This window comes from Tachypleus tridentatus, chromosome 3 (assembly GCF_004210375.1).
Source record: "Tachypleus tridentatus isolate NWPU-2018 chromosome 3, ASM421037v1, whole genome shotgun sequence".
In the NCBI taxonomy this organism is placed as follows: Eukaryota; Metazoa; Arthropoda; class Merostomata; order Xiphosura; family Limulidae; genus Tachypleus; species Tachypleus tridentatus.
In genome coordinates, this window is record NC_134827.1 from 6,442,872 (window position 1) to 6,587,050 (window position 144,179).

Here is a 144,179-nt window from a genome sequence, read left to right on the forward strand (position 1 = left end):
ATTCATTACTTTATAAATTTTATTTTTTTCAAGAAGATAAATGATTATCTGGTTTTTATGTCATCACTCCATTTTTAGCTTGAGTGACATGAATAAACCTTAATTCTTTCATATTAACACACAATTCCTCAATGTTTTGTATTCACACTTTGTTTTTATGGTAGAAAACACACTTAAATGTTACTTTGAAAGCTATTCAATACTAATAACATGTTCTCATATATAAATATATACATGTTGCAACTTTCTTTTTGTTAATCAAATGTTAAGAAATTTTGACACGTTCTTACATTAATCATAATATAACAAGGTTTTTACAAACATTTTGTATGTTTATAACGTTAACAGCAACAAAGTACACCAACTCATACTTTGTTTCTTATACTTGTTTTAACTCAAATATTCAGTTAATCTTTAATATAAATGCTTATTTGAACTGAAATGAGACCACTATTAACAGAGAGAAAGAATATCCAATTTTGTTGGGCTGGGATATAAACAGATATAACTATGAATAACGTGTGTGAGTAGATATTTTTTATCATTAGGAAAACATCACAGTGGGATTTTCACTTTGAATATCAATCAACTTGTTAACCAAACATATATTAAACATTTTATTAAAAACACTTATACACACACATGCATATATTAATAAATGATATAATGTTCATTTATATCAATATAAAATATTAATAAATGAACATTATATCATTTATTAATATATTTTATTCTTTTCAAAAATATTGATAAAGCTGTTATAGTTAGACATTTTGTATTATAGACCTGACTGTTGGTATAATCATTAATGTTATATGAAAAGAACTCGAGTTACTTTACAAAATGGCTTGGTAGGAAATTACTGTTCTATACATGCAGCAAATTGTAAACCATATAACAACCAGGATATGTCTTATCAAGGAGCTGTTTGATTTGAAGGTATGTTAAATTTCATGTTGTTTCCAAATATACCATGCCATAGATAGTTTTAGAGAGCAAATCCTATAACTTTTCTGCTATTGTCTCATATATCAGCAACTTATGAATGTTCATGATTAATCTATAATACATTGTATTTCTTCTAAAAAGACAGATAACTAACATGGAAAAATAGATTGCACAACAAAAGTTTTAGCTATAGAAACGGAACTATACTGTAACATCAATGTTCTTCAGTTGTGACTGATACTAAACCTTAAACATCTAGGTAGTTAAAATAAAATCCTTTTTCTACTATAATTTATATATATATATGTATATATATTATATTTCTGTTTTCATTTCATAAACACACCCATAAAAAATATTCCACTATATACATTGATATCAAATAACTAAAATTTACAATACTTTTAGACTTCATATATATTTATATATATATATGAATTTTGGATATTTAACTAACAAAGTGCAATGAAACCATCATTGTATGAGACAGGGATAAAATTTATTACAGAGTAGTATTGTCTGTTTGTTGTTTTTGAATTTTGCGCAAAGCTACACGAGGGCTATCTGCACTAGCCATCTCTAATTTAGTAGTGTAAGACTAGAGGGAAGGTAGCTGGTCATCACCACCACATTATAACAACCCCTCAGCTGAAAGAGTGAGCATGTTTGGTGTGATGGGTATTTGAACCCACGACCTTTGGATTACAAGTCGAGTGTCATAACTACCTTAAAGTAGTACACCAAATACTTTAACTTATTAAAAACCTACACTATGTTGCATAACTTATGATAAGATAAATAAGAAAATGTTTTATAGTTATATGATTGCATATAATAAGAATATATTTGAACCTATACTACAATCACTGAAAAAAGCTCACTTCAGAAAAATACTCTGAATGAGAACATTAAATATCAGGTTTTATCCCTCAGTTTGAAAAAAAAGTCAGTAATCCATTAGTCTAATAAAAATTGATATAAAAATCACTTGCATCTGAAATTGTTTGATTTCCTTAGCCTTAAGGTAAGTCTTATAACTTAAAATGTATGTTTTATTATTTCCATAGATATAAACTTTCTTTTACTAAATACAAACATAAATGGTCATGTTCTAATGTATTTCTTATACAGCAATAAGTCATATAATTAGCTTAAAATATCTGTCTAGAAAACACTCCATATAATCTTGATCTTTAGTTTTTTTGTGAAAGTATGGGGACCTGTAAGTGTATAACACACAACACAATTTCTCATATAAAGCATAAAATCAACTTTAATATCTTGCTATTATGGTAACTTGCCTTTCCAGCACTTACTCTTTTAAAATAACTTTAGAAGATTTTTCACTTAACTTTTAATATAGTTAAAACAAATTAAGAATGATGATACAGATTTTGATGAATACATGCATGATTAATTGCACTGTTAAAATCTGCTGTAGTTTATATATTATGCACAACTGATACATTATTGTTAATCACAGGTCAACTTGAGTTACATCCAGTTTGATAAATCTGCAAAATGTAGTAGCAGTAGTTCAGAAAGTTTATAAAATATAAACCTGTAAGCATTTTTTTTTAAATGATAGTACATGTCACTATATATTTGTTACTGCTGAATTATTTCAAGAAAAGATATACTCTATCTTTCCTGGTTAAGTTAATTCAAATACAAGTTACTAATCTTTACAATTCCATCACCTCAAAATATTTTATCAGTGAAACGAGCAGAGTTCCAAAAAGTTGTCTCAAAAGAGGATTCCATTATATAAAACTAAGTTTCACTTGCTGGTTGAAATGAATTGCACCTGAAACTTTACTGTTTTTTGTTTTTTTCTGACTAACACCACACATCAGCTTGGCTACAGGTCAGATCTTGTCCTCATGTACTGCAAGAAGGCTATCTACCTGCAGTAATACTCCATCTATAAAAGGCCGTTGGAGTACATTGACTTCTAACATTGAACGTACAAGATTATGAAGGCCACCTGAATATCTATATGGAGAGAGTATTGTATATATATATATATATATTGTTTTAATAAAATAACAAAACACAAAGTCAAAATCAGTATAATTCTTTAATGCTGTAAAAATGAAGTGCTTAGAATTACCAAATAGAATTGTTCAGGTAAACAATTAAATACATTAAAGACCTTATGCAAAAAAAATTGCATTTTTAGTCTACCAAATTTTAGAATTTTTTCTTCTTACATCCAGATTCCTATATGTTCTCTGAAGTATCACTAGTTTATTTTATAAGTAATCTTAATTATGACATATATTTATATCATGTTTCACAGTTCAATATGGCAGAATAATTTAAAACTTTGATTTATAAAGTCTAAACAAATGGAAAAAAAAATTATTGTACAAGTACTTTAGAGTAAATATGCTGAATGCAGTTTTTTTAAAAAAATAAAGAAAACTATCTAAAGCCTTTGAATTTTGAATTATAATATTTCATAATGATATTAACATCAGATTCTAATTATCATATTAATCACATTAGTTTCTCAATTGCAATAGATAAAAAACAATGAAACAAAAAATTGTAATAATTATTTATGAACTGACAGTAAAAAAACACAATTTAAAACAATTAGTAAAGTTTCCTGTAAGAAATTTAAAGTGATTCAAGATAAACGCTACAATGGATATTTACAATATATAATATTTGCTATGCATGTATGAAGCATTCTGACCTTCCACAGTTTTATGCACTACAAAGACTGCATCATTGCTAGCACCCTTTACTATATTACGTTGTTAGTTATATTTTCCATCCATTCTAATGGATAGCATAATTAATTTTCTTTTTATTTATCCCAAAGACTATTCTATCCACTCACTGTACTAAAGAATCTCCTATAACAATTTTTTGTTTTTTTCACTTCTAACCCTATCTGTACACATTTTGTTATCTTTCCTCCTCAAATTCATCATCTGCAAAGCTAAAGACTGAAATTTATTACTTAACAAAACATTTTCATTATAATTAAATATGCAACTAATTTAAACTACTGAGTCATTACTAGCCACTGTATCTTTTGCATGCAAAAGCATAATTTCCACTTTAAATTCTGTTGCCATTTCACACAGTTTACCTTTCTTCTTATCCTTTGCCTATACTATACTTAAGAGAGGCTCCAATTTTTATCTTCCAACCCACAAACTCTACATACAAATTGTACAATTCACTACTAGCTTTCTTAACAGTGCATATCAGATCTGATTTCACATATAAAACCTATTCCTTGCACCTAATAAGCTGTCAGCACTTAATATTTACACTACATACAAGTAGTCTAATGATAACACTGTTAAACCTAACATTACAGTTAAATGTACAATGGTATTTTATCACTACCTTCTCACCAAAGTACACCAAGTTTATATTTAAAATGAAAAGTGACAAATATATATATTTGTATAATACAATTTATTAACCTGCTTTACAATTTCATAATAACTGAATAAGATTAAACTATAGTTAAACCATGCTACATTCATTAAGTCAAACTTTAGATTAAATTATATTAAACTGTAGATAACATTAACAATCAATCCTGTATTAACCAATTCTTATATTATTTACTATCAATGTAAATACCATAGTTATTTATCTGTGTATGAGATATTACTTTGAGCATCTCATAAATCTTCTGTTCTTCAATAAATCAAACTAGCATGTGATGTCCCTACATTAGCCACCAAATGTCTTCTCAACAGCTTTATATCAAACTCAAAAAAATCATAGTTCAACATATAAAAACAAAGAAATCTGAAAATTTTTCATAGAATGCTCCCACATTCCTTCAACCATAAAATACTTTTAGTAATTTAGGTTTGAATTTAATGTGGATATTATATCCAAGGGCAAATGTTACAGTATTAAATATACAACCTGAAAGTTATAATTTTTTCTACACTTAAAATGTATTTCCAATAGGTACTTACCTCTTCTTACATAAATAGCTATTACCATTCAGTACTGCTTTCAATATACAAAAAACATTTTTGTCATATGCCACAAACACCTTTAATCTTCCAGTTAATTGGAATTGACTGATTCCAATGTGTCTCTCATGCAAATCATTATGTGACAAACCACTAATAAGTGTGCAACATACTCCCCTTGACTCATGTGACTCTCTCTATTCCATTCTACAAAACTATCACTTTGAGTTTGGATGAAAAATGGAAGCACAGGTTTTCAGTGGAAAGGAAAGGTTGGAAGTGTGAAAGAAGGTAAGTGTCTATTATAAATTCCAATACAGTGCATTACCTCTACTCACACAAGTAGCTGGAATCCTACACTGAATAGGTGGAGGGACTGACATGAGGGAAAGCAAGAAGCATCTTTCAAAAGAGGAGATCTTCAAAATCAAAGATCTGATGTGTGAGACTGCACCACTTCTGAACCAAGTATATTCTTCAGCCATCTTGGAAAGTTGTCACATATATGCATAGAAAAATGAAGAAGCACATCAATATGGAGAACAGTGGTAAACTAGGGATCCAAACCACACAATATTCATAAAACTCAATCCCAAAAAATATAAAAGTGGGTAATAATAAAAGGATGTGCCCCTAGGTGTAGAGTTGCTGTGGCAGTAGACTGTGTACAGCAATTCAACTAAAACCAAATCCAATGACACTTGGAATTGACATCCCTGCAGAGGTATGATGAGTATTATGCTGTTGGTAAGTCAACTACAACTCAAAACCAGGCTACCAGGTACAGATATTCATGTGGAGGTAGGAAACACGATTATAACATCTTCACTCAAAGTTTATGAGACCAGAGGGAATCTATTACCAACTAATTCATGAACAGGTTGCATAATAATATGAAAAATTAATAGATTTATCCAGGAACCTGACATTCAGCATCAAAAAGATGTCTGCTTAATGTAAGCCCTCTCCCTCAAATTTGAAATTAACAGGAACAATCCTAAGAGCAATAACATCCTTGAAATAATAAGCATCAAGGGACAATAGAAGGGGAAGGACCATAATAATCTGCAAAGACCTCCACAACACCAATGGAGTAACAAAAATATAAATGAGGGAATTGGTATAGACATCTGTAATACATTTCTGAGAACTCATGTTGATTGGTTTAGCACTAAACTCAAACTCAGCCACTAGGAACTGACATTCATGTAGGGCGATGATGAAAAATACTAATCAAAGGGTAAATAAATTGCAGTTTTGACATCTCATTCCCATTTGTTTTTATTTCATAGTGAAGGATATCACATCATATACACCACCAGAACACCACTACCTTACTCTCAACTGAATGATTTTATAATGATTTCTATATTTTGTAAGTATTTCATTAACCCTTTCAAGAGTAACCCTCCATGGTCCACTACCCCAGCAGCTTGGAACTGGAATGTGGTAAGGGCTCTGAAATTCCAACAAGAAGAAAAAAAAAAAAAAAAGGGGGAGGGGAGCATAGTGGAGAGTCTAGAGGAACAATAACATTTGAGCCAGTGCAATGGATGGCTAGGAAACCTTATTTTGAAAAGTAGACCATATCAATTTATTCAATAAAAGGCATAGCAGGGATAGGAAATTATTTCCCTTCTGCTTTAGCCATGCAGTTCAAGGGTGAGTACAATATGGAATGAACAAATTTCTGAAGCAAATCCATCATAAAGACAATGTTACAAGTAATCTTGTGAAAAAACCCCATCTTCACAGTGTGCATTGCATGACCATGGAATCTTAATATGTAAGTTGACATTGCATACAGTATGGATTTGAATGGTCAAAAAATGCTTGGTTAGGCACCCCACACAGCTGAATCCAGGAAGAAAAAGAGGGACATGTAGTGTATGTGCATGCATGTGTACACACACACACAAAAGTAATTTACCAAGACACAGTCTTACAAAAGAGTGAATAATGGCAACAGCTGGATGATGGTACCCTAACAAGGAAGAAACAGCTACCCAAAGCAGATAATGGAAAATGAATGTATGAGATGAAGACCCAGTGCTCAATATACAAAGTACCTTTAATGGATGACAGGACAGACTTGCTCAATAAGAGTGAAGACAGGAAGAAAAAGGCAATGAATAAAAGGCCAAGCAAATCACAATTCAAGAGCAATGAGTAAAAGAGAAAATTGGGGGGGGGATCAGAGACAAAGAAGTGGAGTCAGTGGAGGAAACACGGGATATTAATTTGATGTAAATAAACAATTAAAACAGTAAAGCAACACACAATATGTACTAGACAGAGGTCATCTGGATCTCTCTGAGAAGAAATGTGGAAGATAGTAAGAAATAAAGTCAAAAGAAGTATACCACATAAGCCACTAAAATGTGGGTTAATAAAATTGATCCAAAACAAACTGAGCTGAAACAGCTGAGAAAATCAAAGCAGTACTTGCCAGGAAAGATCAGTCAGAAAGACTTTAACCAAAATGATATGCACACACCAAAGTTTTTGTGAAGACTGAGAAAATGAGAACAAAACTCATACAAACTTGTCTGAACTTAATGGCAGTCAGGACAAGTGGATTATGAACCAGAAACCACAAACAGGAGAGAGGATTAACTGGGAAGTGATAAATAATTTAAAGAATTTCATATGAAAAGTATCCCACATGAAGCAGAACCATCAAAATTGAAAAGGATCAAGATGCCACTCCATGGTAGAAAGTGTTAGGATGGAAAATCATTTAGCATTGAGACAAAGCATTGGAATATAACCCTATAGGAGAAGTATGTCAAGAGTGTGGTTTAAAAAGAAAGAACAAGAGAGAGTGTTCCCATGGATAACAATATTAGCCATAACTGTTGAAATGAAACAGCACCAGTCAAACCAAACGAGAAGAGTGTAAACTAAAGCATCATGAACTGGAAAGTATGACCAGGTATGAAATAGACAAGATCTTTCAACTGGAAATCATTATTTTGAGCCTTCCTATTGATAAAACCATACCACAGCCTTTGGAGATTAGCATCAGAGAAGAGAAATAATCCTAAAGAGGGGGAGGAATCTGTAAACCCAGTATTGTGGGGGATATGTTGAAGTACCAGGTAGAAGAGGGAATGATGAAAATGAAGAACCCAGAGTAGAGGTTCAGATAACAGAATACATCTTCAAATGCATTCAAGGAAGAGAAATCAACAGTACCAAAGAAGAGGGGTGTTAAAAAATATGCACCCCAAAAAGACTAGATGGTGAGGTATATAACAGTTAAACTTATCTAACTCGAAAATACAGCAGAAGACGTAGAAGAATATGTTAAGACTTCCACCATTTGGAAGGAGCTAACCACTGCTATAAACATCCCAAATGTGGAAGCCAAGTAAGACACAGACTATCCCACAAAAGACATATGATACCAAACAAGTCTCAAGATCAAGGCATAAAACTGGTACCTACCTAATCACATGGTGAAAATGTATATAAAAACATGTACTGCAAGCATTCTCAGTCCTGCAGAAACATACAGCATACTTAAATTAAATCAAAGATGACATTAAAACAGAGAAGATCTAAGAATTGAATGAGGTGGGACCAATCAATCTAGAACCCCAATCAGAATTGAGCAAACCAAAGCAATACATAAACTCACATGTAAGACAGGTAAAGAACAGGTAGGTGCTAAACATATAAAATGAATAAATGTCACAATATCTCAGAATGAAACAAAAAGGCTTTTAAAAAAAAAACTGAATATAGCATCGCAGATACCCCACATGACCTTAAATGTACAGGAGCAGCACCCTCCAAAAAAAAGTATACCAGTGGGAAAATATAACTGACAATAAGACATTATTAGAAGTGGATGGTGAACAAAGCAGTGTTCCACAATAGAAGATCCTAAAAGCAGAGCAGCCATGTGTGAAGAGAATGAACTAAAGATAACAAACACCTCAGAAGACATAAAGGAAGAGGAAATATTCCACAAAAATCTTTAAATATAAATGAAATGCTGAAGAAAGGAGATGGAAGGTAAACATAAATTGCAGGAATGTAAACATAGAAAACAAAGCTAAAAAGAACTAAGTTACATGAAATTCAGCTTTTATAGAAGGTAGACCCTCACACAAGAAATTATAAATTAACTGTAATGAATGGTAAGAAGTATAAACTATAAAGTAAGACAAATATGAAATAGTCATTTTAGTAGAAATGTTAAGAGACTGTGCAGTGAAATAAACTTATGTAACATTATACGTTGAAGAAAATATATTTAATCCTCTCTCTCTCTATTCTAGCAGTTGTTTTGGAATAAGATTAATATTTCTGAGGAAATATTAATCCTCAGGCATGTTTGAAGACTAAACAGTCCTCCTTCAACCCCGCCCTTGGTAGAGTTAAGAATTAAAAGGGTTGATATGTTTAACATGAATCTGGTTAATGCGAGTATGGTATGCACAGCAGCTGACAAAGTGAAGGCAAAGTCAACACCCAATTGAAGTAGTAAGAAGCAGGTCAGCAGACGAAATATCAAACTCAAAGCCACTTACTGATTAACCCATAAAGAGAACCACAGGTATACTGAAAATAACAAGGCACTTATTAAGCCTAATCAAGCAAAATATTTTATTCAATTATCAATTAAAGTGGAAGTAGGACAACAGACAAACTAAAAATAGAAGGAATAAAACAAAACAAAAACTTAACTAAACAATACAAGGCATAGTAGTGGGAGATGTTTGTTTGGACCCTAGCTCAAGGGTTCCACACAAACCAAGTAAATAGGAAGAAAGATAACAAAAAAGTAGTAACAAAAATGAAAGAGCTGAGACTGTATATAATTAAGGAAGTGTGTAGTAGCAATAGCATATGTATCAGATGTAATGTAAGGAAGAAAAACAATGTCAATTAATGATTGATATACCATTTATATGAATTACAAGATAATCCTAAAATAACAAAGCCAGTAGTAAAAAGCTTAAGCAAATGGTATTGGAGAAGAGATACATCTAAGACTAACTGTTAATTTGAACTTGACTAAGAGTATTGGCAAATCTAATGAAACTTGTTATGAAACACAAATAACTACATATAATACTATGAGCCATAAAATTACTTCAAAACCATAACAGTGAAACACTCACTTTTTCAAAATTGAAGGATTATTTCAAATGTGTGAGTCCCCCATACTTGAGGCATGGCATGAAAAAGGTTTACTGGACAATCTCCCAATGAAGTAAAGGTAAGAACCTTCTTGTGGAGTACCACAACCTGAAGCCTTTGTAAATATGTTAATAGAACATGCAACCTTTCTGAAGGGATAATGTAGAATTCATAATGCAAATTAACAACCAAACTCACCTGTGTTGACAAAAACAAAGAAAAGGTTTTTGTAATGAAGTAAGTTCTGTAACCAGATAATAAAGTAATTCTACTTCTAAATAGCTCAAGATGTTACAAATATTACTACTATATACTAAAGAGTAGCTGAGAAAAATTAATATATAAATATGAAAAAAATATTAAAACACTTGTTAAAACATGAGTACTGCAAATTAAAAATGAAAATTTGGTAGAATTGAATAGAGGGAGTCATGTGCATCAAGAGAGTATGCCGTGCTCTTACTGAAGGGGGGGGGGTATTGCATGATGATTTAAATCAGTTGTATTGAAATCATTCAATTCCAACTGAGTGGGAGATTAAAGGATTGTGGCTTGCATAAATAAATGCACATAGAGGGCAGTACTGAAAGAGAATATTTATGTGATGGAGGCAATGTACCATATCAGAAAATTAAGCTTTTACATACCAAGTTAATTAGTCATCATTCTAAACATGTTAGAGAATGAAAGATGTTTTGTAAATAATTACAAGGTGGATAATTTCTGTATACAAAGACAATGAAAGAAGTTTATGTGAGTACACTATGAATCATTCCTGTTAACAAAAACAGTGAAAAATCTATAAACAGAGTTAACAGTTTGGAAAGTAAACAGAGTAAATCATTTTACCAAGTATAATATTATAAATTACTCTTACATAGTTACATAATCAAACCATAATTACCAACAAGGACAGAGTAAAAAAGAATCCAAGTAAAAATCTAAAAACATATTTAATTCTGCTTATAATAGCAAAGTAAAAAATCAAACTGTATTCCTTAAACTAATTCTATAATTCTGATACAGTCTCTTACATATGTACCTAAAAAAAAGCTCTGTGCATAACTATACTGGTCATTTTACTTCATTCTATAAACAATGTAGAAGATACATATGTACATAAAACACACAGAAGTAATTTCCATAAGTACATACAACTTATATAGCTACTTACGGTGTTTCTTCAGGAAAATGTATGTTTCCACTAACAACAGCTAAAGCTACACTATCTCCCCGTTCATGAACAAAGTCGAAAGGTGACTTGAAATAGCACATGGCATATAAGCAGCAACCTAAAGACTACATATAAAATATGATTTGAAACTTATATGTTGGAGAATAATATATGCATTTCATTTATTACAAACTTTTTATACCCTTACCCTCTTCATTATATGTTAAACAAAAGGAGCTGACCAAAAATTATTTTTTCATTTTAAATAATAAACTAAATAAAGTGAACAATTGTTTTTTCTCATAAAATTATTCATGACCTTGAAAACTAAATGTTTTTATAGGTTTTTGTATAACCTATAAAAACATTTTCATCAAGACAGAAGTGACATTACTATTAGTTTTTGAATGTCCACACAGGATTAAACAATACTTCTTATTAAACAGTGATTTCAGTAATAGAAACTCTTATGTAAATTAATAAATGGAATAGCTGTGGACCTTTACCATACTCAATACTAGGTGACTAATTTTGCATAGACACTTATGGCATCACTATTGATAGATATTCAAGTATAACATGAACAAGATGTCTCTACATAAACAATTAAAGCTTTCATTTGAGAAACTGATTAACGTTTAAAAAAAATTTAAGTGTCATAATAAACACACGCTTACCCATATGTCTACTCTTTCATCAATAGAAGTATTACATTCAACATTAAACAATTCTGGAGCTTTGTATGGCATTGTGCACCTTTCAGCTGCCCAATCCTGTGAGAGAAATTATAATGACAGCCAAAATAATCAATGACAGTTTGTCCTAAAGTTTTAATTAATAAGAAACTACCAAACTTAAGACAAGAATACTAATAAAAGCTTTAAAACTACTGTTGCAGAGCACTTAAGAAGAAATAAAAAAAAGGGAAAGAAAGAAACAAACTTAAGAGCTCTATCTGATCAAGTACACCAATCATGAGTACGTGACATCACCTATCTATATTTACTGTTGGGTCAGCATGAGATACAGTACGTACTCAAAAGACATAGACCAATCAATAAAGTGAAATTTATTCTGAAATTTAAAAATTTAATAAGTAGGTAGATTTTGTAAGACTAAAGGCTAGTTTTTTTTTTTTTAAAGGTATTGGATCAAAAGTGAAAGTTCCTTAAAAGTTATTGAATTAGTGACTTCTAAAACATAAATATAGCTCACTAAAATAACATTCATTCTGTTCACAAGTAATCACAAGTCCAGAAGAGATTTTAAAGTAAACTGTTTAGAAAATAATCCTACGACAATATAGCTGTCAACCTTTGATACATATGAATCCTTCTGCCACATTTTGCAACTTAAGTTGCCCAAAATACTTCTCCCTTAAAAAGTGCATAAGTCAAAAGTCCATAAAAGAAGAAGCAATTTTTTCAATATTACATAAGCTGCTTCACGTTAAGTGACTGTTGTAGATTACCACAGTGAAGGGACAAATTTCTTCTTCTTTGTGGACTTTTGTCAACTTACGCACTGAAAGAGAAGAAAAAAATCTAATCGACTTTAGCCATAAAACACAGTGAAAGGGTTAAAAATCTGGGGTCCAGAATAAAGCCCTGGTGGAGAGACCAAGGGTGTAAAGCCATTTCTAGAACCCAAACTGAGGGCACTGGTGGTTTTTCAACATGTTGTTAAAATATAGATGAAGGGAGGTTTGTTCACACAAAATACTTGCACTTCTTACATAAAACAATTTTAAATATTTTAACACAATGTTAAAAATCCATACTATGCCCGTACACTTGCAGGTGTATTCAATATACAGAGGTCACAAAAATTTAAAATAAATGTAAGTATGCCAACTTTAAAAATAAAACATTCCCAGAAAATGTACTTGACCTACAAAGAAATTTTTCTATGAAATTCTTTTTCCTTACATTTAGAAATCATTCAGAATTATCTCAACATCATGCAGTCCTTGGTGTTTGTAGTTGGCTGAACAGTTATACACTGTGTATCAAAAATAATTCTTAATGAATGATTTAGGGATAATGCATGGGTACTTCTTTGTCCATTCTGGATTATACTTTGCAACACCTTAAATTTTTTCAGTTTGAGTTGATTTGATGGACTGTCAGATACTAAACTCCTTTCACTCATCTTGTTTACTAGTTTGACTACAAATGGCATAAACTTGATTGTATGTGATAACTCATTTCAATGGTTATCAGGTAAACAAATAACCAATCACTCAATGATATACACATGCACAGTAACTACTACTTTAGACTATCAATTCTATCTTTACTACTCATAGCACACATTTGACTCATTTCACTGGTTATCAGGTAAACAAATAACCAATCACTATGATATACACATATACAGTAACTACTACTTTAGACTATCAATTCTATCTTTACCACCCATAACACACATTTGAAGTGAAGTACCAGAACCATTCTAACAGTTTTTTAATACCGCATGATGAAAAAAATTAAGAAATTAAACACTGATAATGAGATTTTTAACAGCTAGGCACAACAGCATGATCTGTGTGAGAGTTGAAACAAGGAAGTTTCAATGATCTACTTAAACCACACATAAATGGTTCAATGATTTAAACATCAGCTGCTCTTGAACATTAGATGATCATTGATAAAAGACACACATCCAATGTTGACTGCAGTAAGATATAACACTCTTCAATAACTTTAAACTTCATGTATTTTTCACTGTAATAGACATATTTGTTTTAGCACTAATTGTGAATTAAATCACTTTAATTGCTAAGCATAATGCAACTACTCTAGTTGAAAAGTTAAGACAGGATTTCAAATGTAGAGAAATGATCAGAAATACAAATCTCTTAGACAACCATTTTTAAGAGTTTATTTAAATACAATTTCACAATTGTGTTTTAAGTTGCTATTCAATGTGTATATATTTATGTTATATTTTATGCAAATCTACTCAGAGGCTATCTGCACTAGCCATTTCTAACACTGAAGTGGTAGATGAGAGGAAAGACAGCTAAACAACACTTGAGTTACTCTTTACCCACAAATAATGGGGAATGACATTAACATTATAATATACCCACAGCTGAAAAAGTAAGTATATTCAGTGATGGGTTTTGATCCTGTAACCCACAAACTGTGTCTGTTTGTTTGTAGCTGAGCATAAAATTACACAATGGGCTATCTGTGCTCTGCCCACCCTAAGTATTGAAACCTAGTTTCTAGTGTTGCAAGTCCATAGAAGACATACTGCTCTGCCATTGAGTTGGGGCAGTTGTGTGTCAATATGTTCTCACCATCAGGCCATTTATTATTTTAGCCTTGAAATTAATGCAAGTTTAACACAGAAACTCATGATCATTGCTAGAGAATGCACCATCCCACTTTTATTAACAGTGGAAAAGTAACTTAATATTGAAACTGTAAAGAAAGAGAAAAAAATTTAAATTTCTGGAATGTTTTTAAGACACACTACGGACAGTGAAAGAAAAATTTCTGTTGGCTTCATTTTAGTGATATTATTTTATCCTATGTTGTTATAATAAACACTTCCATAATTGATTACACAAGTCAGAGTATGTGTATAAAAATTTTTAGCAAAAAGAAAAAAGCAACAGAATACCAAATATATTTTCTTCTTGAGATACAGTTATTGTACAGTTGCAGCAAAATTGCAAAATACTGTTTACAGTATTTCTTGAATAAATGTATAAAAATATTTTGAATGATAAAATTAAACATGCCAAGTATTGTAAAAATAGCTAGGAACTCACACAAAGGAAGTATAAATCCTCTATGAAATATTTCATTCTATAGTTTAATGTCTCCAAACTAGAAAAGATGAATTCAGTGATCTAAGTTGGTCACAAAGTTTTAGCTTGTTAGAGCAAATGTGGAAAAGGTTAAAAAATGGGAGAAATAAGGCAGGTGAAGAAAAACAAAAAACATTTAACTATAAACAAGTGATAGATGGAGAAATACAAGATTGAGGTTTATTGTCCTTATAAAATCACCAATACATTTAAGTATTTGTATAAAGAACTAGATAAAAATGTAAACTTTTCAAAGAATAATGGATTTTTAAAGAACACTATTAATAACATCATACAGGATTATTTAGAAGTTGGAGGCATCAAACAAGTCACCCATAATATTCCTCTGCAAAGATGGCACAACTAAGATGACAAAATACAGGAAGCAAAAAGACACACTATACATCACACAACAACAGTGATTAGTCAAAAGGTTATGCAAGTTGTATAATGAACTGCAGGCAGAAACTATACACACACACACACACACACACACACACATTCACACATATGAAAACATTTAGGAAACTTCCCCATTTACTGGGTGTTGATACTGGACATGCATTTTTATCTCTTTAGGCAGGGGTCGCGAAACTTCTTTCACAGGGGGACAGATTACTTGGGAAATGAGAAGCGTGGGCCGCATGATCATTATGTTCAATACTCATAAGCTAGAATGAAAGCTCACTGTAAAAGACTTAAAACTAAGTTTGGATGCCACATTAGCCATGTGGGAGTAGCATGCAATACACACATATAATAAAAAACAAACAGAAATACAACCAACATTTTTATTTACCAAGAGGTTATCAAAGAAGGTAACATTAGCAAAAACAACTGTCACACTGCACATAGTGAGTACATATCTGAATTTCACTAAGCCACAAAAAAGTTAGTAAGATTTATGAAATTGGCATTTGGCTTTCAAAATATCTTCAATGTTCGGTTTGGAACTGCTGCATCCAATCATTAGAATTACTTTCAAATGTTCATCAGTCAATCTTAAACGATGTACTGACTCACATACTTCATTTTTGAAAATGCTTGTTCACAGACATAAGTTGTTCCGAACACTGATGCCATACCAGATACGAACTGCTTCAGCTTTGGAAAATCATCTTCACGTATGCAGCTGTAAAATTCAATAAGTTGCCCCTCTCTGTGTTTTGCTTTCAACAAGTCATTTCCTTGCAAGTTGATGACCTCCAGCTGAAGTTCCACTGGCACGTCATCAATGACACAATCAAAAGGATTCTGAAAAAGGAGAATGTAACTTTTGATTCTGTCGAGTTATGAAAATTTTTCTAAAAATGCTTATTTAAAATAAATCATCAATATTCTTTTTCTGAAACTCCAGATTCACATCTTCTGTGATTCCAGCATGAAACTCATTGAAACACTGAAAATGAGAGGTTTTCTCCTTCCAAATGTGCTTCAAACAATGACAGCTTTCTCTGAAATCTTTTAATGATTCTATAGAGATCACAGACAAGGTTATTCTTCCCCTGAAGTTTCAAGTTTAATTCATTCATGTGGGATGTGATATAAACCAAAAATGACAACTTTGTCAACCAGGTTGGATCCGACAGAAGTGGATCGGCTCTATATTTTTCGATAAGAAACATATCTATTTCTCTTCTCAGCTTAAATGAGCCACCTCACCGTCATGTGATAAGGCAAGTTACAGAAATCCGAATCAATTTCTTCAAGAAACGCCTTGAACTGGCAATGATTAAGCGCATGACCCCGAATGAAGTTCACTGCATAAATGACTGGTTTCAGTAGGCAAAAAATATCTAAGTCTTTTCCACAGAGTGCTTGCTGATGTATGATGCAGTGTATGAACAGAGTGCTTCAGAGTTGAAGATCTTCCAACTGTTTCCTGATCAGCCCCACCAGACCCTTCTTTACTCAAACCATGTTTTTTTCTCCATCAACTGTTACACCTCTAAGCTGATTCCACTGAAGGTTATAGTCCTGCAAAGTTTTATGCAGTTCCATGGAAATGTCTTCTCCAGTTGTTCTTCCTTGCATGCTGCAAACTGATGCCAACTCCTCTGTGATCTGAAAGTTCAAATTAACTCCACGATTAAACACGAGAAGTTGTGACGTACTCGAGAATGCCAGAGAATACCATAGGAAGTTTCTAGCTTTTTGATGTATCTGTAATGCGATGCTCTCTCCAAGTTCTTCTACTCTTCATACAACTGAAGTTGCTGAAAGGCCGATACTTTGAAACAAATTGGCTTTTTCAGGACACAGCTCATTTGCTGCTTCCATCATACACTCTTTGATGAAGTTGCCATCAGTAAAAGGTTTTCCTCACTCTGCCATCCTATGCACTACTTTGTAACTTGTACGAGTGACAGACTTATTTTCAACAAACTTTATCATGAAGAGATTCTTTTGAGATTCAAAAACACATTTCATGTATTCAAATTTCTCAGAACGGAACTTTCCTGAAAATTACAAATATGTTGAAAGATGTTTCGTTTCTTAGTGACAGCAAAGATTGTACTCTTTCAAAGTGGCAACACTTTCGGTGCATATCACATAAGTAGCTTTCTGGTTTTTTGTTTCCACAAAGAGGTACTTTTCTCCCCATTCTTCACTGAAAGCACAACCCTCAGAGGCCACTTTTCTTCTTTTAAAAGCAGCCATGAAGATGGGTGAAAAAAAACAGGATCTGAAAATGAAAAACACAGAACGCTCTGAGAAGAGTATTGTACTGGTCCAAGAATGCACAAACAAAATATATTGAAATGTACGTTTGCCACGACACTTACCTAAGAACGAGTTACGAAAAGCGCATATTAAGAGAAATGAGCTTGCCGAAGCAGTAACCCTAGGCCGCTGAATTTACAAGACGAGTTGACAGGACGAGGGTTAAGTCTGTACTTGTTTTCAAAATCTTAATGCTTTCATAGATACGTGCCTTGATATGAATAAGCGGGCAGCAAGGATGAAAGAAGAATTTTCCTATTATGGCCCGGCATGGCAAAGCGTGTTAAGACGTTCGACTCCTAAACCAAGGGTCACGGGTTCGAATCCCGGTCGCACCAAACATGCTCACCCTTTCAGCCGTGGAGGCGTTACAATGTGACGGTCAATCCTAAAAGAGTAGCACAAGAGTTGGCGGTGGGTGGTGATGACTAGCTGCTTTCCCTTAGTCTGACACTGCTAAATTAGGAACAGCTAGTGCAGATAGCCCTTGAGTAGCTTTGCGAGAAATTCAAAACAAACAAATAAAAACAAATTTTCCTATTGATTAAAAATGCACGTGACAGCCTTGTTTCTTTTTATCTTGTGTTTGCCAGCTTAAAGAGACCATCAGTGTAATTTATTTTGTTATGACAGTTGGACATTTGATGAAATGTCACTTTTTACTTCCAAGCGGCTAGCTGCTGGCGAGCCAGACAAAATGACCTCGAGGGCCGTTAGTTTGGTGACCCCTGTCTTTAGGTATTACAAATGATAAAGCAGTGAAGAAAAGCCTGTAAGTAATACATACACATTTAAAAAGTGAATCAATCAATGTGTCTGGCTCTATTATTAGCTATGATTTGAGTAACTATTCTTAATAATGTATCAAAGCAAACTGATAAAGTAATCTCTTACTCAAGAGAAGATTTCAGACATGTGCAAAAATATTTTTGCTTATTTAATTGAGTATGCTTTTTGTTGGATAAAAGTAAAATTAAATAACTTGAATTACAATTTACAAACCCAATTTACTCTCGCAGAAAAAAACATTTTTCTCTTTTATTGTACAAAAATCCCATTACAGTATTTGGATAAAATAAATGGAGTGTCTGGGTTTCCTGTAAACCTAAGACCAAAGATGTAAAAATAATTTTTCAAACTATATTTCAAGAAATGCTTTCCATTTTGGGCCTTAATATACATGCACACTTCAAATTTAGATGTGACATTGCTTGTCAAGTAAACTTCTAAATGAGACTGGATAATCTTTATTAAAAATAATTGAAAATACATGATTTACTAAAACGGAATAATCTACAATTCTTGTAATCAAAAACTTTACTAAATGGTTATTTTCCACACCACGTTGACTAAACACCTATATATCCTATCAAATTAGACATTTCTTTTATATAAGCTTTTAATTAGTAACATAAACAAATATATATTGTAAAAGAGTAATGAACAGAAATTCAAACACATTCTGACTGACATGAGCACAATCCATTTGTTTGCTATTTAAAATACATTTAACCCTTTCTAAACCACAGAGGTGGCACTTATATCCATGTTTTTTGTTTCCTTTTCACACAGGAAATATTTAACTAAATGGAATGAAACTTCATAGAAAGTTAAGTAGTACCTAGTTTCTGCTTGAAAAAATTCACAATTTCATTTGGTATTTCTATCAATTTATTAGTTGTGAACTACCAAAATTATGTTGCAAGTCACTATTCTCAAAAAAAATTCAACAAGCTATCTTTAATTTTAGAATTATTTTTGAACATATACTCAGTTTCAACTAAGTAATTGATATTAATTATCATATTTCTGTTAATACTTTATTTTTCTAGATGAAGAAGACACCATCTCTAAGTATATGAAAGATAGGAAAAAAACTGACAAAGCTTTATTGATAACCTAGGATTCAACTTTTAAAATGGTAACACAGTTACTTTCATCAGGTATTATGATTTTTTCCAATAAATAACAAGTTATTTTATTTATGAGTATTGTTTCAACTTGATAAACCTAACAGTAACATTCACTGAACAAAAAGGATTTGATTCATTTGAAGTTTCTCATCATTTACTATATTTGCTCAACCTAACTAAAAAGTGATGTATTTTCAATAGAAGAAAATCCTTTCACTTTCAACCTGATACAGCTTAATGCAAAAACATTTTCAGAATAAAAAGAACATTGAAAGAAACTGTGGGTTAGTTTCCTAGCATTCTAAATGTTGCATTATAATCCTTTGTTTTCGATTATTTAAGTTTCAGATAACCAATATGTTAACAAGTCATAAATTGCTGATAAGACCATTTTATTTATTTTATATCATATGAACAGTTTAGAATTACTTCCATTCAATAATTTTTACTCATTTTATCGAGCTATTTTTAAAACAGAGCTTTGTTAGTAATTGCTCAGAACGCATGCTGTGGCATAATAGAAGGGTGCATGAATGGTTTTGTTTCTAAAGCCAATGAAAGAGAAGAAAAGAACAAGACAAAAATCATCATAATTTAAGGGATAACAGTTCCTTAACATATGGGATCAATAGAGAAAGTAGAAAATATCAATAAATTAGTTGAAATTTCTTTCAAAAGAATTAATGAAATAGGGATATAATTATATTTTTCACTTAAGTTTAGAAATTAGATATGCAAATGTGCACCTCACATATTAAAATGTACACACAGTCATGCAAGGGTTAAATTTGTAAATTGCCAGTAGAGGGTAGCATTAACAATACCAGATGTTCTAAACTTATAGTGTATACTTGTTAATTAGATACAACATTTAAGCATTAAACACACTCTCATATGCATGACAACATAATTAAAGGTTATTAGGGTAACATACTGAAGATTTTGCAATTATTATGTAATAATACACTACTTAATTACACATATAATGAGCCAGTTTTAGATAGTGTACATAAAAGCAACAAAAAACAAATTTTGTAGATGTTACTCTCAATAAAATAAAAAAATTGAAAATAATTTTCTTAATACAATTTTCTTACACAATACTGATAACAGTGGTAAAATGCAACCTACTTGTAAAGCTAATGCTTCCCCAGCTCTGTGAATTTCCATTCTAGCTTTGCTCATGGAACCAAAATCCATCCATACTGGAGTGTCATCTTGATCTAACATCACATTAGCTGGTTTCAAATCCCTGAGAAATAAAGATTGTAAACACAAAATTTTATAAAGATAACAAAAAGTCGCATCCAACAATTAGCTACTAAGATACAATAACACAAAAAAAATTTAAATTAATTTAGTATATAACAAGTTAATTATTTGTTTAATTTCATTTTTTCTCTAAACCAACAGTAGAAATATGAAAAGTGTGTTTCAGCATGCAAAATAAAAAAAAGCTGTTCTAAAAACAAATTAAAATACTATATATTTCTATTAACAGTGCAAGTAAAAAACTAATATATAAATAGCAACTAAAAAAAAACAAAGTGAATAAATCTGAACATATATCAAAGTATTAATATTTTGTTAGATAAGATTTTTCTTTTGGATTTCAATGAAACTTTTCTTGGATACTTCTACTCAAGTTATGTTCTTCATGTCTTTGTTCAAAAATGTTGACTAATCACAAAGATTTTATTCTGCATAACATTGTTGTTTTAAAGCAAGAATTTAAAAAAAAGATAAATGCAATACATGCAAGATTTTAAGCTACCAATACTTAGGTATTATGCAAGAGAGACAGGATTTAACTTAAAATTAGTCAGGATGTACTATGTTAATTTTAAGAGGTGACTAATAAGCAAGGCATATGAGGGCTACCAAAGACCACAGCGAAAAGATAATGTCTTTTCTACTGGTGAGAGGAGTGTGTGTGTTTTCTTATAGCAAAACCACATTTGGCTATCTGCTGAGCCCACCAAGGGGAATCAAACTCCTGATTTTAGCCTTGTAAATCCATAGACATATCACTGTACTAGCGGGGGGCCAGTGAAAGGACAGAGATCATAAGTAGAAGTTTCTTGCATGCAAACCTGAATTATGTGATTATTACTGCATTTTGTGTTTAAAAAAGCTTTCAAAATTTTACTACAAATGAAATTTTGCTGAGTGTAAGTTTAACTTCTAGTAACTTTTGTATCTTTAACTTTTAATTTTTGATTTAGTTTAACTTACAAGAGAGTTCACAAACATTCTACTTCCATTTTCTTTCTCAGTTCAACATACACACATGCCCTTCTTTTATTTTGTTTTATCTTGTGTTAGTAGCTGTTTGTGCAATGTAAGTAAAGATTATTTTGCTCTCCTTTTGTGTTTTGATCCAACTCTTTCCTCTTGATGAGCTCAGTTAAAATCCAGAATATAAACAGACAATCCACAACTTAATATTCTTCAATGTTCCAGTTAACAAGCCTCAAGTGACTACTTTGAGGAAAATATGCAAGCCATAAAACACAACACGATACTAAATATAACACCAATAATATCAAGATTTACTGTACTGTTAAAATAGTAATGTGATTTCACTTATAGGATAAATTCAATACAAAGAACTTATATTTCATATGTATATCCTGAAAATGTCTGTTATTGGTTGGTTGATTTACTGTTTTATGGCACAAAGCAGCTAGGCTATCTGTGCAAAACATCCAGTAAAAAGGTAAAATTAAAGTAAATGTAGTAAAATTCAAAGGAAATTAAGATAAAACAAAACAGTTTTAAAAAAATATATAAATTGCATAAAACCAATGTTGTCATCTAGTCTACAATGTTAAGAGAAAAACTACAGTAAGAGAAGTCATAAAGGACTTTCTGCAGCATAGTGGTAATTAGCATAACCTGCCAGGAAGACTAACAGGTAAATACAAAAACCACTGTCAGTTATCTGAAGTTGACCTTTCCAGTCTTGGTTCCGAGTTACTTGACATTATGGATTTTTTCAAGAAGTAAAGTAAAAAGTTTTAAAAGACTTGTAGCAAAATTTTAATAATAACTCACAAGGATGACTAACAGACAGTTCAAACAGCAGCGTTAGTTACCTAAAGTTCGATTTTTCAGTCCTGTTGTTGAGTTATTTAATGTTACGGCCATTTACCAATTTCAAATCGAACTAGAGAGACTGTGATTCTTAAAAGGAAACCACATTAAAAGAGGTTTAATGTATAAATTAAAAAATTTAAATGGCATTAAAAGATTAATGGCCTTTAAAAAAACTAAAAACTTTACCAAGGTGGACAGTGTCACCATCACCAACAAAACTGTCTAACGTTATGGACAAACTTTGGGACAGAACATGTTTAACATAGTGTCATCATTGAGAGTCATAACGATGGCATGAAAGTAAAATGTGGCTATTGTGATCTGAGTGTTACACAGATTACACACTGGTGCATCAGTTCCAGATAAAAGAAAACAATGAGTTAAAATCTTGGGATCTTTCCCAGGCTTAGAGAAAGGTGCCTGGTGCCAGGCATTAGGAAAAACATTCTCCTGCCAGATCTGGTTACAAACAATTAGAAGAATATCAAGAGAAGCAGGAGAGAGATAGTGCAGCATGTCATGGTGTACATCATCAGGTCCAATAGCTGTACTGCCAGACCAATGGAGGGACATTTTCAGTTCCACCAGTGTAAAGGGACAATTATAGTCAAAGAGACAGTCAGTTAGAAAAGAAAGAGGTGAACGCTCTACCAGAGTCTTGATGGCCAAGAAGGTGGAGGAACAAGTAGAAGTGCTAGATACCCGGCAAAAGCTTTAACCTAGAGTATCGGAGATGCTCCGGACATGAGCTACCTCTTGGCCATCAGAGAGTAAGACAGAATTGTAGTGCCCACTGACCTTTCGAATCCTGTCCCATATGACCTTGGAACTGGTCGTAGAAGATATGCTAGTTGTGAACTTAATCCAAGATTCCTTCTGGCTTTGATGTCTTACCCACCTAGCATGTGCATGGGCCCGTTGGAAAGCGATGCAGTTCGAAAGTGTGGGATATCTACAGAAAGTATCCAAGGCCCGTTTTTGAGTCTACGATGCCAAGTGGCAAGTAGGATTCCACCACAAACGAGGATATCGTGGAAAACGTGTCGAGGTTTTAAGAATACACTAAGCAGCTGCTTGTATAATACAGTCAGTTAATGCTGCCACACAGTTGTTTATTGATGGCTGATTCACGATGGCAGGCTCAAGTTCTGCGAGAGCAGTGAAAGTGGACCTGTTTATCTGATCCAGCTTCCATCGAGTGGGGTGGCATTGACCACGGCCAGTCTCTGTCAAAAGTATAGGAAAATGACCACTGTCTAGTGGATTATTGTCAACCCTCCATGAAAAATGGGAGAATAATGAAGGGGAGCAAACTGAGAGATCAATAACAGTAAAGGACTGACTGGGTGCATGAAAATAAGTGGAAGAACCAGCATTGAAAAGAGAAAGGTTGTGTTCAGAGAGCATACATTCTACAGATTGGCCCCTCCTTTCAATATCAGCACTTCTCCAGAGTGGATGATGTCCACTGAAGTCCCTCAGGATTAGAAAGGGAGATGGCAACTGTTTAACGAGAGCATCAAGGTCTGATTGATCTTATGTCTCTCCAGAGGACAGGTAGAGAGAACAAACAGTGATGGTGTGACCCAAGGAAACACGGATGGCTACGGCCTCCAAGGGTGTGTTGAGTGACAAAGACAGGGTGGGCACATGTTGATCAACCAATAGTGCCACCCCTCCATGTACTCGTCCATCACACAGCCTGTCATTTCTGTACAGAGAAAACTGTCGAATGGAGACTGTATCAGCAGGTTTGAGAAATGTTTCTTGTAGGGAAAGACAAACAGAATGGTAGGAAGCAATCAGTGTTTTGATATCATCCAGATTAGAGCGTAAACCTCGACAGTTCCATTGTATCAAGGTAGCCATTTTTAAGAATGGGTAGGTGAAGTGGCTGGAGAACCCTCCTGTTTATGACCACGTCTTTTTTCCTTACTGTCTTTATTTGGAGGAGGTCTATCAACCTCCATGGATCCTGCTCTGGGTCGGTGGGCAGGTTTTATTATTGGAAGGGAATCCAGTGACTGAGGATGCAAACGAATAATTGTTTTGTCTCTTGTGATGGGAGAAAAGATGTATCAGAAGAAATGCCTGTATTTGAAACTGAAGGACGTGGATCTTGAGGTTTGTTGGAAGGTATGGGAGGAACAGAGATGGGTGTGGAAGTCGATTCATCAACCTTTTTAACCACGGAGGTCAAAAGGCTTTTCATTTGTTTTGAAAACGATTCTCTTGGAGGCAAAGAGAGATCTGTCTGCACTCCCACTGTAGTTGTGGAATGAAGTGCAGCAGCATATGTCCGAGATGGAGTTGTGGACAGCAATTTCGAGCCTCAGGATAACTAATGTTATGTGTCGTTTTCAAACGCTGCACCTCTTTTTCCTCCAACCATTTTGGGCAATAATGAACGTAAGAGGGGTGAGAACCATTGCAGTTTACGCAATGTGGGTTCCTGTCACAGTCATAGACATCGTGGTCCTTGCCTCCACAACGAGCACATTTCAGGGAACCACGAGAAGATGTCTTTGAGTGGCCGAATCTCTGACATTGGAAACATCGAAGAGGGTTTGGTATGTATGGCCGAACCCTGCAAATGAGATAACCTGCCTTAATGGTGGCAGGTGCACGTGGTGAAGTAAATGTTAAAACGAGCATATTTGTTGGCAGTGTAACTCCATCTTTGCGAGTGGAGATGCGCCTCACTGCAGAAACTCCTTGAGTGGAGAGACCAGCGAGAATCTCTGACTTGGAAACGTTCTTCAAATCCCTTTCAACAATAACTCCTCGTGACGAATTCAAGGTAGCACGAGGGGTAACCTCAATTGCCTTTGAATTCAAGAGGAGTTCACTGTGTTGGGATGTGGATGTTTCAACCAATACGTCTCCAGATCAAAGCTTCTTTACTGACTTTGGAGAGCCAGCAAGTCCCTCTACTCCCTTCTGAATAAAAAAGGGGGGACATTTGGCTTAAAAGTTTTTCTGAAAGAGAATGTAATATAAGAAAAAGATGTATATATGTTACAGATGTTGAAGATTGCTGCTCAGAGTCTTCAAGACGTGGTCATTTACCTGTTGATTGTTTTTTCACTATCTTATTTAAATTTTTCATAGGAGAATCCATAGGAAAAAAGGAAAATTTCAGTACCAACTAACCCAACCCACCATGGAGCCCTACGAGCGGATGCACTACAATGTCATGCAAGGACATTGCAGCAATGCCAGGGTTTCGTGAGCACTATACCCAAACACCAGCATCAGATACAATGTCCACAACACCCGTTGAGAACTTCCAACAATGGTACCTGGTTGACTCTAGCCCAAGTGGACCAACCGATTGACCCAAGGAGGGGGGCCTAAAGGCTGCCCGTCTACAGGAATTCAAGGCCAAAGTGGTGTGTTAGGGTTGGACCCCTCAACCACCAGGATCCTCTCCTCCTCTTCACGGGTTGCCACACACAGCAAACATGTGGGTGGATGTTTATTTCCCAGAGGAGGTAACCAAAAGAACAGAACCTTTCCTGGGTGGTCCCCCCTCACCATGTAAAGAAATCCACACTGAGGGGAATTTTTATTCTGAAAAGTGTGACACTTAAAACACAGTCCTGAGGGCCTCCAAGTTGCTGTATAAAAGAATGGGAAAGTGTCAAACCCACAAGAACTTGGAATATCTTGTCTATTAAAAAATGTTTAATAAAAATGGGCAAATGGTCACATAACCCATATATATGGAGGTCTCGCAAAACGCCATACCTCCATGTTGTGTCGTAAGCCTTCTCAATGTCAAAGAATATTGATACAAGATGTTGGCGTTTGAGAAAGTCTTCTCTGATAGATGTTTCAAGACGAATTAGGTGGTCTGTGGTGGAGTGCTGTCGTCGGAACCCACACTGAATGGGCGAGAGGAGGTTGTTTGATTCGAGAAACCAAACAAGACGAGCATTAACCATCATCTCTAAGGTCTTACAGAGACAGTTCATCAAAGCAATTGGACAGTAGTTTGAAGGAATCTTGGGATCATTCCCAGGCTTGGTGAAAGGTAGGACAATAGCCTAGCACCAGGTAATAGGAAAAACATTCTCCTACCAGATGCAGTTAAAAACAATTAGAAGGATAGCAAGGAAAGCAGGAGCTAGATGGCGCAGCATGTCAGTGTACATCTTCTGGTCCAACCGATACACTGCCAGACCGATGAAGGGCCAGTTTGAGTTCCACCAGTGTAAAGGGATGATCAGCTCGAAACAAAAGAGATGATCCCTCTGCCCAAGTCTTGATGGCTAAGAAGGTGGAGGCAGAAGCAGAAGTGATAAATACCCAGAAAAAGCTTTCACCTTGAGTATTGGCGATGCTCCTACCAGAGCATTCTCCTACCCATATCAGCACTTCCCCAGGGAAGATTATGTTCCCCAGAATTAAAAAGGGAGACAGCAACTGTTCAATGAAATGGGTATAACGGATGGGTTTCACTATACATTTAGTAGGTCTAAGTGTAACTGGAAAACAATAATACTAAATGAACCCAGATTTGAAAAATCTATCTGCATTAGCTGTTATAATATATAGCCATTGTATAAGAGAAAGAGTAATTTAGATTTCCTGATTTTAACTTTACTTTACATGGTTGATTTTGTTACAATTAGTGTTAGAATGGAGAAAATAACATAAGATAAAGTTTTACTGACAAAAGATTTTGATACTCCTTTAAGAGGTTCTATGGGTTATGAAAATAAAATTTTATTTTAAAAATAGTTTTTATTCTAACATGCAATTGTTGGGAATTTTTCTACACTCTAGTTACACTTTTAAGGTATCCAATGTGATATTTTATGTTTAATTTTTCTACAAAAATTTTGTACAAAAACAAACAAGAAAAACAGTCAGTTGTGCTTTGAACAAGGAACTTTTCTAAATTACAAATATAGAGGAAATAACCAACTGTACAACAATCTCATGTGGTATGTACCTGTTGCAACAATTTGGTTATGACTCCTATTACAAACTAACATTGACCAACTATCATATTCAAAAGTCATTAATAATTAATTTCAAGATAAAACAGTAAATTACTTTAGGAACAGAATATTACAGAATTTACAACTTACCATATTGAACAATGCTATTATTTTCTAAAATGCACCTTGAACTAACATCTTTTCAATGTCCTTCAATATAATGTTTTTTGTATAAAAAAAATATAAAATATGATTTACCTATGTGCAAGTGCTATGGGTTGTGCTGAATGAATAGCCCTTACTCCTTCGCACATCTGCCTGAACAATCTAAGCACTCTTAACTCTGGAATGTAATTTTTGGATTTAGCTCTCATCATAAGCTCATCTTGAAGGGTTCCTCTCTTCCATCAATGAGAAAGATAATAAAAAAATACAGTAAATACCAGTACTAATATTTTAAAATTATATTGCAGAGCTACATGGTGTAATGGGAATAATTACAGAAACATTAACAACAGATACAGAAGTTACAAATAATAAACATTGGCAACAAGTTATTAATGGTACAAAATCTTTATACAGAAAATACAAAAGAAAATAAGTGTCTAATGACTAGCATCTTTAACTTTGGCTCCATGATTTACACAGAGCATAAAAATTTGTTTTTATATTAACATACTTTTATCAATATATGGTTACAGAATATCGCTCTGAATGTAGTGTACTACATTAAAATTTAGACAAGTGACTCATATGGCATCAATGATTTTTATATCGCAATTCATGCAGACTAAGTCATGGTTGTGAGTACACTTTACAACCAAGATGTTGTTTCACTGCATTTGTTGTATTCTTGGGATAATTGTCATGCTGGAAAATCAATCTATGCCAAATGTAATATTTACAGCAAGATCACTGGAAAGAACTGTACTTATTTTGTAAAAGAACACTCCTGAAGATTTTAAACATCAATTCTGAAGAGCTTTAGCATTTCTACCTCAACCACTTTTATTATAAACAATGTCTGTTTCCTGAATCCTCTTAAGCCCAGTATACAACTTTTACTGAAACATTAAGTCTTGATACAAGTTATTTTGCATGAAGTAAACTTAACCAGGCAAAACCTTTATTTTTACATGTTTATGCAGTACTTCACTCCTTGAAACCATGATTAAAAATACACTACTACTTTTGGGCATAGTACGACTACCTGTTCTTTTATGGTCATTACTCTGGTACAGCACTTTCTGGTTGAATGATAATCAATCAATGCAAATTATTAACACGAGTTTACTCTGGTGCAACTCATTTTAACACAATAAAATGGTAGCATTTCCATAACATTTGTCTTTTATATTCTTTTTCTTCACTATTTCTAAAATTATTCCAATTCTGCAAGTACATACTTTTTTTTTGTTTTGTCCGTGTGTGTGTACAAATGCATTTATAAATATACGAGCATAAAAACTTATAAAGTAAAAAGGATGCTAATATTGATGACATTAATTTATAGATTCAGACCTTCACTAAAGTATGCAAATGATTACAGATTTCAAACACAGTATAAACAAAAAAAAACAAGGTACACAAATTCAAGTGTACAATATAATTGCTTTTATTGAATTTTACAAGTAATCTTTTTCTATTGTGTTAAGAATACAATTTTGATTTCCCAAAGGCAAAGTTTCTTTTATAATTAAGTTAATGCTAAGATTTTACTCTGTGACATTTATAAAATAATTTCATAAGTTATAAATTATGATTGTATATCTCTCATATCAAGACACCATTCGGTATTTTGAATACCTATTTGGCTCTACTTTATGCAGGTGTACACCTTGAGCTGCATAAAAAGGCATGATAGTCAGAGTAGACTTAGTATACTGATATGGTTCAATGTCATGTTACTTAGTGCCTCTACCATTTGAGGGTAAGTAAGATGAAACTTACCTCTTGAAGTTAGTGTTTCTGTCCCCAATATTTAAGACTGATTAAGACTGATAGACTGTGTATCCCCACTGCAATGTGGGTCCTACTACTGTAATCACTTCCTAAACCTAGGACACATTTTATAATCCAACATTGTAGCTTCTATGCTAGGATATTTTTTTAAAAAATGCAGCATGTTTTGGCTTAAAAATTATGGTTATAATATAAATAATCAGAGGTTGGGATTTGCTGTTTCTAATGCAATCCTTCCTCATTATTTTGTTTACTTATTGAAATGTATTTATTTAATTTTACTAATACTTATTTTTAGTTAAAAATAAGGTCATTTAAGAACTTGGCACTACTTTATGCAGATGTACACCTTGAGTTGCATATAAAAGCACAACAGTTACAGTAAACTTAGTATACTGATATGGTTCAATATCATTTTAATTAGTGCCTCTACCATCCTGGTGACAGAAACACTAACTTCAAGAGGTAAGTTTCATTTTACTTACCCCCAAATGATAGTACCTTATTTCCTTGTTTTTATCATTTTATGTTTATCTTTTTCTTATTTAAACTTGGGAGAGTAGTCACCTTCCCACAACTGTCTGCAGGCAGTGAAAGGTGATACAGATGTGGGACATAGTGGGCTTCATCACTCACACTTCACTCTTGTACTTTCTAATCTAATTGTGTCTATTTCTTATGTGAGACTAGCAAACTGGAGGTTAAGACTGATAGACGGTGTATCCCCACCACAACGTGGGTCCTACTTCCTCAATCACCTCCAAAACCTAGGATACATTTTATAATCCCACATTGTAGTTTTTAGTTTAGGATAATTTTTAAAAAATGCAGCATAATTTTTAATAACCATAACTTTTAAGCCAAAACAAAACATTAAAATTAAACAAAATATGCTGCATTTTTTAAAAAATTATCCTAAGGTAAAAGCTACAATGTGGGATTATAAAATGCAGCATAAAAATTATGGTTATAATTTAAATGATCAGAGGTTGGGATTTGCTGTTTCTAATGCAGTCCTTCCTCATGATTTTTTTACTTAAACTTCATTTAAATATATTTATTTTGTTTGTGTTTTATCTTATAGCAAAGCCACATAGGGCTATCTGCTGAGCCCACCGAGGGGAATTGAACCCCTGATTTTAGCGTTGTAAATCTGGAGACATACTGCTATACTAGCGGGGGGCTATTATATATTTATTTAATTTCATTAAAATAAACATATATATACATATCATACACGTGTTTCTTTGTAGAACTAAAACAGTTTCTGGGAACTAAAATGTGGAAATTGTACAAAGATTCGTATTTGTGATCCACTGTTATAGTTTTGGTTCCATAACTTATTGCATAAATAAAGCTAAACTAAATTGTCCAGTGATACATCAAGAAAATGTACATCTTCATTGGAATCTTGAAGAAATGAATGAATTAATGTGTAACATGTTACATAAATGAACAGTGGGTACCTCTAAGATCCAAACAGAAATTTACTCATGTCTGCATTATAGAAAAATTGATGAATGAATTAAATAACATAATTTAAACTGTATTATAAATCTTCCAGTGAATAAACTGTATGATTATATTTAAATAGTAGTATAAAAGATACTGATATTAGCTGAAAATATAATTCAAAGTTTTCAGTGATACATTTTTTTCTGTAGATAACAAGTACTGTAAGAGGTTTGTCCAGTGAAAATACAAAATTATTATTAATGAAAAGTTAATTTCTAATCAGATCTATTCCATCTCAAGCAGTTATCATAAAACTATATTTTCATCCATCACTAACCGTACAATCCAAAACTGTTTGTTTAAAAATCCAGTTGAAAAATATACCCCTTTAATATATATATGATTATGCAACTCAGATTACAATAAATGACAAACTCCATTTTCAAATAACCCTTTTACCAATGGTTTGAATATAGATTGAATTAACTTGTAAACAATCACAAAGCATTAATGGAAGAAAGTCTCAATGTTATCCTTATCTGTAGTAATGTCATATGTCAGTATATAGTAATTTATACAAAAAGTTGCTAACACATTGGAAATGAGTGTGAATTACAAATAAAGCCTGCTCAACTGTCTGTTTATCTCAGGTGAGTGGTAGATGATGTACATGTGGTTCAGACAATATTCAAGTTATACATTGTGTGAGCAATACTTACATTATATTAACATCAGAATAAGCAAGTGCAAGGATGAATAATTGCTGAACTGCATCATAAAGAGAACAAAGGACCTACCTGGCTGTTCACAACCATTGGAAATTATATTTGCTTTTTTTTTTGTGTGTTTTCAATTAAGATGTATATTCACTCAATCTTATATAAGTGGAATGACACTGACTCAAAAGGGTATTCTCCACATCAACCTCCCCAGCAGTTTGGTAATGGAAATAAGGGTTCTCCCACTGCACTAGAAGAACATGAGCAGGAAAAAATTATGTAGGAGGAAATAGGAAAATTTTTTCATATGTGTAAGGTTTATATTTATAGGTTACTATGAATAGAGACAACAGGGTTAACCAGGTATGATATAAGGGCAGGGAACTACACCTGATGCTGTTTCATTTGGAAGAAGCAGTAGAGCATCATAGGTAAAACATAATTTCTGAAGCAATCTTACATAAAACTTCATCTCAACTTCAAGAATTGAGAAAAGAGACATATATCTCTACTAGTTGCATGCAAGTTTTGGGTGAGAGAGAAGTATTCTCTATAATGCTTCAAAATTAGTGGTGGGTTCTTGTTTCTCTACAATATTATATACATATATATAGTATTCTTATATTGAGGTGTTTTTTCTGCATGTGTGTCTAAGCTGCAAGAAAAAAAATCAACAACTAATCTCTTTAAAACTCCTGGAAAGATTGATGAATAGTGATTGGAAGTAAATGAAACCTACATGTAAAAACAAAAAACACAATGTAGCAAAAGAAATATGACAAAGGTTTGGGGGCATACATATTCCAATCTGGAATACACTATCCAGAATGTGTTAGCAGCCACAGAGAGACAAGGAAATCTGCAAGATGAACTAGATTCCTTTTATCTTTTTTCAGATACAGATGTAAAATGTAAAATGAATTAAGGCATGTGAAGGAGAGGAAACAAACATAAGAAAGATGAATGAGTGAGATAACAATGGGAAACCCAAACAGGACAAAGAAGACAAAAAAAAAAAGATGGTACAAAAAATTGATGACAAAAGGTTTAAATAAAGAACCTGTAAAAGCCTTGAGATTTAAACAGAGGTTCTAATTAAGAAGAGACTGGATAAGAAGGAAAACCCAATAAAAAGGCTCAGAAGAGTTCCATAAGAATCAGAAAAGGAGAAAAGCTAGAGAAAAGATGGAAGGTCATCAACTAAACCATTCTGTAATTGACAATTATGGAAAACATTGTACCACCCTCAAAAGCCTGATTAAAAAAACAAAACAAAAGACATGAAGAAGAGTTGGACAAACTGAAAGGAGTGATAAGTGGACCTATATCAATAAATAATTCATTTGTGGTGATAACTTCAAGAGAGGATCACTGAAAAGAGTGAGCATAAAATACTGGAATACTCTAAGAAAAACCTCCCCATCGTACAAGGGACCAGACAAAAGTCAAATATGAAGATGAAGACATGGAATATTATAAAGAAAAATAGACATCTGAGGTTAATATAAAAAAAAACCTCCAAGATAGAAGCAGCTGAGGATCCAGAATCAACAAGGAGTAGAAACTACAATCAAGGATGCCACAGGGGGGCAAGAAACAAATCTGGCAAGAATGCTGTGAATTAAAATTGGCCCCCATAGAAAATGTAAAATAAAAAGATAGGCATAAAGAGAGAGGACCAATCCAGACTCAGAAGGAATACTACTAGGAACAATGAATCTGAGACTGGGAAAAAAAAAAGTAGAAGCTTCATATAAAGAGGAGTAACAAATGCATCAGCATAAGGCATCCCAAAGTAGAAAGAAGATAACAGAAACAGCAAGAAATAGAAGAATAATTCCATTGGAATGATTAGGTCTAGAAAAGATAACCAATCCACAACTTAATGTAAAGTTCCTAGAGGATCAACAACCAACCGCTATTGTCACAAACCCAAATGTGGAGTTTGAGATTGAAAATCAAAGGTCTTAAGAGCAAGTAACTTCCTGTCAATTGATGTAAGAAATAACAGTACAAGTATTAACACTTTTATTTTAGGAATATTCTTCTGCATGTGTAAAGTGTTTACTGAGTTATATTCAATTTTCATAGCCTTCAATCTTATCTTATTACACAGCCATAGAGAACTTGCATGGTCAAAATATTTGATAGACAGTTCAATGTATAGTAAATACATAAAAATTTAAGTATAACCAAATGTATAATTATAAAAGTCTAAAGCTCTTCACAACAAAAAATGTAGTTTCGTGTTATAATTTAATTATTCTCTAAAGAAAAAAAAAGGGTAATTTATATTTATTTTGATTTTTTCTTTTGGTGGTTATGAGGTTGGTCAACTACTCCAACCTTGTATGAAGTCAAGGCAGAGAAAATAACAGATAATATAGATTTACCAAAAAAAATTTTGAAATTTATTTAGAAGGCTTCAGATGTTAGACAAATGAAATTTGATACTTTTAAGATGATGAAAAGTCATGAAAGTTACTTTGCACTCAAAGCTCTCAACACTTTGCCTGAAATTATTCATGGAGAAATTTCTTGTGAAAACAGTTCATTAAATATTCAAATTTTGTCCACAAATGAATCTTAAAGATTACTGAAAACTTCTACAATTTTGTGAAAGTACACAAAGGTATGTTATAGTATAGAAGCTGTAAAAACCAATTCAGCTTGACCAGTAGTGAGAGAGTTAAAATAGATCAAAATAGGATGTGCAGAAAGCTATGATGAAAGCCAATGGCAGGCTTATTTAATTGCCCACAACTCCTATGAGAAAGAATCTAGATCACAGGAAATTCCAGAAATATAGATTCAATAAGATTCACAAAACTAAATTGATGGAAGTATTAATATTACAATGATTGTTACATTAACCCTTTATCAGTAGGTCTGGTATATTTGTAATACTTAAGCTTTGGTTATTTCTGTATTAATAAAATCAAGAGTAATGAGATGTCTATGCTAAAATTTGAACATTGACCTATTCCTTTCACAAGTGTCCCTTTTAAATGCTTTTCTGCTAAAGTGACTGTGCTACATTCAAAATTAAACACCTTTATTATCAGTGTATGTGAATAAAAGTAATCTCAATGTATGTTCTAACTCAAAGTTTTATTTCATCTGAGTTTTAAGTCCTTTATTTAAAATAAATCATTACAAATTACTTAAAATTCGGATATATCATCACGTGATCAACAAGCTAAGAAAATTCTCTACTTTGGCTCTTTGTATCTTCAATAATATTGTTATTGTTGTTTGTTATTATACACAAAATTACACAAATGGCTATTTGTGCTCTGCTCACCATGGGTATCAAAATACAGTTTCTAGCAATACAAGTCCACAGACATACCACTGTGCCAATGGGGGACATCTTCAACAGGTAGTTGAGTAAAGGTATGTCTGGACAATAAGATATTTATTTCAAAGTTCTCTGAATGAATACAATTAAAACAAGTTGGTTGGTTGATTTGGTAATTTATGGCACAAAGCAGCTAGACTATCTGCATCAAACATCCAGTAAAAATTTAAAATTAAAGTTAATTTAGCAAAATTCATAAAAGGAAATTAAGGTAAAACAAAACAAAGTTTAAGAAAACATAAATAGCATAAAACCAATGATTACATCTAATCTACAACAGTAAGAGAAAACTACAGTAATACAAGATGTAAAGGACTTTCTGTAGCATAACTGTAATTATCATAACTCACAAGGAAGACTAACAGGTAAGTACAATAACCACCATTAGTCACCTGAAGTTGGCCTTTCCAGTCTTGGTTCTGAGTTATTTGATGTTATGGCCATTTTTAAAAAGTAATAAAGTTTTAAAAGACTTGTACCAAAAGTTTAATAATAACTCCCCAGAATGACAAATATGTAGTCCAAACAGCAGCGTCAGTCACCTGAAGTTGGCCTTTCCATTCATGGTTTCAAGTTATTTGATGTTACAGCCATTCTCTAATTTCAAATCAAACAAGATGGATTGTGATCCTTAAAAGGGAATCACATTAACAAAGGTTTAATGTATAAATTACAAAACTAAAATCATTTCCAAGGTGGACTATGTCACCATGATCAATAACACTGTCTAACATTATGGATAAACCTTGGGACAGAACATGTTTAAAATGGTGCCATTGTTCAGAGTCATAAAGAAGGCAGAAAGCAAAATGTGGCTTATTGTGACCTGAATGTTACACAGACTACATATTGGTGCATCAGTTCCAGATAAAAGAAAATGATGAGTTAAAAAACTGTGACCAATGCGTAGTCTAGTTACAACTTCCTCTTCCTGATCCTTACGGAAGAAAGATGGCCAAAATCCAATATAGGGTGCTATTTGGAGAAGCTTGTTTTCACATTGCTCACTCCAAGTCCACTGCCAGCTGGCACGGAGCCAAGCCTTGAATACAGGACCATAGTCCATGTAAAAAACAGGCACAGCTGAAATAGTGCCAGAACAGATACATTTGACTGTGGTGCCAGTTAAATACCAACATGGCCCGGTACCCAGAAAAACTGGATAAAAGTAGATGTTAAAGAGAAATGGGCCAGTCAGTTTTGAATTATCAGTGAGAACAGGGTCTGAACTTATGTGAAGCAATTCCACGGCCAGTAGAGAACTAAGCAAGTCAGTATAAATACTGCAGTTTAAGTACTGCATATTTGATTGATTGAGTTAGTGTTTTATGGCACAAAGCAGCTAGGCTATTTGCGCCAAATGTCCGGTAAAAAGGTAAAAACAAATTAATTGTAGTAAAATACAGAAAAGGAAGTGAAGGTAAAACAAAACATCATTGAAAAACATAAAAAGCAAAAAAATCAATGTTGACACCTAGTTTACAATGTTAAGAGAAAAGCAGAGTAAAAGAAGTTGTAAAGTACTTTCTCCAGCAAAATGGTAATGATCATAACCCACCAGGAAGACTAACAGGTAAGTACAAGAACCACCGTCAGTCACCTAAAGTTGGTCTTTCCAGTCCTGGTTCCGGGTTATGTGTCACAGCAGCCATTATCAAAATGTAATATAATAGACGTTTTAAAAGACATATAGCAAAATCGTAATAATGAGTAGCCACATGTCCAGGAAAAAGGTAAAAGTAAAGTAAATGTAGTAAAATTGGTAAAAGTAAACGAAGGTAAAAACAAAACAGCAATTAAAAACAGAAAATTGCATAAAACCGATGTTGACATCCAGTCTATAAAATTGTAAAGGACTTCCTGTAGCAAAATGATAATGATCATAACCCGCCAGGAAGACTAACAGGTAAGTACTAGAACCACTGTCAGTCACCTGAAGTTTGTCTTTCTAGTCCTGGTTCCAGGTTATGTGTCATTATGGCCAGTACCAAAGGGTAAAGTAATAAAAGTTTAAAAGACATGCAGCAAAATTGGAATAACAGCTCGCCAGGACGACTAATGGGTAGTTCAAACTGATAGTTCAAACAGCAGCGTTGAAGTTGACCCTTCCAGTCCTGGTGTCGAGTTATTTAATGTTCTGGCCATTTTCCAACTTCAAATTGAACAAGAGAGATTGAAACTTTAAAAACGTAATCACAATTAAAAAGGTGTAATAAATAAATATCCAACATTTAAATGAGATTAAAAAGATTAATGGCTATTAAAAAACGAAAAACTTTATCAAGGTGGATAGTGTCATCATCACCAATAATACTGTCCAATGTTACAGATAAACCCTGGAAAAAACGTTTAAAATAGTGCCGTCGTTGAGAGTCGTAACGATGGCAAGAAAGTAAAATGTGGCTTACAGTGATTTGACTGTTACACAAACTACACACTGGTGCAACAGTTCCAAACAAAAGAAAACAGTGAGTTAAAAAACTGTGACCAATCGTAATCTAGTTAGAACAACTTCCTCCTTCCAACCTTACGGAAGCTAGATGGCCAAAGCCCAATATAGGGTTTAATTTGAAAAAGCTTGTTGAAAAGCAACGTGGTTCGAAAATGTGGGATATCTACGAAAAGTATCCCAGTCCCGATTTTGAGCCTTCCGTGCTAAGTGGCAAGCAGGATTCCACCACGGATGAGGATATTGTGGAAAATGTGTCGAGGTTTTAGGAATACACTGAGCAGCTGCTTGTATAATAAAGTCAGTTACCACTGCCACACAGTCATCTATTGATGGCTGATTCACGATGGTAGGATCACGTTCTGCGAGAGCAGTGAAAGTGGACCAGTCTGCCAGATCCAGCTTCCACCGGGACATGTGGGTAGGGTGGCATCAACCACGGCCAGTCTCTGTCAAAAGTATAGGAAAATGATCACTGCCTAGTGGATTATTATCAACTCTCCATGAAAAATGGGAGAATAATGAAGGGGAGCAAACTGAGAGATCAATAGTGGTAAAGGACTGACTAGGTGCATGAAAATAAGTGGAAGAACTAGATACTGCTCTGGGTCAATTGGGCAAGTCTTTCTTATTGGAAGGGGATTCCAGTGATTGAGGACGCGAACGAATGATTGTTTTGCCTCTTGGGGTGGGAGAAAAAGATGCATCAGAAGAAATGCCTGTATTTAAAACTGAAGGATGTGGATCTTGAGGTTTGTTGGAATGTATGGGAGGAACAGAAATGGGTGTGGAAGTCGATTCATCAACCTTTTAACCATGGAGGTCAAAAGGCTTTTCATTTGTTTTGAAAACGATTCTCTTGAAAGCACAGAGAGATGTGTCTGCACTCCCACCGTAGTTGTGGAACGAAGTGCAGCAGCATATGTCCCAGATGGAGTGGCGGGCAGCAATTTCCAAGCCTCAGGATAACTAATGTTATGAGTTGTTTTCAAATGCTGAACCTCTTTTTCCTCCAACCATTTTGGGCAAGAACGAAAGTAGGAAGGGTGAGAACCATTGCAGTTGACGCAATGAGGGTCCATGTAACATTCATAGGCATCGTGATCCTTGCCACCACAACGAGCACATGTCAGGGAACCACAATATGATGTCTTTGAGTGGCCAAACCTCTGACATTCGAAACATCGGAGAGGGTTTGGAATGTATGGCCATACCCTGCAAATTAAATAACCTGCCTTAATGGTGGCAGGTGCACTTGGTGATGTAAATGTCAGAGCGAGGGGTATTTCTCGGCAGTGTAGCTCCATCTTTGCGAGTGGAGATGCGCCTCACTGAGGAAACTCCTTGAGTGGAGAGACCAGCGAGAATCTCTGACTCAGGCACATTCTTCAAATCCCTCTCAACAATAACTCCTCATGATGAATTCAAGGTAGCATGAGGGGTAACCTCAATAGGTATATCCCCAATTGCTGTTGAATTCAAGAGGAGTTCACTCTGTTGGGATGTGGTGTTTCAACTAATATGTCTCCAGATCGAAGCTTCTTTACTGACTTTGGAGAGCCAGCAAGACCCTCTAGTCTCTTCTGAATAAAAATGGGGACATTAGCACTAAAGGTTTTTCTGAAAGAGAATGTAATATAAGAAAATGAGGTACATGTGTTACAGATGTTGAAGATTGCTGCTCAGTCTTCAAGACATGGTCGTTTACCTATTGACTGTTGTTTCACTATTTTATTTAAATTTTTTGAAGGAGGATCCATAGGAAAAAAGAAGAATTTCAGTACCCACTGACCCCACCCACCATGAAGTCCTATGAGGAGATGCACTACAATGTCATGCAAGGACAATGCAGCAATGCCAGGGTTGTGTGAGCACTATACCCAAACACCAGCATCAGGCACAATGTCCACAACACCTGTTAAGAACTTTCAACACTGGTGCTTGGTTGACCTTAGCCCAAGTAGACCAGCCAATTGACCCAAGGGGGCCCCAAAGGCAGCCCGTCCACAGGAATTCAAAGCCAAAGTGGTGTGTTAGGGTTGGACCCCTCAACCACCAGGATTCTCTCCTCCCCTTCATGGGTTGCCACACACAGCAAACACGTGGGTGGATGTTTAGATCCCAGAGAAGGTAACCAAACAGAAATGAACCTTCCTGGGAGGTCCCTCACCATGTACAGGAATCCACACCAAGGGGTACTGCTTAGTTTCTATGTGATCCAAGGCAAGAGAAATGGTAAACAGTTCAGTAGTGAACACAGAAGCTGTAGAGGAGATTCTGCGAGCAACCACTGAACCACAACAAACCATGGCAGAGGACACACCGTTACCTGGTTTCAACCACCAGTATAAACAGTAATGGAAGGATGGTTTGAAAGATGAAATAACAGGCAGTATTTCCAATCGGGGTGTTTGCTTTTCTCAGGTGACTAAAAGATAGGTTACATTTGGATGCTGTAAGAAGCCATGGTAGGATGAGCTGACCAGTGGATATTGCAATGTTATCCAAGGACAGACTCAATTCATCCAACTGGACAGAAAGGCCAAAAGGAGTAATGGCAGATCATCTGTTCTGAAAAAGTATGGCCCACTGAGAAAGGAAAACACAACCACAGGTGGATGCTTTGTTAAGGAACAGTTACAAAGCATATAGGAAAGACAGTTGCAAAGAGCAGAGGTGCAAAGAAGATTCATGAGACTCTATGTACTATAAGCTCAGAACTGGGAAGTGCAGAAAGCTCTAGTGTAGAGCCAAAGTCCTTGATGATGAATGGTGTCCAGCATATTTAAGGCCAAGGTTCTTGCAGAGCCATAGACCAGTGATGCATAGCAGAGTTTCGATCAAATAAGAGCATGATATACCTTTGGCATAGAACATCGATCGCCTCCCAAGTGGTGGAAGAGAGAACATGGAGGATGTTCAGTGCTTTCTGCACATTTGACCCATAGCTTCTTGATGTGTGATATAAAGGTCAGCTTAGGCCAAAGATAAGCCCCATGAACTTTGTGTCAGGTACCACAGGCAGTACAACTTCACCGATACAGAGTTCAGGATCAAAATGAATACCGAATTAGCAACAAAATGCATACAAACAGTTTTAGAGAGAGAGAAGTTAAAACCGTTTGCTGTGGTCCACTTAAGTAGCTGCCCCTCAATATACCCAATGTTCAAGACTGACATGACATGTGAAAGTCATCGACGTAGAGGCTGTTCGCAACAGTGAGAAAGAGTTGTTCAGTGATGGCATTAATTTTCATACAGAGAAGTTTGACATTCAGAACACAGCCCTAGGGGACTACAAGTTCCTGTAGAAAAGAATAGGAAAGTGTCAAACCCATGTAAGTTGGAATCTCCTGTCCATTAAAAAATGTTTAATAAAAATGTGCAAATTGCCACGTAACCCATATATATGGAGGTCTTGCAAAATGCCATAGTCCATGTTGTACCATAAGCCTTCTCAATATCAAAAATATTGATACAAGATGTTATCGTTTGAGAAAGGCTTCTCTGATTGATGTTTCAAGTTGAATCAGGTGGTCAGTGGTGGAGTGCTGTCGTCGGAACCCACACTGGGTGGTTGTTTGATTCGACGAACCAAACAAGAGGAGCATTAACCATCCTCTCTAAGGTCTTACAGAGACAGCTTGTCAAAGCAATTGGATGGTAGTTTGAAGGAATCGTGGGCTCAGAGAAAAGTGGGACGATAGCCTGGCATCAGGTAACATAAAAAACATTCTCCTGCCAGATCTGGTTAAAAACAATCAGAAGAATAGCAAAAGAAGCAGGAGATAGATGGTGCAACATTTCATAGTGTATATCATCAGGTCCAACTGATGTACTGCCAGACCGATGGAGGGCCAGTTTGAATTCCACCAGTGTAAATGGACGATTAAAGTCACAGAGACAATCAGCTTGAAAGGAAAGAGGTGATCACTCTCCCCAAGTATTGATGGCTAAGAAGGTGGAGGATGAGGCAGAAGTGCTTGATACCTGGGAAAAAGCTTTCACCTAGAGTATTGGCAATGCTCCAGGTATCAGCTACTTCTTGGCCATCAGAGAGCAAGGTCAAAAGAGGACAGAATTATATTTCCCACTGACCTTTTGAATCTTGTCACAAATGACTTTGGAACTGGTGGTAGAAGATATGCTGGTTGTGAACTTAATCCAAGATTCCTTGTAGTTTTCACCTCTTACCCACAGAGCATGTGCACGGGCCTGCTGGAAAGCAATGGATTTCGAGAGTGTGGGATATCTATGGAAACTATCCCAGGCTTGTTTTTGAGCCTTCCGTGCCATGTGGCAGCAGGATTCCACCATGGAAAACATGTCGAGGTTTTAGGAATACATTGAGCAGCTGCTTGTATAATACAGACAGTTACCGCTGCCACACAGTTGTCTATTGATGGCTGATTCACGATGGCAGGATCAAGTTCTGCAAAAGCAGTGAAAGTGGACCAGTCTGCCTGATCCAGCTTCCACCTGGGCACGTGGGTAGGGTGGCATCGACCACGGCTAGTCTCTCTCAAAAGTATAGGAAAATGATCACTGCCTAGTGGATTATTGTCAACCCTCCATGAAAAATGGGAGAATAATAAAGGGGAGCAAATTGAGAGATCAATACCAGTAAAGGACTGACTAGGTGCATGAAAATAAGTGGAAGAACCAGTATTGAAAAGAGAAAGATTGTGTTCAGAGAGCATACATTCTACAGATTGACCCTTCCTTTCAATATCAGCACCTCCCCACAGTTGATGATGCCCATTAAAGTCCCCCCAGGATTAAAATAGGAGAGAGCAACTGTCATTTCTGTACAAAGAAAACTGCCGAAAGGTGGCTGTATCAGCAGGTTTCAGAAATGTTTCCTGTAAGGAAAGACATACAGGATGTTAGGAAGCAATCAGTGTTTTGATGCCATCCAGATTAGAATGTAAACCTCGACAGTTCCATTGTATCAAGGTGGCCATTTTTACTTATGTGTAGGTGAATTGGGTGGACAACCCTTCTGTTTACAACCACATCTTTTTCCTTAACTGTCTTTATTCGAGGGAGGTCTATTGACCTCTACGGATCCTGCCGTAGGTTGATTGGGTAGATCTTTGCTGTTGGAAGAGGATTCCAGTGACTGAAGACGTGAACAAATGATGGTTTTGCATCTTCAGGTGGGAGAAGATGTATCTAAGAAAATGCCTGTACCTGGAATCAATGGAAGTGGATTTTGGAATTTGTTGGAATGTATGTAAGGGACAGATATGGGTTTTGAAGTTGATTCATCTACTTTTTTAACCATGGAGGTCAAAAGACTTTTAATTTATTTTGAGAATGAATGAGAGAGATCTGTCTGCACTCCCACTGTAGTAGTGGAATGAAGTGCTGCAGCATACATCCAAGATGAAGTGGTGGAACAAATTTTGAGCCTCAGGACAAGTAATGTTATGAATCGTTTGCAAACGCTGTACCTCTTTTTCTTACAACCATTTAGGGCAAGAACGAAAGTAGGATGGGTGAGAGCCATTGCAATTGACACAATGGGGGTCCATTTCACACTCATAGGCATCGTGTTCCTTGCCACCACAACAAGCACACGTCAAGGAACCACGACATGATGTTTCTGAGTGATCGAACCACTGACACTGGAAACCTCAGAGAGGGTTTGGAATGTATGGCAATACCTTGCAATTAAGATAACCTGCCTTGATAGTAACAGGTTGACCTGGTGACAAATGTCAGAATGAGAATATTGGTCGGCATCGTAATTCCATATTTGCGAGTGGAGATACTTCTCACCACAGAAACTCCTTGAGTGGAGAAACCAGCAAGAATCTCAGACTTGGGGATGTTCTTCAAATCCCTCTCAACATTAACTACTAGTGATGAGTTCAAAGTAGCAGAGGTGTAACCTCAATAGGTATATTCCCAATTGCCTTTCTAAAACAAGTAATAAATTATTTCAATCCCTGACAAGTGCCACGCCCATGTTCAACAGATTTGTTTGAACTTTACAGCCTACATGTAGATTTTACATGCACATGCATGTAGTCATCTAAAAGAGCTCATTTTACACTACAATATAATAATGGTTAATTTGAAATTAGCATGAAGTTGTCATCACATAATACACATAACTGTAGTGTTGTCAGATGCTTGATCAACTATAGCACTTACAGTTGTTTCTCACCTAAATACGTTATAGTTAGAGATGCAGTTTAAATTGTATTTAAATTATTATATTTTAGTTAACTACATATTAGTCATGTTTAAAGAGCATAATTAAAATGTTTAAATATTTTTTAAATACACATCATACTTTGTATCAGTTCTCAAGGCTCATAATATTACATGGCACACAAATATTTTGCTAGAGGGTTTTGTATTTCTCCTAAAAAACATGTTTTATTTTAAAAAATTATGTTCAAATTTAATACTTAAGCATAAAGGAGGTTTGAATGTCAGCACAACCCCAAAAAAGATGTATAGAAATTTGCTAATTGCATAAGTATTTACCCCTCCAAGTCAGTACTTGATGGAAGCAGTCTTTAGAAGCAATTACTGCTGCGAGTCTTTTTTAGATACATCTTTATCACCTTTATAAAATGTGATGGTACAAATTTTGTCTATTCTTCCTGGAAAATTGCTCTAATTAGGACAAATTGAGGATTGTTGCTGGACTGCAATTTTCAAGTCTTGCCATACATTTTCTATTGGATTCAAATCAGGATTTTGATTGGGCCACAACTGGATATTTACTTTCTTCTTTTCAAACCACTTAATATAATTTTGGCCTTGTGATTCAGTTCATTGACCTGCTGAAATGTTAATTTTTGACTCAGTTCTATATTCTTGGCTGACCCAAGCATGTTTTCCTCTAGGATTCACCTATATTTTGTACCATCCATTTTCCCCTCATTCCTGAAAAACTTCCCAATCTCTGCTAATGAAAAACATCCCCATAACATAATGCTTGCCACCAATATGCTTGACAGTTTGGATGGTGATGACTAAGTGGTGAGTTGTGTTGGGCTTGCAGCAGACTTAACACTGAATTTAAACCCAAATGTTCAATTTTTGTCTTATCTGACCACAAAAATCTTCTGCCACTTCTGCAATATCACTTCCATGCTTTGTTGCAAACTCTATACAAGATTTAAGTTTATTCTTTTTCATTGATAGCTTCTTTTGTTGAAACTTGCCCATATAGGTCAGCTTTGTGTAGGGACCAGGATATTGTCGGCGTAAGAACACCGATTCCCATCTCAGACACGACACTTTGCAAATCTTTCAAAATCACTGCCAGCTTCACAGTGGAATCTCAAACAGGTTTTCTACTCATTTTGCTGCTTAGTTTGGAGTGGTGGCCTGATTTGGAGAGCGACTGGACAGTATAAAACACATTCCACTTTCTCACCATATTGAAAAGGATAACAGCAACTTCAATTTTTTTTGTAACCTCCTGATCTGCATTTCTCTACTACTTTATCCCTGAATTGTGTGGAAAGCTTCTTGCTCTTCATGATTGGTATGTCACATCACTATGTGAGTAGTAACTTGAACATGTGTATTTACCCTAAATTCAAGTTAAACCACTTTTCATTACACACAGACAGAGACCATTACACTACATTTGTGTCTTTCAAGGTATTCTTTTGTACCTGAAATGAGTTAGAGTTGCCAAAACAAAGGGGTTGAATACATATATAACTGAGAATATTCTAATTTTCTTCAAAATCTAATTTTTTCAGCTCTCAGTTTGGAGTAGTTTGTGCAGATACTAAATATAAAACCCCATTTGAAAGTTTCAAGACAGCAAGTTCAGATAGCAACAAAGCATGGAATGTTTATAGTAGGGGTTAACAACTTTCTAATGCACTGTGTATGTGAACTGTAAAATATGTCCTACAATATTACTTCCCTACTATCATGAATTTTGGATCTTTTATCAGTTTAGATCTCAAATAAGTTTTGTGGTATTTTACAAAAAAAATTATACCAAATTCAATGCAGACAAACTGAACCACATATTTAGAAAACATTTTTTTATGCTTTTTAACTTCTAACACAATGCTTATAATTAAAAACTTTGTTTTAAGCCACGATATGCTCATTTTCCTCCTGCTAACTTAAAACAAGATTTCATCTTGAAAGCAAAAACAAACAAACAAAAAAACCTACATTTATTTCAAAGGTTAACAAACTTTTAGTGGCATTAAATTTTTAAGTTACTCATTCTTTAGTTTAATATAATAGCTTTATCATATTTAAATAACAATTAAAAAAAAGTAATCTTACTCTGTAATATGGGAAGAGTACACGCCTTCGCTAACATGGTTATGACCCAGAACGTGTTTTTCTACCAGACACCCATCGACACATTCAACAATATTAGGATGTTTGAAACATCTGTAATATTCCATTTCTTGCACTGCAATCCTTTCATCTTCTTTACTGTGGCACACAATCCTTTTGAGGGCAAAGTTGTGACGAGTCTCTGGATCATGTACCAAATCCACTACACTAAACCCTCTATAAGGAAGAAAAATATGAAATTCATTTAAATGACTGACTATCTTAAACTCACTGAAACTGCTAAATTCCTGACTCATTAGCCCCATTCAGTTAAATGAAATCTTTGTTTAAAATAATTGGCAAAAAATTAAGTTTCTGAGATAGTTTTGACACCAAAGAGAAAGACCTAAAGAACAATTCAACTTCAGAATAGCTATACTAAAATGGGAGAATAATGAAGGAGAGCAAACTGAGAGATCAATAGTGGTAAAGCACTAGGTGCATGAAAATAAGTGGAAGAACAAGTACTGAAAAGAGAAAGGTTGTGATCAGAGAGCATACGCTCTACAGAGCGACTCCTCCCATCAATAACAGCACTTCCCCAGAAGAGATGATGTCCATCAAAGTCCCCCAGGAGTAGAAAGGGAGATGGCAACTGTTCAACAAGAGCATCAAGGTCTGATTGATCATATGTTTCTCCAGGAGACAGGTAGAGAGAACAAACAGTGATGGTATGACCCAAGGAAACACGGATGGCTACAGCCTCCAAGGGTGTGTTGAGTAACAAAGACAGGGTGGGCACATGCTGATCAACCAATAGTGCCACCCCTCTATCACACAGCCTGTCATTTCTGTACAGAGAAAACTGCCAAATGGTGACTGTATCAGCAGGTTTCAGAAATATTTCCTGTAAAGAAAGACATTCAGGATGGTAGGAAGCAATCAGTGTTTTGATGTCATCCAGATTAGAACGTAAACCTTGACAGTTCCATTTTATCAAGGTGGCCATTTCTAATGATGGGTAGCCGAAGTGGCTGGAGAACCCTTCTGTTTACAACCACGTCTTTTTTTCCTTTCTTTCCTTAGTCGGAGGAGGTCTATCGACCTCCATGGATACTGCCCTGGGTCAATTGGGCAGGTCTTTGTTATTGGAAGGGGATTCCAGTGATTGAGAACGTGAATGAATGATTGTTTTGCCTTTTGGGGTGGGAGAAAAAGATGTATCAGAAGAAATGCCTGTATTTGAAACTGAAGGATGTGGATCTTGAGGTTTGTTGGAATGTATGGGAGGAACAGAAATGGGTGTGGAAGTCGATTCATCAACCTTTTTAACAATGGAGGTCAAAAGGCTTTTCATTTGTTTTGAAAACAATTCCTTGGAGGCACAGAGAGATGTGTCTGCACTCCCACCGTAGTTGTGGAGCAGTGCAGCAGCATATGTCCCAGATGGAGTGGCGGGCAGCAATTTCCAAGCCTCAGGATAACTAATGTTATGAGTTGTTTTCAAATGCTGCACCTCTTTTTCCTCCAACCATTTTGGGCAAGTATAAAAAGTAGGAAGGGTGAGAACCATTGCAGGTGATGCAATGTGGGTCCATGTCACATCCATATGCATCGTGGTCCTTGCCCCCAAAATGAGCACGTCAGGGAACCACGACATGACGTCTTTGAATGGCCGAATCTCTGACATTGGAAACATCGGAGAGGGTTTGGAATGTATGGCCGTACCCTGCAAATTAGATAACCTGCCTTGATGGTGGCAGGTGCACTTGGTGATGTAAATGTCAAACGAGGGTATTTCTCGGCAGTGTAACTCCATCTTCTGCAGTGGAGATCGCCTCACTGAGGAAACTCCTTGAGTGGAGAGACCAGCGAGAATCTCTGACTCGGGGCGCTTCAAATCTTTTTCAATAATAACTCCTCGTGATGATTTCAAGGTAGCATGAGGGTAACCTCAATAGGTATATCCCCAATTGCCGTTGAATTCAAGAGGAGTTCACTGTGTTGGGATGTGGATGTTTCAACTAATATGTCTCCAGATCGAAGCTTCTTTACTGACTTTGGAGAGCCAGCAAGACCATATAGTCCCTTCTGAACAAGAAAGGGGGACATTTGCCCTAAAGGTTTTTCTGAAAGAGAATGTAATATAAGAAAATGAGGTACGTTTGTTCCAGATGTTGAAGATTGCTGCTCAGAGTTTTCAAGACGTGGGCATTTACCTATTGACTGTTTTTTCACTATTTTATTTAAATTTTTTGAAGAAGGATCCATAGGAAAAAAGAAGAATTTCGGTACCCACTGACCCCACCCACCATGGAGTCCTACAAGGGGATGCACTACAATGTCATGCAAGGACAATGCAGCAATGCCAGGGTTTCATGAGCACTATACCCAAACACTAGCATCAGGCACAATGTCCACAACACCCATTGAGAACTTCCAACACTGGTGCTTGGTTGACTCTAGCCCAAGTGGACCAGCCGAATGACCCAATGGGGGCCACCCAAAGGCTGCCCGTCTACAGAAATTTAAGGCCAAAGTGGTGTGTTAGGGTTGGACCCCTCAACCACCAGGATCCTCCCCTCCCCTTCACGGGTCACTATGCACGGCAAACACGTGGGTGGATGTTTAGATCCCAGAGAAGGTAACCAAACAGAACAGAACCTTCCCTGGGAGGTTCCCTCACCATGTACAGGAATCCATACCCAGGGGCAAATTAAAAATAATCTGTTTATAAAAATATGCATATATGTAAAAGAAGAAGCTCACCAAAATTCCACCCAAGGTAATACATAATAATAAAGAAAATCAAGATTAGCTTAGATTGAACATTTAATATACAATTAAGAGTAAAGCTACAAATCAAAAGAAATATTACATAAAGACATAGTTTACATTGCATAAATGAATTATCCCATGTGAAGTTAATACACACTGAGGAAAAGTAAGGTTACTATCAGGCTAACTATCTTTCATCATGTTGTGTTTATAGTCAATATTACTTCAAAACAATGCGCCTATTGTGGCTGATACACAATGCAAAATTATCTCACAAATGACACAACATCGGCTAAATGCTTCATCGTTTTGAACAATACACAATACATTTATACATGCATGCCATGTTTTACTTTTCAATAAAAGAAAAATGAAATTAATAGGTAAATACCTGTGAAACCTTTGGTTTATCAAGCAAAATCCCTGATGATTTGTTGTAACTTGAAATCAACGTGGTTGTCTAATCTTCGTCAAAGCTCAAGATAGAATGGCATTACAGAGGGATCAGCAATACAGCGCTTGAGTTTCAGTGCATTCGGTATGTTGCTATGGGACACATGATATGTACTTCCGTCTTAATGAAGACGTTGAGTTCTACAGATCTATGTCTCTTTGATGTTAACTGTTAAGCAACAACAATGATTGTGTTTTCCATATTTTATGAATATATGTAGGTAACAATACTGGGAGGCTTGGCTCATTTGGGGGGGGGGGTCAACCCCCCAAAAGCCCCCTGTCTGGCACTGCAACTGCTTTGAATTAGTTTGCATATAAAGTGGGCAAACTATAATTATTCTCATTATTTTTCCTAACTAGTTGTACTAGTGGTGACCATAATGTTTTTATGGATTACAATTCAATACTTTCAAGTTTCTTGTCTTCAAGTTATGGCATCAAACGTAATACTCAATCATTGAGCTTAAGTTACTGTAGATGTTATCTAACCAAGGATAATTTATGTACCTGAAGAATTATATTATCATGTTTTTATTCTGTGTGTGCAGAGATTCAAATAAATTAGTAAAAAGAAAAAAAGTAGTATGATAGAGCTAAACAATAAATTATATGTGCATTAATTATATCAATCACTGTCACGTAACATAACTAATTCATTATATTCACAAGTAAACTAACTTGTGTTAAAATAATCAACTAACTGAAATTAGTGTTTCCATACTATTCTAACTATCCAAGTAATCAAAATATTGCCATTATGAATTCTGACTTTTATTTTCGATTATTTGGATTTGTTCAGCTTAAATCTTTAGTATTGACTCAAAAAATAAGTAACTAATTTAAAATGGAGTTTCTGATTATTCAATTTAATTATTCCACTATCCAAGTAATGTAATTATGTTATAATTGTTTTTCATCATGATTATTAGTTAGTTCAAATCTGTTCAACTAAATGTAGTAAGAGAAGTAGTGTACATTAGAGCTTAGCAATGTGTTTTACTACCAATGAGCATTGATTATATTGATTATTGTAACATTAAGTGATTAATTGAAACAATGATTAACATCATTAAAATAATCAATTTATTGGCATTAGTGTTTCTGATTATTCCAATTTTTTATTGTTTCAACAATCCAAGTAATTAAAATATTGCTAATGGTTTCTCATTATTATATTTTAAAATAAATTCAAGTTTGTCAAGCTTCAAGCTGGTATGGCAAGGTGTTTAGGGTGGTTGCCTCCTGATTCAAGGATCATGGGTTTGATTCCTGTTGCAACCAATCTTACTTGCCCTTGACCATTGGGGCTTTACATCTGTTTCTCATTTACAACAAAGTTGCTAAGGTTATCCTTCACCATCACTAATTCTGAAGACTAAAGGGAAAGCAATAAGTTGGCGACACCCACCACCTACTCATAGGCTACTCTTAACATTACACAAAAGTTATTTCTATTTCTAATGGTATGAATGTGCATGGCAGTACGCATGCATTCATGCTAAAAGTGACTCATAAGTGAATAGATGTAGCCTAAAGCCCATTGGTTATATAATGAGACAGAGCAATACTTGTTCATACTTTTATAGTTTGGACTAAACAATAATATAGTTATTTATGGAATGACTGCTTTAACAAATAAAAAACCTTTTTAATATTTATTCAAAAATAAAAAGTTCATTGCTGAATAACTTGCTCACTTGTAAGGAAATTACAAGATAGTCTAATAACAGACCATGTTTTGTACAACATTGAGTAAACTTACTAATACAAATAAGCTCCTCTTTAATTACAACTAGGTCTAGTTAGACAGAATGCACCAAAAGAAAAAAAAGCATGGCTATTGCCATGCGTTTCTTAAACACTCCAAAGTACAATAAGCTTTAAGTTGTTTAAATCATTGCTTTCTCAGCATACTTGCACGTTTCTACAAATTCATCCTGCCTTTACTGTAAAAATGATTAGTGTTTATATTTAATGTTTTCTTTTCAAACTTTTCTTCATATCAACAACTTCTCACTTAAACATTTATGATGTTTTATACATTCAAAGTTATTTTTAAGTTCTTCATTTTGATAATGGAATTAGAAATAATGAATCCAAAGCACCTGTAATTAAGTTTTTTGCTGTTGTGATTTACATATTTCTTCTAATATTTCAATTTATATCAATAATTTTAGAGTTACAGAAATTCAGTCAAATTGTACACTGGTTACTGGTGAGATACCTCAGGTGTCAAAATGTAGACCATTGCATTTTTATTTAGATTAACAATTGTAATAGTATTATAATTAGTAAACTTTGATGACTATATTAAACATTGTTATTTCTAATTCTATTGAAGACTGGTTGGTAAATTGGACAAATATTTGGCAAATGACTAATTATATTAACTTCAATATAATATATTTGGTTTATCATAATATGGGTCACGTTTAACAGAGATGGGAACCTGTGATGATGAGAAACCAACTTGAAGTGAAAATGTATTCTCAAAATGGCTGATATGGGTATTAGTACATTAATTAAAATAAAGTACAGAACAAGATTTTGACTTTCTTAGGTCATCTTCATGTTAATAAAAAGATTTTTCTGTATTTTAATTAAAGTGCTAATACCCTTTCTAACCATCTTGAGAATACACAGATGAGAATTAATTTAATGATGTGACTGAAAAACAAATCATCTCATCATAGTAGTAAGTAATTAACTCATGATGTTGAAATAGTGATCTGTTGCTTGTGGTAAAGTTAACAGAATCTTAGCTGTATTTAGAAACATATAGACAACAAGTCAAATTGGGCAATTTATAAATCATAAGTTTAACCTCACTTGGAAGTCAACATTTTCCTTAACTGAAATCAAATTTCCAATAATACTTACCTCCACTGACACTATCGCTATTCTTTGATATTATCTTTGCCCATATAAGCATTGGTCTTGCATGTTCCAGTCTATTATACCCAACTTCAATGCCCTTGGCAATATTTAATCTCCAAATTTCTCCACCCTTATCAATATGTCCTCAATCCTAGTACTGTATTCATATACAGTTATATGACATAATCATCATAACTTTGTGTCAAATCTGAACCAGAATTACAAGTAGGCTTCTGTGCAAGTTAGTGATACTCCTACTGACACCAAGGGAATAACACCCAGAAACGCAAGTAGGAGGAAGCCCCAATTATTCCAAGTGTAAAGAAACACTCTAACAGTGATGGAAAAGACTCTGTCTACTACCCCAGTAACTGGAAATTGGGTGTGTTTTGGACTTCCTAGCTCCACCACTAATAGAATATGGGGGAAGAAGATGCATTTGGCAGCCCTGAGGAACAGTATATTGGTGAACTAAGTTCCCTAAATTTTTAAAGCAAACTGACCTTAATGTACTCAAGCCAATGATCAGCAGGGACAGGCAAAATCCCATTTAGCTTTACACATGATAGTCCATAAATGGCAGTCAAAGGTTTCTTTTAAAATAAAAGGTAGGTTTAAATTTTTGCTTTTCTCAAAGGTGAATGTGCAAAATAAGGCTTGTTGTTATCCACAAATTATGTAATGTGAATGATCAACAACTGTTAAAAGAACCATGCAAATTTAATTTCTGTCTAGAAGACATTCTCAAAAGAATACTTAGAACAAATACTGATTTCATAAAAGATAATCATAAAAACTCAAGCCAACAAATCATTAAAAGCTAAACTGCAGTATCTAAGAAATGTTATGAAGAACAGAGATTGCATTTAGTCTTTGCAGCAAAGGAAAGCTACATATTTCTTATTTTAGTACAGGTATTAACACACTTGCAAGATACCCTATTAATGATGCAAAACAAATCTCTCTTACATTCATATAACAATGTTCTATACAAACCCTTCTCCAAGTCTAGTTTTTATTGTGTATTTTTTATCATTCACTTCAACAGTTTCCTTTCCACAGGTACAGCCCATATTAAAAAGAATGCTTAGCCCAAGGCTGTTCATGCTGCAGATGTCAAGTCTTTGATACAGTACAATATATTGTACTTAAATAAAGCACCAATGTGGTAACATCAGTCTATTTTGCACAAAAGATAAACCAAATGCCACCTAAAAGAAAAAAATTATATAATCAATAAAAGCAAGCAACATTCTAAGAAAACATTTAAAACATTTAGTGATATTACAAAAAAAATAGTTCAAGTCTGTGAAAAATATTGTATATAAACAAACAACCGAAACATAAAACCAGTACAAGTGGTAAACTACATTTACTTTGATGAGACACACACACCTAAAAGCCTACCATTTGAAAATAAATTACATCATCAAAATGTATGTTTATCTTTCAATGAAATATTACAAGATTATTTACCTTTTAATTACATCAGTTGCACAGAAAATAGGCCTTGTCATATTACAGGAAACTTAAGCAATAAAATCCTATCAATAAACATTTATATTAATAAAAAAGCCACAAAAATAAACAATTCTACAAATAAAAAATTTCAAGCACAGTTTCTCTTAGAGGAAGAAATACAAAATACTAATTTAGATTATATTTCAACTTCTATACATAATATAAAAATGTGAAAACTTTGAAAGCCTAAAAAAAATCTTGTGACAAAATTATTTTTTAGCTAGTCTTAAAAATGTGAAAGAATTTGATAGTATTATGCTTCTGATAGAGTGGTTCAAATATATCAAAGATTTTCTGATAAATATACAAGACCTAAGAAACAATTTTATCTAGATTTAATACTTTGATGGGTAAAGGTGAAGTATGTATGCCAAATGGCCTTCTGTTGTTTAATTTTGTTTTCACTGCCTTAAAATAAATTTCTTCAGGTTCACAGATTTACACTATTTCCTCCAAGACTTTTAAGTTAAGCTAAAAATATTCTCCTGACAGCTATTCCTGAAAAATCTTTCTCTCTCTTTTACCTCAGAAATCTCACATGGCAGTACATTTTACTTCTACACAAATATAAATTGATAAGATAAAACTGTTCAATATATCACAGTTAAACATTTATCAATGAAGTAAAACATTATTAATATAACGTAGAAGTTCAATATTAACTTTCCAGTTCTGTTAAAACTATGTTATCAATGTATGTGAATTAAAAAAAAAATGAATTCATTTAAAAATTTCAGAAAGTTAAAACAAACAAAAATAACTATATATATGATTGCAATAAAATCTCATTTGTGATATTAATACTGTCTGGAGGTGTTGCAATTTATTAACAAATTACAATAGGCAAACTATTTTCCCAGTAAAAGATACAAGTCCTTATTTAACTTTTAATTTACATTATAAATAGCATTTAACTCTGCACAGCTGCAGTGCTGTAATATTCATACTACAGGGTGGCCCCTAAGTCCCTACCCATCCATATGTTATTATGTTGCATTCAATTACGCATGTATTATAGATGTTTCTTTTTTATAAGAGAATTATGGCCAACTTACACTTGAAGAGCATATTGTGACAAGTACATGGGTGCAAAATACTGGTTACACCCTGGATACATAAGATATATGGATGGGTAGGGACTTATGGACCACCCTGTATAATGGGGAATCATTTTTTAAGGCTAAAAGTTATTAATATATTTTAAAATATGACATTTTGACTTTTGTTTAGAAATACTTTGGTTTAAAAACTGCTTTGCATCATTCTAAAAAAAAAAAAAAAAGAGTAAAATTTTAGATTTGATGCACATGAAATGAAGACAATGTGCATATAAATAATAAAACATAGGCATGTATTTTATATTGGTATTAACCCTAATGTCAGTACTTTCTAATTGTGTGAACATCCATGAAGCAATCTGAATAAAATTTAGAGTCAAGACCATAGTATTATTATTATATTGCTAGTACAAGTAGTAGTATATTTACTATTACTTTAATACAAGCTCATATTATTCGTTAATAATACTTAATATAAATTAATACTGATATTGATATTTAATAGTAAGTACTATTTAGTATTATTATTAACGAATAACGATATCCTACATTTTTAACATGAAAGTTTAAAACGGCATTGTACTTTTCAATTATAACAACAGGCAAAACGTGATTTCATCTTTAAAGTAAGTTTAATTACGAGCTATACATCTTATCAAGGTTTACGTACGCAGATGAAACGGGGAAAATATAATAAAATTATACAACTTTTCTCTATATTTCTTTCGAAGTAGCCGCTAACGTAACCATGAAAAATTAAAACAGCAACAGCAAAACACAGGTGGCACTATTATTTTAAGCTGAACATTTCAAAGCCTAGTGTTAAATAACAGAAACGAAATGGAAGAAAACAAAAGAACTCTAAAAGAATATTGTCATCAACAATTTAAAATAACTTCAACGACCTATTCTTGAAGTATCAATTGAAAATATTCAATAAATAAATAAATACACACGTGGAAACAGTAAGTTTATAAACGCTATGTGAAAATCAGTTCAATGTTCTTAATCCAAATAATATTCAAAAATCAATAGCTGAACAACCGAAACAATTTCAATGAACGTTTGAATAAAACAATGAATAGTTTTAAAATAACTAAATAAAATAAATATTTTGACATACATAATCATAATTTCTAACGACCCTCATGTCAAAATAATGTTGAAACGCAAATCAATGCATTTAAAATGAAACCTTAAGTTAAAATTTGTTTATAATTATGCTAACATATGTAAGGAAACAAAAGACTTACACTATCACTTAAGAGAGTTAATTAAACAGGATAATAGGTAATAAAAAAAGGAAATAAGGAAATATGTTTTCTGAAAATTTGAAAGACAACAGTAATTATCCTGTTAAGGATTTCGTTAAGCACCTTAACAATAAATAAAATATTTGAATGGGAGTAAGACCTTTGAGATATGATAATAGAAGGCTTATATTTAAGGACTATAAAATGGATGGGTTATTAAATTCTATTTTTTAGATTTTATTAATGAAAATTTAAACAGTATTTTTCATCCGGAGGCCCAGCGTGGTCAGGTGGGTAAAGGCGCGCGACTGGTAAGCTGAGGGTCGCGGGTTCGAATCCCGTCACACCAAACATGATCGCCTTTTCAGCCGTGGGAGCGCTATAAGTAATGGTTAATCCCACTATTCGTTGGTAAAAGAGTAACTCAAGGGGTGGCGGTGTATGGTGATGACTAGCTGTCTTCCCTCTAGTCTTAAACTGCTGAATTAGGTATGCCTAGCGCAGATAGCCCTCGTGTAGCTTTGCACGAAATAAAAAGAAATATTCTCATCCTGAGCTATTGCTATTGGAGAACGTTATTAGGATTGAGGCTTAAATATCTGTCTTTAAAAAATGTTCCAAAGATATATAAATCATTATTGTTTAGTTGCCTGATGAGAATATGGTACGCAGAGATTCTATACGATTTTGCCTTTTATTTTATTGGAGAAATTTGTATTTTTTACCTTTACTCCAGTTCTCTGCGGTTATCTCAAAAACACGTGGTTAAAAAAAACGTGCAATTGATTTTATTCTAGCTACCATTCTTATCTTGATATGATACTCTTTTTCCTCGTAAATATTGTTGAAAATTGTGCAAGAAGGTTAATGACAACAGTGTCCTTCAGTGTTAGAGCAGATGATATCTAGAGATTACAGAATTCCTACGTTAAAGGAAAATAATCATTCACGCTGATAATACTAAACATTATAGATAAATCTAACGTTTCCCTCTAAGAAAGAAACATTGAATTTACAAACTTTCACCAATTTTCTTGAGAGATTAGATTGATGGGAAAATGTCTTAAATTGTAAGAGAAATCCAAGTTATCATTTACAAATTCAATAGAAGGAAACTGTATATTATAATCCGCAAGAAATGCACACTGTGTTTTGTGGTATTGAAAAAATAAACCTTGTTCATTTTGTTTTACATATTCTGTCTTTGTCTTATTATCTTATATATTTTAAAACTCAGATTATAGTTAAATTTAAATTTACTTCATAATTTATCATGCTCTATCCTCAAGTAATAAAGCACAACTGCCTAACACTCTCTGGTAATATCAGTTAAGCTTTTCGTGTATGAGTGGTGGGAAAACGTTTTGAAAGTCTTTTCTTTTAACAGATGATTTGCAAAGTCATTCAACAATGTTTAAAAAGTTGGTGGATAGTTAACATGATCTCGTTGGGAAAATCTTGTCTTTTGACAATCCTTGGAGAGAATACTGCTCATGGTGATGAAGATAAAAATTTTAATTTGGTATACCTGAATATTTACAAAGCATTCAAGGATCTACATAAAATACTTGTTAAAAACTGACAAATTTAAAAGAATGTTTAGTGTAGGTTGTATTACTAATTAATTTATTTTGTGTTTGTAATTAACTGACATCGAAGCTATCAAACATTGTGTTTGCCATACTTTGATGCCGAGGTTAGAGATATTTAAGTGATAGACGTATAAATAAAATAACTGCGATCAAACAAGGGGAAACAGAGTATTATAAAAGTCTCGTGAAAGAGAAGTTCAGTCACAGAAAAGTTAGAAAACGCAAAGTTAACCATCGTAGGGGTAAATGGCTTAACGTTTGATTTGTTAAAGTGAAATTAACAGTTCGAAAGAAATAAGGAGGATAATTTGTCTTGTAAAAGATTGTACTAAACTAATTGAACCCGTCTGCATGGACTTGGCTAAAAATGTAGACGATTATTGAAAGCACAAAGAGCACTCAATTATTGGAAGTTCAGAATACAACTGTAATAACTCACGCAACAGCGTAAGTGAATTATATACGGGTAATATTGTGATGAAAATAGAGAAAAATATCTTGGCTTGACAACTTAATTGGCTTAAGTGGGCTTTTGAAAAGAACTGTTTAGTGTTTAAGACACAACTGTGATCTCCATAGTGTGAAGAATATTTGTACATATATTTAGCTTGTTTCGAAAACATATATATATTATTTAATAGCAAAACAACAAATGGAGTGTGTGCTGCTCGTTTAGTGTAGAATTTATTGTTAAAAACTCATAGAATCCTATTGTAGAAAAATTCTTAGCCCAACACACCCATATATTTACATTGCTAACAATACTACTGAAAAGTAGTTTCTGACCAAATTGATATATATGAGAATGAGGAGTTAGTTGGATCGAAAAATGGTTTGAAAAAGGAAAGCAAGACATTTTTATAAATGATGTTCAATCAAACTGGAAAATACACAATACAGAATGCCAAGTTAAAGATATGTATTTTAAGCTAATACATAAGTTTATTCCAACAGTTTCATGACGTTTAGATATTTCTGTATCCCATCCGTATATAGTATTTACTTCCAGTTTTGGTGTATAAATTATAGAACAATTAGAATGCAGTTTAATTACATTAAAATCATATCTTAAATATAAAATCCAATAGACTGTTTTGTTAAGCACAAAGCTACATAATGGGCTATCTGTACAGTGTCAAAACTCACTAATAAACTTGGCAGAGTAGGTTTATCATGAAGAGTTTCAAATTTATGTTTCGTAGTTTTGATTAGGCCCGGGATGGCCAGGTGGGTTAAGACTTTCGACTCGTATTCTGAGGGTCGCGGGTTCGAATCCCCGTCGCACCAAACATGCTTGCCATTTCAGCCGTGGGGGCGCTATAATGTTCAGTAAATCCCACTATTTGTTGGTAAAAGAGTAGCCCAAGAGTTGGCGGTGGGTGGTGATGACTAGCTGCCTTCCCTCTAGTCTTACACTGCTAAATTAGGGAAGTCTAGCGCAGATAACCCTTGTCTAGCTTTACGCGAAATTCCAAAACAAACAAACTTTTAACTAACTTTTCCTGTATTATTCGTGAAGTTGATCGTCATTTTCTTTTTCAATCCCAAATGGAACTAGTTATTTGAAAAACAGCAGTGATGTACGAAAAGCGTGTAATAGGTGTAATTTTACACCTATCCTTTACATTTTATGTGTTTATTAACCAATATGTAGACATAACACAGTTTAAGTTTTAACATACTTTGTAATCTGTAATAAGATTAGAGCTTTATATCATTATTATTATCTATAACAATATGAGTATTTATAGGTGAATAGGGTGGATTAAATATGACGCGACCTTCCATATTTTAGCTTTTTGCGACTGCGCGTGAACGTGGCAAGGCATAAACCTATCGCAAGAGATGTTTGGTTACTCTCCTATGACGTGTGGTACTAGACGAAACATCACGAGTGGCGCGCGCTGTTTGTGGTGGAAAACTGATCTTGGCCTTCTAATACTATAAGAAGTTACTGACGGTGGGAGGATGGTAATAAAGTGCGTAAATAATTTTGTATATTGAGACAGGTTAATTCTCACCCCCCCCTTTCGTTTTTTTTTAATACCCATTACAGTCAATTTATTTATACACTTGCATTGGTAGCAGTTTTTCATTAATTCATGCATGAATTGCAAAGGAAACTTTAGTTTGGAAAAGAAATATTACCCGAATTTTCTAATTTGCTTACTTAGTACACACAGAAATTATATGCATCATGTAATGGATGTGGAGATGGGTGGTATGGGACTGTGGAGGTAAAAACTAATGCATCTATATGTTAAAAGTTGTTAGTATTACAGTAGATGCTATACTGTTACTTTTCTTGGTAGTTAATAGTGTAATACTACTAGTACTGCAACTTTTAATGACATTATTTTTGCAGTATTACTATTAGTACTGTACCACTACCTGTGAAAATAGTGCCATTGTGATATGTGGTATTGTTAGTACCAATAACATATTACTTTTGGTTTTAATAGCTTAGTTTTCTGGCCTTAGAATTTGGAGTCTCATCATTTTTTGCCTCTGTCAACTAAAACATATTTATGAAACTAAAAGTTAAATAAAGCAAAACTAAACTAACACTTGAAGAAAACTTAGCAGTACCAGATTGTAGTACTACTTTTGTCGTCTTAAATGTTTGTTACCCTGTTTTGTCTTATCTTGAAGAGTCACACTAAATTATTTCTTTTGATTGTAGTGTAACTTTAGGAAACTTAGTAAATTAACTTATTAGATCTTATTCTTAAATTAACTGATTATTTTAACAATTGAATAGAAAAAAAATGCACTGCATTAATAAATACTTGGAAGTAAGACTAGGAATATGTATATGGAAGAGGAACAAAATTGGGTATATGAATATTTACTTTACTATATGCAACTCAGATTTTATTATCTTAATCATGAATCAGTTTCCCATTTTGGTCAATGAAGTTTAAAGAACAAATTTAGTTTTAATTCCAGTTTGTACAGTTTTTTTTTTGTGGTAAATTGTTGTGTGAAAAATTAGTATATGTAAAGCTCATGTGTATCTGAAAGAAGAGAAATTTTTATGGTTTGCTGTTTGTATTTTTTCTACTTATAAAATATATTGTAGTATAGTATCATATTTGTGGTTTAGTCAAAATTGTGAATTTTAATATTTGATGGGAGGATGCTGTAGTTTATTTGTAGCCATTTTCTAGAAGGAGTTATTGCTGAGGCAAAAAGGGATTACAATAGTCTTAGTGCAAAATATAAAATTTAAAGACTTTTATATATTTTTAACTGGCAAAATGTAATGAACCATTAAGAATTTTTTTGGGTTTTGTTTGTCTTAATGTTCGTACTGAAAACACAAAGTGTAATTTATACATTATATGTTGATAACTTCTTTAGAAGGTGATATGATTATTTTTTTAAAATTCTTGGTAAAAACTTTCAAAACATTTATAGAGACTACTTTTCATTTGTTAAAAGTTTGGTTATAGAAAAGTTTTTTTTAATTTATTTTTAATAGGGTTTGTGATATTGTGGTTATGAGTACCTTAGATGATGTTGCCTTTTGTGATTTTTAGGAAGTCTAACAAGGCACTGTGTAAAAAATAAATTAGTTACTATGCTTGAGGAATTTTTGAAAATGTGTAAAACGAGAGCACATAAGATTAACTTTATGGCAGAAAGCTGTGATTGATAAAGGTAAGCATTTTTCAGATTAGGAGAGGTGGTTTGTAAGAATATCTAATTTAAGAAATATGAGCTATGGTGTTTAGCATTGATAGGTTTTTTTACAGTATTCATGTGGGTGCAACATCGGATTGGCATAAAGAAGAGCTAAGAATGAAACTTGAATGTTATTTATAGAAAATATAATATTTTGGAACCTAGATACAGACTAGTTCTCTAAGAAATTAATTTTGGGTTAGAGTTATGTGCAGTTACTTAAAACATTTTAAACATGGTGAAAGGGTGTATGTATGTAAATAGCTTATTTTGTGATTGGCAACTTAAATAATCCAGATGGTCTTTTGTCACTTTAGTTGTTATTGTATGCTTGCATTATGCCTTGTTTAAGAACAGTTTATTTTGTAAGTTGGAGTTTTGGCCAGTTATACTTTCTTATTTGTAATAAAGATATTCTTATGACCATAAATAGTAAATTAGTAAAATTTGCCAATGCTGTTAAACTCGGGTACTTTCAGCTGTGTCGAAGATACTGAGATATAAACTTGACTTGAATCAGTTGGTAATTAGGAAAAATGTCTGGAAAATGGTATTTACTTTTTTATGAGTGTGAGGTAATGCATTTATGTTGTAATTTGGACCATGTGATTCATATAGATGGAAAGAAACTTAATTGCACAATAAAAAAAAGAAGAGGGGGGGATCTTTCATTATGGTGATTGAGTTATTCAGAGGAAAGCTACTGGTAAATCCAGTAGAAACTTAAGGGTCATAAACATGGTAATTACAAGACAAAAAGAGGTAATTATACAAATCACTTCCTAGGCCTCACTTAGAATTCTGTGTACAGCTTTGTTCTCCTTATCAAAATAGGATACTTGTTTAAAATGTGCAGAGAAGGGCTACAAGGATGATTATAGGGATGGAAGGTTTATTTTCAAAGGCAGCTTAAGGTCTCATTTTCCCTTGAGAAAAGCAGTCATTTTCATTTGTGTGTGATTACAAGTCCTTGCCCACAGGCACATGTGCAAATCCAATTAAACATGCCATTTGTTACAAGCATACAAAAAGCCATATTCTCTCTTCTGTTACATTACTATTTTTTAATACTCCTCATGGAAGAGAAAATGTTATTTATGAAGATGTGTAAAGCAGCAAAGCAGTAGATGTGTGATGATTCAAATCTTGTAGAAAGCAAAGAAGAAAATTAAAACAAATCTAAACATAGCAGTGTTGTGTAGTTGTTGTTCTTTATGTAGTTTTAATGAAGTTAACTACTTGCATAATGAATATATTTGCTGTGTTAAATATCAGGCCATCCCATAAGTAATGTCCAAAAATGTAATACAGAAAGTGCATCATCATTTCTGTCTTTGCAGAAGGCTTTAATTACTAAAATATGTAGTACGACATGTATAAAAATGTTCAGACAAATAAAATAAACTAACACAACTCCACTTTTTTGGATCATTAATTGAATAAACCTTTTGAAGGTGGATGTTTTTTTAGGAGCACATGAGGTATATGATGCTTTAAGAGTTTAAAAAAAGGCAATAGTGCAGCAGAGACTACATGAAACATTCAAGGTGTTTATGGTGTGGAGTCTCTCAATGAATGAAAATGTTGAAGGTGGTTTCAAAGTTCAGATCAGGTGACTACAGCTTAAGTGATGCGTCATGTTCATGTCGTTCTGTTTAGTTTAATGATGACTTTCTGCTGGCTGCACTTTATAAAGACTGTGCTATAATAGTTTAAGAACTAACACAAGAGCTTAATTCAACCCATTCAAAAGTGTACCATCATCTGGAACAGCTTGGAAAGGTGTCAAAACTTGGAAAATGGGTCTATCATGATTTGACAGAAGCCAACTTAAGAGCAAGAGTGGACATTTGCACTTCTCTGCACTCTCGTGAACGTAACTCACCTTTTTTGGATAAGTTAGTGACTGGAGATGAAAAATGGATATTTTATAAAAATGTTAAGTGCTGCAGGCAATGACTCAGTGCAGGTAAACTGGCTAAAGAACAGCCCAAAATGCACCTCCACTCTAGGAACGCCTTGTTAAGCATTTGGTGGAATATTTTGGTGTGATCTATTTTGAATTGCTGTCACTCAATGTAAAGATTGTCAGACTTCTGTTGTCAACAGTCAGAGTGCTTGAATGTTGCACTGATGGAAAAGACCTGTTTTGATCAATTGTAAAGGTGTGTTACACCAGGATAATGCATGGCCCCATACGGTAAGGATCACATCTGCAAAGATTGAAGAGCTAGACTGGGAAACACTTTCACATCCTCCTTATTCTCTTGACCTTGCCCCATCTTATTATCATTTATTCTGAAGTTTGCACAAGTATCTTGATGGAAAAGAGCTTGGAACACATGAAGATGTCAAAACTACCCTCTCTACATTCTTTTCCCCCCAAACCCCAAGAATTTTATAGAAGTGGCATTCAGAAGCTTGTGAATCATTGGAAGCAAATAATTAATAATAATGGAACGTACATTATTGATTAAATAACATTAAAAGCATTTTAAATCCTTTCTCTTTTTCTTAACCTAAAATTGGACATTACTAAAGGGATGACCTGATATTTCCTTGCTAGTTAAGTGTCAGTGTAGTTTGCATGTGAATATTCATTCATGCCTTGAATCACCACACACACACACACACACACACACACACATTACATTCATAGGCCCTCATGCCAGTTGGTTATGGCACTGAACTCATAATGTGAGGGTTGTGGGTTAGAATCTCTGTTATACCAAACATGCTCAATCTTTCAGCCATGGGGATGTTATAATGTAATGGAGAATCTCACTATTCATTGGTAAATGAGTAGCCTAAGAGTTGGTGATAGGTGATGATGACTGGATGTCTTTCCTCTAGTCTTACACTGCTAAATTAGGGATGGCTAATGCAGATAGTCCTCATGCACCCTTGCAAAAAATTCAAAAACAAATGGTACATTCTATGAAAAAGGCCTGAAAAGATTGATAAGAGGTAATCTTATTAAAATTTACAAGACCATCAAGGGGATTAATAGGATAAAAACTAAGCTTTTTTGTAACTTATAATATAACACAAAATTTGAGAACATTAAGAGTCATGTTGATCCATTTAGGCTGTCCCATCAACTAAATTTGAAAAAGCAAAATTCTTGTGGGATTAGAAAACAAATTGAAGATAGGCTAAGACAGTTTTATTTTTCTAACTGGTTGTTGACCTATGGAATTTATTGCTTTTGACAGTAGGGAGCATGTTAAAGAACTATAATTTCCTAAAAGTAAAAGGTGGGTTTTAAATTTTTACTGTTTTCATGGGTGGCTGTGGAAGGACAGTCTTGAAGGTACAAAGGGCTTCTTGTTTTGTTTTTTGAATTTCGCACAAAGTTTTACGAGGGCTATTTGCACTAGCTGTCCCTAATTTAGCAATGTAAGAATAAAAGGAAGGCAGCTAGTCATGACCGCTCACTGCCAACTCTTAGGCTACTCTTTTACCAATGAATAGTATTGACCATAACATTATAATGTCCCCACTGCTAAAAGAGCGAGCATGTTTGGTATGATGGGGACTTGAACCCACAACCCTCAAGTTATGAGTCGAGTGCCTTAACCACCTGGCCATGCTGGGCCTCTCTTGTTGTCTGTAAGTTGTAGTAGTAAAGAGAAAGTGTTGCAGGTAGTTTGTGTGAGTACTTATTTTCTGTTGAATTTTAAAATTAATAAGTAATTTTACCTGTTTCAATATATAGCAAGGTATTTTGACATATTAACATAAATTATGATAGTTTAAATATTCTATTAATGGTTATTAAAAGTGGATGTTGTATAATTGGTTGTATTTTAAATATTAATAAGTGATGAAAACAAAGCTTTGTTTGAAAGATATTCTTTGTATGATTGCCTCTGTTGGTTCTGATACGTATATAATGAGGTCAGTGTCATTAAACATACATTGATTTACAGTTCAAAATATTTTCATTTGTGAGTTACGTTTTTCTTTACAGCTTCAAGTGGCATATAAACCAAAAGTAGATGGATTGGAACCCTGAGAAATAGAATGTCCCAAATTGCTTAAGTTCACGAGTTATAATAATTCAAGAAAAATATTCAATGTTTGTAGATATGAGTATCACATTATTTTGAAATGAAAGTGTAAAAGAAGTATGATTAATTAAAGAATGCCAAAATGATAAGCTTTCACCTAAAAAAAATGAAAACTCAAATATAAACTTTTAATTCCATGACTTGCATAACATAGATAACAGAGGACCATTAATCATATGTATGCAGAATTTGTCATTTTGACTAACCTTGTAATCACCATAAAAATATACATTCTGTCATTTTTAAATTTATTAAGTACAATGTAGTGAAATTTGGCAAGTTTTTATTGAACATTACTAAAAATGTGTGTGAATTTATGGAGTTAGACCTACTATTCTGAGAGCAAGGGTTATTTGCATCTCAAAAGCAACACATCACAGTGGGAAGATATTAGATTTCTATCGATGCATGTGTTACACATTCGAAGTTCTGCTGCCATAGCCTATTGAGCTTAGTCTTGTTAAAATATTATCTTAATTATGTGAAGAAAAATTCATGTACCTTTCAAATACCCCCTTTAAAACATAAATCATTAAAACAAAATGTTGGAAAACAACTTATTTAACTGGCTTTCTAAATTATAAATAGGTTAAGTTTTAAAATCCTATGAGCATCTGCTTTGCTTCCAGCATGCACATCTTCAATTTCTCTAGTCTAAAGTCTGTTGCCACATATTTCGGAACCATTGTAAGCTTGAAACAAGTAAGCTCTATTTTGATTAGAAACATTTCAGTCAAATAACATACTAAGGTTTTGAAACTGCCTTGTAACTTAAAGATAGATTGGCAGGGCTTTTGTTGTGGAATGGGAGACTTTATTAATATTTCATTGAATGGAGAAGTTAAGACATTGAAACTATACAATGCACCTTGGAATTGGTATAGATTATGCCTACTTATGTTGATCAGTGTAGATGCTATAATAACATTTTATAACTTAAAAAAAAAGGCTTTTAGTATACAATTATGACCTGTAATACACAAAAGTGAAAATTGAGAATTTCAAAACATCTTTACTCTTTCTCATGCACTTAAGCTTTATCCCAGTGAAAGTTTCTCTTTTTTATTTTACTTAAAACAAAATTGGATACTTTTTTTTTCTTTTTTTGAGTATGAATACACATGTTTATGTAACAGACATGGAATGGCCCAATGCTTCACCACCATACCTTCAACAATGTGACATTGCTGGGTGTCAGGTGGGGTAACCTGTGGAGGACATGTAGACGTTGTTGTGCATGTGAGATTTGCTGATCAATTGAGAGAAGCTTCTGTCGTGCTTTGTAACTTTCTCTGTTGTTTTGACTTTCCATCATCTGGAGAGTTCTCATTTGGACTCTCAAAGGTTAGATTCTTCTCTTTCTATTTGGGGCTCCAGACAAGATGCCATGGTTCCCCTTAATCAATCTCAATTTTCCAGAGTTTTTCTATCACAACAGTTTTGCATTTGCTATCATCTTTGCAACAATTGTCTTAGGCTTATCACAGATCTACAACAATTTCTGGATGGTTTTAGTCATTTAGTGGGATCTACTTTGGTCAGGTTATCAGTTTCTGCTCTCTTCCTAGTGTCTTGGTTGGTTTGTTGTTGAGATCTTTTGGAGAGAGATACTTTTCTGGAATGAAATTGCTCTCCTGCTTCAATCTTTAAAGATCTCAGAGAAGCTTTTTCCTCAGACATTATGTTTATATTTGTATTCCTAATGCTATAGAATTTTGAGTGGATGTGGCCCCTCTCCACTCTTTTTCTCTCCTATTTTCCTGACTGTCCAAATGGTTTCATACATAATGGTTTCCAGAATTTCTTATTTGAGTTTCCATACCTATGGTTTCAACTGCACAATTCATTGGAACATAGGGGTGAGTTTGACCTCTCCAGCAGATATTCTCCTGTAGGTTGAAGTACAGATTGGTTACTTCCTTATAGGGTCAGTCCTGTGTGGTCTCAACTCAGAGTGTTTGTGTCAGAATGGGAGACATTCACCACAGATCAGTTGGCCATTCAAGTTTTTCGGAAAGGATTGGTCATTCATTTCACATCTCCTTTTGTCTTGTTGGCTTTACCCTCCCCAAGAACCCTTTTTACCTTCAATCATCATGCTCAAGCCATCTAGGATCTTTGGCTTAGAAGTCATATAGTACATTGATTTCTCTCTTGAGGGTTTTATTCCCAACTGTTTGTAGTACTGAAAAATGTGAGCAATTAAGAACAGGTGGTTGATTGTTCTTATCTCAGTTGCTTACTCCAACCTCTGTCTTCAGTGGAGTTATTTCTTTCTTTTCAATGGCTATTTTCATCTGTTCTATGGATGACAAAATTCATTGCTGCATGGTGTTATCTTCACTTCATGCATGACAACCAGGTTTTTCAGTTTTGTGCTCTTCTGTTCAGTCTTGCATCTGCGACATACATCTTTTGTCAGAGTTAGCTCCTGTTCACATCATCTTTACTTATTGAGCAATAACACTCACAATACATGGACAACTGGTTTTTCTTGACCCTTCCTGTTATTTAGCAGAACTTCACACTCCAACTCTTATCAGGTGGAAGGTGGGTTTCTTATCAGGAAGGAGTCTGTTCTTACTCCCACACGGTGTCTAATCCAGTTAGTGGTGTTTTTCAATTCTAGACTAAGTTGTACTCATCCTTCTTCACATCTTCAAGAAAGGGAATGGGTAGTTCTTCAAATCAGCACTTGCAGTTCTCTTTTAGAAATGTGGACATTCTTGGAATCACTCATTCTCTTACGTTTGACTCACATTGCAGATTCTTCAGTCAATTTATTAGAACTTCTAGAAGCTAAATGAACTATGACCTGGTTTCAAATTGTTGAGAGGGAAGGTGGTAATGCTTCACTTGAGCAATTCCACATTCATCCCCTCCCTCTGGGGACCTCCTCTGGGATCTAAACATCCACCCACATGCTTGCCATGCATGGCAAGCCATGAAGGGGAGGAGAGGATTCTGATGGTTGAAGGGTCCAACCCTAACACACCACTTTGGCCTTGAATTCCTGTAAACAGGCAGCCTTGGGGTGGCTCCCTTTGGTCAGTTGGCTAGTCCACTTGGGCTAAGGTCAACCAAGTACCAGTGTTGGAAGTTTTCAATAGGTGTTGTGGACATTGTGTCTGATGCTGGTGTTTGGGTATAGTGCTCAAGAAACCCTGATGTTATTGCAGTGTTCTTGTTTGACATTGTAGTGCATTCCCTCATTGAACTCCATGGTGGGTGGGGTCAGTGGGCACCAAAATTTCCATTTCTTTATCATGGATACTCCAAATAAAAATCTTAATAAAACAGTGAAAAAACAGACTATAGGTAAACAATCACGTCTTGAAGATTCTGAGTAGCAATATTCACCATCTGTACTGCCTGTTGTACCTCATTTTCATATATTGCATTTACTTTAAGACAAATTTTTAGGGCAGATATCTCCCTTTTTCTTTCAGAAAGGACTAGAGGGACTTCCTGGCTCTCCAAAGCCAGTAAAGAAGCTTCAATGTAGTGGCATATTGGTGGAAACATTCACATCTGAACACAATGAATTCCTTTTGAATTTAAAGGCAGTTGGGGATATACCTATTGAGGTTATGCCCATGCTACTTTGAATTCATCACAAGGAGTTATTGTTGAGAGGGATTTGAAGAACATCCCAGAGTCTGAGATTCTCACTGGTTTCTCCACACATGGAGTTTCTGCAGTGAAGCATATATCCACTCACAAAGATGGAATTATGGTGCTGACCAATGTCCTCTTTCTCATTATTACATTACTACGTCTACCTGCCACCATTAAGGCAGTTTATCTTAATTGCAGAGTACGGCCATACATACAAATCCTCTCCAATGTTTCCAGTGTCAGTGGTTTCATCACTCAAATGTGTCATGTCGTGGTTCCTTGAAATGGACCCTTATTGTATCAATAGCAATGGCTCTCACCTGTCCTACTTTTGTTCTTGCACTAAATGGTTGGAGGAAAAATAGGTGCAGCATTTGAAAATGATTCATAACATTACTTATCCTGAGGCACAAAAATTGCTGTTCACTACCTCATCCCCTTGATGTGGATTCCTGTACATGGTGAGAGGACCTCCCAGGGAAGGTTCTGTTCTTTCAGTTTACCTCCTCTGGGATCTAAACAGTCATCCACGTGTTTGCCGTGCATGATGACCTGTGAAGGGGAGGAGAGGATCCTGGTGGTTGAGGGATCCAACCCTAACACACCACTCTGGCCTTGAATTCCTGTAGACCTTTGGATTTGAAGAACATCCCAGAGTCAGAGATTCTTGCTGGTCTCTCCACTCAAGGAGTTTCTGCAGTGAGGCGCATCTCCACTCGCAAAGACGGAGTTACACTGCCAACAGATATCCTCGTTTTGACATTTACATCACCAAGTGCACCTACCACCATCAAGGCAGGATATCTAAATTGCAGCATATGGCCATACATTCCAAACCCTCTCCGATGTTTCCAATGTCAAAGGTTTGGCCACTCAAAGACGTCCTGTCATGGTTCCCTGACTTGCTCGTTGTGGTGGCAAGGACGATGATGCCTATGAGTGTGATATAGACTCACATTGCGTCAACTGCAATTGTTCTCGCCCTTCCTACTTTTGTTCTTGCCCAAAATGGTTGGAGGGAAAACAGGTGCAGCATTTGAAAACGACTCATAACATTAGTTATCCTAAGGCTCGGAAATTGCTGCCCGCTACTCCATCTGGGACATATGCTGCTGCACTTCATTCCACAACTACAGTGGGAATGCAGACAGATCTCTCTGTGCCTCCAAGATAATCGTTTTTAAAACAAATGAAAAGCCTTTTGACCTGCAAGGTTAAAAAGGTTGATGAATCGACTTCCACATCCATCTCTGTTCTTCCCATACATTCCAACAAACCTCAAGATCCACATCCTTTGGTTTGAAATACAGGCATTTCTTCTGATACATCTTTTTCTCTGAAACCTGCCGATACAGTTACCTTTTGGCAGTTTTCTCTGTACAGAAATGACAGGCTGTGTGATGGAAAAGTACATGGAGGGGTGGCACTATTGGTTGATCAGCATGTGCCCACCCTGTCTTTGCCACTTGGCACACTCTTGAAGGCTGTAGCCATCTGTGTTTCCTTGGGTCATACCATCACTGTTTGTTCTCTCTACCTGTCCCCTGGAGAGAGATATGATCAATCAAACCTTGATGCTCTCGTTCAAAGATGTTGCCATCTCCCTATATACTCCTGGGGGACTTTAATGGACATCATCCCCTCTGGGGAAGTACTGTTATTGATGGGAGGGGTCGCTCTGTAGAGCGTATGCTCTCTGATCACAACCTTTCTCTTTTCAGTACTAGTTCTTCCACTTATTTTCATGCACCTAGTCAGTCCTTTACCGCTATTGATCTCTCAGTTTGCTCTCCTTCATTATTCTCCCATTTTTCATTGAGAGTTGATAATAATCCACTAGGCAGTGATCATTTTCCTATACTTTTGAGAGAGACTGGTCGTGGTCAATGCCACTCTACCCATGTGCCCCAGTGGAAGCTGGATCAGGCAGACTGGTCCACTTTCACTGCTCTCACAGAGCTTGATCCTGCCATTGTGGTATCAGCCATCAATAGACGACTGTGTGGCAGCGGTAACTGACTGTATTATACAAGCAGCTGCTCAGTGTATTCCTAAAACCTAGACACGTTTTCCATGATATCCTTGTCCGTGGTGGAATCCTGCTTGCCACTTGGCTTGGAAGGCTCAAAAACGGGCCTGGGATACTTTCTGTAGATATCCCACATTTTCGAACCGCATCATGCTAGGTGGGTAAGATGTCAAAGCCAGAAGGAATCTTGGATTAAGTTCACAACTTGCATATCTTCTTCGACCATTTCCAAGGTCATATGGGACAGGATTCGAAAGGTCATTGGGCACTACAATTCTGTCTTACTCTCTGATGGCCAAGAGGTAGCTGATGTCTGGAGCATCGCCCATACTCTAGGTTAAAGCTTTTGCTGGTTATCTAGCACTTTTGTTTGTTCCTTCACCTTTTGGCCATCAAGACTCAGGCAGAGCATTCACCTCTTTTCTTTTGAACTGACTGTCTCTTTGACTATAATCGTCCCTTTACACTGGTGGAACTGAAAATGGCCATTCATCGGTCTGGCACTACGTCTGTTGGACCTGATGATGTACACTATGACATGCTGTGCTATCTCTCTTCTGCCAGGCATCACGAAAAACATTCTCCTGCTTCTCTTGATATTCTTCTAATTGTTTTTAACTGGATCTAGCAGGAGAATGTTTTTCCTGATGCCTGGCACCAGACTATTATTTTACGTTTCTCTAAATTTGGGAAAGATCCCAAGATTTCTTCAAACTACTGTCCAATTGCTTTGAAGAGCTGTCTCTGCAAGACCTTAGAGAGTATGGTTAATGCTCATCTTGTTTGGTTTGTCAAATCAAACAATCTTCTCTCGCCCACCCAGTGTGGGTTCCGATGACAGCATTCCACCACGGACCACCTAATTTGACTTGAAACATCAATCAGAGAAGCCTTTCTCAAATGATAACATTTTGTATCAATATTCTTTGACATTGAGAAGGCTTATGGTACAACATTGAGATATGGCATTTTGTGAGACCTCCATATATATGGGTTATGTGACCATTTGCCCATTTTTATTAAACATTTTTTAATAGACAAGATATTCCAAGTTCTTGTGGGTTTGACACTTTCCCATTCTTTTATACAGCAATTTGGAGGCCCTCAGGGCTATGTTCTGAGTGTCATACTTTTCAGTATAAAAATTAATGCCATCATTAAACAACTCTCTCTTTCTGTTGCATATGGGCTCTATGTTGATGACTCTTACATCTCATGTCAGTTGTGAACATGAGGTATATTGAGCGACAGCTACAGACTGCTCTTAATCGTTGACTGAGGTGGACTGCAGCAAATGGCTTTAACTTTTCTGTCTCTAAAACCATTTGCATGCACTTTTGCTACCAAAAGGTATTCACCCTGATCCTGAACCCCATATGTGTGAAGTTGTGCTGCCTGTGGTCCCTGAGACAAAGTTCTTGGAGCTTATATTTGACCGTAAGCTGACCTTTATGCCACATATGAAGCAGCTATGTGTCAAATGTACAAGAGCACTGAATCACCTCCATGTTCTATCTTCCACCACATAGGGAGTGGATCAATGTTCTACGCTAAAGATATATCGTTCTCTTATTCGAAAGAAACTTGACTGTGGGTCACTGATCTATGACTCTGCCAGACCATTGGCCTTAAAGATGCTAGCCCCTATTCATCATCAAGGACTTCGGCTCTGCACTGGAGCTTTCCAGACTTCCCCAGATGAATTGGGTCTGTCCTTGGAAAACATTGTTGTATCCACTGGTCAGCCCATCCCAACATGGCTTCTTACAGTCCCCAATTGTGACCTATCTTTAAGTCACCTGAGAAAAGTGGACACTCCTGATTGGAAATACTGTCTGCTATTTGCTGAACATCTTTCGAACCATCCTTTCATTCCTATTTATACAGATGGTTTGAAATCAGGTGAATGTGTGGTTTCTGCCATGGTTTGTTGTGGTTTGGTGGTTGCGTGCAGATTCACCTTACAGCTTCTGCATTCACTGTAGAACTATATGCCATTTCTCTTGCCCTGGATCACATAGAAGTTAAGCAGTACTCAAACTGTACTATTTATACTGACTTGCTTCATTCTCTACTGGCCTTGGAATCGCTTCACGTTGGTTCACACCCTTTTCTTGCCAATATTTGAAACCAACTGGCCCATTTCTCTTTAACATTTACTTCTGTCCAGTTTTTCTGGATACCAAGTCATGTTGGTATTAGCGGGAAGGAGCTTGCCGACACCATAACTAAGTCTATCTGCTCTGACACTATCACCACTGTGCCTGTCTCATGCATGGACTATGGCCCTGTATTCAAGGCTTGGCTCTGTGCCAGCTGGCAGTCGACTTGGTGTGAGCAAAGCAAAAACAAGCTTTTCCAAATAAAACCTTCTATTGGACTTTGGCCGTCTTGCTTCTGTAAGGATCAAAAAGAGGAAGTTGTTCTAACTAGACTATGCATTGGTCACAGTTTTTCAACTCATTGTTTTCTTTTATCTGGAACTGATGCACTGGTGTGTAGTTTGTGTACCACTCAGATCACAATAAGCCACATTTTACTTTCTTGTCATTGTTACGATTTTAACGATGGCACCATTTTAAACATGTTCTGTCCCAAGGCTTGTTCATAATGTTAGACAGTGTTATTGGTGATGGCGACACTGTCTACCTTGGCAATGTTTTTAGTTTTTTTAAAAGCCATTAATCTTTGTAATGCCATTTACATTTTTTAATTTAGACATTACACCTTTTTAATGTGGCTTCCTTTTAAAAATCACAGTTCATCTACTTCGATTTGAAATTAGAAACTGGCCATAACGTTAAGTAACTTGAAACCAAAACAGGAAAGGCCAACTTCAGGTGACTAACGCTGCTGTTTGAACTACCAGTTAGTCATCCTGGTGAGTTATTGTTATAATTTTGCTACACGTTTTTTAAAACCGTTTTATTACTTTTCTTTTTGAATGTGGCCATAACGTCAAATAACTCTGATCCAGGACTGGAAAAGCCAACTTTGGGTAACTGGCGGTGGTTTTTGTACTTACCTGTTAGTCTTCCTGGTGAATTATGATTATTAGAGTTACCCTACAGAAAGTCCTTTACAACTTGAATTATTGTAGTTTCTCTCTTAACATTGTAGACTAGATGTAAACATTGGTTTTATGCTATTTATGTGTTTTTTAAACATTGTTTTGTTTTACCATAATTTCCTTTTATGAATTTTACAAAATTTACTTTTAACTTTTTACCAGATGTTTGGTGCAGATAGCCTATCTGTTTTGTGCCTTAAAACACTAAATCAACCAACCAACTAATCTTTTTCACAGTTCTTCTCATCATTATCATTTGGATCCTACTCAGTAAGCTTACCAGATTTTGTGTGGATATGCTAAAAAATCTAAAAGTTACAGTAGGCAAATTGCAGGTACCCATGCTGAAAGGGTTGAATACCTCAATTAGATCCCTTCTAACTTGTTCTCATATGACAACCTTTCCATCTTAGGTATCTCCTTGGTGTGGATGCCTGTACGTGATGAGGGAACCTCCCAGAGAAGGTTCTGTCTTTTCAGTTTATCTCCTCTGGGATGTGAATATGTTTGCTGTGTGTGATGGCCTTTGAAGAGAGGAGAGGATTTTGGTGGTTGAGGGGGTCCAACCTCAGTGCAATACTTTGGCCTTGAACTCTTGTAGATAAGTTGTCTTATAGTGGGCCTCCCAGTGTAAGTTGGTCAGTCTTGTGTAGCTAGAGTTGGGTGTTCTCGGTTGGTGATGTGGAGATTGTTTGCTTGTGTTTGGTTATAGTGCTCATGAAACCCTGTCATTGCTGCAGTGTCCTTGTTTGGCCCCCTTGTAAGGATCAATGGTGGATGGGGTCAGTGGGCCCTTAATGTTTCTGGACAGCAGTTTTCACATCCTCCTACATCTGCACCTGATTTTTATTATACTACATTATTTGTTAGACAACCTTTAGGGCATATGTCTCCCTTTTTATTCAGAAGGAATTAGAGGGGTATGCTGGCTCTCCTAAGTCAGTTAAGGAGCTACATTTTGGGGACATCTTGATGGAAATATCTACCACAAAAAACTTGAATTTGAAGGCTACTGGGAAATATACCCATTGCAGTTACTACAAATACTACTTTGAATTCTTGTATCTTATGCATCTAGCACTTTTGTTTCTTTTCCCACCTTCTTGACTATCGAGTCCTGGGCAGAGCTATCAACTCTTTCTTTTCAGACTGATCGTCCTTATAATCACAGCTTTACATTGGTTCTCAAGCCAGCTCTTCATTGTCCTGGCAGTATATTGGTAGGATCTGATGATGTTTACTATGAGATGCTGTGCCATCTCTCCCACCTGCAACTCTTGCTATTCTTCTGGTTGTTTTTGCCTGGATCTGGCAGGAGAATGTTTTGATGATACTTGGCCCTGGGGTATTGTCCTCTCTTTCTCTAAACCTGAGAAAGTTTCCAAGATACTTTCTGACTATCATCCAATTTCTTTGACTAACTATCTTTGTAAGATCTTTGAGAGGATGGGTAGTGCTCCTCTTTTGGTTCCTTGAATTAAACCACCTTCTCTTGCCCACCTAGAGTGGGGTCTGTCAACAGTGCTCCATCATGGACTACCTGATTCAAATTGAAATGTTAATCAAGGAAGTCTTTCTCAAGAGGTAACATCTTATTTCATGTTCCTTGACCTTAAGAATGCTGTTGACACTACATAGAGGTATGGCATTTTGTATGGAGGTATGGGTTATGTTGCCATTTACCCATTTTCAACCAGAACTTTTTACTGGACAGGCAGTTCAAAGTCTGTATGAATTTGACACTTTCTCATTCTTTTCCATAGAAACTTGTTCCTAATGGCTGTATCTTGAGTGTCACACTTTTTATTATCAAGATTAATGCTATCACTACACAACTTCCTCCTACTGTTAGAAATGAGCTCTATGTCAACGACTATCACATCTCATGTTAGTCATCATACTGCCCTTAATTGCTTGTTGAGGTGGACCTTTTACATGCACTTTTGCCACAAATGGGATATATACTGTGATCCCGAGCTCTGTCCTGGTGATGCTCTTCTTGTGATCCATGAGATAAAGTTCTTCAGTCTTTGACAGTAAGCAGACTTTTATTCCTCACCTCACATCAGGGAGCTATGTGTCAAGTGTATGAGAGCACAGAATATCCTCTGTATCCTCTCTTCCACCTCTTAGGGAGCAGTTCAATGTTCATTGCTCAGGATCTGTCATGCCCTCATTTGCTCAATACTGGATTACGGGTCTCTGTTTTATGATTCTGTTAGGACCTCGGCCTTGAAGATGCTGGACCTTATTCACCATTTGGGACCTTAATTCTGCTCAGGGGCTTTCTCCATTTTTACAGGCTAGAGTTTGTACTCTGAATCCCATAAAATTCTTTTTCACCTTGCTGTTTGTAACTTTAAAAGTATGCCATTAAACTTTGATTCTTTCCACTGCATCCTACTTGGAGTTGTGTCTTCTTTTTTCAGTGAATTACGTTTTCTTGAAATAGATAGTTTGCCATTCTTCCCTTTGGTCTTTTATCCAGGTGTAGCTGGCTGAATTGAGTGTGTTGCTGGATGATGTTGCTGTCTCTTCTGATCAGCCCATCCTGCTGTGGTTTCTTACTGTCCTCACCTGTGACCTTTCTTTGAGTCAAGGTGAATACTTTCAATTGGAAGTCCCATTTTCTCTGTGTTGAACATCTTTTGAACCATTATTCCATTCCAGTTTATATGGATTCTTTGAAATCAGGTGATTCTGTGAGATCTGCCATGGTTTATTGTGACTCCAGGGTTGCTCACAGAATTCTCTCTACAGTTGTTTGTTCATTACTGAGTTGTATACTATTACTCTTGTTCTGAATCTCATAGAAGTTTTGCAATACACAGATAGTACAATTTACTCTAACTGTCTTAGCTATCTACTGGCCCTGGAATCACTAAGCATATGTTTTTACTCTGTTCTCTTCAATAATTATAAATGACTGGTCCATTTTTCATCTATCCCTATCCAATTTTCTTGATACCTGGCAAAGTCAGTATTTGCAGGAATGAGCTTGCTGACACCATGGCAAAGTCCAACTGTTCTGGTATTGTGAAAGATGTGCTTATCCTGTATATGGACTACAGTCCTATATTGAAGGCTTGGCATTTGATATGGAGTAAGCAACATCGTAACATGCTTTTGCAAATCAAACCTTCTGTTGTACTTTTATCGTTTTATTTTCGTAAAGATTGAAGGGAAATTGTTCTAACTAGGCTACTCATTGGTCAAGGTTTTTTTAACCTGGGACTGATCCACTGGTGAAATCAGTTATTTTAAACTGTTTTATTCTGTGAGTTTACCCCTGATGTTAATCAGTGTGATTGGCAATGGTGACACTGTCCAACTTGTTTGTGTTTTTAGCTTTTTATGAGCTATTGGCTTTTTTAATTCTATTTAGATCTTTTATCCAAATTGGTCATTGTTTCATTTTAACTATGATTATTTTTGCAATAATTTTCCTTTTACATTTTTTAACCAGTTGTTTGGGGTTGGATAGCTTATTTGCTTTGTTCCAATAAATGCCAATCAACTATCCTAGGTATCATCGTAGTAGCTCCTCCTGTGAACCATTTTCGTCCGTTCAGTGTTCTTCCTTTGGTAAGGAGCTAAAGACTGAACATAGTACTTCAACTGTGAACTAACATATAACTGATATTTATTGGTTTTATATTTACATTGTAAAATTCTAGTTGCCCTACCACTAGCAACTGTGCATTGTTTGGGTAGGTTAAGAGACTGATCAACTAGAACATCAAAATCTTTTTCTCCATCCTAACACTAACTATAGCAAAATCAATAACATAGATTAAAAAAAAAAGGTTGGAAAATTCAAAGTAAATCTAAATTACTACTTTTTCTTCCTAGACTGACTGCACATTATAACAGAATATTTATTCTTACAGCCATTGCTAAGGTCAAAATTACTGTTTGCCTACTGCTTTACAGCTATACTTTAGACTATCTCAGAGTATGGGAAAAGCTGTTGTTGAGACAGCTTTGTATAAACAAATGATCAAGTCACTTGCATAGTGATTGTATGCAATGAGTATTTTGTTTAAGTTTCTTTATTTAATCTAATAACAAATTTAATTTTCACATTGCAATAACATCTTTTTTAATAATAATTTAAAAAATTTAATAAATTTTAAAAATTTAGTGCAAATACCTCGTTTCTTTTTTGCTTCTGTTGTCTCTGAAACTCCACTACTTTATGTAGTAGTAGTGGTAGTAGTACATGAAATAGCTTATTTATTTGAAATATGCATATGAGAACAAAATATTAATATGTATAGAAAATATTACTTTCTAAAATGACTAATTTACTTTCTGAGATAGCTTTCAGTGAGTTGAAGTAATTCCATTACATGGTTGAAGTGATTTTTGCAGTTTGAAACTAGGCTAAATGATTAAAAAACAAGCTAACCATATAAGGAATTAATAAATTAAAATATTCTGTTCTTGTAATTAATCCATTTGCAAATTTCAGAAAAACTGAATGTAATAGGGTGGTGTGGCAAGTAAATCAAGCATTTGAGACCCTAAGTTTACATTATATTTGAGAAATATGTACTATTAGTGTAATTTATGCCAGATTCAAAAGATCTTAGAGGGATAGTAAGAAAATTTAAAATGGGAAGCTTGGAGCAAATGAGTATTATGTAATACCTGAGAAAGATGGTAGAGAATTTGTTTGAATATTTTCTTTTGAAATTAAAACTGTATTCAAATTTGAATTATGACTTATGTTTTGATGTCAAGTTTAACTTACATTTATAATGAAGTTTACTTAAATTTTGAATTCAGCTCAATAAAAGGTTGTGATATGCACACCTTGACCGTACCAGATGTTTGAGAGTTAAAGTAATTGAATTGGCTTCTTTTAACCTCATTGTTACCTTCGTCCCTCATCTTTGGGACAGAAGAAGGATCTTGTTTCTACATTGAGAGTTGCCATGAAGATAAATATAGCTGCTATTTTCAGCTAAGTTTTCAACAGAATATCTCAACTTATGCAAAAAAGAAAGTTATCTGTGGGCAGGAAGGTTTTGTTTTATTGTTTCTAAGTGTTTATTTTCTTTACATCAAGCTTGTATATGCTGTGGATTGTCAATGGAAATGCTGTTCTGGAAGTTATGCAACCCCCCAATCACTGTTGGAGAAGATCTGGTTTTCTTTTAGTTTTTTTTTTTTTTTTTTGGTGGTTAGAGTAAACTAAAGAAGTAGGCAAACATTTTTGTAAAATATTCTTCCCTTCATATTGTTCTAACAAAGTGGAACCAAGATTTCCTGATTTATCTTAAATGTTTTATATGGCATTATTTTATATTTTTTATACTGCTTGCAATGTGCATTGAAGTGTAGGTTGCTTTGTACATATTTTAGTGGTTTTTGTTTTGTTTTTGATGGTAACTAACATGCCATTAAGAAGCTTTCTTTTTATGCCACTAGTTTCCTGTTTCAACAATATTTGAATTTGTCTGGTGCTGAAACAAGAACCAAAACTTTCCTGACTGTATCTATTTAAAGCATTCTGAATGATTATTTTTATATCTCAGTTCTGTGATTCTGAAAGAAGTGCATATATTCATAGGTCCAGCAAGGTAGCACTGTAGTTTCAAGCTCTACTTTTGAGGCTGACCTCCACTTTATATGTTGTTATGTGGTATAGTGCATTCTGTATTCTTTATTATATTTTTATTAATAGTTCTGTTATCAGGAGCATTTTGTTTAAACCACTAATACTGTAGTACAAAATGTTATTTGAATAAACAGGTGTTTAAGTTGTATCTAAATGTCATTTATCTTGAGTACCCTTCATTATTGGTAGGGTAATTTGTTTTTCCTGTTTGCATAAGACATATTTTTGAACTAAGAAAAGCTATCTATAATATTTTTTATATCAAACTCATTATTACACAATCGTAATTTGACCTCAGACTAAATGCTAAACACCAATTGATACAGTGTGTGAATTCTGACTTTCTAAGAGTTACATTATAGGGATTCAACTGAGGTGATCTGTGTAATTTAGGAAATGTTTTATTTTATGTAGACACACTGTAGATCAGTTTTTATATTAACCTTGATGCTTTGGACATCTTTTTCAGTACCATTTCATAATACATACATACATAAAGATGCATATGCAAACATCCTGGTTTATAAGCTATTATAGTTACACAAGATTCTTCCCATGGAGCTGTTTCTGCACATTTAAGTGACATAGTGTTTATGTTAAAACTTAAACTACTTTTCTTAAAATTCCTTTTCTGTGCATCTTAATATCCAACTCTCAGTTTATTAGTCTTCAGATTTTTCACTGGATCTATTTTTACATCACCCTTAATCACACCTGTGGGTATTTTGAATAACTGTGGAACACTTCTGAAGTCCTTCCTGTTTTCTCACAAAACCCTTGGGTAACTAATTCATTTCTCTACATTAGTTGTATGTGTAGAATCAGTTTTATTTTTCTTGATATATTCTTCTTGTGTGGCATTTTTAATTTTATTTTGTTAATCTGTTTTTCTTAGAATAGTAAGCTTCTGCTCTCCCCCCAAAATCCATGTACTTTGTGGTTTCAATTTTTTTCATGATACAGGTAACTCTGAAATGTTAGTTGTTGCTTGGTTAAAATGTTGAACATGTATTCAAATATTCTTTTTTTGTATGGGTTCACTTTATGTGACTGTTAATTTTGATTATTTTTTTCAACAAGCTTATTTTTGCAAATCATGTCTTTATCACACAGACTTATTTTTAGTGGAAATATTTATTGTTATTTTAGCAATATTTCTGTTTTTTCCTCGTGGCACTAAATACTATGAAACACGAGTTATTTGTATACTTTATCAGTGTTATGAGCCTTAAACTTCTGTGCTATGTGTTGGTTTGCTTAATTCTATGTATGGATAGTTCACCTTCTTAGTAAATATTCATAAATGTTAGTAACATTCATTGAAAAACATCTAATTTTCTCAGTCATGAGGTTTACTTTCAGTATTATCAATTATATATGCTGATTTCCCATTCAGATAGGAGAATAAACCTGATTGAATTGAAAAAAACAATAAGACTTGTACTGTATAAAGAAAGTGTAATATAATATTTTTTAAAATAATAATAAAATTATCAAAGTTGATGAGTGCACTATACAATGGATAGTACTTTCTGTCACAGAATGAGATTACCAAATTCACTGTCTTGTCTGAAAGAGTACAATGGTTCATGACTTGTGTGGGAATACCAACTCGAAAGTATACAGGGAGGATATGTTTTTAAGGTATCACAAGACTCATAAATGATTGACTAGTTCTTATATTTGTGTATTTCAACTATGTATATGCAAGCAGTTTCTTCTGTGAGAAAGAGGTTGTTGTACTAATGAGGAAATGACTAAAGGCTTTGAGTTAAACTACGCTAATAAAATCTGTCCAAAACATAAAAAATCTGAACACTTTTGGTAAACAAGACATGTTAACTTGTCAAGTAGAAAAGGAAAAGAAATGCTATGTTCAATATGCTAATATACTGCAGACTTCCCTTTTAAAATTTTGAATGTACTATAAGTGTTTTACTTCATCTAAATGTCTCTTTCTTTGTAAGTTGGATTCCTGTAAACATCTTCACTAACACTTACAATGTTAGGAAGACAGAGATTCAAAAATATCAAACAAAAATAAGAAACCTTATAATCCTAGTGTTTTCAGAAGGTGTAGAACTTTCTTAATTGGGGAGCTTGATGAAGAAAGGTTTACCTTTTAAAAGCTTTAACATTTCTGGATTTTTATTTTTGTCTTTATTAACAGTTAGATGTTAATTGTTCTTCAGGGTTTTAACATATTTTGGTTACACTTTATCACCACCTACACAGCTTATGATTACTAATGCATATGTGGTAAGTTTAAGTAAGTGGGTTTTACCTGGTTCTTTTTGCTGATGGAAGTAAATTTGTTGGGCTCAGCTATTTGAATTATCTTTTTTTTTTTTTTTTTTTGAAGTGTGAACACTTTTACTGGCTTTTGTAATATATATTTATCATTATTAGATGTTTTAAAATCTATAGCCATAGTTTTTATTGAATTTGTAGAATATTTATGTTTGTTCATGTTATTTCACAGATAGTCTTCTATTCAGTATCTCATCTGTTATGGTTTTTAGATGGATGACTTAGAATTACTCTTAAAAACTATGCATACTTTGCTGTGGAGACTTTCTATGTTTTCTCATTGTTTAGGTTGTAAATAGTTTCCAGGCAAATGCTTGTGCTATAGTACATAATTTGCTCTTTTATCAGTGTACTTAAGAAATGTTTTGATAATGATACTTGCACTTTACTTTTCAATTAAGGCAGACAGTTTTGTAAAATGACCAAAGAAATTTCTCTTCTTGCTTTAGTTATTCACAGTACCCATTTATGATACCTTGTGTGTCTTTTGGTTTACTGATTCTTCCATGTTATTCTATTTTCTGTTATCTATTTCAACCATTTTTTAAACAAAATTTGAAACTGTATCCAAATGTATCTTTTTTTTTTAAAAAAACAAAACTGTAATGCATTTAACTTGGATAATCTTCTGTTAAGTGTGTGTACTGTGGTCTGTTACTTTTATACTATATCTGGTTAGGGTCCATATTGAACAAAGAAAACATAAAGTTTTGAAGTAATATAAAAATTTATTATAGCTTAGTCTGAACAATAATAAGGTAAAGCTGTGTTATGGCATTTTTTTTATCATAATGGACTTTACTCTCAATATTACTAAATTGAAAGATCCCAAGACTAGGTATGTGAGGCAACATGTAGTAACACATAAATTGTATATTATGTATATTACTTGTATATAAACCCTTATATTTTATATTTCAGATAGCAAATCCCAGATGATGTCAGGAATTGGGCATTCCACATAATGAACATTTTCTTCTGGAGTTGAGTTTTGTTTTTAGCTCTATAGTATTCAATAAAAAGAAAAGAGAAAGTAACTTACTAAATGATTGATGTACTTAACTGTCTTAGAAACTGTAATGATTATTGAATTATCAAATGCAGGAAATATTGACAACAGCAACTTGCGTATTATTAAAATATCTATTCAACAGAGTGATGCAAGAGTGATTTCTAATAAGAACACAATAGTACATGTATCATGGCAAAAGCAGTTACGGTTCCTGGTGAAAAGAAGAGTATGTCTACTTTATCTAGCAAGCAGAAAGATATTTTTGTCCAAAGACCTCTCAATAGTATTGCAACATTATCTGATGATAGTTCTTCAGTAAATTTCACAGAGAGCTTTGGAACAACTGATCAAAATGTTAATTCAACACCACTGAGTAATTCCAATGTTAAGATTGTCTTTACACAATCTCTGGGTTTAAGTATGCAGTCCATTAGTAAAGTAAAACAATTAAGTTCCAATAGTGAAAGTGTAAAAGTGATTAGCAAAGATTTTCTAAGCAGGATTGGGTCAGTTCAGAAGACAGGTGCATTAGCAGAAAAGGAAATAAACCTAGGGATTCCAACAGAAAGGTTAGTTCCATCAAGCCAATGCCACCCAACATCTTCTCAAACTGTGTTGTTGAGTGGAAGTCCTGCCAAAATGATTCCTCTAGCAAAGCAAAAATCCACTTGTTTTTCTACTCAGGTTCTTCAAACTGTTCAAAATAGTTCAAATAAGCAGGTGAGAAACAGTTTACACTTATTAACTTTGCAATTAAGGAACTGAGTGTACTTAAGTAGTGTCTTTTGTCCATTTAATTTACATGCATTTTATGTAATTAGTCTTGAGTAAAACTAATGCTTCTGAGATAACTCACTTCTTTACACAGAAATTTTATCTTCCTCTAACCAAGCAAAAATCCTCTACTTTTATCTACTCAGGTTCTTCAAACAGCTTAAAACAGGCCAAAAAAGCAGGTGAGAAATTGTTTGTGTTCAGTTTGTCTGACTTCAAATTGATGGTCCTTGTATTCATCAACAATTTTTTTTTCTGATACTTTGGCTTTTGTATTTACAGCTTTATTGTAATTAATTCTCAAGTAACATTGACTTTGTTTTGTGTAAGTGATGATACTACATACCCAGTCCATATCTGTATTATAGCATTGGGGAAGGGGGTCATGGTCCTTGTGCAGTAAATTGAGATATGTTATGCATACTAAGCCTTTTGTTCCAATCTAGTCTTTCAACACTCCTTCCTCTCAATTTGAGGGTACCTTCCTGTTGATCAGAAAAAGCCCTCAGCCTCTCAGCATTATTTCCACAATTTGATCTCTTGGGTATGTTTCTTTGTTTCACCTGTGCTTTGTGATTATTCATGTTGTTTGCTACATTATGCTAATCTTCATGATTATTCGTTCATTCCTCTTGCAACTGATATTTGGATTTATTCTAACACCTTTTTTGAACAACTTTTTAACTGTTACCATATGCCTCATTCTCTTAATCTTTCTGATTCTTATGTCCTAGTTTTGTCATTTTTTTCCTTTTAAGATCTTCAATTATTGGAGTCTATTACTTGGTTGGGAGCAAAACCCTTTGTTTTACTCATCATTGCTCAATTTTTACATCTTTGTCTTTTTCTCATCACCCTTCTTTATTACTTCCATTCCCAGATGAGTTTGCATGGGAAGTTCATTTCATTCTTTTTCTCCACTATGGCCTGTACCATTTCTGGTACAGGTTCTCGTTCTTGCCATAATGTCTGATGTTTTTTCTGATTCATGCAGAGGCACTCTGGCACCAGTCCTCATTATTTTCTGTAGTTTCTCACCTCTCATAACTTATTTTTCAACTCATGTTCTTTGACCTGATTAGTTTACCCTTCACAATTCTGTTTCACCTTCCTTCTCTGTGTCCCCCACTGCCTGCCAATATATTTTTCTCATGTCTTGTCAATGACTATCCTGTTTGTTAAGGACTTGTCTGTCTCATTTTATCAAACATTGGTCACAGTTTTCTACTGAAAGATTGGTTTTTCTAGTTCTCACCCATGTTCTGTCTTTTCACGTCTTCTCGACTTTCTTTCCACTTCCTGGATCATTTTTTCCTTCTTCCAAGTCTGTCTATTTTCAGGCTCATGAGGAGGTTGTATCAAATCTAGGTTGTTTGGTGGTCTTTTTCACCTGGGCTATGAATGACTAAACTTTATTTTAAATGCTTTCCTCCTCATCCTAATAGCCCCTTTTTCCAAAAGATTTATATTATTCATCCATTAGAATCATTTCTTTCAGTTCTGTACTCTTCCTTTTGGCATAAAATCAGCTCCTTATGCTATGAATTGAGTTATGAGGACCTTTGCTTCATGGTCTGGGACTGAGATTAGAATGAAATTCTTCAAGAACGTTTGGGTCTACTTAACCCATTCCCAGAAGGCATCCTCCTCTTCTGCAGAAGGCTACTTGGTTGGAGAGGCTTGTCAAGGTAACCAAGTCCTTTCCCACACTTACTCACAATTTGGTACATCTGATCATCTTCAACTCCTTTCTCAGCTGAGCTCAGTCTTTTCCTCTTCACTTGAGTTATGGAGTGTTTGGTCACCAAAATTTGCATGAGGTTCTTTTGCTTTTAGGTACTTTGGCTTCCTTAGAACCTGTTATTTCTTTAGAGGTGCACAAGTACTTTCCCTAGTAGACCTTGCATACCAATAGATTCCTCCTTATCTACTTGAGGAATTGTTATGATGGCTGGATTGTGTCAGTAACACTTTGGAAGTTCCTTACCAACATCCGATGTTGGATTTCCATCTCTTCATTGATGCTGCCTTCAGGTTGGGGTGCTTTCCTCAATGATAACATTACTTTGGCATTTAGATATAAGATAAGCCTTCATTCTGTATCAGAGTGCTCAGACTTTTTGCTGTACATTGGGCATGTTTTCATTTCCAGCTCCTACTGGTTTATGACTAGGTTATGATCCACTGTGAAAATTCCACAGTTGTTTTTTACATCAACTATCAAAAGGGGGTACCCATTCCAGGACCCTTTTCTTTTGGGCAATTGATCTACTCTTCTGGGCTCATTTGCAGTGTTTTTTTTCCTCATTGTCTGTCATGAACCTGGTAGTGGACCATCTGTTTTGACCATATAACATTTTACCAACCTAGTGGTCTGTACACCCTTAAGTTATTCTTTGAGATTTGCTTTTAGTTAGGCATACCATTTATAAATTGCTTTGCTAACCCTCTATACTCCAAGCTTATTTTGTCCTGGTCTCTGGTTCCTCATCCATTAGCTCTGGTTGTCAGTGCTCTCAGACAGGACTGGTTTAATCTTTTTTTTATGCATGTTATCTTTGTCTCCTCACTTTGATATGCAACATTTCTTGTTGGGTCCTATTAGTGATGCCTATGACTAGCTGAACCTTGGTTTCCTTTGCTTGGTTAACATCCAAATTTCTCCTTCTTCTGCCCACTCTCTATTCTCTGTTTATGCTCACTCATCTCTGTTTCATTAGAGGATATTGTTTCTTCATCTTCTCATGTGGGATTTGTTTAGTCCATCACCTGACAAATCAAACTATCCAGTTGTGTATTATTTTTGTTGTCATATTCCTGTCATCTTTTGATTTTCTAGTCTGTCATTGGCATGTCTCTTGTTGTTGGTCCACTTGTATCTGTTCTTCTCTTGGTTGTCCCACTGTTATCCAACTTTTTGCCTTTTTTAATTAGTTGTTTAACCTTGTTCTGTCAGTTATCACTGTTAATAGTTATTGGGCAGCATTATCCATTACATTTTGACTTTACCAGTACCACTAGATGTTTTTCCTTTCCTTTGTGTTATTTACTGTTTTTTTTGCTCTTTCTTCATTGCAGCCCTCACCTGATTTCTGTAGCAGACTGGGATTTTATTGTAGTTTTGCATGCTGTCACATGATTTGTTAAAGCTATTGCCTTCTTGCTCTTTTTACTACATTTCTTTCCAAACTTACTTCCTCTTCCTTCATGCTTGTGGTCAAACATTTACATAACCATTTCTTCTAATAGTTTCTTCTTCCTATCATATTTTCTTTTACCTAAACTGGTCTTTATTTCCTAAAACTTTTGCTGCTTGGAAAGGAGACCACTCTTTCTCTCTATATCTCATCCTTCATCCTCTAACCTATACAACTTTCTGGAGACAGATAGGCTGTGAAATGATACCTATCATACACTTTTCCCTTTCAGTATTCATGTCATCATCAGTTTATACCCTGGAATCCATCTTCTCCTACTCATACTGAATGGTTCTATCAACTTTTCATGTTGGCAAATGCTTCATGTTTGTACTGGTGGGCAGGTGGATGACTCCCCACATATTTGTTTTTTGTCATTGTTGTGTCATTAACACCATGTGGCTGTTTTGTCTCCAGTTGGATTTGGACTTCCATCAGTTGCTATACACTATTCAAATCACTTTCTTCATGAAGAGTAAGTACATTTTCTTTTTCTGTTCCCCTTTATGTTTATTAGAATTTCACAAGGTGGTTGTTACCTTTTGCAGAAAGTGCTCAAACCATCCATCCTGGTTCAGTCTGCAAGACCACTTGAGGTACCCTTTTGGTATACCTACTAACTCATTTTTTCTGATCTTGACAGTACCAGTTCCAAAGCAGCATCTGAGTGTGTTCTGCGCACCTCTTTGGCTTATGCATGAAAATCATGATTTTGTGGTTGCCTCTTTCTCTGTCTCCTTTAAAAGACTATTCTGGCTGGTGGTTTCATGGGGAAATGAAAACTTCTCTGTGCAAATTTTTCTCCACACACCTCATTTTCTTCAAGTACAGCATGGGAGACCCTTACCACTTACCAGTTCCTAGCTGATGTTTTAGTGGACCATGAAGAATCTTCAAAGGTTTGGCTTAGCACTGTATAGTGATAAATGATGCAGTAGTGACACTCTGAGTGTAGAGTAGTTCACCTCATGAAAAACATACCACAAAACTAATATGTCTTCCTCCTTCAGCCAGAACCTGTTAAGTAGTTACAGTGAGCACACACTGTGTAGAAACATAACACATAAGTAATCTCTCCTCCTCTTTCATTTAAAGTACATTTGGTACAGTTAAGATGCACACACGTTATGGTTTGATAACATCCAATCACGTAACTCATTTTTGTTTACCAACCACTTGTATGCAATTGTTTAGATGGTCATGTTCTCATTCTGCTTATTTCTGCCACACTTGAGGATCATTCCCCTTTTCCCTTGTGTGTTACAAGCAAAAAGTACATTATGATCAAGACAAGATATGACCTCCCACAGGTGCACCTCTTTTGGACTCTTGCTGTTGGGTATCACATCACATGAGCTTCTTTATGACCACTTTCTTTGGAAATAATCAAGGTTAATGTTTGCACTGGCTCCACCACCTATCACCATGGGATTGTTATCTATGAGGTTAACATATTTCTAACCTGAAAATATATATCTGATAGATACTCATCTTTGAATATATTCTCACCTGCCTTACATACTCAGGTGCATCAGAGAATGTTGTTGTTATGAGTTTAAGTTGCTGTTTATGGAGATTGTGGCAATCTCATGTTTGTAGAGGGCTTTTGTTGCAAGATGATAGCATCATGCACCAATGCAGTTCATGTTGCACAAGAATTTTGGTGGGAGTTGCTTCAAGGTTAGGGCATGCAAATTTCCTAAGCCAGATGCACAAGGAAGAAAGCATTTGTGTGACATGTGAATATCTATTGGAAATGTATTTTCAGATTTAGAAAATGTTAATGTACATATTTAAAGTTTATTTATAAAACTAAAAATATTAGTAGTATGAGTAAATAATATCTATATTATCTTCAGCTTTATTTCCTTACATTTTTTACAATCCCTGTTTGCAGGTTTCTAAATTCCTAATTTTGTATTTATCTTGTTTGCTGGCTTTTTTTTTAATTCTCAACTATAGGCAAAGGATTACTAGATATTATAGCTAGCTGATATGGTTTATGATGATTTACCCTAGGTATTGAATATTTAATTTCACTAGTCCAGGATCAAAATGTTAAGCTGCAGCTGAGGATTTGTTTGAGAATATAATGAGCATTTATAGTTTCTTTGTCACTAAATAAACAAAATACCATGGCAGATATTTAGTTTTAAGGAAAGTTTTTCACTCTTTTAAACTGGGGTGGTTAGGGATATAAATATCCCCTTCACCCCACACGTGAATATGCCAGAAGTTTCGTGAAGTTTAATGACTAGAATTTGCTAACTGAATGGTCAGTTGAGTGTCTGCCATGAAACATGTCCAGTGGATGCACAGGCTAGGTGAAGTTCAGGACTATTGGCAACAGTGTTGGTGATGGCAACGTTCTTGATGCATAGTTGGAGAGGAGGTGATGAGAAGAAAAGAAACAACTTGGTGGCATTCAGACAAAACATTATATCAGTGGACCTTTTAGCCAGGGCCACTTGGTGACAGGGATCTATAAATCCAATGCTGTGAATTAGATGTGTAACTAAATTCAATATATGTATATTTATGCATAGCAATGGATAAATATATATTTAGACTGATACAACTCCCATTAAACTTGTACAAAATTTTACCAGTAGAAAAGCAGCTTTTTCAAATAAAATGTGAATGTCTAAAACATTGCTTTGAATAAACATTTGTCTTTTAAAGTAATTGTCCTGCGAATGTGAGTAATAAAATTATGTATTGATTTTTTTTTAACTTTTTTATTTTATACATAATATAGGGATTGGTTCCTTAAAGATGATGATTGTATAATATACAAAAACATTGAGTATCTACATATTAGTAATCTGATGATCATCTGTTGTTGTCACGTAATTCTTGTTTCACTCTATACTTAAGATTTTTAAAGGAATAATATATATTTGTAAGAAAAAGCTAATTTCATGAGGTAGTGATAATATTATTTATTCAAGAATTGTGATGTTTTTTAATTAACTTGTGTAAAATATGGAAGAAAGAAATTGATTTTTCAATATCCCTATGATATTACAGTACCTTATCTAGTATTCTACAAAAGGTTTGGGTTCAATACATCAAGTGATTTTTGTTGTAGGCTGACAAGAGAATAATAGCAATGAATTATATTTTCATTGTAAATCTAATGTGCATACTTTTTATGTGCATTTTTATATATGTACAGCTTTTAACAATCAGTATTTAGTGTTATTCGAACTGAATCATTACAGTTTAAGATGCTTTTTGCATGAAAATTGTATTAGGATTTTGTGCAATTCCTTGAGATCCTTATGAGGATTAGGGTAGATCTTGTTTTGAATAATATGCTGGGATTATTTATTGATTTATTTTGTAGTTTAGTATAAAGTCAAAAATATCTTGTTTATTGGTTCTTTGGGTATTTGCTATAGCTTCTGTGATGTTAGCAATATCATTCAACTCCAATTTCTTATGTTCATAAAGAATCCCAGTGTTTTCTTAACCATGCTCAGAAAACAACTGAAAAAAAGATGTTATACTGGAAAATTATGCTCTTTACGTGTTCTTGACAGATTTTTTAATTTTCTTATCTAGTGTGTGTCACTGGCACAATAATGAACTTGTTTTGATAAGATTAGTTGAATTTTGTTCTAACTATCTCAACTGCAAGTTTCATTCTAAGTATTTACATGTATATAAATTTAAAAGTATGTCATTATTATATTAAGAAATTTAATATTTCAAAGGTACATAAATGATTATTTGAAAATGTACTTTTTTTTCAACCTGACACTTTCCTAATACATGTTCTTCTCAAAATATTTAGAAACTTTTCCAAACCACATTTGTGCCATTTCCATGACAAGGACATCTCATAAAAAGTCTTAAAGATAAACTTGTATTGCAACAAATATGTTTGGTTTATTGTGGAATTATTCCCATTATTAGCAGTGAGAAGCTAAACATTATGAAGCATCATTAGATATGTTAGCATTTTACATTTCTACTCTTCTTGACAGTTCTATATCATCTATGTTAAAATGTGGTTTAACTTAATGAGGTTGCATAGTAACACTGTAACCATACTTCTGAGGTTTATAAGAGATGATAAGCAAAGGAAGCAAGATTGTGTGCTGTAACCTTGTTTGTTGATATATATAAATTATTACTTTGTTTAAGAGTTATGTGTTATATTTTTATTCATAAGATTAAGATGCCTGCCTGGTTTCCAAAAGAAAAAACAATATAAAATTTATATCTGTTGAAAGATGTAAACTTATTTAATAAATTTTTCTGTTAACAGTCAGTTTGTAGGTTTTTTATTAATAATGTAATTATTAAGTATTTTCCTGTATTCTAAAACCTTTATAAATTAATTTGTTGTTGTACTATGTTTTATTTCAAGAAAATTTTATAAATATTCACAACTATTTTTCTAGGTAGTATACATGCTTTCCCCTTCAAAGAATGCGATTATCCCAGTGTCTGTGCCAAGGCCTCTTCAGAAAATTGCTCCTGCTGATAATGCAGTGAATAGTTCTAAAATAATTATTGCTCATCAATCTACAACATCTCAGGCAGAATTGTTTACACCCAAACAATTTTTGGTGCCAAACCCACTAAAAAGTGTCGTGCTCAAACCTGGAGCTTTTGTACGTTATTTTTTAAATTGTTATGTAAGGAATAAATTTATTATATAAATTCTATAAAGCATTTCTCAGTGTAGAAAGCTAAATATTTAAGTGCAATTTGAAGTGTGTGATGAAGATTTTTGTTCATTTTTGCCCATTATTAACTTTCGGTGATATGAGAGGATTTTCAGATTTTCAACAATTGTATTTTTATATATTTTCAGACCATGTTAAAATCATCTACACAGAGTACAATGCCACAGAGTCGGTTTAGATTCGTTGCACCAAACTCATCTTCCCAAAGAAGTCTCGTCAATAAACAGATCACACCAAGAGTGCTCACACCTGCTTCAGTTCTGCCTCTCCAGCTTCCGACAAACAGATATTCATGTTTGCAACTAGTTGCTGTCAAAAATTCCCAGGACTTGACTGGTAATTTAAATCCTTAACTCGCATGTTACTTTACAGTGTAGCAAGAGGGGTAAAAATACCATACAGAATTTACATTTTGACAAATACGTGCAGACATATTAAGTACTGTTTTTTACCACAACAGTTTTACAGAAATACTGTTTACTGCTAAATAAATTTTAAAATTGTTTCAAACATAGTATAAATTATTGATCTGTGAAGCTGAGTCAATAAAATATATTTATCTAATTTTTACCATCATTCAAGTAACAGTATAATCAATACTGCTTTTTTGAACTGTCTGTGGTTTAAAAAAAAGTTGTATACCAACTTATTTTTACAAAAGTATTGATGAGCCTGTATCTTGTATTAGTAGGAAGTATAAACTGTGAAAGTTAGTTAAGTGATTTTCAGTAATGTCCTGTATCTAGCAGATCATTGTGACACCAAAAAAGTGTGTAGTTATCTTTCATTGGGAATATTTTAGTGTATGGAAAGACAGGAATAGATTGAAAAAAATATGTGAAACATAGTAGTTGGAGGAAATGGAGAAAAGCAAAGCAAAAGTCACTGATATGGAAACTAATGATATGGGCACTAATAACTTAACAAAGAAAATAGTATAGAAATGAGGATTAGAAAGAGGTGAATAAGAATAGTTAGGAAAATGAAATATTAAAAAAAACTGATAAATTAATTTAAAATATTAATATAAAAATTGAAATGTAATAAAATAAAATTGAAATAAAACAGACCTGTGGAAATAAACATGTGAAAGCATTATCTGATTTTATTTGACAAAGAACTAATTAAAGTTAAAAAAAAAAATTGATTCTAGAATCAAGATTTGATTTGCAGAGATAAAAGAAACAGTATTTAAAGTAACAATCTAAAATGCCTATCTTTTTTTAAATCTACCATAGTTATAAAATCACTTTGGATATCTACCTGATCATGCTGATTGAAATTTTGAGCAGAAAAAAGCCGTTTTTAGTGTTGATAAAAGATTTATGGTGGTTGAGCAGCTTTTTGTGTTTATTCATGTTACTGATGGTGAATTTGTTTACATTGTGAAGTAAATGATGTGTAAGTAATCTCTCATAATTTTAAAATGGGTTTTGATTGTGTATATTTAAAAGAAGCTGATAGTTTTAATGAATTTGTTTGATTACAGAGGCAACATCCATTCTGTGAGGGAGTATAATTAACATTAACTTGGGTATTTGTAAGATATTTGTTCTTCTGGAGGGAAATATAATAGAAGTTTAAAGAAATTCTTATCTTAAATGATTCATTATTCTTTTTAGATTAGATGAGTGATTTAAAAAAACACAAGGTTACCATCTTTCCATTACTAAATAGAATATCAATTTCAGTAATGCACTATATATTAATAATTTTGGTTACAACAACAAATAAACTAAAACAAACCAAGATACAAAGAGATTGTGAAGAGATGAGTTAATGAACCAGTTGAATAAACTTAAGACAGGGCTAGAAATTAATGACTACCTGACGTCCTGGGGCATGTAAATGTTACCTGTGGGTAACAGTCCTTGCTATGTCTATTTCCCGAGTGGTCAAATGATATTTTACACATAAATAATTGTTTTTTGGGCCATTTTTAATGGATTTTTGCTGATAATGGGTGATAACAGCCTGTAATGAAACTGAAAGTCAAGCAAAGAAGCTGCGATTTCTTTCATTCGACATCCTCCCCCAAACTTACAGTTTACAAGGTCTGTGTGTAAACTAAATTGAACAGCCTTGTTCGATAGTTTCTGTGTGCCAATGACACCACCTTTGGGTCATGGTGTTTCGGGGCTAGCAATATTTGTGAACAGACACCCTCCTTCTGATATATGTTGCAGGTTTTATTTGAGACAGTGACTCCTAAGTGCAAGGAAGGGGCAAGCAAATGTTTCACAAAGGTTACCCTCAAGGCAAGTGGTAAAAAATGTTAGTGTTGAGCCCTGCTTAAGACCAATTAAGACCTTGCTCTAAAAACCATCAGTACTAAATTTTTGTTTCCATCTGTTGATTTCAATAAAAAACATCTCTTATTCTGAAAAAGAAAATTCTATTTACCTAAACTCTTAAATTTTTAAAACATTTTTTAAAATTCACATTTACTTAAAGAACTAAAAATTCAAAAATATTTTGATTCATATTAAATTAATTGCACATCACAGATTTGCAAAAAAATTCAAAAATATTTTAATTTGTACTGCTGATACGTTTTTTTTGACAAATGCATTCAAATCACTACAAAACTGTTGAGTATTTACACAAAACTATTAAAATTAATCATTTGGACAGATTTGAATGTTTGTTTTTTTACCTTAGAGAATGCATTTAACAATCATATCTCTTCTATAAGCGCACACACACACACACACAAACTTTTTTAACTAGTCCCTAACATTTCAACCAGGATTACTATTATATCAATGACATCATTCCATTAGATAGGAGTAAAAAATTGTCATTCTTAACACATCTGGTTAGAAATGGAACATTAAATTTTGCATACTCAACACAAATTTTTCGCATTAAAATATGAAGTAAGAAAAACAAAACGCACTACTTTAAACTGTCAAGTTGTTTTGCTTTTGGTCTGAATTGGGTCTGTCGTTGGTTGATATTGCTGTCTCTAATAATTAGCTTGTCCCACCATGGCTAATTACCATCCCTACTTGGGACTTTTCTTCAAACCATCTGAGGAAGATGGATACTCCTGATTGGAAGTACCATCTTGACTTTGCCAAACATCTTTTGAACATTTCTTCAATTTTCTTTTGTATGGATGATTCAAAGTCATGTGACTCCGGGGTCTACTATGGTGTTTTTGTAACTTACTGGTTGCTTGCAGGATCCCCTTTACCATTAATGCGCTCACTGCTCTCTTGCTCTGGATCATGTAAAAGCTATGCAGTGGACCAACTGTACTATTTACACTTACTCTTTTTCGCAGTCTCCTGGCCCTAGAATCACTTAATGTTATTTCTCACTCTGTTATTGTCTATCTTAAATAATGACTGACCCATTTGACTGTCACCCATTTCAGTCCAGTTTTTCTTGGATACCTGGCCACATTAGTGTTCATGGGAACAAACTTGCTGGTACTGCATCTAATTGTCTGCTCTGATGGTGTCTCAGCTATGCTATCTTGTATATGCACTATGGGTCTGTATTTAAGGCTTGTCTTCATGTCAATTGGCAGTTAGCTTGGGGTGAAGAAAGTTATAATGAACTTTTTTAGATTAAACTTACTGTTGGTCTTTGAATTGGAAACAGTAAATTGTTATGGCTGGACTTTGTATTGGTCACAGTTTTTTAACTCATTTTCTTTTAACTAGTACTGACCCACTAATGGTTAGCCCTTGTGACACTCAAGTCACAAATGTGCACATTTTACTGTCATACCATTGTTACAACTGTGAATGGTGGCACCATTTTAGACATTGTTTTAAGAGTTTATTATTGATGGTGCACAGTGTCATAGGGAATGGTGACACTACAACTTGATCATGTTTTTAGTTTTCTTCGAGCCATAGTCCTTTTTAATTCTATTTAAGTATCTTTTTTACCTGTTTTTCGGTCTTTGTTTAGTTTCTAAATTGGTATTATTTTACAATTTATATTCTTTTACTTTTGCCTTTTACTGGTCATTTGGTACAGATAGCCTAATTGATTTGTACCTAAAAATGCCAACCAACTAATTAAAACCTTTTTTATCTGAGATGTGATGCATTTGAACATCAGATGTGGATTAATACTGTTGGGGTAGGGTGGACTGAGGATTTGAAAATTAAATTCATTATCTTATCTAATATTTAGACTTGGACATTAATTTAGTAGAAGGCAAAACAAAGATGAATATTTTTGATAATAGAAGGGAATTAGTTTTTTATTCTTGATGGACGTACCCCTAATGATCTGGGAATTGTTACCACAGATGTTATCTCTTATGACTTTATTAAAGTGACAACTAGGATTAACAATGGATTTTTTACTGAAATCTTCTTAATGCTCATTTTATGTTTAGTTCATTGTTTTGTAGTGTTGATATTAATCTCCTATTAACAATTAGTGCAGTTAATAGTATTGAAGGTATTTATTTCATATATTATATAATAAGCATGAAAAATTTCCTTTATAATTGAATTTTTTACTTCAGCTTAAAAAAATACAAAAATATTTTCATCTTTGTTTTTTTAAACAGATTTCAGTGTTTTTGTATTTGTATTGTTTTTGTACCACAATTTTGATTAGTTTGTTGTTTGGTTTCAGTTAAACAGTCTGCTAGTACAGTTAGACCAACCCTGACAAAGCTGTCTAATAACCAGAAGGTTTCTGTACAACTTAATAGCCAATCAAGACCAAATCAAGTAAGAAATCATACATGTTCACTTAAGAAGTTTCTGTGTTTTATAGATATGGCATATTAATTTGCTTTGGTTTGTTAGATTTACCAAAATGTGTAATTGCTGTTTGGCACTTTTGGGATGGTGGGAAGTTCAGTTGTGTGGAAATAAAAACTTGATTTTATTATGCTAAAAAAATTTGACGTATGTAAAACAATACCATGTGTGTGTGTGTATCTAGTAGAAAAATATGACTAAATTATTATCATCATAAATAGTGTGTCAACTCTGGACCCATAGGGAAAAATACACAATGTATTCTTAATTTATTTATTTTTCAAATTGGTTACCATTAACAACCATAAACATATCAGTTCCAGTTCTTTGTATACTGTGCTGTCAGGGTATTTTCTTTTCTGAAATATGTATAACTGATGTTAGAAATCTGTTTGTTTAACTTTAGAAATATAATGTCTATTTTCCCTGTGAGGCTAGCCTGGGACGTCCTGTATGTTACGAGCTGAAATACTTCAGTGATGTGATCGGTTTGGTATTTTCATGTTTTTGTTTAAAAAAATAACTTTTTTTTTAATGATTCAAACTATGAGCTGACATAGTTTCATTTTTTGCAGTTTTTACCTCTAAAGTTAATGTTGCATAATAGCTGTTTGTTGTAATTACAGGTTTATGGTAACTGGCCTAATATGCAATTTTCACTTGTTTTTCCTAAAAGAATTGTTAAAAATACTCAGTTACAATGGAAAGTGGTAAAGGGTTGATTTGAGTTAGAATTTGTAATGAACCACAGTAATAAACAGTGCTTTGAACCTGTTGAATACAGGAAGAAAAAAATTGAAATCTATTCAAACATTTTTGTTTTATAATGGCAAATTAACTGTTAATAGAAGTTAAGACTTACTGACCTCCATTAAAACTTCCCAAATACAAACAGGATAAAGTGTAGAAATGTTTTATTTATGGAGTCTGTTGTAACATTCAATTTGGAGGTTTTTATATACGTATTTATTTTTGTATCATTCTTCTCTTGTAAGCTTCTTATGAGTGCTAATAACTATGAACAGACATTAAGTGATAAGTTCATTAATAAAATGTTTGTTTTGTATCATTCTTATCATATTAACTTGTTTCTTGCTTATTTTCTGGAAGAAAATGCTTTACACACTTATAAATAGATATTTGTGTAAAATGTATATTAAAATGTCCTGCTAAGATATTCTTTATCTTGTCATTTGTCACAAATGTACATTTTTTTTTTTTTTTACCAGGTACTACAGAGAAAGAAAAGATTTATTTTTCCAACAAAATATATGTACAAAGAATACACTCCAAAACAAGGCACTAAAGTTCATTAATTAATATTAGAAATTGAAAAACTTGTTAAAATTTAAAAATACAGGAACTATAATTTAACTTAAAGGTACTGGTTATTACAATATTATATACCAGCATTACATGTACCAATATACATTAAAACTTTAACATGAAAGATACTGAGAAACAAAATTTTAATTATATGGTGCATTTTTATGATGAAAAATGTGAGTTCTATAACCCATTAGTTTCTTCAGCATTTGGCCTGTTTGTTAGGGCACTTGATTCACAACCTGTAGGTCTGAATCCAGTCACTGAACATGCCCATTCTTTCAGCCATGTGGACATTATGATGTGGTGGTCAATTTTATTATTTGTTGGTAAAAGAGTGGCTCAAAAGTTGGCAGTGGGTGGTGTTAACTAACCTCCTTCCTACTTGTCTATCACTTAACTTAGAGATAGCGAATGCAGACAGACCTTGAGTAGTTTTACATAGTTCAACAGAGATTTTCAGTATTTACTTTCCATAGTGTTGTATTAGAAGTGAGTTTTCTGTTGATTTCTGCCATTGTTCTTGGCTTTGAGGTAACATTTCAGGCTCCATGTTGAGCCCTTTTTGGATATGTATTTTTAAGAGAGAGTTTTTCAACTGTGAAGAATTTTGATTGGTCATTGGACTTTTGGACTTTCTGTAAGAGGAAGTGTAGCCATATTGCCACTTGACTGTTTAATCTCTACTGAGAAAGTTAGGTTATAAATTATATTATTTGTATTTGCCTCCCTAAAAGAACAAACAAAATGGTACATAATATTAAATACAATCCAAAACTTCACCTGAAAATTGACATTAATATCTTAAGCCTCATCAGATAGATTGCTTTTTTATATATATATATATATATAGTGATTTCTACCTGCAAGTTGAACACCTGTGAGGGAATAATGCATTGCAGTAGAATGTACCCTTTGCATCTGTAATACTGTTTTCATTAGTGGTTTACAAATTATGTCATAGTAGCTTTGAAATTAAAGCAGTAACCTCTTCTACAGTTTCAATTTTTCTAGTAACATACTTTCATTAAAAAGTAAGCATTTTTGTTTGTATATTTACACTGAAGAAAATATTAACCATTGGGTCAGTATGTGCATGTCACAAAGTTTTTAGTGTTAATTTTTTTATATACACAAGTTTTAGTTTCTTTATCTTAAAATAATTTTAAAATAAGTTTTCAGTGTTTACTTTTTTGTATAGTATGTTTTTTGGTGTTTTTTTTCAAACCTATATTCATCACCCTATCTAGGACATTCTGTTTTTTGAAAAATCTCTAGCCAATAGAAAGAAAAGATTGTATGTTACAGAATTCTTTGTGGTTAACTTATTCTGTTGATAGGTTTTGAAATAGTTGGACTTAGTTTCATTGTTTGCTAGTATGGAGTTAACTTGCCCAGCTAAGGGAAATTTTTTTTAATCCATTTATAATTTAGTTAGAAAACCAGTTAGATTATAGTAGTTTTGGGATCTTCTGTTTTGTGCATGATAATATTTTGTGTTCTGAGTTAGATACTTTAAATAAATGAAAATATTTTGTGGAACAGAAATATCATTGCAAAACGTAGGTAGCCATTTAGTCATTCCAGAACACAAAAACAAGAGTCTTGACATAAGTACTTAATTCCTTGATTTTTACAGACATTTTTATTTATTATTATAAAAGAAACTCAAGTACAAAAGTCAGAACTTGTTAGGTTACATGAGAAAACTTAAATGAATAAATACAAAATACTTGTGATAGCATGTGGCCATTGTAAGATGTGCCTGTTGTGATTATAATTTGACTTTGCATGCTGATAACTTTGTTTAACAATACTGTCCCATTGTGATAAATAGCTTTTGCTGTACTCTGAGAGCAATTGTAAAGCAATAAAACAAAGTAAGCATGAGTTTGAAATGTATTAGCTTTGATTTAAAAATAATGTTTGTCTGTTAGAACATTGTCGTTTTAGAAAAAAAAATTACTTTAGATTTAATTTGTATTTTTCAGACCAGTCTGAGAGCCAGAATGACTTGGTAAATTCACAAACCAGTCTCTAGTAAATGCCTTATGAAAAATTGATCCTGTGTGTGTGTGCATGTACAACAGGTTTTTCACTCTTCCTAAAAGCTTGCCAAATTATGCAAAAATGCACAGTGTATTCAGAAATATTTTTTATTAAATATTTATAAACATTTCATATATGGTTTTTTAATTGTACTTTCTGGACAACAGAAAAAATAGCATTTGGATATGAATATGGACTTTTTTATTATCATGGCTCATATTTCATGTTGATAAGCTTTAAAAAGAACTGAAATACTTTGTGTAAAAGTAATGACTGCCATTGTGTAGTAGATAAAGTTCATAGTGAAAATGGTCAAAATAAATTTTGATAAATAACTATTGGTGTTTATGAGTGTAAAATGTAATAATTTTGTTGCTGATCTCGGAACAAGTTGTCATACTAATTTAAAAACAGTGTGCATGACATTTTTGTCATGTGCATCAAATCTTTAGATAGTCTTACTGTAGTTTGGTACATGACCTTAGAGAGTAACTGGTTTTCGTACCTGTATTTTTTACTATAATCATTTTACTTAATATGGGAAATCATATAATAGAATGTGTTTTTATATAATTTCAGAATAATTTTTGGTGTAAGTAAGAAGTTTAATATCAATATTAACTTCAAAAACACACACTACTTTTAAAAATTATATTGACTAAAACAATATTGATATCAATTCAGATTGCTCTAAAACACTTGAACGTTCTTCAGAATTTGCCGATACCTGGTTCAGCAGTGTCTAAAATATCTCATTGTGAGCCAGCTAGTCTGACCCTACAAGAACCTCAGGGTCAAACATTATTGACTGGTGGAAACAGTATTTCTAGATATATGGTAATTCCAGCAAATTCCCAGTATCAGGTTAGAGGTGTCATTATATATCTGAAGCTATTTTTTTGTTTTCAAAGATTGGCCAGACCTTTTATTATAAGTTCTAAGTAGCAGCATTCTAGATGTTCTACAATATTTACTATATTTGTAGTAAGTGAAGGTATTAGATAATTGTATTCTGTTCTCCATTGGAATTAAATTTAAAGGGCAACGTTTTAAATAACAAATACAAGAGTGATCAGTAATGACTTTTAACAAACGTTTCACATTTTGTGCAAATCACATTTTAGAATGTTAACCCTTCCTCAAAAAGTTGGTAAAAGAACATGTCACAAGGTTTTATAGAAGTGTTTTCAAAATTTAATTAAACTTTTTCTGTTATCATTGTATATGAATAAATGTGGCATCAAATATAGACTTTTAATATTATATGTGTTTTAAAGTCTTGATTTTATAAGGAAGTATTTTTTTCAAATCCTCAATTTTCCCTAGTTTGAGAATTGTTACATTATCTCTCTGTGTCTTTCCTCTTTAATTTATTTGCCATGCCTCAGAGGAGTACGGAATTTAATGCAAATTATTAATTATAGCATAAATATTATCCAGGCAAAGCATAATTTTTTATAGCCTTCAATCTTATTTGCTTATAGAGCTATAAACTAGAAAATTAAACACACTTGCTATGCAGGCATATCACATCCCCTCTTTCACAAATTGCCAGTAGTTCTTTCTGATGTTTAATGCTTTATTATTTATAATAAGAAAAAAAGCCAACATTTTAATCTATCAAATGACACAAATGTTATTTTTTGTACAGAGAATTGATTATTTTGCCTCCAGTTTAAACGTTTTTCTTGCAGTATTCAGTTATTCAAGTTCAGCTAAATTTTTAATGGCTTTTATCTCATAAGTAGAAAGTTGGAATATTTTGGTAGTTATGGGAGATTTTGTGAGTTATTATTTTGTGGACTTAGGTGCATTATTTAATGAGATCAACATTAATTAATGTGGTGATATCATTAATATAAGAAAGCTAGTCTAAGTTTCATCAATTGTCAAAAGCAAAAAAAAAAAAAGAGGAAACCCAGTCAAGGGGTGTATTTCTTGTTTGTCATATCTGTTGTCTATTTGTTATTATAAAAGTAACTTATATGTGAAAATTAGAAACTTATTAGGTTACATGAGGTTAGATAAGATAATAATAAAAAAAAAAATTTTCACAAGGTGTGCTTGTGAGGAGCCCTTATGTTACATAATTTAATATAGTGACAATAGCTCACATGTCCACCAAGGGATTTACAACTTGTTTGATGGTGTTATTAGTTAGACACAATAGAAATGGAAATAAAAGAATGAAATTTAGTGTAAACAGATGGTATACTATTACAAGTTTTAAGTTATTTAGGACAAATAATTGCCATTTTGTTGTACTTTGCAGTCGTTCTAGAAAGAAAAAGGATAATTTGGATTTGTTTGGAATTTTTTATGGTGCTTAGAAGATCAGCTAAGTTGAAAGGTGTATGGAGTTAGAATACAGAAAAAACAATAAATAAAATATTAAGTTTGACTGAAAAAAAAGTATATTTATAAAGATTTAGAGATTATACAAATAAAATTTCATAATTTTTAGGTAAAAGTATTTTTAATCTTAACATGAAAACTACTTTACACTAAGAGCAGTCAACAGTGCCTTTTTTTTATTGTTGGACAAGATATTTATTAAAAACAGTGAATTGTTGAGTGTTGAAATTTATGACAGAATTACTATCATATTGTTATTTTGGGTCCATCAGAATAGTCAGGAGTTATGTGGAAGTAAGCAAACTACACAAGTGATATTACCATCGGGTCAGATGCCCACTTTACTTCCAGCAACCCCTCTTGAGGCAAGTGGTACACCATCTCATTGTCATGCAACAATTATCTCAGTTTCTTGTACACCAAGTGCTGGAATTAAACCATCACAGTTTACATTATCTTCTCAAAGACAGAATCAGCAACAAAATAATCAGTGAGTAACTGTTTAATATAACTAAAAAAATAAATAAAAAAAATTTCATTTAATTATTTTTTAATTGTTAAAAATTTGAAAGGCAAAAAAATTGTTTAATGGTAATAATCTAAAGATAACACATTAATAAAGTTATGGGACAAAGTGAAAACCATTAATGGAAAATATATTTTAGCTGAAGAAGGTCATTATAATATTCTGATGAGAAATAGCCATTTAATGAAGCCAAGGTAGAGAACTGAAGAGAGAAAGATAATCATTATTTTGTCTTTGCTTAATTATGATTCAATTTATACATGAAAAGATTTGGAAGTATTTGTATCAAAGATAGTTTTAAAATAACATTTCTTGCTATTGTTTTGCATGAAGAGGTATCAGTAGATATTTCCTATTTATGTACTTTCAGAAAATTTTCAAATATTTTATTTTATGCACAGAATCTTGTTTGTTGTAATAACTTTTTCAGAATATACAGAATATTTAAACTAAATTTTTTGAGAAACACTTCACTGCATTAGACCACTTTGAAGTGAGAATTTTAGTTGTCCCCTGCACCCCCCAATAGGTTTTTGTTAAAATATATTTCTGGTTTTTGTGTATAAAATTTGTTTATGCAGACTTATTTTATGTGTCTACATCTGTAAAATTTGACTATAAAGATTTATTATTTTAATTAAAATAATAAATAGTTTTAAAATTTTGAAATTAGATATAGGCCATTTTTGTGCAGATGGCCCTTGAGAAGCTTTGCACAAAATGTCAGTAACATAAACAATCCAGTTATGAAAGATTTCAGAATTTGTTGATTTTAGTTATCTGTAGGTTACCACTGTAGCAGAAAATGAGTTGTAATTTGCCACTACAAAGTTAAACTTTACTAGTTAGTAGTGTAAGTTTTTGGGTGAGGAAACTGTTGTGATAAAGTGAGGTAATACTAACCTCTTTGCCTGCTGCTAGTACAGTGGTAAGACTATGGATTTACAATGCTAAAATCAGGAGTTTGATCCCCCTTGGTGGGCTCAGCAGATAGCCCGATGTGGCTTTACTATAAGAAAACACACACACACACTAACCTCTTTCCAGCTAGTTCAAGTCCCAAAATTTCATGTACTGCTGTGTAAGATGTTAAATTTGTAGAGTTCTTTTAAGTCATGTTATAAAACAATGTATAACTATTACTCAAAACCATTGGTACTTGGTGAAACTCCATAATTACAGAATTGAAGTAAAACAAGACAGTTATGTTTCACAAATGTATCATTTATTCATGATCATGGTTCACTAGTAAAGATATCATCATACAAAATAACACTATATAACACAAATTTTGTTCCTGGACAGTATGTGTTATTTCTTAATTGCTTATGTTGTAAAAGCACAGAAAATGGTCATTATTCCCTTCAAACTTTGTTTTTGTGACCTGAATAATAAAATTTATAAATTAACCTATTTTCTATGTAAAAACAAGAAAATTTGCTCATTTTCATTTACATAAGGTCTGAATAAAACAACATATGAATCAAGATTTACATGTATTTATAATAAAGTTATACAAAAATGTTTAGGTGCAAGTAGTTTTTTGAGATTTGAGACTGTAATATAAACCATTTTCATGTGTCAGCCCCCAACTATAGTCTCCTTTCATGTTTTTGTTATACGCTCCTTGGTAGTGGCATTCAAAGTCCAGTATATCCTAGTGAAAGTGCTTGCCTTGCTCCTCTGAGTATACTCCCATGTTCTCCTACAATTTATAAAGATGAGCATCAAGGATATGGACTTTCAGGGACATCCTGCAGCCCATTTTGCCGTAGTTCTTCACCAGAGCCCCAACCAGTTCTACATAATTTTCAGCCTTGTGATTGCCCAAGAAGCCCAAACCACTGTGACAAAGCTGCTTCAAGCTTTTTTTCCTTCCTACTGAGCTTTTTGGGGAATTCTGTGCACTCCAGGATCTTCTTTTTTGTGGTCCAATGAAGACACCAGCTTTGACCTTTGCCTCATACAGCTCAGGAAAGAAGTCTCGAAGGTACTTGAAGGCTGCAGACTCCTTATCAAGAGCAGTGACAGATTGTTTCATAAGACCCAGTTTTATGTGCAGTGATTGGAATAACACCTTCTGGAGGTCCACTAGTGGCTCACACTTGACATTGTGCCTCCCTACAGAGAACTTGGTCCATTGTAGCCAGTGGCTACCTGTTGTGCACTGTGGTGTCCCTGCTGTCCCAAAGGCAAAGATAACAGGGAAACTTGGTAAATCCTCCTTGGAGACCCATCAGGAATGCTCCCATTTTGAAATCTCCAATAACCTCCCAGCCATAATCATCATACTTCAAGGCTTTTAGCAAGGTCTTGATGCTGTTGTATTCCTCTTTGAGGTGCACTGAACAAGTCAGGGGAAGAGACAGATACTTATTTCTGTTATGGAGAAGCACAGCTTTGAGGCTTTTGGATGAGCTATCAGTGAAGATGCACTACTCATTCAGGTTACAGGCAATTCCAGTTGCTTCGCACAGACAGGATACATTGCGGCAGAAGCAGAGCCCATTTTGAAGAGTGAAGAAGCTTGAAAAATATCGGTGATGCTTTCTCTGACTTGCGACTTGCACACTTTCATCTAACAAATCCCACTCCTTGAGCCTAGATGTCTCTGATAAAATCAGATAGGTCTATGTGTTCACTTTGGTAACTAGAGCTAAACTGAAGTGATGAGTGGTGAGCCTTTGTATATATATATTACTATGGAAAGTTCTTAAATTCTCGTAAATTATACAATATTCTAGAAAATTCTTAAGTTCTACAACATTCTTGTAAGTTCAAGAAAATTCTCTATCAGCTACTCAGCACTGAATCTACCTGGAAAGTGGGTAAATTTGAAAATTTCATTACCCAGGTCACAAAAGCAAAGTTTGAAGAGAAAAATAGGTCTTTTTCCATTTACTTTAGGCATAAGCAATTGGGAAATAACACTTTCTGCCCAGGAACAAGAAAAAGTAAAAATTTTGTTATATAGTGTAATGGGTTTTGATAGATGATGTATTTGTGTAGCATACAACTTTCCTTAGTTTTTTCTTAGTTCTGTAAAACTATATATTTCAATAACTATGCTTTAAAACACATTTGTCTCAACTATCTTGTGGACTGGCTGAGTTTTGTGTGTGCATGTGTGTGTGTGTGTGTGTGTGAGAGTGGACCAGCAGTTGGGAACTACTGCATTATACTATATGCATCATAAATTTGCTCACTGGCAATAGAGTTGACAACCGACATTTATCGCAAAATGCCTTTAATTTGATCAGCTTTACAAGAATTGAGCAGAAACTATGAAAAATGTAAAACTGCTGTGCTTTTTTTTTGTTTTTGTCCTGAAATTATTTGTTAAAATTTTTTTTTGAAGTTCTAGTTAATTGTGCAAAGTATAAGAGCTTATCATGTCTTGTTTACATTTTTGCAGAAAAAAAAAATAGAATTTGTTATTAGATCAAACTGAACTACTGTAACAAAATGAGGTTATGTTGTGCATGAAAGTAAAAGTATTTGTTTAGAATTGAAGTGCTACGACATAATCCTTCTTATATTTTGTTATATATATCTTAAATAAAACCATATATATTAGTGTAGTCTTATATTAATAACAATTTACTTGTATGAATACTTAACTAACTTGGGGAGCAAGAAGTCTAGCTTTCTAATTTTACATTTCTTTTAAAGTGTAGTAAAATTAACTGAAATAAAATTAGAATTATAATACCTGGTATTCAGTTTCAATAAAATAATTTTATGCTATTAAGGTCTATCTCAATTCTGATTTCTAAATGACCTAAATGAAACTGATAATAAATTTATATTATGCCTTATAATTTATCTTTGATTAGAATCTGATTTATGTACATTACATATGATTTCAAATCACTGGAAATTTTAATTTAGAAGTTAATTAAATGTCTGTGTGTTAAATTTGATATTTGTGAACAAGATTGATGGACACTTTTCTTAACACAAGTATATTTTAATATACAAATACACAATTTATAATAACAGTTATTACAAATAATGATTTATATACAAAAGTTTTACACACAAACAATATTTAGTCTTCTGTCTGGTCTGCCCCTCGGTGTGGATTTCTGTATGTGGTGAGGGGACCTCCCAGGGAAGGTTCTGTTCTTTCAGTTTACCTCCTCTGGGATCTAAACATCCATCCATGTGTTTGCCATGCATGGCGAGTCATGAAGGGGAGGAGAGGATCCTGGTGGTTGAGGGGTCCAACCCTAACACACCACTCTGGCCTTGAATTCCTGTAAACAGGCAGCCTTGGGGTGGCCCCCTTGGGTCAGTCGGCTAGTCCACTTGGGCTAAGGTCAACCAAGTACCAGTGTTGGAAGTTCTCAACAGGTGTTGTGGACATTGTGTCTGATGCTGGTGTTTGGGTATAGTGCTCAAAAAACCCTGATGTTGTTTCAGTGTCCTTGTTTGACATTGTAGTGCATTCCCTCGTAGGGCTCCATGGTGGGTGGGGTCAGTGGGCACCAAAATTTCCATTTCTTTATTATGGATACTCCAAATAAAAATCTTAATAAAACAGTGAAAAAACAGCCTGTAGGTAAACAATCACGTCTTGAAGATTCCGAGTAGCAATATTCACCATCTGTACCACCTGTTACATCTCATTTTCTTATACTATATTTACTTTAGGACAAACCTTTAGGGCAAATATCTCCCTTTTTCTTTCAGAAAGGACTAGAGGGACTTGCTGGCTCTCCAAAGTCAGTAAAGAACCTTTGATGTGGTGGCATATTGGTGGAATCATCCACATCTGAACACAGTGAACTCCACTTGAATTCAAAGGCAGTTGGGGATATACCTATTGAGGTTATGCCTCATGCTACTTTGAATTCATCACAAAGAGTTATTGTTAAGAGGGATTTGAAGAACATCCCAGAGTCAGAGATTCTCGCTGGTTTCTCCACACAAGGAGTTTCTACAGTGAAGCATATATCCACAAGCAAAGTTGGAATTATGGTGCTGACCAATGTCCTCTTTCTCACTATTACATCACCATGTCTGCCTGCCACCATTAAGGCAGATTATCTTAATTGCAGAGTATGGCCATACATACAAATCCTCTCCAATGTTTCCAGTGTCAGCGGTTCGGTCAGTTGAAAACGTCATGTCGAGGTTCCTTGACATGTGCTCATTGCAATGGGAAGGAACACGATGCCTATGATTGTGAAACGTACCCTTATTGCATCAATTGCAGTGGCTCTCACCAGTCCTACTTTCATTCTTGCCCTAAATGGTTGGAAGAAAAATAGGTGCAGTGTTTGAAAATGATTCATAATATTACTTACCTTGAGGCTCGAAAATTGCTGTCCGCCACCTCATCTTGGGCATATGCTGCTGCACTTCATTCCACAGCTACAGTGGGAGTACAGACAAATCTCTCTGTGCCTCCAAAAGAATTGTTTTCCAAACAAATGAGATGCAATGTTCAAAAACGTGGGAGGGTAATTTTTGTTCATTGATTTTGGTTTCAGTTTTTTAGTGTTTTTTTTCTCCTATATAGAAATCATGGCAAATGAAAAATTAAAGAAGCTGTTCTTATAAAAGAACTTAAACCATTACCAATGAACAGTTTTATATCTATACTAATTATTTGTTAATGTTTACTGCCATTAATGGCTTAAATATTTATTTCATACCTATAATCTTGCATCTATCATTACTGTCATCTCTACATGTGATCAATAATTGTTACTCTTTCAAAACTCATTCTCAATCTAATGATGACCTCAGGAAATTGAAATATTTGTTTTAAACTTTCTAAATAAGTTTTCTGTACCCATATCAGCTGTCTGTAATATATATATATGTGTGTGTGTGTGTGTGTGTGTGTGTGTGTGTTTAATTACATTTATTTCAAACTAATACGAAAGATATGAACATAAACTGTATAGAATTAGAGTATATCTACAAACAAAACATTTTTTTTGTAATCAAGACCTGTCAAATCAATTTGACTAAATCTTACGATAGCAATTAAAATTTTGCAATGGCTAGAAGAATCTCTTGGAACCAAGGTTTTTTTCAAGATTAATTTTATAAGTAATTTGTAAGAGTATTTTTTCTTACTAAAATAGACATGGTGAACATGCTCAGGAGGAACGACCCCAAAGACCTTGTAACTGTTCCAAATCCCAGTGCCTGAAATTGTAAGTTTTCAGAATTAAAAGGAAAAAAGGCCTTTACAATTATAGTTATGTACTAAATAATTTTTGTAATGTATAATTTGTGAATTGAAGCCTCCTTCATTAGTAATAGAATTTTGAATAATGAGTTTTTACTTAAGTAAGTAAAAAAAAAAGGATAACGAATTGCTTTCAGTCACTTTTAGCAGACAATTTTAAAAATCTGAACAGAATACAAACCATTATCAAAGCAGTTATTCTATACTGAAACTATCAATGCTCCATTCTTAGTTGGTTCAGCATGACCTGATGGTTAAGGTGCTCGACTCGCAATCGAGGGTTGTGGGTTTGAATCCCTGTCGCACCAAACGTGCTCACACTTTCAACCATGGAGGCATTATAATGTAATTGTCAGTCCCACTATTCATTGGTAAAAGAGTAGCCCAAGAGTTAGGAGTGGGTGGTAATGACTAGCTGCCTTCCCTCTAGTTTTACGCTGCTAAATTAGGGACGGCTAGTGCAGATAGCCCTCGTGTAGCTTTGCGTGAAATTAAAAATATAAATAAAAAAATTCTTAGTTTGGTACCTTTATGATATAATAAAAAGCCCTTTTTATTTCTAGCTTCTTTTAATCCTCTATGCAAACAAGCTATAGCTAAGAGAAGCTACTCTTATCTGACATCTGTATTTTTTCCAAAATTCTTTGTGTTAAATTGCATTGAGATTTGATGTGTGTGTTAGAGAGCAGATTGTTCAGTTTCATTTAAAGTAATGCCATTATTTACAAGAAGTGTACCATAATAGGAAAATGTGTCAATTTACTTGCAACTTCCATACTGTTTGAACTGTGTTGATGATGCATGGTGTTATTATTATTTTTATAAGTACAAATGGGAAAGTTTTAAGTTTCTAGTCATTCTAATCTGTTTCCATATTTTTTGAATTTCTAATGCTGTGAAAAAGTGTAATAGTTTCATTTTTTTTTTTATTCGTATAAAGGTTATTACTATAAAGGACCAAAAAATACACCTTCAGAATGTTTTTGGGCCTAGTTAAACAAAGTAAATATTATAGTTCAATGATGACTTATTAAACTTAATTCACAAAAGTAAAAAATGTTTAGTGACCAAAACAATTTTCTTCTCGTAAACAATTCTTACCGTTACAAGTGTTAAACTGGTATTAAGCTTTTGAATTTCCAACTATACATGAATTAAGTTTATTGAAAGGTTTAATAATAATCTTGAGAAAAGTGGCATTAAATCAGATGGAAAATTTGATTCATTTCAACTAAATGTTGGAATATCTGGATGCATTAACTTAATTACTTGAATAAAATTATGAAATCAGACTTTACAACAGACAAAAAGGAAACTTACAAAAGTAGAGTACCACAGGTAGAATTCATCAAATGCCAAAAGTATTGGAGTCTGAACTTGATATTTGTTTCTTGTTACTTTGAACCAAATCTAGCTCACACATGCTGACTTAGAATTTTAAAAGAAAAGTTTTGATAGGATAAAATGACCAACTTTTGCTCAATAAATATTAGTTAAGTACTTTGTAAAAGTTGAAATGTTTAATTTAAGTCATAACAATTAATGCTTGGTAGTTACTGGAGATGAACCACAAATAATTGTATGTGAAAGCACATTTTTATCAATTTATCTTAATATTTTAATACTTAGAAAGCACTAGTTTACTAGATTTTAATGAGGTGATAATTAAATTTCATAAGCTGTGATGAAATTTGTTGTAATTCTATTCTGTGGAATGAGACAGAAGTTTCTTAGGCTGCTTCTCTCTCTTAAGTACTAATATACAGGAACAGTGCCTTATGTAATGCAAGCTCCACAGTGTTTACTCAGCACTTTGTTAACAAAATGTATGTAATATTTTGATATTTTAAATGAAACAAAAACATTAAGGCTTCTTTGCTAGTAATAAATGAAACTCCACATTTTTCCTAGTATAGTCTAGTTTGGGTAATTTTCAAGTCTTTTTAACTCTTAAATAGCAGGAATGTTGGAAGTAGCAGCATCAAATGAGGATAGCTGCCATTTAAGGGTTAGTAAGGAGCCTAAAATTGTATAACGGGTGTATGGACAACTTGGGCTTAGTCATTGGGTTCAACTAGATATTCATTACAAAGTAATTTACTTGAATTTTGGGTTATACTGTTATGAGCAAAGTACACAAGCCACTCAAAGACTTTTATGTGCAGAATAGAGAAATTGCAAATTTATTTATTTATTGTTCAAATTGCTTACCATTAACAGCCATACATGTATCAGTTCTAGTTCTTTGTATACTGTGCCAACAGGGTATTTTGTTTTCTGAAATATGTACAGCTGATGATATAAATGTTATGAGCAGAGCACACAAGCAACTACTCAAGGATGTTTATGTGTGTAATATAGAACTTGCACAGAGATAACCACTTCCAAATCAAATAATTTCTTTATTTAGACACTGTTGAACTATTCATTTATATTGAAACTGTGAAAGTTTTGTGATAACACTACTTTTGTGTCAGTGAGTTCTTCACTCTGAAAGTCTAGATGTTTGTTAATAAGCCCTTTTATTACATTCATTAACATGGATACAACATTAGTTATTAATTAGGTTAGTGTGAGAAATTCTCTGTCATAATCTTTATAACTGTATTAACAATTCTTCAGAGTATCTTTTAACTAATTCCACTTTAAATATTTTCCAATGTACTATTTCTTTGCTGTTAATTTTTTACTTTTTTCTCTCTTTACATCATTGAACCTTAAGTGAAACATTGTTGGGTTAGATCTGAAATAGCATGCTTACAAAGAGCTTGTGCAGCAAACTTCTTTTAGATTATGGATTAATGCCATCTTCTGGAGTCAGATAAGTGTGGATAAGCTTGTGATATAAAAGAAGTGCAGTTAGAGTTAGAAACACGGAACTACATACACAGTTTTTTAGTATTTTTCTGATTGTTTGAGAAGTTTATCAGATCTACTTTTAAAAGTAGTTATTTTAACTTGATTGGTACCAGTGGGAAGATTCCACCAATGAGTTGACTATTACATCATACTCTTAACTAAAATACACTTTGTTATTAGTCCTTGCACAACTTATTTCTGCCCCTTATGTAATATCTTTGGCTAAATCATCCAAAACAATTAACTTAGGGTATATAGGCAAACCCTATATCTTGGTCTCTTCAGTAGCAGTATCTCATTCTTGTCTTTTATTGCTATTCCATTAACTGCTGTATTTTATTTTTTTACATTGGCTAATTTTGTTGAATGTTTTATCTAATTATTGAAGTTTTCTGAACATACTGCATCTGCAAACTATAAATTCTTGCTCTGGGGTCACAACTAGAATGTTGCTTTTAGCTTACTCTCATAATGAGCCTCAAGCCTACAGCTTTCCTATCTAGTATCACAGTTTAACAGCTATTGCTCACACTTATATTTTCAATCCACTGCTTGGTATATGTTAAAAAAATGTACTTCTTGGAAACATTCATATATTTAATATTAATATTTGTACTACACAAATACTTCATATGTTATGTGAAGACTGTATCATAACATGTCTACTTTTTACCTTAAATTTAATTATGAAACTTCTCGATCTTATTACCATATAAAGTTGCACATACTAGACGTTTCTAGTAGATTTATTGAGGAATTTAACTATCATTTATGATTTTATGTACAGAATGTGGAAAAATAATTCTAAAGATTGTTTCATGTAACATTAGTAAGTTCTTAAAGAACCTAAAGGTTTTTATGATTATCATAAATAGCATATTAACATATTATATAAGTAGCTTATTGTTGGTGAATCTTGCATATTTTCTAATATTTAGTTAAAAGTGAAGGTTCTACATTATTATGAGGACTTTGTATATACTTTGATATTTTTATGTTATTACTTTTTAACTATTCAACATAAAATCTGAGTACATAAATACAGAAATTTCTGTAAAATGTTTATGCTATTAAATGTTGTTTAAGGTAACAGCTATAGCCTGATATACCAAACTAAAACCAGTACTTTACCATTGTAGATATTGTGATTGTTTTGCAAATGGTGAGTTTTGCAGCACTTGCAATTGTACCAGTTGCTTTAATAACTTGGAGCATGAAGAAGAAAGACAAAATGCTATCAAAAACTGTTTGGAGAGAAACCCTTATGCTTTTCATCCAAAAATTGGTAAGAAGTGTAAAAAATAAGATGTAATTAAGGTCTTCATTTGACTGCTGAGTTTGTTTTTATATTGAGTAATATATGTATATTTATACAAACATTTTTCACACAAATTACATAAAGAAATGATGCACAAGTTTTTACATAATGATTGATGTTAATTTTTGTTTTGTTATTTTGTACGATACTTTATTAATAGATGATTCCCATACTGTTGAGGCTTGAGAGATGAGAGTATTAATATAACTGGTTTTTATGAGCAAGCAACAGAGAAAAAGAAAAGGAATTGGTAATGTGTTAGTGTATGATATATTTCTAAATAGGGAAGTACAGGGATGGAATTGTTCAAAGATGTCACACCAAAGGATGTAACTGCAAGCGATCTGGCTGTCTGAAAAAATACTGTGAATGTTATGAGGTGAGTGTATGTTGGATGGCTTGTGCTTAAAAAAGACAGTTACTTTTACAATGAATACTTTTTCCAAAAGTGAAAATAAACCAGAAATACAAAGTGGTAACTCATTTGTGTATATCTGAAACATAAACTGCGTCTTTTCTACATATACCAAAAATATAAAATGATGACTTTCTATGTTAGATCTCAGATTGTGAGAATTTAATGTAATGTTGAAAAAAATATGTGATCCATTGCTTGAAATGTAAAGGTATTTTTTTAATTTAAAGGTTTCTAGTATTTAGTGAAGAATGAATTGTTAAAAAAATTTTGTTTGAATGATGTAAGAATTGCAAAACTGATTGTGTATCATATTTTAGATCTTCTATTAATTATTTAACAAATATTTAAGATTTAAAATCTTTCCTTTTCTTGTTTTTCTAACTTGGAAAGGAACACCAGTTTTTACAATTTTCTTTTAATCTGTATATGATAAAGTACAGACATCTAAATAATTGCTGAAAGTTGCTTTTTATTATTATTCATTTGTTACATTGAAATGCAATTTAATAATGGTGTTACATTTCAAAAACCATAATTTGAAACTCTTTAGTACCATTTAAAGAGTTTTCTAATTCAGATTGTTACAAATGTTTTTGAAGAAAATGCATTTGTAAATTGCTCAAGTTAGGGTTGTAGCCATGGATAATCTCCAAACATACTGTGAAATTATTATTTTTAAAAATTGTTTCTTGAAACAAGTTTAAATGTAATATTTTATTGTAAATTATTGCAGAATAATTTCTGCAATAATTTTTTTAAAAGTTTGGATGGCCAGTAACTCTTTTCAATGTAGTGTATAGATGCCAAACATTAATTAAGCTTAGCTTTCTAGAATATTCAAAATGAAGTCATTATCAACATTTCTACAGTGTTTTAAAATATTTCTAGATAAGCTTAGCAATAGTGCATGAAATTGTTATAAAATGTCTTTCCTATTGGTTAGGCCATCTTTCTGCATTTTTTTTAAACAAAGTAATTCTGAAGTTGATTACATTTTGGAACAAATACTAAAATATTCATTGAATATTTATGGAATCACAAGCAGAAACACCTTCACCCATTTTTAAAATTTGCCTTCATTGTTTTTATATACTACTTACTTAATTAGGTAGGGGCACTTTACAACCTAACTTCAATACTATAAATTCTACTGTACTTGGTCAATAGTATTTTATTTCTTCTAGGAAGAACAAATATCTCCAAATTGTTTTAAGATAGCATTAGTTAGGAATAGTGATTTATTTCATGTAAAAGAGCTAATTACACATCCTTTGAAAAATAAATCACCAGTGATCATTGTGCTAATTTCAGTTTTATTTCTTCTTGGATTCAAATAATCTGTCCTCGTCTTTTGATACTTCCTGAATTTGCGTGGTTCTTCATATCAAGCATAGAAGATTCTACTTATTGTAGGCTTAATTGTATTAATCTGTTTTATCTTTATCATATATCCTTTAAATAACACTTAAATTAAAACTGAAAATGTAGCATTACACTTTTATAAGATTTTTATAGCTAGGGATTGTTCAGTTATAAAGTTATTTGGGAAAAATTGAAAAATAGTAAAACAAAATCTCATTTTTGCACTAAGTGTGAAAATATAACTTTTCTGAATAGATATGAAAAATTACTCAAAATGTATTTTTATTGTAGAAAAAGTGAAAGTATATGTTATTATCAAAGACAAATGGTGAAAATGTAACAATAAAATACTTGCATCTAGTCTTATATGAAATTATTATGTGTTCTAGGGAAAAATTTTGTGTACACATTTGTGCAAATGTGTGGGGTGTAAAAATATTGAAGATAACTTTGAGAAAAAAACTTTGATGCAACTTGCTGATGCTGCGGAGGTTAGGGTACAACAACAAGCTACAGCAAAAACCAAAATTTCATTTCAACTTGAGAACTTTCCCACTCGACCAGCAAATTTCACAGCTGAAGGACATAGGTAATAGAAAAGTCAGAATTGTTAAACATTATCCTTGTGTAATTTATAGTATGTAAGAAATATAAGTATTCTGTAGCATTTCATACAACGAAACATCCTAAAAGAGGCATTATAAAAGAAAGTAAAAACTTAAACTTGGCATCAAAAACTTGTAGTGAACTGGTATCTTATTTAGGATTTGTCCTGTTAAAAACAGAACAGTAAAGTTTGTGATAAAAATCCATTGGATGATGATATTTCAGTTGACTTTTGTTATCTATTTTGAGTTTAGGTGGAAAGAGCTATAGAGAGAGAAGGTACATCTCTTTTTTTTCTCTCTATATTTCTCACTACCTGAAGGAGATCAAAGAACACTTCATACCTTTATTGGTATATCAATAGACAAAAATCATTCTCAGTTCCTGTGGAATTCAACACAGCAGTTCTTTTATTAAAATTCCAGTGTGTGCATAAAACATGCAATTTTAAAATACTGTTTCCTCCTTATTGTACCAGTTTCATGGATTCACATACTACATTTATCATAAATAATTTCATGTTTCAAGTCATTAAACAACTTGTTCTTTCCAGAAAATTGCTGAAACTTACTAGAATAATATGTATGTGTACATTAAAAAAAAACACGAGAAATTGCACTAATAAGGTATAAGGGATGGTCTTACAATTTAAAAAAAAATATTTAAATTGCAGTAGGTTTTGTTTCAAGTATTTTTTCATAGTGTTAAATAAAATTTGATGTGCAAATAGCTCACTTGTTTGTGTATTTGGGTTGTATGAACATGTGAAAGAATATAACCTTTTAAAGTAAATGCATATGTTTTTATAAAGGCATTTAATAGAACATATTGTTATAGTTTAACTCTATTTGTGTAACAATTCATAGTTATGCTTTCATATCTGTCTTCTGCTATGATAGTGCCTTAATTTTTCCATACTTTAATATACAACTTTGGAAATAATCCTGAAAACACACAGGTGATACACATACAGGAATCAAACATTGAATACTTGAAAGTAAATAATCAATGTATCAACATTACAATATATTAGCAAATAAAATACAGAAGAAAATAGTCATGCAATACATTAGGATTTTATATTTAAATAGAACACCATGTAAATGTGCGTGTGTAACACACACACACACACACACAAAGTTCTACCGTGTAAGAGCATTACAAGTCTTTTACAGTCATGTGAAAAAGTTAAGACACCCTATGAAAGCCTGTGTATTTGTGTAACATTTTTGGATATATAGATATTTAATCTCAATTTCAACAATACTGAGAGATTATAGGAATATAACTAAACAATTAAAACTGAAGAAAAGACTTTTCAAGATCTTCTATAAATGTAATTCTACAAAAATGCATATTCTAACTGAGGAAAAAGTTAGGACACCCCTACATTTATTCCCACTTAAAATGGCTCAACTCACACACAGGTGTATCACACCAGGTGCACATGACTAGAAGATTGTTACTCAGCATTTTGAATGAGGCTTGCCTTATTTAAACCTCAGACATTTAGTTTGGTGTGCTCCTGACTGTTGAAGTGAGAGTGAGCACCATGGTGAGAGCTAAAGAGCTGTCTGAGGCTTTCAGAAAGAAAATTGTAGCAGCTTATAAGTCTGGTAAGGGATTTAAAAAGATTTCACTAGCTATTAGGGGGTAGGGTGTCCTTACTGTTCCCTCAGTTAGAATATGCATTATTTGTAGAATTACATTTACAGATCTTGAAAAGTCTTTTCTTCAGTTTTAATTGTTTAGTTATATTCCTATAATCTCTCAGTATTGTTGAAATTGAGATTAAATATCTATATATCCAAAAATGTTACAAAAATACACAGGCTTTCATAGGGTGTCCTAACTTTTTCACATGACTGTATATTCATCCCCACAACATAACTTTAACTGTTTATTATTTAAAAGATATTCTGAAGAAAATATTATTAAAACTGTTAATATATGGGACTGTCTGGCAGCCAAGTCATGGTTTACTAGCGTTTTTTTGGCATTTTTTTCTTACCTATTATTATTTTGCCAAATTTGCTATAAATTTGGGATCATTTTTTCTTGTGAGGAAAGTAATTTCTGCCTAATAGTTCTTGTTCCTCAGGTAATGGCATTATCAACAGAATCTGTTGTAACTGTCAGCAGTCAGAGTACCATCAGTTTTATGTATGTGTGCAGTATGTATTGTCATATTTATTATATAAGGAATATACACTGAGCTACTTGACATCACTGTAAAATAAGTTTGACATTCTACATTGAACAATTCTATTATCAATAGCAGTAGTTTCCTTCTACATTCTTCAGAGTTTTTCATACAGGTCCAGCTGAAACATTAAATTAACTCTCAACCTGCTACATGAAGTAATGTTCACCAGCTAGTTTATACATTTTTGTCAAATAGCATATCTATCCTGTAAGTTACGAGTTTGTTCATCCTACTACTTCAGTGAATAACTTGTATAACTGCCTTTATGCATTATGCTGGTATGGACTTGTCTCATTGGGTGGATGATAACCACTCATAGTGTGAACTAGCAACAAATGATTGTGCTGTGTTGTTCATCTTCATACAATAGAGGGGGAGCAATCCAATATTATTTGTATTTTATACCTTTTTTTTGTATGCAATTTCCATGACTTTTAAATTAGTATATATAGGAAATATCTTCTTGCTTTTAATGATTTAAAAAAAAATCTATGAAGTGTAGAATTGTGCAAAGAAAAAATTGACTTTTGAAGTAATCAGATCATTAGAGAGGGGGGTATATAGTCATGACCTTGATCTGATATTTTCATCTGTAAAAAATATTTCCCAATCATCAAAAATATATATGATTGGTTGGCTGATCAGTTTAGTTACATCTTACTTTTATTAGAGGACTGCAATACATTTTTTTTCTGATATGATGACAAGTTGAAGACATAATCCATCATCATTTAAAAAAAAAATTTTTTAAATATTTTAATACTTCCAGGTATACTTTACCGTGTTTACCTGTGGTAATATATGTATGTTAGTGTTAAGTCCTGTAGCCATATAACAGTTTTGTGTGACTTGTATAGGTTGCCATGTGCTTTTGTGACACAAGAAGTTGTGGAAGCAACAACACAATGCCTTTTGGCTCAAGGTGAAGATGCATTTAAGTCAAATCTAGCATTCTCATTTGTTGAACGTAGCATTTTAGAAGAGTTTGGAAAGTGTCTAAGAAAAATTATTGAATGTGCAAATAAACCTACAGGTGAGTTTAATAAGTCTGTTGTAGTGTGTATTTTATGTGTATTTTATGTGTATTTGTATTAAACTTCACTTCCATATAGTCATTGCATATTTCTTTAGAATAATTTTACTCAGTATTAAGCCTCGCTAAAACTTTTTAGAAGTTTATCACCTTGAGTTTCTGGGTTTTAGCTTATGTTTTTAATATCTGTTTTAGCAACTTTTGTAGAAAAATGCTTTGACAATTATGTGTCATATCCTTTGAACTTACAATTTTTTTATGCACCAAAATTATTACTTGTTCTGTCAATATTATAATTTATATTTTAAGATGTCTTTTTAACTGTTATTGTATTCATTGGTTTTGGGCTAGAATGTTTTGAAATGAATTAATGTTTTTAACTTGCATGGTCATGAATATTTGAGGTACTAAATTGTTTGATAAAATCTCTTTTAACTAATTGATTCTCATCATTTTTCTTTTTACTAGTTTGTACAACCTTTGATAGTCTTATTCTAGTTCTGTGAGAGATCCTTGAAATAACATAGTTCTGTCTTTATAGGGAATTTGTTGCTTGAGTTATATTGTTTGTTTAATTTAAAATAGAAATAGCAATTTATTTCTTCCACTATTTTTGTTAACTTTTGAACAAGTTATTTAGTAATAAAAAAAGTGAGACTTAATTTGTGTATGGTTTGCACCAAAGATCATGTGGGTAATGTACTCCCTGTGTTTGTTTTTCGTTATAGGATTAGTGCTCAAGTAGGTAATAAGTACAATAATAAAACCATAAATTTATGAAATAAAGATGTGAAAAGATTAACAGCTGAAACTTTTAGAGATAAGAACTACAGGAAACAAGGGTAATTGTGCATGAGAAAAGGATGAGAAAAAATGTTGCTTATTTTATTTGTATATTTAAGTTTTTCACTTCATTGTAAGTTTATTTTTGCTAAAGTTAATGTTGGATTAGAGGAAACAGCAGATAAATATAATCAGACAGATTTCTCTAATAAACATACCTTATTTAAAAAATTTAAATTTTGTTTCTACAGCAGATTTGTGATGTTTACTGAAAGCTTGTCAAATGTCATAGATAGACTGCATTCAGAATTATGGTAAAAATTAATTTTTCCACATTGTTTTGGTCTAACAGACCATCCAATAAATATTTTACATTTAAACTAAATTTAAGACCAATGCTATAGTTTATATTTATTTGACATTTTGCTTTTCTAAATGTTTCCTGAGGATTTTTGATTTTCACAATGTAAAGCATTGTAGAATTAGTAACTTTATAGTTAAATAAAAAAAAAAAAAAAAAATAAATCAGATCACATTTTATACCATATGTTGATTCTCAAATATACTTTACTAGGAAAAAAAGTTTTAAATATTTTACTTTTCAAATTATCTTTTAAATTTAGTTTAAAAAATCACTGAAGGATGTAAAACTGAACAGTTTTCTTTTTCACCATTAACTTGAACTTTACAACATTTTAATACTTATTCATAATTATTTGAATTATTCAGCAAAATAATTACTCATTAATTATCCACTGCTCAAATTATTTCCAAGAAACAATTTAGAGATGATAACTTCTTTGTATGCTTCCCATAATTTGTGGAAGATTACAGTATCTTCTACTAATAATATGAATTAAATCTTAGGTTTTCACATCAAAAGAATATATTGATATTTTATCTAATTATGTTATGCATTTTCGCACAATAAAAACTCATTATATTTTCACATTTACTAATAAAATGTTTTTTAACAGAATATGAAAAAATGGTTCTGATATCTTTTGAAGTTACCTGGATGATTTCAGTACTAGGCTGAAGTTATTTTATTACAATGATTGTGTTATTTAGAATAAAAGTTTGGTTATTTTATGTTGCTTGGTTTTGAATGTAACAAATCTTATACTGAATTATTAATAAAGATTTGATATTAACTTGTTTCAGGATTAAGGACATGACAGTTATGGAATATCAGAACAAATTTCTTGAAAAAATCAAACCTCAAAAGCTAGTCTTCAGTAATGTTGCAGTATATACTTACAATAATACTTTAATGTGCTGGCATACAAACCAAACACATGTAAACTCTGTGAACTTTACAAAGTGTTCAGAGAAAGGAAAATGTTTATTCACGAACTTCAGTAAATGAATAACTACTATAATTAATCTTCGATGTGGTGCATTGTGATTCAATACACACTGGAATCTCCTGAATGATATCTACTTTTTGTGAGTTATGACAGATACGTAAATGAACTGAAGCTGTTTTTACGTGGTTGTTTAAAATTTTACCGACATTGTAGAATTTTTGCTGCAGTTCATATAATTTAAATTTTATGTAATAAGTTTTTAAGATATGCGTGTATGTTTAATATACTACTGCATTTGAAATATTGATGAGATTCTGGAAGTAAATAGCAGTAAGGATATTGTTTTTAACATGTACATGTGTGTAACATAATATTTGCATGTACAGTATATGTCCAATTATAAGTGCATTGCAAAAATATTTATATTGCGTTTGTGGATTATGAAATACATTTTAACTGAAGGTTTTGATCTCTGTAGAGAATATAATTTAAAAATACTGTTTTTTTTTCATGGATTCAGAAATGTGTGTTAATTATTTTAAAGTTTACTAAATTTCAAAATTCATGAACATAAAGTGGTTTGTTGAAAGTGTTTGTACTAATTAATTGCAAACAAGTTTTATTTACTCATGGGGTACCCATCATTATACTAAAGATCCAAAACGATTGAGACTTAACTTGAATATCCCATATGTAACTTATAATGCTGTATCCTAAATTTTTAAATTGTTTACAGGAAATTCAACTATAGGGATATAATTTATATAGTAAGAATAATGGGAATTTGTTTGATATTACATGTTCAAGCTTACAAAGTAGGAATATATGTTTATTGCTCAGTTAAATTGTATGCAAACAAATGTATTACAAAATGGGCTTAAGAAAATTAAAGCTTTGATTATGCTTATTGTTTTGTTGCTTTTAATTCAGTTCAATTTATACATAGCCATTCTCAAATATAAACATTATTAATAAACATACATGGTAGTGGAACAAAACTTGGTATATTGTAAAACCTTTTGGTACTGCTCATGAAAACACATTGTTAAAAATTGAAAAGTCTTAGGAAGATATTCAGTTTGTTGGATCTCTCCAGAGTTGAGGACAATCTTAACAATACTTTTTTTGTAAAGTACAATTTTATGTAACACTGGTGGTTAGGATAAGCATTGTAATTAACCCTTAAATGGCAGCTATCATCAGTTGATGCTGCTACCTACATTTCTCTTTTGTAGATTTAATTATTGAAACATAAATTGGAAAAATATTTTACTACAACATTGAATATCTACAGTTAACTTGTTATTTTTGTCTACAAAAATGTATAATGTAAACTCCAGAAAGACACTATACACTTCTCAATTGTGCAGATTTTGGAAAATAACTTTTACATTTCTTTAGAATGTTGTAAAGTGTATTCATCAAGTAAAGTATAAAACGTTTATGCTTGTAGATACTCAGTATATTAATAAAATGTCACTTTTTGTGTAGACTATTTCAAGTTTTGTTAAACATTTGTGGGTTTCTGCCTCTGAATGTTTAATTGCTACCCTTTTCTTTCCAGCATTTTCATCAACTTTATTTTTATTATAGTACTGCATATCTTGTGTGTCATTTATGATGAATATTTGTTTTTGGAGAATTTAACTATGCTTTCTGTGAAAACTTATGATTTTAATCAGAATTATTTGGAAAGTTCATTTTAAAATATTTTGCATAGTGATAAATTAGCATATTAAAAACTATCAAATTGAATTATTCCACTAAACTAAAAAACTTTATAAAAACAAAAATGAAAAGTATAAAAATGTTTCATTATATAGAATATGAACCACTTGTATAATTTGTGTAATACTGTTTTTAACTGATGAAGAAAATTGCTTGTTTGTTAATTTGTAGTAGAACTGTCAAATTTTATTAGCTAAAGTGATGGTTGAGTGTATGCAAATATTTTTGAGAGACTTTATCTTATATGTAAGATATAAATATATTTGTGTTTGGAATAAACTGAAATTAATTTTAAAAATGTACTGCATACAAAAAATTACTAAGGTTTTCAGTTATCAAAATTTCATGGAAACTTGTCAGAGATAACAGTTCTTTAACAGAAAATTTATATTTAATGTTTTCTTCCATTATTAAAATATTTAAACAATTTTTGAAACAGTTTTAAAACAATTTTATGTTTATTAAAACTGCTGCCATCTCTAAATCACTATTTCTTAACATTGATTTTCATGATCACTAAATTTATAAAAGCTGATATCTGTGTATGACCAATAGGTTGATGAAAAACCATTTTTTTAAATATAATACATTTTTTGTAATAGGCCACTTATATGGTTTGTAATTATCTTTTTAATATATGGAAGAGACTGGATGTAAGTGTTGTTTTTGAACAGGTTGGTTTCAAGTCTGGTGTAGTTTTTTTCCTCTCAACTTTAAACTTCAGTTAAATTCTGCTGTCCATGGTTGCTATCCCAATTTTCATTTTGTGAATCTGAGTTTATTCAAAGAAATGCAGTTTTTCTAGTGCAATTATAGTATGTTTTCATTGAATAGTTTCATGCATTTTTAATATTAAATCAATTTAATGTCTCTAATAGTAATTCCTACTATCTTGTGGTTAACCTTTGTTCCAGGTATCATCCTTCTATTTTAGTAAATGTAGTATTTATTTTTATTTGTCTTCACACTGAAATTTTCACATTCATTCATTTGGTACCAGCATTATACATTTGTCCCTCTATATACTATAATACAGATCCAGAAGCTGCTCATTGTTGCAAAAGTAATGTAACTGTTTATTTTATTAATTCCTCTTTAATATCTTTTTACCTTTTAGACTAGCCTTGAATACTGCATTTTCACTGAGATGATAAAAGATATTTAATATCTTTCGATATCTCTATGGAGGATAAAAATAATTGCATTGTGTTTCACTATCAAGTATTCTCCAGAAACTGCATAGACTTAGAGAAATGAATGGAACTGAATGAAAGAAATGTAATTATGTGTTTATAATAAAATATGTAATTCTACTTTCTTAGTACATTTGTAATTAATCTTTAATTTTAAACTAATTCAATCGAAAGCTTGGCAAGCATTGATATGGTGTCAGGAGAGAAAATGATGGTTAAAAATGGCTATAGATTTGAGAACTAACAAAATTAAATAACATTATTTTGAAGATTTCTTTTTAATAATGGCTTGGAAATTTTCATATAAAGTTAGAAAAAGTGTGGTGTAAAACTGGATAAGTGAAACTATTAAATTGGGAAACCAATCATGTTACTAGAAATTTTTATTTGTAGTGAAAGAGATATTAATTTAAGTTAAAATTGTTAAACATTAAAAACAACGTATACACAAGGCTGTCAGCTACATTTTTTAGTCAAGACTATTTATTATTATTATTATCATTAAAGATAATATCCAGAGATCATTGAAGAAAATGCATAGTGACATTCAACATGTACAGAATTCTGAAGTGATTGGCATGTAGCTCACCCTGTTTACTGTATTCCGGTACCTTTGAGAAAGATATGTTTGAAGATTAAAATGAGAGATGATGATATTGTGAATGTCAAGTTTCCTCAGTGTAGAAATTTGTGTATTTCAAAACTAACATTGCTTTCAGAAGCTGGATGAAATATGCTTTTGGAGTAGACATTACAATACCAGTTTATATATTTGGTAGTCAGACCACCTGGCATTTTATCAGTTGATTCTGTGGAATTTCAGCCAAAAATTACTTGTGCCATTGTAACAAATCAACTTGAAGCAACATATATAAAGAGAGAACTTAATTACCATATCCATAGGACCTGATAGTTTTATATCAACAAGTAGAACAAAATTCCACATTATTGCAGACACCTCATGAGCCAAAATTTTACAGTACCACTTATTAGCTTTCCAGTTAATTATGAATGAACCATTATGGATATCAAGATTTTTTAAAGTCATTTAATGTTCAAAGTAACCCCTGTTGTAGTATTTCTTTGAAAAACGTTGTAGTATCATAGTTGTTCAAAGTAGCCTCCAAGCTGGGAAAGCTTTGAACACCCAGAAAATAAAATAACACTTTGCACGTGGTTGAAATTTTTCATTAAATTGTTATATTGAAAGATCTAAATACTGTCCACGTTCAAATGTAATTACTATTCCTGGCGTCTTCAAGTTGCACAATAGAAAAGACAAACTGTTCAAAGCCTCAGTTGACCATATACAAAACTACCAACAGAAAATAAATGGGATGATTCACTACTAACAACACCAACTGAAAGTAAAATACAAAGATCAGTATTTAACTGATTTTTGTATTTCTAATGTACTCTTGTCTTTCGATTTATCCTAATTTACTAGGTTTTCGTGGCATTAAATTTAGAACTTTCTAAGTTTACTTCCACAGATTTACTCAATCTAAACATCATTCGTCCGTTAGCCATCAGTTGAATTAAAACTATATTAATTTAGCACTTCTGTTTCGTATTTCAAACTCATAATAGTGGATGACCACAATGACCTGGAACTATCACTCTTGAACACCTCGGAACACCCCTTTAATCTCACTTAAATCGGAATATGTTCCGATTTATGGCCTGGTGGTTAAAGCACTCGACTCGCAGTCTGAGGGTCACGGTTTCGTATCCCCGTCACACCAAACATGCTCACCCTTTCAGCCGTGGGGGCGAATATTTCAATGTTCTATAAAGAGGGCAAAACATCTAATAAACCAGATGGTTACCACCCAATCAGCCTGACTAGCATAATAGGTAAAAAAAAACGAACATTCAGTAACATACAATTCATATTTCAGGAAATAACTTCAAAATTACCGAAGGTAACAAGTGGATTCAGAAAGTTAAGACAGGCAATTGACTACCTATTTAGACTCGCAGAATCTGTAATAGACAGTTTTAACAAAGAATAATGCGCTGTCGAATACGCAAATATAGAAACATTACCTGATAGGCTCCCGAATAGTTAACTGAATTACTTCGCGGTAAACTGGCCAAAGAATGATCTACTATGTAAACTAAACTGTTTGTGCATATATGATGAAAATAGCCCTATCTAACCCTCCCCTATTAACGCTAATATTAGAAATAAAATAAATTACGGCCACTTAAAACTAAACACAGGTATCATCAATGATTTTAATATACTGCGAAACCATTAAAAAAAGTTTTGTATGTGAACGCTATTGCCTAAATTTAAAATTATTGAAAAATATAACTGAAATTATTCGTGTAGCGTGGACTTTAACACAATCGAATAAAGTGGAAGTGTATTTAACACAACAGTATTGATACACTTACGTTCATGGATATGGCTCAGAAAAGGGTCGGAGTAAAAGGGCTTGAGCCCCACTCAGACCTCTCAATATTGTTACCTACATATATTCATAAAATATGGAAAACACAATCGTCGTTGTTGCTTAACAATTAACATCAAAGAGACATAGATCTGTAGAACTCAACGTCTTCATTAAGACGGAAGTATGTGTCATGTGTCCCAAAGCAACATACTGAATGCACTGAAACTCGTGCGCTGTATTGCCACTCCCTGTGTAATGCCATTCTATCTTGAGCTTTGACGAACGTTAGACAACCACGTTGATTTCAAGTTACAACAGATCATCAGGGATTTTGTTTGATAAACCTAAGGTTTCACAGGTATTTACCCATTAGTTTCATTTATCTTTTATTGAAAAGTAAAACATGGCATGCATGTATAAATGTATAGTGTATTGGTAAAAACTATGAAGCATTTAGCTGGTGTTGTGTCCTCTGTGAAATCATTTTGCATTGTGTATCAGCCAGAACAGGCGCATTGTTTTGAAGTAATATTGACTATAAATACAACATGATGAAAGATAGTTAGCCTGATAGTAACCTTACTTTTCCTCAGAGTGTATTAACTTCACTAAATTCGTTTCTGCTATGTAAACTATGTCTTTATGTTATATTTCTTTTGATTTGTAGCTTCACTCTTAATGGTATGTTAAATGCTCAATCTAAGCTAATCTTGATTTTCTTTATTATTATGTATTACCTTGGGTGGAATTTAGGTGAGCTTCCTCTTTTACATATATGCATATTTTCATAAACAGATTATTTGTAATTTGTAATAATGAATTATTAATCAGAGTATGAGTTTCCAATGAAAACTGCATTGAAAAGCAGTTCAAAATAGCACACCTTTCTGAAATGTACCTTGGTATTTACATTATTATAATTTACCATCTATACTTTATATTGATGGCATTTCGGGAAGCTCCTCCACAGTTTACCTCAGCTTCCCCCTCAGTCCCCCAACGAAAATATCCTGGCGCCGCCACTGCGTGTACTGACTAAACTCTCGCCTTCGTGTTGTAATTAAATAAATATCAAACATATATTAATCAAGTGTAGGGGGTAGGAAGAGGTCTTTTGAGCCTGATCCTTCCAGGTCGACTATTCCTAAATATTGGTACATGGAACAACAAAAAAAGTATAAAAACCTGGCGATTGTTCAACCTATTATTTAATTTTGGTATTTTTTTCGCGATGCGGTTTTAACTATATTTGTCTGTTATGATAATGCTGGATAGTACTGTTTTGTACTTTAGTATAAAAGTTAGCTTATGAATTGTAATATATATAGAATGAGAAAAATGTTGTCTCTTTTTCATCGTTGGGATTTAGATATTGAAGACGTTGGATGGTCAGGTTCGAAATTACCTCTTCATCCCTCCTTTGCTATTGTAATATGTTTTCTTATTAGTGATTTAATGTGTAGGCCATTGAATTTCACGTTTTAATGTTTGTTTATTTATCTTTTTTTTAGGGCCATGCATATGTAATATTGTGTGGTTTCTGTTGTTTTTATTGTACAGTCATTGTTTTGTATCCTATATTGTTGTGTCTCGTTCATCGTGTGTTGCAGGGTTCATGAACCCTTGTATTATTTATGGGATTAGCAGTATAAGGTGCTGTTTGACAATGTTTATGTTTAATGTGATGCAATCTTCTTGTGTATTTCGATACTGGGTAATGAAATCGTAAAATGTTTTTCTGACGTATATTGTCATAATAGTCACCTTAGATTGGCGCTTCTAAAATACGTATCGCGTGAAGAAAATAAAACTGCAAAAATGCAATAATTAATAATAACGAGAACCCAATTGAAGTAAAAATGTATTATGAAGACGGATGGTATGGGTATTTAAACTTTATTTAAAATAAAGTACAGAATAACGTTTCGACCATCTCAGATCGTCTTCAAAGAAGGTTTGCACGTTGTTCTATTTTATTTTAATTAATGTTTTAATACTCGTACCAGTGGTCTTTACAATACAAAAAATGCAATAAGCATGAACTAAGGCACATCATATTACCGTGACATCATATATATCATCCAATAATAGATTGGGAATAAGTCACGTGGCATAAACGTATAAATATATTTTCACGTACAAGGGGCTTTCATCTAGTGAAAGAAAGGGCTTAGTTAGAGTTGGGATATAGTGTTGTTTTTAAAACTGGAATATTTTTGTCTGTATTAATTAGTAAACGCTAAAGATGGGAGACGATAATCAGTACAACGGATTAAATCAGGAATATAATGGATATAATGAAGGCCAATATGGACAGTATCAAGGTGGAATGGAGAGCGATGTTATGCAGGGTGGAGATAACGAAATAGAGAGTAGTGGCCAAGGAAAAGCTGATGATGATAAGTAGGTTATTTAGTTTACTTCTTGGTGTATAGTTTTTATGAAATATGAAGGTGAAATTGAATTTTGGAAGGATGGTCATTAGTTCAGCACATTTATCTTTATCGTCTATTTTTTGAAGTGTTTTATTCGTAAATGCATTTTTTTTACAGTGTTAGAGTAATGGCATCGATTTGCGATCTCGCGTAAACCGGTTCCATCCACCTAGCAATACTGTTACTGTTTCTTTGTTCCGACAAAAATCAAGATGGCCGTTGTTAGCATTCTACGTATATGTATAAGTATTAAAAATAAATCTGAAATCATCTACTAGTATAATAATTGATATAAAATCGAAGTAATTATTCTGTTATGACTAAGAGGCAGTAATATTATTAAGAGGTAGTTGAAATTGTAATTTTGTGGCGTTCATTGGAATAATTTTTAATACCGTGATAACATTTCAGCAAAATTAACGGCCAGGCTTTATCTTTGTTTTTAGGCTTCGAACTTAGAACGTATTATGTCATACTTATAATGCTACAGTTAAATGCTATTTTTAAATCAAACTCCAAGAACTAACATTTCATTGAAACAAGAAATAAACATTACAACTTGTATGAAAAATTTTCTATAAAAGACGAACCATATTCTTGGTGGTTAACATATTGTTTGGAATGTTTATTCTAATGTGAAATTTTTTGAAAAAGTTATGTTTAACATAAATGTTGCATGATGTTAGTGCAAACTATTTTCCCCTAGTGAAACAGAGCTGATGATTTGAACAAGACTTAATTTTGATTAGCATCATATATTCAGCACACTTGTATATAGGTTAAATGTAGGGCTTCATCAAGGTTATGTTTGAACTCTTCATATAAGTTAGAAAATACAGAATGTTTAGCAATACTGATGATACTTTTTTGTATCATGTTAACTGAAAGTTAGAAATGAAGTGGTCTTCAGTTTTATTTTTTGATAATTTTAGGATGTAAACTTTTGATCCAGTTCTACACTTTGCATAATTTTGATATTACCAGATAGCTAGTGTTATTGTTTGTTGAAAATGAACTTTGAATTATGAGTTTGATTACAGAATAAGAAAATCCTAATGGGTTTGTGATATTTTTATTTTTGTAATTTGTAAATGGTTTAAAAAGAATTTTAATGTAAAATAACTACTGTGTAATTATGTAGTTAGTTAGTAGGCTTTCTTAATTAACTCTATAATATTTAATATAATTGTCTTATGCAGTGTTCAAGCTACCAAATACTTTCCATGGTGTAAATTTAGTAAAAAAATATTTATCCTAATTCAGTCACCAGTAGTAGAAAGTTCACACCCCTTCTAATGGAGATTTCTTTCTTTTTCACAGCAAATCTTTTCAGGAGGCAGTATTTTGCACTACTTGATCAGTTTCCTACACAGCCTTTGTTTTAGATTTTATATCATAATTTACTTCAACTGGGATAGAATTCAGTAAAAAAAAAATATATATATATATATATATGACAAACACAAATTGTGTAATGGCATCATTTACTGAAGTACAATAATATAAGTACAGTTTATTTATGCTTGTTTTTATAACTTTTCTTTCGTGATAATATCAATTTTAGCAATTGAAATGTAAATCTTATTGAAAAGTGCTATAGTTAGTCTGCTTTTTAACACACTAATTCTTGCTTGAACACTGAATGTTTATGGACATCCAATCACCTCAATCTTTAGCAGTATTAAATCAAAATGTAAAAGTATATATGTATACATAATTATAAGAATGGGCTGAATGGGTTCAAGATCTGGTGAAAAGAAGACTTGTTATGTGAAGGACGACACAAGGATGACAGTTGTGGGGCTGCAGGAGAAGCCACCAGGAACTTTCAACCTGAAACTTCCAGATTGCCATCTGCCATCTTGCTCAAGCAACTGGTGGAGAGAAGACTACACTTGATGTTGACTGGGTAACTGAGTGTTGCTCATGATAAGTAAAGCACTAGATAAAAGTACCACGAGATATTAAGATTTTAAATCAGCACCTACAGTTTCCAAAGAAATCTAGTGCAGATAACTGTAAATACAGTTTCAAAGGAATAGTGCAGTTATGCTTTATTATAATTTATGAAATTAATGCAGATAAGCTTAGCTAATACTTGCATTTGGTCTTCATGTTGAGGCATTAGGTTTTTTACAGGTTTAATGTTTCTAAGCAGTCTTCAAAGTTGATTCCATGAGATGATGTTGTTAGAGAGCAGAACTTAATTAATTAACTTTTGTTCTCATAGGAGTATCCCCCATGTAAGGCTGTTGACTTGATGGCAGATTGCAATGGTATATATACTGGGTTATTTTTTCTACCAGTATAGTATATTCTACTACAAATTTAACTGTAATGGTTATTCAAGATGTAAGATACAACAGTTTTAACTTAAAATCTTTATCCTTACAGTGAGAGCTTGTACTAATGTAAATTTCTTCCTAGTGCTAATTTCCAGAATAACATTTAAGAGCTGAAAATGGTCTTCTTGAATGAGTAATGGCAGATGAAGGTAAAGTAAGTTTCCACTTTAATTTAGCTGTTTGAATGTATTTAGTCACAAATTTCTAATATTTTAAACATGTCTACCTGCAGGAAACTTTTTGTTGGAGGAGTAAGCTGGGATACCCAAACAAGTAAGTTTATTGTGCTACAGGTGTAACTATTATGTTTTAAAAGAAATTTATAGTTTTGTTTTTGCATTAAAAATAGTCTCACATTAATGTGAGGGATAAATATTTAATTTGATGATATTAAATTACTGACTAGATAAAGATCCTGTTAGATGTAACCATCTCATTAAATGAGTTGTTTATTTTAACCATTTTTAGTATGGGAAATGTGAAGATATTTAGTAATTTGACTTTCAATATTTTTATATAATAATGTAAAATGGTGTATTTGATAACTTTAGAACAATTTTCGTTTTATTTTAACATGCATATGACTAATTACATTAGTATTAGTTACATACACATTAAAATTTCTAATATTTGGAATACTCAAAAATTTATAGTAACATCACAACACTTTTCTTTTTGTTGAATTTCAAACAGCTTTAAGTGCCTTTCATTTCTTCTTTCAGAACTGTCTTTTTAATAGGTTTTGAGTTAAGAAACTTGTAAATGTCAATAACACCTCACCCTCTTGTTTTTAGCTGACTTGAAGGAATATTTTTCAAAATATGGTGAAGTTACTGATGTAAACATCAAGACTGATCCTAACACTGGAAAATCCAGGGGGTTTGCTTTTGTCACCTTTGCTTCTCAGGATTCCATAGATGCTGTAAGATTTTATTGTACAACTTTATTTATATTTTAAGACTGAAGATGAACTTTTTACTTTGTAATTATAAAGACTGGTGAAAAAATATCATCCTGTGTTTGTCCAGTGTTCACTTTGATATATCTTGCTGACTAGAAAAAAATTACATTTATCTGTGATTTTAGATTATTGCAACAATGGTGAATAACATTTTAACTTTTTTGAGTGAGAGTAATTACGATAATGCATGTTTAGGATAAATATTTTATGAAAGTTGGCTGTACCTTCAAGAAGCACAATGTAAATCCACTTTTCTATTTCTTATGGAATTACTCATTTTACTCTATTTCTCTAAGTGGCAGACTCCTATTGTCAATAGCAACCTAACTTGCAAAGTTTTGAAGATGAAAAAAAAACTAAGGGGTCTTAAGACCATTCACCATAAAATGATCTAGGTAGCCTTCCTAGACCTTTTTCAAAAAGTAAATATTTATTAGATAAGGAAGCGAGAACTACACAATTTAGTGAATTGTATAGAGAACCTTTTATGAATTACTGTTAGGTAAATCATAAAATAGTATTGCTCTTAGCAGCAGAATAATAACTTGGTGGATTGTGATTTATCTTCTGTTTTGCTAATATTGTTGTATTCAGTCATGCAGTTGGTTACATTCCCATTTGTGTTAAATGTGACCCAAATTAAAAAAACTCGAAAGCATTACCTTGGCTTTTACTATTTAGAAGTTACCAGTTAATTTTGGCCTTTTTTCTATTTTGACATATATCTTAGATACAAAATTCCAAAAGTTTGTCATCAGCAGAGTATTGACTTACTAAATAACATTCCTATATATTAGTACATTTCTAAATGAGAAAGAGGCATATGGTAGTAAAGAGCTACATTTGCTGCACTCCAGTAATATTTTTCTTCAACAGTAAAGATTTACCAAACATTTCAGATTTATCCTGTATCATCAACCAAGATTCTTAATTTCTACCTTTTTATATTTTATTGCACCTGAACAATTGTATTTTATTGATACTTGTTTGTGAGAATATTTACTCATGTTTATTTGATTTCTCTCAATCTGACATCCTGAAAAAAGTAGCATTTTTCATGTTTTGTATTAAAATATGCAGCTATATTTGTAAATGCCACTCCAAGTGGTTCTGCATACTGTAAGATTATTTTTACTTTTATTATTTGCTGTTTGGTATTTAGCATATAACTGTTTTATTCAGTTGTGGATGTTTAAAGTTTGAGTTATTTTTGTAATTAATTAGGTTTTAAAGGATGGTACACACACAGTCAAGGGTAAGCAAGTTGATCCAAAAAGAGCTAAGGCCAGGCCTGGGATTAAAAAGATATTTGTAGGAGGACTTGATCCTGATATGTCTGAAAGTGATATCAGATCATATTTTGAACAGTTTGGCAAGGTAAAACTTTTCTGTCATTATTTAAGTTTTGCATTGTTTTTAAAGGTTTAAAACTTGCCTTTCTATACAAATTGAGTTATTAATGTAAAAAGATGCATTGGGTTTTTAATCTTAACAGTAAGTTACATTTTAAATCATACTTGTAGTATACATCCATAACTTGTTTAATATTTTTTTAAGTTTAATAAAAGTTGAGATATTGTGTGACTTGTGTATATTATATTAGAATAAACTTGTGATTATTTGTCTTTTTTTTTGTATAGGTTGAAACTGTAGAATTGCCAATGGATAAAACTAAAAATCAGAGACGGCAGTTTGTTTTCATAACATTTGAGACTGAAGAAGCTGTCAGAGAAGTCACCAAACAACCAAAGCAGATGATAGGAAATAAGGAATGTGATGTGAAAAAAGCCACACCTAGACCAGATCCTAGATCAATGCGTGGTGGGTTCATGGGTGGTTGGGGAACTCCTCGTGGTGGTAATAATGGAGGTCGAGGCCGTGGTAGAGGGGGTGAGTGACAAAAGGTGTTTTAATGAATGGGCTGATTTGTGCTAACTTGTAACAAAACAGTTCTTTATTCTAAATGGTCTTGAGCCTTTACCAGTTTACAACTTTTTTGTTTGAGTGCTTTATTGGTCTTTGAACAGTGTTAAAGTACTGAGCCTACATAAATGCCAATGGATATCTCAAACTATGGTACAGAAACAAATTTAAATTTGTGTTGGAGTGTATAAATGGATGAAACTTAACCATAACTGTGATGATGTTACAAGATAATTTTTGGTTTATTTGCATTTAAGAACAAAAATCCTTAATGTGCTATAAAGCATACAGTGTCTTGTAAATTTTATATAAACGACTAGCTGATGGTAGAAGTACTTTAAAATTAATTTATCTTGTTTATTTGAACTCTGTTATAGTAACAATAAAGATGTTAGCCTAATAAATTAAACAGTCATCCTCTAAAATTAATCCTTTATGGAAACCTACAACTCATTCTGTTTAATTTTAATTAATCTAGGATCAAGTACCTAATATTTTATATCTGTAAAGTGAGATGATAGGCTATGAAATTAGAGTGCCTTAGTAATAGTTATGCTATAAATTGTGTAATTTATGTTAAACTGATGACATTATATAGAGGGTAAACAACTGATAGAGTAACATGATGGGATACAAAACAAGTGAAGATCAATGTTTTATTGAAATATTTTGAGATTCAGAAATGAAAAGTTGTAAAGATGGTGATAAACTATTTTGAGTAAATTTTGGATATTAAAAAGTTGACATGATCACTTTGATCTGCATGTATTAGTTAATATAGTTTGCTGTACATGCCAGTGTTTTAGTAATTTTTGAAGGACATAATGTTATGCTTTCGTTTTAACTTTAACAGGATACTAACTTGTAGGATGTGAAGTAATATAATATATTGTAGTTTGTGAATTATATATATTTATCTCTCACGTCAGTACAGTGATGTGATTTATATTTTCCCTGGTTTCTTCTATCAGGTTATCAGACTCAAAGTTGGGACAGTCAAGGATATGGAGGATACAATCCAGTATATGGAAGCTATAATCAAGGTTATGGTAATTATGACTATAGTGGATATAGTGGTGACTACAGTGGAGGATATAATGCCTATGACTACAGTGGATGGGGATCGTATGGACAAAGCTATGGTAAGAAGCAATCCCATATTTTAATTGCTACAAGGTAGCAGTGTTTGATATTGTGATAAACATTGACCGTCTTAATTTTCTCTAACTTGTGTAATTAGATTTTAAGTCTTCAAAACAAATTTTTTTTTATTGCTTTTGACGTGTGTTTGCTAAATAGTACTGAGATCTACTTAAGGTTTTGCTTTTACTTATGTATACTCTTAAATGACCCATTGTTAAAAATCAAGTGTTTACCTTCAGGTCAACAACCAAGTGGATATGGCAAGACTCGGGGAGCTGGGCGAGGTGGTACCACAACTGCCACTACTACCTACCATCCTTACCGTTAAGTACGTGGTGGTGTGATTATGGTACATATTTTATATTGTGCTGCCATTGTAATTTCACAAAAACATCGTGATTTGTCCGTCATCTGATGTACATAGTTTGTGTTTAATAAAAACTTTTCATGTGATTGTTGGAAACTTTGGTTTACTTGAAGGGAGGAAAGGATAAATGTTATTGTTCATAATTTGTGTTTAAAATAATGGTCAGTAATTTGAGTTGCATTCTAGAACAGTTTCTCTAAAGTGTGGTTCATGATATGGTATCAGTTCATGAAAAATTCAGTCTACAAAAAAAACTAATTTTTAACTTTTTCACTACCAACCACCATTCTTAAACTATCTCCAAACCATTGTATGTTAAAGAAAAATGTAGTTAAACCAGTTAATATAAGAATTTTAATAAAACTAATTTTCAGATACATTAATTTAAATTTTTATTTTATGTAACTTGGATTTCAAAGTATTTCAAACTAATATAACAGGAAGGAAATGTGAAAGCTTGCACTTAAGGCTACAAAACTATAAATTCAAGTTGATGGTTGCCTTTAAACCTACAGTTTCTTGGGAATTAGTGTTCTCACTTAGTGCAACTTAGAAAGCCTAAGATTGAATTTTGTGGTGTTGATAACCTTAAGATTTTTATGAAATGCCATAAATTTAAACCACATATTAGACACTTTTCCTGCTGAGTCCAAGCCAATCTTCCTCTGTCTGCAACTCTGACATAGCAGATAATGCCAATTTAATATACTTTTTTGTTTGGTATGATTATAAGGACACAATTTGTAAACAACCACTTCCAACAAGAACAATGTCTGACAAAATTATTTTAATTTTGTACTTCTGATATAAATCTTGTATAGTTTATGAATTTAATGCATTCTTATACAGTTGAATTTAAAAGTAAGGGCATTTTCTTCACAGCTAACACTTGTATGAATACTACAGTGCACCCATTCACAGTCTGGTGCCCAACCCAACATTTTTTTCCCCATTCAATACCACTCAGAATTATAAAATTATTAATTAAAATAAATTAATTAATTATTTTTCTGTGAAGAAAATGCCCTTACTTTTCAATTCAACTGTGTAAGAATGTGTTAAACTCGTAAGGTATAGAAGATCTAGTTCGTGCGTGAAGGAATATTTTCCTCCAGTTGATAGTAGTAAAATGTGGATCAGGACTTCTTTTACTGTTGATACGGAAAATGAGGAAAGGTTACAATTCAGTAAATCAGAAATTGATTGTGTTATTAAACTGTTGTGACTGTGCACTGAAAGACCGTTTTAGTGAAGTCTCGTTAATTTTTGGCCAAGCCGTTGTACAGAGTATCCAAATTTACCAGAAAAAGCAGCGAGATTTCTTATGCCCTTTTTCACGACTTATAAATGCGAATCAGGCTTTTCAACGTTGGTTTTTTTGCAAAAAAAGAACAAGTACAGGTACAGATTATATGTCAAACCAAATTTGAGGATGAAACTAACCTTTCTTGATTTGAAGTTGCTGTGCGATTAAAAACATCATCCTTCTTATTAGGTGAGTTATTTCTTAAAAGTCCACAAATAAATATATAGTTAATTTAAAAATTAAATAACAATGAAGTATAATTTATTTTTACGCTGTAGTACTATGAAACACTTATTTTATAATCGTTGATGTATCGATAGAACTGTTTCTTCCACCTTGATGTTAAGACTTATTCCTATTTTGGCAGATTATCAAATTAGGTTTTCGAAAATGGCCGGGTCATTTTATTATATCTGCCCTGACGTATTCATGAAGTCACGTCTAGACCCTGAGAATGAGAAAAATAAACCATGACCCCTGTTGGAAATTTACATGAACAGATGATAAATTCACGGAGTTGAGGTTATAAATTGCGCAATAAGAAAGTTTTTACAGTAATATATAAGCAAGAGTTCCACTATAATATGATAGTCGTTCTCTAATAGTCTGCTGTTAGGTAGACATACTTTCACTGTGTACGTGTTTTTTACATGTTCTTGATATTTTGGTGGTGTTATCAGTCTCGTTTTCAGTTGCTTATTGAAACTGTCAAGTGAAGAGTATCCATGTTCTTTCTCTTAGCCTGGCATGGCTAGATGATTAAGGCACTCGACTTGTAATCCGAGGGTCACGGGTCGAATCCCCGTCACCCTAAACATGCTCGCCCTTTCAGCCGTGGGAGCGTTACATAGTGACGGTCAATCCCACTATTCGTTGGTAAAAGACTAGCCCAAGAGTTGGCGGTGGTTGTGATGACTAGTTGCCTTCTCTCTGGTCTTACACTACTAAATTAGTGACGGCCAGCGCAAATAACCCTCGTGTAGCTTTTCGCGAATTTCAAAACAAACCAAACTTTCTCTTGCACCCTGAGTACCTCGCTAAAACTCCTAGTGTTTGTAGAGGCTTCCTTGAAGATGAATTGCAGCTTAGCAATCATCCATATTGTAGATCATTACAAGTGAAGTGAGGAACCTGGAATTTGTACAAGTATGAAAGAGTGCATTGTCTTTGTTTTTTGAGTCAGAGCTCCATGGGGTAGCCCAATTTCTAACTGTCCCTTTGAAACTTGAATCACTGGTTTTATTAGTTCTGTGAATATCTTAAGAGAATCAAGATTGGCACAAATTAGCTAGCTTTTGGTGTCTAGTTCAAGAGCAGTAATTCTTTATCACTAGTAGATTCTGTTTAGGTGAGAGATTGAAAAGGAAGCTAACTTATTTCAATGTATTCACTATTTTTTGACACACACTGTGTGTAACATGCTATGGTGTCATAAGTTTGTGGGAAGAGAAACATGAGTATGGTACTCTAGGATATTGCATAATAATTATAGTAGTTGCTCTCTTGTACTTGAAAGCTATGTTTTCACCACCATCATATCATTGACCTCTGCAAGTTATTCATGTCCATTTCTAAGGTTTATACTCCGGACATAATAAGATTCAGCCTACCTACAGATAATGTTTATAGAGCTTAATTTTTTTATTTTTCTTAGTCAGTGAATTGGGTGATCAGTTTGTCTAGATAAGTATGCAAAATTCACACTCTTGAACGCTTTGAAAAAAAAAGTGTTATTGTGAAGACCATATTTGTCCTGTAAGTGGATGGCATAGAAACGAGTTGTGCATTTATATTTGGAGCTATAGGTGCATGCACTGATAAAATTTAGTCGTCTCTCAGAAGACTTCGGAGACCCTCCTTTATCTTTATAAAGAAATATGATTTGTGGATCTGGAATGTTACAGTATGTAGGATTTGCATTAATACAATATTTAGAAAATCATTTTAATTTCATGAGATGTGAATTTGTCTTTATTCTTCTATAATGAGCATGGGTCAAACAAGGATAATAAACAGCTGAATGTTTTTATCTATTATCATGTGGAGGCAAACTCTTGTCATTAGTTCAGATATGTAGCAACTCAACATGACATTTCTGCTCTCTGACATAGACTTTAGGATAGCAGTTGGCAGTTGCTCATTGACGAATATTAGTCGCTACTTTAAGAATAGCATTAACTCATTGTTTATGAGTCTTGTGTGAACTGCTCTCCAGGTTCTGTAAGTAAGACAAGCGGTTGTGAAAAACAGACCCAAATTTGTAATAAAAAAAAAAAGTTGGTAAACGGATCTGAGGCGCCAGATACGTGACTGTAATCCAATTATACAATCTAAAAATTAATCGAACAAATATACTCATAAGTGAAATCTGTTAAATGCCTCGTGAGGAACATAAACGTAGAAAGAAAGTAGGTTACCTCACCTGTAACATTTGTAGATGCTGTTTATCTTTGGATTTATGCTTGAATAAAGCAAACCATATTAACTGGAAGCAAATAAAGGATGCTGAAAGTGTGGAAGGAAGAGTAATGAAAAGAACAAGTGCCCTGAGAGGTCAAAATCGAATCAGATTAAAAGAAAGCAAGAGGTATGATATTGATTCTGGAGAATATGGAAACACTGAAGCCTCTAAAACCATTACTGCTATATACAGCTTTATCAAATTTTAAAACGATTGTCATTAATAGAGTGAAGCTGTTTATTTCCAATCATCGCCTTCCGGGACATAATATTTCAATATTTGGCGCGACGCCTAAAGAAGTCAGTCTTTCCTGACAGGGGTATCAACACTTTTAATAAAAGTGTCCGCGTAACTTTTCGAAACAATTCGGGCTACTTTTATTCATCTACAGATTTGTATGAAAACATTTTATACTTGCTGGTTTCGTTGTAATCTAACCATTCAAACTGCGGAAACAAACAAGCCTAAAAGACCACTCAACTTTTTCTTTTATCCCATACATTATGATCGGAAAATTAATGATCTTGGCTGCTGTGGTTCATGACCATCATGTTCCACGATGTCGCTACATGTCACCAAACGAGTCTGTGACCGGTTATTGTGTATATTTTTTTGTGCCACGAAACATTTCTTTGATTTTCCATGTCTCAGGAGAATTTCTGGCTGGCCACACCCTGCATGAAGATTGCATTTTCAGTAATTTGTTATAGCACGAACAGTTAGAAAATAAAGTGAACGAACTCGAAAACGTATCTAAGAAGCATGCTTTTTTTATAGCTAAGCCATATCAGGCTATCTGTTGAGTTCACCGAGGGGAACCAAACCTCTGATTTTTATGTTGTAAATCCATAGACTTACCGCTCTACTAGCGGGGAACATATCAAAGAAAGTCATATTTTTAACCTTTGCCCCATCTTTACGTACAAATGCGCTGGAGAGGGTTCAGAATTTTGTTGCTACTGTTTTGCATATTCCTTTAAAAATTATTTTGCTTTTAACCATGATCTTACATCTCTGCATTCATAGGTCTATGAAAATAAAAATAAATAATTTAAGGGTGAGTTAACATTACATTCGTTAGTGGGATACGTTTGTAATAACTCGATGAGTTCCCCAATTGTGTGGTGAAAGGTTTATTTATTTTCTATTGTTTTCAACAGTTCTCTGCGCGTACCACAGGTTAGGAACCACTGACTTTGGCAGGGGCGTAGATTTTTTACATCCGATGGCGGGGATGATTTTTGCAACCACTTATGTGGACTGTTCAATTTGCAAATTGGTAATCTGTGATTACGTGAACCTGAAAGCTGTAAACATGCTGTCACAGAGTAATCTTGTTGCCACGATACTTCAAGGTTTCCATGTAGGTTTGTATAAGTGAGGTGTTGTGAACTGTTTTCAAAATGTTAATAGAATAAAGAAAAATGTGTCACAAATTAACTGCCACATGAATTTATTCCTGCACACTGCACAGTATAAAAGATGGCCATTATACTTGACAAGGTTACTAATAACTTTCATTGCATGAATTACGTTTTCAAATATTAATAAAATTAGTAATTACTATTGGTAAGTTTATATCTACTGAAAAACTGTTCATGTTGTTTGATAAAAATAATTAAAATGCCTTGAAAATTACACATCAATACAATGTAGCACATAATTATTCATACTTTTCATTGAAGTAAGATTCATTTAGTCCTCTAGTCTACATGTTCCCAAGCGTAGACCTCCTTTGTGGTGATCTGTTTATGAATTCTTTCATAAGCTCTTCTATATTTATCTTGTCGACCTCATTTTTGTGAGGGTGACAAACTGCCACGTGGTTGAGGCGGCACTGAGACATAGTTGACCTTAACCACGTCTTCAACAGACTTAATGCAGAAAAGCTGCGTTCACATTCGCAGCTGGATACTGGACATACAAGCAAAATTTTTTTCGAGAAGAAACACTTCACTAAACATCTGCTGGCTTATTTCATGCATTTTACAGTAAGCATCCTTCGCTCTTTTCAGAGATACTGCTTTTGTTGTTCCTTTGAACATGGGCAACTGAAACTCGAGTCGTTGAGCAGAGATTTCTGGATAGAAGTTTATAATCTTGCCAGATGTGATCATGTTCTCAAGTGCCACATATTACCTCAAGTCATTGTTGTCTGCATTGAATCTAGTGGTCAGATGTTGTGTCCACAAATTCAAAATATTGGCTTCTGTAGTAATCTCTAGCTGTTGCAGAATGGTGTGCTGAGACATCACCTGTGATCATTCTGGGGGGTCTGCGAATGCGTGGTAGTTCAATAGGCACCAGATCTAGGAAAGGTACCTTTTTCTCAACTTCATCAAATATCTTGTTGTAATTTTCCTCTGTTCGTAATACCCGCAATTGCTAAACTGTCATTGCAGATGCTTCAATCATGCCAGATACTGTCGCTGATTTTGCTTGTAATGCACGGTTTAGTTCCTCTAATGTAGCTAATGGATGCTGAGCCATCAACAATCCTAAAACTGTCTTTCCTTTGTCAAATCTGTCTAGCAGACCTCGTGCTTTCACTGCTACATCTGACTTTTCATTTGCTAATTCAGACAAAGAATCAACATGTCACTGTAGTGATCATTAGCACATGTAATTGCAGATAGGTGACACAAGCAGCGTGTTGGACACAGTGGGCGGATGTATTTAACTGGACCATTGTGGCTGTCTGACGATACAATATTTTCAAAGATTGTCTTGTATTTGCCTGACCTCTAAAGCAAAACACCAAGTTCATGTACCCACTGGATAGAATCTTGAACACATTCACAAGCTTCAACTGCATGTTGCATTATTAAATTAGCCTTGTGTGCTCCGAAGTGAAAAAACAAAGCTGACGGTTGCTTCTTTTTTATTTTTGCCTGGTATCCACTGTACGCACCACTCATGTTAGCGGCTCCATCATAAGTTTGTGCTCTTAATCCCGACAGTGGTAAATTGAGTCTAGTCAGTACATCAAGTATAGTCGAGGATATTGTTTCACCAGTTGTATTGGGAACACTGTACAAACCAAGAAATGTCTCATGGACGTCAAGGTTCTCATCTACATATCGTACACATATTGCTTCCTGTTCGGCACCTGTAACATCTTGAGTGCCATCAACCATTAATGCAAAGATTTTACTTTGCTGCACTTCGTGTGGTATATTCCTCAGTATTTGATGGCTGAACACCTCCATTATTTCATTCTGAGCCTGGGGGAGATGTGAATGTGGTTTTCTTTGACAAGTAGGCCGTTAACTTAGGATCTTCCTCTTCCAGGAGCTTCATTAACTGCAGGAAGTTCTTCTCCGTATCAGTATGTCCACGTAATGCTAAACCTTGATGCAGTAAGAAACGTAAACTTCTGAATAATTTGACTAGACTTCTTTTGCATTCTTCCCGCTGCTTCTTTTTCCGTCATGTAGCTGGACAGTCATTAGAGTTACATCAGGTGAACCTTCTGGAGATATAGCGAATCTGTGCTGAGAGGAGGATTGGTGTTCGTTGAATTTCTGTTTTGCCTTTTTCCAGTTGCAAAAACCGGTGGATATGAAGGTATACTCCACTGGCCTCTCCAATTTCCCTGTAAAAAGGCCTCTATTTTCTGCCTTGGCACAATGAAAGCATATGATTTTTTGAGTCTGATTGTCGAAGTATAGCCATGGGAACTCATCAAACCACTTGCTCTGGAAGTTGATATTTTGAGATTTTGCTTTCTGTCGTGGTATTAGTTGTGCGTCTGGATGATATGGTTTTCCACACTGTATCTGTGGAGTGTCAGATTTTTAATTACTGCACAAACTTGTTTCACAACTATCTGGTGGTTCATGATGTGCAATAGTTGCACAAGCATTTTCAATCTCGTCCTCTGATGAACATGGTATTTCCTCTGTATGGCAAGTTTCTATTCCTTTGCTTGAGGTTGTTGGATTATCTGCATCTGCATTGTCACTTGTAGTTCCAGTAACTGGCTTGCAGAACTGTCTAATATCGGAAAGTTTCAGACGCTTGCTTGTCATAATTGGAATCTGTTTCCCAGATGACTCAACAGGCTAAAATACAGTCTTTATTGGAAACCTCTAACGTACAACGAACGAAGATAGAACAGAATGGAAGTAGGACTGAACTGTACAATGTATTTAAGTCGAACGCGCGAACCTCACAGTAACTACCGAGCCGACTGACCGCCTGGGCATCGCTGGAACAATAATGTGTGCTAGTTACAACACAAGTAATTGCAAGTTTCTCGAAAAATACTTAAAAAATCACAAATATATTATATTCCTGTTAAGGCTCATCAAAAGACAAACATGTTGTGATATAATGTCTATAAGCACGTCTATTAAATAAAAACACCTAAACAAAAACTAACAATACAATTAGAGTAGAGGCTTCAGGCCGTTTAAATCGCTCCTTTTGTGTTCTAATTGTACAAGAAAATACAGTATTTTTACTATCTATGATAAGAGAATATATTGTTGTTGTTTTTTTTTTACCATAAAGCACCAGCACTTTATTAGAGGGCGGTGATAATATGAAATTTCATGGATTAATGAGGGCCACAAACACAGGTCTAATGAGCCTTGTTGTAAAATCGAGACCTAGACTAAAGGGAACGGAGGGGGATGATGTGGGGTGCGTCTGGATCCGAGCGGCCCGAACCTGTCGTTAACAATATAAAAATTCTAAAAGTAAATAAAAACAATGCTATAGTTATAATGAACACAAATCAATAATCCACAAAATGAACAGCATCTTATCAGATACAAATAAATTTAAACTAATACACACAAATCTAACAAAATACATGAAAATCAATTGAACAAAATACTACTACAAATAAAGAAAACCAAGATAATCTCAGAAAACCTTTATTCTTACCTACGTAGGCCCGGCATGGCCAGTTGATTAAGGAACTCAACTCGTAAACCGAGGGTCGCGGGTTCGAATCCCCATTACACCAAACATGCTCGCCCTTTCAGCCCTAAAGGCGTTATAATGTGGTGGTCAATCCCACTATTCGTTGGTAAAAGAGTAGCCCAAGAGTTGGTGGTTGGTAGTGATGACTAGATGCCTTCCCTCTAGTCTTAAACTGCTAAATTAGGGACGACAAGAGCAAATAGCTCTCGTGTAGCTTTGCGCGAAATTCAAACCAAACCGACTGACGAACATCACAGCTGTATGGCATCCCGAAACCTCATAAAT

The 144,179-nt window shown here is 33.4% G+C and overlaps 3 protein-coding genes across 11 annotated transcripts; 2 read left to right on the top strand and 1 right to left on the bottom strand.

Moving 5' to 3' along the window:
* Nucleotides 1-604: 604 nt before the first annotated feature.
* On the bottom strand, nucleotides 605-55,462 carry LOC143246273 (serine/threonine-protein kinase 16-like). Its single transcript, XM_076492727.1, is given in 10 exon segments — nucleotides 605-2,943; nucleotides 11,236-11,360; nucleotides 11,913-12,008; nucleotides 20,827-20,947; nucleotides 28,002-28,144; nucleotides 45,973-45,995; nucleotides 45,998-46,206; nucleotides 53,077-53,291; nucleotides 53,557-53,624; nucleotides 55,330-55,462. Coding segments are annotated over 8 exon segments (954 nt in total). The 5' UTR covers nucleotides 53,187-53,291; nucleotides 53,557-53,624; nucleotides 55,330-55,462; the 3' UTR covers nucleotides 605-2,816.
* Nucleotides 55,463-59,326: 3,864 nt separating this feature from the next.
* On the top strand, nucleotides 59,327-121,603 carry LOC143246274 (protein lin-54 homolog). 8 transcript variants are annotated; one of them, XM_076492728.1, is made up of 13 exons: nucleotides 59,327-59,483; nucleotides 82,839-83,649; nucleotides 91,313-91,525; nucleotides 91,729-91,936; nucleotides 96,209-96,306; nucleotides 100,399-100,578; nucleotides 102,342-102,559; nucleotides 108,697-108,768; nucleotides 112,802-112,947; nucleotides 113,265-113,359; nucleotides 115,150-115,349; nucleotides 118,430-118,605; nucleotides 120,553-121,603. In XM_076492728.1, exons 2-13 carry the CDS (start codon nucleotides 83,119-83,121, stop codon nucleotides 120,564-120,566), a joined length of 2,151 nt encoding a protein of 716 aa, XP_076348843.1. In that variant the 5' UTR covers nucleotides 59,327-59,483; nucleotides 82,839-83,118; the 3' UTR covers nucleotides 120,567-121,603. The 8 variants fall into 8 exon arrangements, with proteins under 8 accessions (XP_076348843.1, XP_076348848.1, XP_076348847.1 ...); XM_076492732.1 differs by having other exon boundaries at nucleotides 59,328-59,483; nucleotides 100,429-100,578; XM_076492734.1 differs by having other exon boundaries at nucleotides 59,328-59,483; nucleotides 82,839-82,900.
* Nucleotides 121,604-128,155: 6,552 nt separating this feature from the next.
* Nucleotides 128,156-135,281, top strand: LOC143246276 (heterogeneous nuclear ribonucleoprotein D-like). 2 transcript variants are annotated; one of them, XM_076492738.1, is made up of 8 exons: nucleotides 128,156-128,424; nucleotides 129,777-130,365; nucleotides 131,034-131,074; nucleotides 131,596-131,723; nucleotides 132,987-133,139; nucleotides 133,403-133,652; nucleotides 134,657-134,827; nucleotides 135,068-135,281. In XM_076492738.1, the coding sequence occupies exons 2-8, from the start codon at nucleotides 130,355-130,357 to the stop codon at nucleotides 135,154-135,156; spliced, it is 843 nt and encodes a 280-aa protein (XP_076348853.1). In that variant the 5' UTR covers nucleotides 128,156-128,424; nucleotides 129,777-130,354; the 3' UTR covers nucleotides 135,157-135,281. The 2 variants fall into 2 exon arrangements, with proteins under 2 accessions (XP_076348853.1, XP_076348852.1); XM_076492737.1 differs by lacking the exon at nucleotides 129,777-130,365 and having other exon boundaries at nucleotides 128,160-128,424.
* Nucleotides 135,282-144,179: the final 8,898 nt, after the last annotated feature.

Excerpts from the sequence above, each read along its gene's own strand:
- LOC143246274 (XM_076492728.1), top strand. The coding sequence starts at position 83,119 with ATGGCAAAAGCAGTTACGGTTCCTGGTGAAAAGAAGAGTATGTCTACT. Across the intron at positions 91,937-96,208 it reads AAATTCCCAGGACTTGACTG|TTAAACAGTCTGCTAGTACA; the intron begins GTAATTTAAATC and ends GTTTGGTTTCAG. Across the intron at positions 112,948-113,264 it reads TGCTTTTCATCCAAAAATTG|GGAAGTACAGGGATGGAATT; the intron begins GTAAGAAGTGTA and ends ATTTCTAAATAG.
- LOC143246276 (XM_076492737.1), top strand. The coding sequence starts at position 128,267 with ATGGGAGACGATAATCAGTACAACGGATTAAATCAGGAATATAATGGA. Across the intron at positions 133,140-133,402 it reads ATTTTGAACAGTTTGGCAAG|GTTGAAACTGTAGAATTGCC; the intron begins GTAAAACTTTTC and ends TTTTTTGTATAG. Across the intron at positions 133,653-134,656 it reads TCGAGGCCGTGGTAGAGGGG|GTTATCAGACTCAAAGTTGG; the intron begins GTGAGTGACAAA and ends TTCTTCTATCAG.